Genomic DNA, 144,179 nt, shown 5'->3' with positions numbered 1-144,179 from the left:
CTGTACCGAGCTCTCATTCTGCTGAACCCAGTGCCATTGCCAGCTTAGAAGCACGGATAGATCAAAATTTAATTTACTTGTCAATACTGTTTCCCAGATTGGGAACTCTGTGAAGGTCCTAATGGACAAATTTAATAGTGTAGTGTCGAGTGAAGTGTCAGTGGAGGGGGCGGCTGTTCGTCCCACCGATGCTCCTAGACCAAGGTTCCTGCTAAACTTCCCTTGCAGACATGGGAGGAAGCAAACTGGCAGTCCAAGGGAGGTCGGTGGGGTTTGTCCACGAGTAGTCATCGCCTCATCCAAGCCTGTTGTCTGCCAATCACAGGCTGCGGAAGAATGCCGTTGGAAAGGTGTTCGAATGGATGCACGTGCCCTATCTTCAAGTGATTCAGATTCTCCTGCATCTAAAAAATGCAGTGACCATTTTGCCCATGTATCTGGGCCACTGAAAAGGCTGACCACTTCAGTGGATTCAGGTTTGCCCCCATCTCGTAAGCGGGCTGTAGAGAGAGAACGTAGCCCTCTCCCTTCTTGTAGTTTTTGGGAGTCACCAGCAAGAGAGTCTTGCTCCCTTTCAGGTGCGAAAGTGCGTCCCATCCCCAAACGAGTGTATGCCAATCCAGCTCATGGGCGCCAAGAGTACGAGAGCTCAGTGTACATTAGTGGTGTGCATAAGCACCAACTCGTAGATCATTAGGCATCCGAGCTTTCATCTCAAGAGCGCCCATCATTGTCCAAACACCCATCATCGTCCGAGCGGCCCTCGCATGAGCGCGCAGCTCTCACCTTGCCTGTTCATGAGCGCCCAGATTCCGAGTTAGAAGAGTCCATGTTTGACTGCTCGGACCGGGAACGTCAGATCGCCGAGCGCCCATCCTTGGGGTGCCAAGTGTCCGCGGACAATGCAGTTGCTACCAAGGAGTCAGTGTCTGCTTCAACAGTGGGTGGGCGCCCATCGTCCGTGCATCCAGTCGCTGGGGGCACCTCTCTCAAAGTCCACCCCTTTTCTAATTTCTTCGTGACCCCACAAGGAGAATTTTCAGTTTCCCACGCTGCAAGAGAATTTCCGTCTGTTTCTCAAGACCCCTCATTGGCGTCGCTTCAACTCCGGCTTGATAAAGTGTTGAGCCTTCTTGAGAAGCCAATTCCAGTAGTGCAAGACACCATGGAACCCCCAGGATCACCAGTTTTGTCAGTTGAACCTGCTGAAGAGGAGCAACCTACCTCATTACTTGGCACTACTCAGGTTTTTCCTGGTCTGCTACCCGTCATTCTTCTCTCCAGTCGTCCCATTATCACCAGGTTCAGCCTACTTGATGCGACAACCACCAGGTACCGCCAGACTGCCGTGTATGGTTTTGTCTTCATATTCAAAGAAAGCTTTCGGACGCATGGATGCCTGGCTAGCAGAGAAGAGGAAAGTCGGGAAGGCGGTTTTCTCTGCGCCTCCCTCTCTTTTGATAAGGCAGAAGTATCTGTCTTATGCAACTGGAGAAGCTCCATCCTTATGAGTTTCTGCCTCCTCTCAAGGGGACTTCTCCAATATCATAGATGCTTCTCGTCGCTCTGCTTTCTCTTCGGCCAGAATTCTCTTCACAACCTCGGAGTTAGACCATCTTCTTAAAGATATATTCAAAGTCTGCGAGATCTTTTCTAGATTGGACAGTGGGAGCCCTAGCCAAGAAGATAGAAGACTGTACGTCCCTTCAAGAGAACTTCGCTTTGGACTGGCTCGGAACACTGGGGTGCGCGGATAGAGCCGTAAGAGATGGAGTACTAGAACTAGCAACCATCTTCACAACAGGAGTCCTCAAGAAACGAGATTTGTGGTGCTCGTACACGGCAAAAGGAGTCACCCCATCAGAACGTTCTTCGCTTCTTTTTGCACCCCTGGACAAGGATAGTCTGTTCCCGCAGGACACTCTGGAACAGATTTCAATGGATCTACAGAAGAAGTCGACTCAAGACCTCCTCACTCAGTCCGCCAAAAGAACTAAGTTCCCTGCAAGAGCCACTTCAAGCACAACTCCCAGAATGTTGTCGCCCCTGCAGCAACAACCCTTTCGAGGTTCTAGAGCCTGTTTCCAGTCCCGACCTAGAGCCAACCTCCGAACCTCCAGGCCATCTAGGAAACCCATTAACAAATCAACACTTAGAAAATGAGACGTCCATCCTCCGTGTTCTAGTGGGAGCAAGATTCTCCCATACTGGATGCAAAAGATATCTGTTACTCTATGTTGGATACCATCTCACATAGGATTAGAAGGCAATGAAAAAGCTGACACCTATGCAAAAGAGGCTAGATACACTCCCAATATCAGCCGAATTATTACCATTAGAAGATTATACTAGATACAGTAAAGCGGTGATTAAGAAGAAATGGCAAAATAACTGGAGGGAAAGCAATCTTAACAATAAATTAAGAGAAATAAAAGAAACTGTAGACCCGTGGCCATCATCCTATCAGAATTGCCGCAGGTTTTCAGTAATGTTGACACGGCTAAAAATTGGTCACACTAAACTGACACATGGTTACCTGATGAGTAACTAATATACAAATAACAGTAAAGCATATTTTAAAGGTATGTCCAAAATATAGAATCCAAAGAGACATTTTATTTAGAAGATATTCCTATAAAGATATACTGTCAGAAAATGACAAATTTTCACTTTTTAATATTTTAAAATTCCTTAAATTTAATCATTTATACGATATATTTAGATTCATAGAATAATTTATAATATTTTCCTAATTAACTTAATTAGTTCTTAGGTTAACATATGTCGTTAGGTTTAATTAAATTATTAGAGTTTAAATAGCTTGTCTAATCCTTCGGGCCAGCCCTAGGAGAGTTAATATTAACTCAGTGGTCTGGTTAAACTAACGTTAAAAAAAAAAAAATGGGAGAAGAAGAATGTGGAGCCGTGGGTGCTGAAAGTATTAAGAGAAGGATATGCGATCCCCTTCAGGGAGAAACCTCCCTTAGTAACCTCTCCCATCAGCTTAGCAGCCTACTCGGTAGACTCAGAGAGGTTTTCGGCCCTATCTCAGGAGGTGTCAGCCCTACTAGAAAAGAGAGCAGTGGAAGTAGTCGAGGATGTAAACACAAGGGGATTTTACAACCGCCTCTTTGTGGTTCCCAAGTCACCGGGAGGATGGAGACCTGTCTTGGACGTCAGTGCCATGAACCACTCCGTTCAAACAACAAAATTCAAAATGGAGACGAATCAGTTGGTTTTGTTGGTCATCCATCAGGGAGACTGGATGGTTACAATTGACATGCAAGATGCTTACTTCCACATTCCAATTCACCCAGATTCCAGGAAGTATCTGAGATTCATGTTCCAGGACAGTGTCTTCCAGTTTCGGGCACTCTGCTTCGGACTCTCCATGGCCCCTCAAGTTTTTACCCGGGTACTTTCTCCCCTAGCGAAATGGCTACATCTTATGGGGATAAACATCTCTCTGTACCTGGACGATTGGCTCCTACTCTCCCCCTCGAGATCTCAGTGCATGGAGGACCTGCAGAAAACTCTTCATCTCGCCCAAGAATTAGGCCTTTTAATAAACTTCAGGTCACAGTTAGTCCCAACTCAGTCTATTCTATATTTGGGGATAGTGATAGACTCTCAGAGTTTTCAGGCTTTTCCATCCCAACAAGGATACTATCTTGCCGCAAAAAAGTCCAGGACTTTGTAACTTGCCACTCCTGCTCAGCCAACGCATGGATGAGTCTTCTTGGAACTCCCTTCCATGGAGAAGTTCGTTCCATTAGGCTGGCTACATACAAGAGCACTGCAATTTTACCTTAAGGCCAATTGGAAAAGGAAGTCATTCCCAGACTCATTCGTTTTCAGCATCACTCCCCAAATAAAAGAGGGCCTCAGGTGGTGGCTAGCAGAAGACAGATTCTCGACAGGAAGTCTCTGGCTCCAACGAACCCAGGCCTAAAGTCGTACTCAGATGCTTCGGATCTGGGTTGGAGAGCCCTTCTCAACAACATGGAGGTGTCAGGAACGTGGTCTCCTTCTGAAAGAAACCTCCACATCAACATAAAGGAACTAAAAGCAATTCATCTGGAGCTTCAACACTTTGCAATGCTAACCTTCCACAAGACAGTAGTGGTTCATTCGGACAGCATGACCGCCCCAGCTTATATCAAGAATCAAGGAGGGACCCATTCTTTTACGCTCTACGAAGCGACAAAGGATTTTTTTCTTTGGGCAAGGAGCAACAAGACCCAATTAGTGACTCACTTCATTCAGGGCAAGATGAACGTCCTTACGGACGAATTGAGTTGTGGCAAACAGGTCCTACCGACAGAATGGACACTCAATCCACAGGTGTGCACTGACCTGTGGAAGCTGTGGGGAAAGCTGTCGATAGACCTGTTTGCGACGTCAAGGAACAATCATCTTCCTTTGTATTGCTCCCCAGCTCCGGACCCACATGCATGGGCAACAGATGCCATGGTGAGGGAAGTGTTGAGGAAGTTCAATTCACATGTATCAGTGACCCTAGTCGCTCCCTTTTGGCCACACAAAGAGCGGTTCCCCAATCTTTTGACAGACTTGCCAAGACTACTTCCTCAGAGGAGAAGTCTTCTCAGACAGCCACACTTCCTCCAATACCATCAAGGGTTATCCAATCTCACTCTGACAGGCTTCAGACTGTCAGGGAGCTTGTCAGAGCGAAAGGATTTTTAAGGAAGGCTGCAGAGATTGCTAAGCGCAGGCGACAGTCTACTAATCTAAGAGGGCAGTTTTTAGGAAGTGGTGCCGAGAGCGAAATATTTCCTCTTCTCAAATGTCTGTAGCCCAAACCGCAGATTTTCTTCTATATCTTAGAACATCGAAAGGACTCGCAACATTTACCATCAAGGGCTACAGAGCGATGTTGAGTTCAGTATTCAAACATAGAGGACTAGACCTGTCTTCAAACCAAGACATCAGTGATTTAATCAAACATTTGAATACTAGTAAGCAAGTTAAACCCTCAGGAGTCCTCAACTGGCTTTCAGGACCACCGTCTGAACCTCTGGAGTTGTCGTCACTTCGGAATCTTATGAAGAAGACATTATTCTTGGTGGATTTTTTGGCCAAAAATGAGGACCCGGCTAACCCTTGGCCTCGCTCCTTTTCTATCAAGAGCCTCTCAGAAGTACTAGGCCCATCCAATCAAGAGAAAGTTCTCTGCCCTGTAAGAGCTCTAAGAGTATACCTTGAGAGAACCAAAAACCTTAGAGGATCGGCCCCTAATCTTTGGTGTTCTGTTAAAAACCCCAGCTGTCCTTTGTCCAAGAATGCACTATCATTCTTTGCAAGATCCGTGATTTCGGAAGCACATTCGTGAGTTCAAGATGATTTACTACCCTTGTGCAAAGTAAAGGCTCATGAAATAAGAGCCGTGGCAACGTCTCTGTCTTTCAAACGTAACCTGTCTCTCTCTTCAATTTTGCAAACTACATTTTGGAGGTGCAAGTCAGTGTTTGCCATGTTTTACTTACGGGACGTTGAAACGTATGAAAAATGCAGTACTTTAGGTCCATTCTTCGCAGCTGGCATGGTATTGGGGGATGAAGGATAGGAGGAACGCCTTCCTTTTCCTCTATCCACTCTCCTTGAATAAGGATAGTTTTACTTCTTGGGAAGTCTGGTGGACACCGAGTCGTGAGTGTCACCAATCTGTATTTTATGGTTTTGGCTAAAATTTTGAGTGGTGGAGGTTAATTTTACCTGGTCTTTGTTGTTCTATTGTCCTGCACCCAGGGCAAGGGCAGATCCACATATTATTTATGTGACCCTTTGGGATTGTTAGCTTTGGCAACCTGCGATTAACCTCCTACGTTGCAAAGCACCCACTCACGAGAGGCGACCCTTGGCTCTACCGCTGCGCCGCTACAGGTCAAGAGGAGCCACAACCAGAGGCAGTACCCGTCTGCTGTTGCTCCCTCACCAGGTAAGGTTACAACAAGCATTCCAAGATGCTAGCTAATTTGCTATCCCAAATTATCCTCCATATCGAGTAGTTTTTTGGGTAGTATATGTCCATCCATCCCACCTCCACTCAATGTGGAATTCAGCTATGTAATTATTTGGTAAGTTACTTATATAAAGATGACATTTTTATAATAAAATAAAGTTTTATATATACTTACCAAAAAATTACATGATCAGAGCCCGCCCTCCTCCCCTCTCATGGACATAGAGCATAAACAAATTGGGCTCTTTAGCTACGTTGTACCTATTCTTCCCCGATAGTGGGCGGGGCAGCATACCTACACCCAAAACAAAAGAGCGCTTCTGCGAATTTCGAATTTTGAGGTGCCGCGTAAAGTAGAAACTATAGCTATGTAATTATTTGATAAGTATATATAAAACTTTATTTTATTATAAAAATGTCATTTTTGAGTCAGTGGGAAGCCTGGGGGTACATTGTACCTGGAGTACCCACCAGTTTTGTTTTTTATTTTGTAATTGTTGGGTTATGGTTTTAATTCTCTGTTGTTATTTTGCATTCTGGTCTTCACCCAGAGCAAGGGCATCCTTTTAAAACTTTGTCAGCATACGGTGTACTTCCTCCGCTGCAAAGTTCCCACAAATATAGCCTTGTTTCTGAGAGAATCAAATGCTCATGAGATGACCACGAACCTAGCAATCTCTTTCTTTAGGTCATTATTCGAGAAGGGTCTGGCTTCTAGTACTGTTACTACAACTAAATCTGCTTTAAAAAGAATATTTTTACATGGCTTTAATATTAATCTTTCCGACTCATATTTTTCATCTATACCTAGAGCATGTGCGCGCCTTAGACCAGCAACCCGTCCACACACGGTCTCCTGGTACTTAAATGATGTTCTTAGGTTGGCATCAGACACTGATAATCTTTCATGTTCATATCTGCTAAGGAAAACTCTGTTCTTAGTAAGTCTAGCCTCAGGGGCTAGAATTTCTGAACTGTCTGCTCTTTCTAGAGAATCTAATCATGTTGATTTCCTCCCGTCAGGTGAAGTTCTGTTATCCCCAGATCCTAGTTTTTTAGCAAAGAACGAAGACCCGCAGAATAGGTGGTCTCCTTGGAAGATTGTCCCTCTTCCACAAGATTTATCTCTTTGCCCAGTCAATACTTTAAGGGCTTGCTTAGATAGGACCTCTAATAGAACTTCGGGTCCCCTTTTTGTTAGGGAAGGGGGCAGTATCTCACTCAAAGCCATCAGACAACAAATTCTTTATTTTATTAAGCAAGCAAATCCGAATCAGTACCTAGGGTCCATGATGTTCGTGCGGTGGCCACTTCTACTAACTTTTTTCATTATATGAATTTTTATGAACTTAAGAGATATACGGGTTGGGAATCACCAAAAGTATTTAAATGCCACTATCTTAAGTCTTTAGAGGCCCTTAAATTTTCCACAGTTGCAGTGGGTGGTGTGGTTCCCCTGGTCCAACTCAAGTTTAGTTTATATGAATTTAGTCCCTGACCCCTGTCTCACCTGCCCCTGTCTCACCTGTTCTTGCCCATTTATTTCCACAATGCCTCATTGTCATTTATTTTGTTAGCCTTAAATATACTAGTTGGATTAATATCTAGTATTCAAAATTTTTTTATCTGAGTACCTCAAAATTTTACTGTGTTTTTCTGAATTTTTACCTGTGTGCCTCTGAATCCTGTTTTTGTGATAATGTTTGAATTGTCAGTATTAAAACACAGTGAAGTTTTCTTTAAATGTTTTATTTTAGTTCCGTTTGTGTACTCTCTGAGGCGGGCCACCAAGCTCTCGTATAGTTAATTCTCTGTTACTATTTCACTGGCTGACCCAGGTCGACCCAGAAAAGGGATTTTGACAAAGGAAAAATCTATTTCTGGGGGAAGACCTGTGTCACCCAGTGACCCACCCCTCGTTTTTTCCCACCCGGGTGAAATACTCAGCTTGGTAGGTGCTAAATTTGGAATGACGCCTACTTGGCGGTCGGGTGAGTATTCCGAGTTACAAGTGTGTAACGGCTCATCCAATTTGGGTCTTTGAGAATTGAGAAGTCTATTGGACGAAGGCCTGTGGAAGCGTAATAGCTCACCCCTGGTATATATCGACATCTGTATGAGATGATCGAACTGGAGGTAGTAACTCCAGCATCCTACATAGCTTTTTTCTCTGGTATATATAGCAGTCTTAAACCTAGAAATGTGCTAATTGGAACCAATTTCACTGGGTGACACAGGTCTTCCCCCAGAAATAGATTTTTCCTTTGTCAAGACCTCGGGTTTCTATAGTTAGGAAAAATACAATTTAGTTTTTAAACTTTTAAAAACTGTTCCGACACGATATACAAAACCTCGGTCCTTTACATTAGGAAGTCTCACTGGTTGGAGGGAGGAATCTGAGTGAGTCCCTGAACTGACTGGAGTTCACCACACCTTGTCTTCCCTTCCTGGTCAACAGAGCAAGGAAGGGAAAACTGCCTCTGACAAAATGATCGGGTTGCAAGAAACACGGGATCAATTGTCAGACTTCTGGGTCCCTTTGCATGAAAAAGGAATCGTCAGTTCATGCAAAGTAGGCTAGGAAGAACTTGGAGTTGGATGACATTAAGGCAATCACAAGCATTGGGTTTGTCTTATAGTCATGGTCGCCTTCCCACCTTGCAAGGGGAAGGAGTGGGGTTGCTTCTATCAACCTGAACGGAAAGTAGAACAGGAGCTTCCGTTGGGTGCTTACCTGCATCGACCGCCAGATCCAGCATGTAACGGCACGTCTGCTCCCTGCCCGTGGGGAGAGAGCCAGGATGGGGAGAAAGAAGAGAGGCCAGTCACTCCACATTCATTCTCCCAATCACAACCGTGCATCTTAGGCGAGATGCAACCTGTCCTGTTCGAGGAGCCGGGTAAGCTACACAACTTGTTGAGCAGCCACCACAGGACCCAAGGGAAAAGTGTCCAAGGACTTGTGAGCAACATCCCAGAGGTAGGAGGAGGTGAAGGTGGTCTGTTGGGATCACACACCTGCCTTCAGCACCTGCAGAACCGACATATTCTTCCGGAATGCGAGGGATGGACCAATGCTGCGGACTTCTTGAGCTCTTGGACGAAGAGTACCAGTATCATCTCCTGCAGCAGAATACGCTCTCCTTACTGTCTCACGAAGCCAGAAAGAGATGGTGTTCTTGGTCGAGCCAGTACTAACGAAGAGTCATCAACACTCAGGCTGGAGACGTTGAGTCCTCTTCAGATAGCACCGCAGCACTCTAACAGGACACAGTAGCATCCCGTCTTGTTCATTACCTACAAAGTCCTCTAGGGAGGAGCTCATGAAAGATTCGAACTGTGCGTCAGGGACCGAAGGATTCTGAGTATTCGCTATGAAATCCAGGACGAAATCGAGCGTAACTGATCCACATCCCCTCGAATGTTTAACATTGAAGGAAAGTCCATGCAGTTCGCCAACTCTCTTCACCGATGCCAGGGCCAGCAGGAAGACGGTCTTGAGGGTCAGATCCCTGTCTGACGACTCTCGTAAAGGCTCGTACGGTGCATGAGTCAGGCTCCTTAGAACGAGTCACATCCCACGCAGGGGGCCTGAGATCCCTGGGTGGGCAAGACCTTTCAGAAGCTTCTCATCAGTAGGGAAATCTTGGAGGAAGAGATGTCTACTCCTTTCAGCCGCAAGACTAGGCTGAGTGCGGCACGGTAGCCTTTTACAGCTGAAACGGAGAGAAGCTTCTCTCGGCGAAGGAAGACGAGGAAGTCCGTGACCTGCTGAACAGTAGCTCCGACCGGAGAGATATCCTGTCAACGACACCAACCACAGAAAACGGACCACTTTCCCTGGTATACCGTTGCGGAGGGTCGTCTGAGGTACCCGGCCATCTCCGTTGCTGCACGACGCGAAAAGCCTCTCGCTCGCAAGAGATGGTGGATAACCTCCAGCCGTGAAGACACAGAGACTGCACTGCCTGGTGGTAGCGCTTTACGTGGGGTTGACACAGCAGGTTGGGCCAGGGGGGAGGATCTCTCTCGGCGCCTCAGAGAGGAGAGCTAGCAGGTCGGGATACCAAACGGCCTGCGGCCATTTGGGTGCCACCAGAATCATTCTGAGATTTGGAGTGATCATCACTTGGCTGATCACTCAGCGAATCAGACAGAACAGAGGAAAGGCATAAACGTCGAGGTTGTCCCATAGGTGCTGGCTGCTCCTGTCATGACAGGAACAGCTGTGCTGCCTGCCTGCACCTGCTGACACGAGAGTCCAAGGGAAAGACTTTCGCTGCTACCGTGTCTGTCAGCATGCCCAGGTACTTTATCCTCTACTTGGGGGTGAGATCGGACTTCTCGAGGTTCACCAAGATCCCAAGATTGCAGCAAAACTCGAGGAGTCGATCCCTGTCCTGTAGCAACTGCGAGCTCCCGACAAGCCAGTCAATAGACGTATCTGGTGCGAGTGGGCCCAAGCTGACACGAGAGAGAAGACTCTCGTGAACACCTGGGGAGCGGTCGAGAGCCCAAAGCAGAGTGCCCAGAATTGGAAGACCATCTCCCCGTGGATAAAGCGGAGGTACTTGCGAGAGGACGGATGAATTGGTATTTGAAAATATGCATCCTTCAAGTCCACCATAAGCATGAAGTCATTCTCTCTGATGGAGGCAAGCACAGATCGCGCTGTTTCCATCGTGAACCTAGTCTGGCGAACGAATCGGTTCAGGAGACGTATGTGCGGAGATGGACCGGAGGGTACGTGAGGGGAGGCCGAGACTCGAAGGGTAGTAGATATCCCTCCCGAAGGACATCTACTATCCAGGTCTCAGCTCCATGTCACTGCCATGTTGCCCAATGGCTCAACAGGCAACCCCCCACCTTCGGCAGCATTTGAGGGCGAACGCTGCCCCTAGCGTTGCCCCTTCTTCTTCTTCCCCTTGCCCCCTTTTCCAGATTGGACAGCGGGCTGAAAGGGGCGGGAATGCCTGCTCTTTCTAGAGGAAGAAGAAGGCTGGGTGTTTCCACGGGACCCCTTCGAAGACTGGGACTTCTTAGGGGCCGAGGAAGTGCTAGCCTGACCCGAGGGCCTGGCAGCAGTGGAACGCGAAAGACCGGAGCTCTTGGCCACTGCCTGGTGGACAAGCCGGTCGCTGTCATCGGCCCGGCGCTTATCCACCGCAGCGTCCACCAACTCTCTAGGGAAGAGAGAGGCGGAACCCAGCAACGGTCCATTCGCAAGGTCATTGCCGACTTGGGCCCCACAGACCTGGAGAAGCGCGAGAGAATGGTGTCCCTTCGCTTCATGACCAGGTTAGCCCACTGGTTTGCCGTTTGGTGGGCGAGGTAGGAGACGGCCCTACCTCCAGACTGGCATAATCTCCCAAAGGCGAAGTCCTACCCCGGGTACGATAGCACTCGAGGAAGCAGCCACCTTGGATACTGTGAAGGACCACAGATCCAGCCAGGAGACTCCCTGGAAGGCCGCCATGGCGGTGGCTTCCAGGGTTGCAGCTTCTTGCTGAGAGAGGGAGATGCTCTCTGCAGTAAGTTGCTGCAACCTAAGACCCGGATCTAGACGAACCAGGTCCGGGTCAACTGTTTAGGCGGCAATGCCCTCTCCGACGGAGCGTAGAAGCGCTTCTGGCAGGGCAGAGGAGGGGAAGAAGCTTGTCCAAGCGGTTCGATCTGAGCAAATTGTCTTGCCCAGACACAAGACTACTCACTTGATCGAGGACCCCCTTGGCAAGCATGGACAACGGCAGCCCCACCGAAGCCTTGGGTTCCTTCTTGGGTCCCCAGTAGGATTCGAGGCGCGACGGACGATCCACAGATGAGGCCGTGGTCCCTTTCCTGAGATTGTGCTGACGAATCAATGCAATAACCTCAGCAAACATCCTCTGTATCTCAGGGGTGTCCGCATCCTGGGGGAGAGGACCCTCGAGTCCTTCCAGGGTGCGGTCCTCCCGATCTACTCTCCCTGCAGAAGGAAGAACCTCGGCAGACCCCTGTGATCCTTCTTGCACCACGCGGACGTAAGACCTGGTCGAACTGAGGACTAAGCCAGGCATGTACACCCCCGAGGTAGAACTCTGGGGAGACAACTTGCCACTTGCCAGAGTGCCTCCTGTCTGACTCGCGCCCCCTGGAAGGAGCCCAGGAGGTAGAGGGGACAGGCGAGGAGGATTGGGCGCTCCCACTGACCTTGCTGGCAGAACCAAAAGGAGCAGCAGGCCGGGAGTGATCACCAACCCGCAGTGGTGACGGCAGCCCGGGTCGAGGAGAGTGCTTTCACCTGGGCGAAAAAGTCTCACGAGGAGAGCAGAGCAGCTCGCCTCCCCCGAGCCAGGCTCGCCACGCGGATGTGGCCAGGGACTGGGAGGAGTCGAGTGTGCAGCTGGCTGGCACGAACTTGCACTGTCCTCTAGACATGCCCCAGTCTTCTTCGAGGCCATAACCTCTCGGGAAGACTGAGCAGGGGACCTGGCTTGGCACTCGCGTAAGTACCAGCAGGAAGAGTTGGGGCACCTGCATGCACGGACTCTTTCTCTCGCCCCACGCCCGAGTCTGTACGGAGAGAGGTTTCTCCCGTACCAGACTGGGGTACTCGGGTCTCCTTGGAAACCTGGGTACTCATTGTGACTCGAGAGTGAGTGTCTGACATGGACCCGCTGGCCTTAGAAGCAGCTTTCTTCAGCACAGCAGGGGGAGTGCAGACCATGGTCTGCACGCCCTTGGCTCCTGATGCGACTGAGGCGGGGGCCAGAGCAGTGGTTCCCTGATCCGTGAATTGGGAAGAGCCAGCGAGAGATCCCACTGCCTCCCCTGTGGAAGAAGGCAGTCCCTTAGAGGTCTTGGTGCGAGACCTGTTGGGGGGGGGGCAGGCTGCTTCTTCTTTGGCTGGGTAACCTCAGATGGAGAAGAGGAAGAAGAGGCAGCAGGAGAAGAGGAAGAAGAGGCAGCAGACGAAGACAACGCCTTTGGCGATCTCTTCTTCGCCATCTTCCGCAGGATCGAAGTCAGGTCCCCAAACCATGCAGGAGCAGTTGAAGTCTCAGGAGCAACCAGGGGGGCCACAGCAGCAGGTGCAACCCGGGCAGCGTAGATGGTGCTCGGACCAGCAGTTGCCGGGGCAGGAACATTAGCGTGGCAGCCAGATGTCCAGTGGAGAAGCCAGGGTTGAAGGAGCGAGTGGCGCGTGAGCAGCCAGGCCGGGCCAAGCCAGGGTCGAAGGCACAGGAGGCGTGTTAGCAGCCAGGCCGGGCCGATGAAACGAATGAAGGGGAGGGGGAGCAAGCTGGGGAAGTTTGCTGGGAGGGAGGAACGATCCCAACGGATTACACTGGAGTCGTCGGGGGCATGTTACCCTCTGACAATACCTTGGCGGGCTTTTGACGGTAGCGTCTCCTCCCTTCGAACCTCTTCCATTGCTCGGGAGACCAGGCACAACACTCACTACAAGGAGTGTCGCATGAATACACACGTCCCTTGCAGGTTGGGCAGAGGGCGTGTGGGTCTGTGTTGACGCTAGATCGAAAAGTATTACATCTTTTGCCTCCTACCCCAGGACACACACGCTGGGGATAGGAGGGCTTAGAAGGCTTATCAACATTCATTACGATAGCAATAGCAAGGAAAAATCCCATCGGGAAATTTGAAGGGCAATCAGTCAGAGAGCGAAGAACAACGTCCACATTCTACGACGGCCGAAAGCAAATTGGACTGTTTACATCCGGGCAGTCGGTACTCCTGCCTCCTGGACAGTAGTTAACTGCCTAACCACCTTGTTCGAAAGTTCAACGGCTGTTTCCAACCTACGCTGAAAGTAATTCCTAATGTAAAGGACCGAGGGTTTGTATATCATGTCGGAACAATTGTCATTTTTGGAATTTCCCATTACCACCTGTGTGGCACTAACTGATATTAATATTAAAAGCAGGCATTGTAATGAATGAGGAATTTTTAAAAATTAAGTGCACCATTTTAGAGCTAATGTAGTCCATCATTGTCCCTGTCTTTACTTAATTTGTGTACCCTCCTCTTAATATACATGTAAGAAGCTTTTTCATACCCCTCCTCTTACTATACATGTACAAAGCTGAGAACACTTGAAGAATGTATGTGGTGGGAAAGGTTGAATGCTCACCAATATTTCCATAAATTACTTGCCAGCCTTTTTAGTACGCTCAAAGTCTTGTAACATTTTTTTTTTCTTTCCCTGCCTTTCCTATATATGTATATTTATAACAAAACATACCAGAACTAGCAAAGATAGTCTTTATGGTGTAAATAATTCCACATTAAAACACTATTGTTTCCTGTACACTTAGATGCACCAAATTCCTGCTTTAAGTCCTTTACCAAGAGATAAAATCACATAAATTTCTATTTTCACAGAAAAATTTGGTTATGGAGAAAAAATTTTAATTTTATTCTTTTGAATTGCAGAAAAAATGTCAAAAGTATTTTAAAGTATTAAGAAAATATCAAAAGTATTTATTGAAACAAGCTACGGCATTTAACAGAATATATTAAAATTACATCCTACTGAACCATATACATTATTTTGCTCCCAATACATACTGAACTTCCATTACAACATAAGAATACTCCGTTGTCCTTCAAATTTAATATTGCACTTTCAGGAATAGCTTCAGTACCTTTAAGAGGCTCTGCTAGTGATGGAAGGATGCGTGGTCCAAACTCTGTATCTGTATATCTGTAGTAAGATAACTTCATGGATGGTTTTATACAACGTTCTTGGCGCCTCAAACGGGCAAAAATGGAGGCTGGTGTATCATTATCAAATATAGGAAGCTCACAACTGAAAAAACCATTATATGGCTGAGGATTAACTAGAGTCACAACAATGTTAGGTGCAGTTGTAAAAGTTAGGAAAGGTTCACCAGGAACAACTTCTTCTTGAGTGCGCTCACTTTCACATTCCTCTGTCCAGCGAATTTCAATTCCTTCCAAGTCCAATGTACCACGGAGGAAGTCCAAGTTCTCCTCCAAAATTTTGCGTTCATCAAAATCTACAGTGTTCATCAGAGCTTTTTCTCCTTGGATGTTCATCCTTTCCCTTACTGCTTGAGCAAAAGGCATGACTTTCTTCATGTACTTCTTTAAATCTGTAATGCTTCCCAGAGTTTTAGAAATAACTTTGTTATCAGGTAAGCAATTATTATTTGACTTGTAGAGTCCATGCATAGTTTCTAAAATGGTACTCTGCCATTTTGGGAAAGTTTTTGCTACCCAAATGGTTCCATGTGAAGGAGCCTGAGGTACAGTGGCACTCTCCCGCTTCCCTTTACCTGGAGTCATGTGAGACTTCAAACGTAAACGGAACTTATGAGACGCATCTGCAAGATATTCTGAAGCATTAACAAGAGACAGGTTAGGTTCATCAGCTGTTGGCCAACTAGAATGTAAAATAGACTTTGTGTTTCCAAGGATATTTCTCCAAACATAATCACAAATATGAGGGCACACTGGAGAAAGAATAAGAACTTGAGTTGTTAGGTAACGATAAACAAGGTCCCAATGCATGCCTGTCTGAACCTGAGCTCGCTCACGGTATTGGTGGAAAAGGTTACTGTATTCAAAGAACCCAGTACGAAGTGCTTCCTTGAACATCATTGCTTTGAAATTTTCATCTGTTTCTCGAATCTTCAAATTCATCTCTGATATAAACATCTGATCATTTATAGTAGAGTCACTTCCTGTGCGCATGGATTCCTTCTCAGCAAGAAGCTCTTTTGCCAATTCAACAAAGGTCCATAACCTGAGTACTCCAGAGTCAGCAACTTGCGTTTCAAAATTGGCATCCTCTACAGAGTCACCGGAGTTAGCCAAGGCAAGACGCATACCATCAGCACCATAACAATCTAATGCATCAGTAAGAGTAAGGAAATTTCCTGTTGACTTGGACATCTTTTCTGAATTGAGTAACAAATGTCCATTTGCACGAACACCTTTCGGCCACTTATCTGCCTGTGTAGGCCACATGGCTGTATGATTATAAATGAAGTATGTCAAGTGATTGGGAACTAGATCCTTTCCTGATACCCTCAAATCAACAGGATACCAGTAAGAAAACTCTTGACGCATCTTTTCTACAGTTTGCTTAGGAACGGTAGTCTTGGGCATTGTGTTCGTCTGACAAAATACATAATCCCAAACATCTAGTGTCATCTGCTCTGGTTTAATATTGTAAGTTTTATTTGTTGTTCCATAAACATCAGAATGAAGTATGTGTGCAATAGTATAATAAGACATGTAAATGGTAGAATCTGACAGGGATTCAATCAACCATTGTTCATCCCAGGGAAGGCGAGTCCCTAGACCATATGTCCTAGAACAAGCATGGCCTTTCAACCAGTCCAAAGTAGCCTCAAAGTTTCTTCGCACTTCATCGTGGAATACTTCCATGGCATCTAGATTTTTCTGGGCTTCAGCCCTCCACATTGGTTCGCCATAATCAAGATACCACTGATCACAAAGAGCCACGACACACTCGTCACCAGAGCGCGAAATTATCTGTTTCTCAGGCTCCTGGTAAACCATTGCTTCATTTCTTTTGACCAACATATCCTGTATACCTTTCTTAACATCTTGCACTTTCTTTCCTTTAAATTCTCCAACAAGTAATGTTCCTTCGTAAAACCCTCGGAGATAAACTTTCTCTTTGGCTTCAATTAACTTGTCTCTATCATTCTGAGATTTGATACCCATTGCTTGGCAAATAGTGGGTGCACTCAGAGTCCCATATTCAGGAACATCAATAATAGGAATAGGTTCCACATTAACCATTTCCTCAGTAATTCCATACTTCTCACGAAGAGCTGGTTTGTTCTTTAAATCCATGAGAGCTGCAAAATCATCTGGAGCATCTGAAGGTACAGATGTTACAACACCTGTTCCTTTTTCTTCCTTCACAGTTAACATTGGAAGAGTGTAGATTGTCTTGTAACTGGTAAGTGGAGCTGCTAGTTTTGTTCCCATCAGCTCATGTCCTTTAAGTTCCAAAATGGGCTTGACTTCATTTTCAAACTTCAGCATACCTTGGTAAGCCATATTTTTAGCAGCCCTGCGAGTACATACAACTACCTCACCAGCCTTTGTCTCAACAGCAACATACATCAAATCTGGTCCAAGCCAGCAATTTGTTTGTCCATACATTGTCTCTGGTCTTAATGTAGCTGCTATTAGAAATACAGACTTGGGAGCTAATCCAGTCAGTTTACCTTTCAGTTCTTGAACTTTCATCTTGATAAGAGTGTATTCCTGGGGACCAACACCTTCACCTGTTGAACGATCATGGTCCATACAAGGTTGACCATCTTTGGGAGAATAAATAGTGTATCTGCAAACAGAAGGTGAGAGTTAGTCATAGATATACTCCTTTAAGAGGTTTCCAAAGTTAAAAATGTTTACTGTTTTCTATAGCAACACTTATTGCATTGCTCTAAATAAGGCTCACTGTAATTTATTAATATACTAATTTTGTTTCACAAACACACAAACCTCTCGTGTGTAGACATGCTTCAGTTCGAAATGAATTACCTTTACTGCAATCCTCCAACGAGGCTGTTGGCAAATAGATATCCAAAAATACTCTGTCATTCAAGTTTTCTTTCATAAATAGCACAAAGTTGCAATTTTCTTCAAATATATCTGACAAAAAAATACACAATGCAATAACAATACAGCATTTTATAACTGAACCACAACACAACATAATCCACTGTTCCTTTCAAGGCTTTACAAAGAAAAAATAGTAAGCATCTATTCATTAAGTTTCACACAAAGCCAAACCAAGCCCATAGCTTCCATACACCTCTCAAGCATAAATTCTTGATTAGGTAAATAACAGTATGCAGCCACTTGGTAACAGCACTTGGCTACTTGGTGTGTTCAAAATAAGCTATGGTGGGAATGATTATGACAACTATGGAAATGAGGAGTATGTTACTTTTTCCAGAATATGATCCTCAAAATCATGAAGTGTCTTATATGAACATACTGCCTTATATGCTGACAAATATGGTATCCAGAAGATAGAACATTTTAGTTCATAAATGTTTCTTTTAAATGAAAGTACCATCTTATATGCTGAAAAATAGTATCCAGAAGATAGAACATTTTAGTTCATGAATGTTTCTTTCATACTTTTTAAATATTCCCAACATCATTCACTCTGCAATAGTACTTTTTTTCAAGCATTACCTCTGTTTGGCCAAGCAATAACCTCACCTTTTTCCAAACTTTATCTTTCCCCTTTCTTTCAGGCGAATAAACTGCCACCTCACAAATGAATCGTAATATGGGTTACGATCTGTAGTGATGAAGGACCTCCTCCAGTCCACATGGAGCCCCACACGTTTGAGATCAGCAATACAGTGAGGGGGGAAATAATTTAGCCAGTGATCTTCATCAGTGAACTGCTTTATTTCATCATCCCCAAGACCAAGACTTCTCATAATCTGCCACTGGTATTTCATGCCTCCTGATTTGGCAACAGCTTTGCTCTGTAAACAATAAAAAAAAATCAAAAAATTTTTAAAGAAGCAAATCAATTTATGTTAACAAATGGTTAAGTAATTAAATTATAATGTAAAATTTTGTAAAATTAACTATTAAATTATTGAGCAATTTACTATAATATGTAAATTAACTATTAAATTATTTCACAGTTTACTGGAGTATTTCTCTACAAGCCTAAAGCAGTCACAAACTTTCTTTTTGTATACATTAAATCTATGTTAGCTCTTCTAACAATTCCTTCTTTTGTATCCAGAGTGAAACAAGCATCATTACAAAGCAATGTGTCCTTTTGTGTCCAGAGTGAAGCAAGCATCATTACAAAGCAATGTGTACTGTTCTAATATTTCATTTTCTGCTTTTCAATTCTACAATTACAGATGGTTAATCATTTTTAACTTGTGCTGCATGGTCCTTGAAGGCCAAAGGTGGAACAAAAATTTGTTACAATCTCTAAATCTGCATGCTTCACTGTCTCACTGGCAAAGATGAAAACTGAATGGATACCAAAGATTTTGTCGAGCGATACAATTCTCTAAATTTGTATGCTTCACTGTCTCAGTGACAAAGACTGAAACTGAGTGGATACTAAAGATTTTGTAGAGTGATAAGTCATTATTTGATATTTCATAACTTATGAGTTTATTTACTCGTCCTAAATTAAATTTGAGTTAATAAAATTGTGGAAAACATTTAATAAATAAAACAATGAAAACTGCATGGAAAAAATTCCACAATGTAAATTACACTGACTAGTTAAAAGCATATTATTCTTAATATTATGAGTATGTTAAAGGAGAGTGACAGCATGTTTGACAGTTTACTTTTAAACCAAATGCCAACCAGTAAAACAGAAATTCAATGTCAGTGAAATGTCTGGCAGCCCTCTGTCATGAAAACCAGATTTTTACTATTTAAAAAAAAAAAACATGAAATTGAAGTAGAGTACTAAGAAATATTAAATGTAAAACATAAAGGGGTAAGAGAAAACTAAAAACTACCGTAAATCTAAAATCACAATTCATTTCTCACTTTTTTCCCTTTGGCCTTGTCCTTGATGGCAACTTCCTGGGGTTGTGAAGTTTCTTGGACATCCTCCTCCTCTGGGAATTCTGGTGGGTACCCAAAATCTGCCAACTCTCTCTTCAGTTTATCAGCACTTGCTTTAATAGGCATGCCTGTTGAAATAATGTATTTTAACAATGAACTTTGGTTGTGACTGTATATATTTGCAAAATTCTTTTGCACTTCACCTGCCAAGAATATATAATTCATGAAATCAGCCAAGAACTGGATAGGTTATAAAAATGAAAAAAATATTTATCACGGACTCAAAACCACATGGTATCGGACCACATGAACTGAAAGTGAAAAGTACAAAATGTAAAACCAACAAAATATTTTTTTTATATCAAAACTGTTTAAAAGTAAATAAATAAAAACATGATTAACACAATCTTTACATTTTCACTTATTAACAATGAAAAAAGTGAAAAAACTTACATAAATGTGATAAATGACAATCTTCCAAGTTTCTGAATAAAAACTAGTTCTTTAATACATAGGTTAAGGATACAAGTATGTATTTTCCCTTAAACTTTAGATAATAAATTTTAGGAAAATCACACAATAAACAGCTGTAGTAATAGCATTACAGTAATATTGCAAAATAAAACAGCATTGTGTAAAATGAGGTTGAAGAATTTCAACAAAGTTGACCCATTTTTAAGCATAGTTTATTATAAAGGACTCTTGGTTCTCCAAAGATTTCTCAGTATTTCTCAATTTACTTTTCTATGAAGCACTGATGAAAAAACATTTTTCAGGGGAAAAAGTGAAAGCAGGAACTAGATGTTTGAATATATTCTCCGAGTATAATCAGATACTTCATCTTAGCCTGAGGCATTCTCAGAGCAACTAATGAGAGAATGCATATACAAAGGTATTTATAGGGGACTGGGTTTCTATCGTGAGGTCCTTTCCCAGGTTTCAGCCTGCAGGCCATGGCAACCTTGTTTGCAGTTAAAATTGCCATATTCAAGGACACCTTCATTTCTTTGTTGATATGATCACTATTTATGCCTATTAGGATGATCTCATGCCACATCTACACAACAGGGCTATTCATCTTCCATCAATTACACTAACATGATTCGAGACCCACCAGGCAACAGTTCACCACAGTATTCAAAATCCCAGAACAATGCCAAGGTGAGATGAGGCTGAAAATACTGGAGACCTTAACTCTTTGTGAGCGGCGATCAACTGACGTCTATTTATAGCTTTGGGGTTATTTCCAGGGTATGTCCCCTGATGATCAATATTTTGCACCATACAGTTTGAATGAATTTTGTGGGAAAAATTTTCAAATCACTTCAGTGGGCCATAAATGACTTATGGCAACTCTTACACAGAAATATACTCAGAATTTTTTCTGATTTTAGTTCTTATCTGTTATGATAGTGTGAGCTGTAATTATAATTTTAAAAAATAAAATTAACAATTTTAAAAAACATTTATAACTTAGTAAAATTAGCATATTTTTTATGACTGTCTTGGAAATATTCACTTGCAACTTCCCGTGGAAGGTACAGAAAATTTTTTAGACATTTTTTTCTTATACCATGTGCATATGCTTATCTTCCTCTTACCATTAATGTTTTGATTTTTAAATTGGCCAACCTTAAATTTAGCTCAGTCTAGGGGTATGCTTAATATATATATTACCCCATCCTGTAAGGGTTAAATATCTTGCAAGAGAAGCCCATCCCCAATTACTACTAGTGAAGCCCTTTTCCCTCATACCCACACAAAGATTTGCCACCAGTTCCAACACAAACCCCAGCACCCCCAATGAACCAGGGACTTCAAAGTGATGAGACATAAGTAATTTTATTGCTGGAATATCTTACAATCAACCTTAGGCCCTTGTAAAAGTCAATCAGTATATAAATAATAACAACAACAGCCATACTAGGTACAGTATGGCTACATCATCATATACACCCATCCCTTTAGAGTCCTAGACCAATCAGAACTCTGTTCAAAATTTACTAATCCACCTCTCACCTATATATATTACAGTATATGCATGCTTTCCTAGCTGCTTCTAAAATGCCTGAGATTCAAGTGAGAAGTCAGCTGTACACTCTTAGAGTACAGTATACTGTATTCAAACTAGTTCCTGTTTTTACTTTTTTGCCAAAATAAGACTTATTTCTTTCCATCCATGGCTCTCAGCAAAGTGATATATAAAATTTCTATAGTGGAGGAAGAAAACCACGAAATATTGACAAAGCGTTGGGGAAACTAAACTAACACTGGTTAAGCAACATTGAGGCTGGTCAGTCTCTGGATGGGTGACCCTCTCACCTCGGCGTTGATTCCCTGGGAAAGGATCTTTACCACAATTTCCTGTCTATTCGGCTGTAAATGAGTACCTATCCCTGATGGGGTAGTGTCCAGCTATGGGTTAAATAGACTCAGCAACGATGGAAAGGAATGAAAGATTAAATGACAACGTAAATGGAACCTCTGGCAACAGAGGAGCTTCATCTGGCAGCCAAGTATACAGCCCAATGAGCGGGGAGGACAGTCAGGTACTTGGGGGTCGTCATCCAGCAACTGACCACCACAAAGACAGTTACCAGCAACCAGAGACTGGAGCTACAGAGGCAAACCAGAAGAAGAAATGGACAGGAGAAAGAAATACGGAGATGCTATATCAGAAGCAACCTGACAGAGTGGATACAGAAGACTGGTCAACATCTGGAATGAGAGAAATAACACCCCTCAAACAGAGCAGAGGCTGGCAGACCAAGTAAGAAACATAAAAGAGAAAGAGCTGGCTTTCCACAACAGAAAGAGAGGAACTGAAGAGAGAAATAACACCCAGCAACGAAGGACAAGAAGACGAACTAAGAGACGATACTACAGAAGATGACAGGAATGATGAGCTACCAAACAACATCACATGAGGAAATACCGAAGATGTAACAGAAAGGTCGGAATGGGTGGAAAAGATCAGACAATGGATGAAGCCAGATGCAGAAAGAATAAAGATCCCCTCCATGAAAGCCTACAACACAAAAGAAACTAAGAGAGGAAACATGTGAAGTTAATGAAATAATGAGACTAATGCACACCACTAGTGTCACAAAAACAAATAACCTGGCATATGCAGGAGCAAGACTAGTAGTCAAACTCGTGGGGATACAAACATCAACACCACTATCATAACCAACCCAACAGAAACCAAATCAGCAACCGCTTTGGAAAAGGTGCCTGGAAAAACAAATCATGGCAATGAGATCTGACTCGAGTAAACTGAAAGAGATGGCAGAAAAGAGGCCAAGAAGCAAGAAAACGAGAGGAACTGAACGAAAAATACAAAGTACAGGAGAAGGGACTAAACAACACAATTGAAGATATAAAACAGAGGCTTAAAGCCAAAGCACATAAGATCCAATGGTAAATGAACAGGAATAAAGGATACCAACAGAACAAACTCTTCAGAAAGACTATACAGCTAACTAAGAGGGGAAGACAACCACCAGGAAAATCCTGAAGCTGACCTAAGTAAGAAACTGGGAAAACATATAGAGCGTTCCAGTATCACACAAACATGCAACATGGCTCCAGGAAGTCAAGGCAGAAGAAATGGTGAGAATAAAACAAAGATTCACCGAGATCATTACAGACACAGTCAGACACCAACTGAAGAAAATGCCCAACTGGAAAGCCCCAGGTCCCGATGGAGTCCATGGATACTTGCTCAAAAATTTCAAGGCCCTACACTCACGAACTGCAGAACAACTCCAGCATTGTATCACAAACCACCAAGTACCCAAATGGATGACCACAGGGGGAACATCCTTAATAGAAAGACAAGAACAAGGGAAATAAACCAAGTAACTACAGGCCTATCACCTGCCTACCAATAATGTGGGAATTACTAACAGCTATCATCAGTGAAAGGCTATACAACTACCTAGAGGATACAAACACCATCCCCCACCAACAGAAAGGCTGTAGAAGGAAGTGTAGGGGCACGAAAGACCAGCTCTTGATAGACAAAATGGTAATGAAGAATAGTAAAAGAAGGAGAACCAAGCTAAGCATGGCATGGATTGACTAAAAGAAAGCCTTCAACATGATACTGCACACGTGGCTAACAGAATGCCTGATAATATACGGGACACCATCAGCTTCCTAAAAAATACGATGCACGGCTGGAATACAAGCTCTGGGATAAGACTAGCAGAGGTTAACATCAGGAAAGGGTTCTTTCAAGGCGACTCACTGTCCCCACTACTTTTCGTAGTAGCCAAAATTTAACAAGAGTACTGCAGAAGATGGATGCTGGGTACCAGCTTAAGAAAGGAGGCAAGAATTAACCATCTGATGTTCATGGACGACATTAAGCTGTAAGGTAAGAGCATCAAGGAAATAGATACCCTAATCCAGACTGTAAGGATTGTATCTGGGGACATCAGGATGGAGTTTGGAATAGAAAAATGCACCTTGTGAACATGCAAAAAGGCAAAGTGACACGGCCTGAAGGGATAAAACCACCAGACAGGAACAGCATCAAACACATGGATGAGACAGGATACAAATACCTGGGAATAATAGAAGGAGAGGATATAAAACACCAAGAAATGAAGACACGATCAGGAAAGAATATATGCAGAGACTTAAGGCGATACTCAAGTCAAAACTCAATGCCGGAAACATGACGAAAGCCATAAACACATGGGCAGTACCAGTCATCAGATACAGAGCAGGAGTACAGTAAAACCCTCGTATTCATGGGGGAGTGTGGTAAGCATCCCCCACAAATAGCTAAAATCCACGAATACTTAGAACCCTTCTAAAAACACTTAGAACTGCCTATTTTGATAGTTCAAATACAAAAAAAAACTCTAAAAATGATTATACAGGTATTATCCTACTTACGATGGGGTTAGATTCCAAAAAATCCATCGGTTGTTGGAAAAAACGGATCTTGAATATAGCCTAGCCTACACCATGTATACAAATATGGTAGCCTAGCCTCCACTATAAAGTATACTCTACGCATCCACAGTATAGTAATTATAAAATATCAACTAATTCTGGAGGTTCATGCAGTGACTCATGATAATTCAATACAAAGAGAAATTGAATAACAAACAAGAAATTAGCTTAGCCTATATTATGGTATATCGTATACATATATGGTAGCCTAGCCTACATTATACTGTACTCTATATTCACATAATGAATATGGAACTTTTCCATGGATCTTTTAAAATGTTATGCTTTAATTCAATGTACCCAACAATATTGTATATATTATATTGCTTTTGTATTAAAATTGCGACCACAGTGATCAATGTTTTGGTTTGGAAATCGATCATGCGGTAAGTTTATTTCGATGTGTTTAACTCAGTTCAGAGCGCTTTTCTTGCTTCTAGTTAGCGTAAATGAATCTCTAGATATTTTATTTATATGAGGCAAGGTTATTTTTCATTACACAAAGTATTTTTAAGTCAAAACATAAGTTAAATAAGTCTCGTTGTGAAATTAATTTAGCTATTTTTTTTTTAATAGATGGCATTGGTCGTTTGGGGGCATGTTTGTTTTGTGTAAAAAAAAAAAAAAAAAAAATCAAAATTCCGTTCACTATTTTCACTTGATTTTATCATAATACAAGCTTTACCTATTTATCGTTTATCGGTGTAAAAATAGCAGTAATATGTGTTCTTTCATGCCCAGTAGTTTTGATTACAATACTTCCTCTCCAATTTTAATTACAGTCGAGTTTCATCCATGCTGCCGATGCACGATAATTTATAGTCATTAGCAGCTTGAGCATTGTTTTCTCAGCTTCAGCTACAACTTGCAGCTTAAATTTAGCAGTATATTTCCTTGCCGATCTTTTATCCATACCGAATAAGGGTATTACCTGTAATGTAAAAATATATCAGTCCTATTCTACTTAACTTCATTTGTACTATAACTGAGGTAATCGTTTATTACTGTACGATGGTTGAAATACCAGAAAAACGGCTGTTGTTATCCGATTCGGTTATAAGCATAACAAGTTTCTCGTTTGGTTGTTTATGGCTGCACTTATTTACGCAAGAGTATAACGTTGCTAACAATACTTTTATCATTCTCTTCTACCTTTTTAACCCTTAAACACCGAGCCTCTATTTACAAAAACGTCTCCCATATGCCGGCGGCGTTCGGGAGTTAGCGCCGAAGTGGAAACAAAGTTTTTTTCAAAAAATCACAGCACGCTAAGTTTTTAAGATTAAGAGTTCATTTTTGGCTCCTTTTTTGTCATTGCCTGAAGTTTAGTATGCAACCATCAGAAATGAAAAAAAATATCATTATCACATATAAATATTAAAATATATGACAGCGCAAAAAAATTTTCATATATAATTTTATACAAATCACGCTGTGAGCAAAACGGTTAAAGCTAACGGATTATTTTTTTTTCTTTGTATTGTACACTAAATTGCGATGATTTTGGTATATAACAAATTGTAAAACGATCAAAGCAACACAGAGAAAATATTATCACAATATGATGCATGAATCATAACGCCATGGACGTAAAAAGGTTTTTTAAAAATTCACCATAAATCGAAATATTGTGCCAGAGACTTCCCGTTTGTTGAAAAATGAAGCTAATTGATTGAATATTACTAGACTGTAAGTGTTTTAGCTTACAATTCCAGTTTTCGATCATTTTGGTCGAGTTAAAGTTGACCGAAGGTCGAATTTTTTCTATTTATCGTGATTTATATGAAAATATTTCATAACTGATAAAAGCTACAACCATGAGTTATTGTTTGTTGTATTCTACATGAAATTGCGCACATTTTCATATATAAAAGTTTATGTAATGACTAATATAAAATGGTGCAAACATTACGACAACGTGATTTAAAGAATTTCTGAGACGTTCGCCGAGTTACAGCGCGGGACGTAAGGAAAATGTTTTTTTTCAAAAATTCACCATAAATCGAAATATTGTGCTAGAGACTTCCAATTTATTGCAAAATAAAGGTAAATGATTGAATATTATTAGAGTGTAAGAGTTTTAGCTTACAATTGCGTTTTTCGACCATTTCGGTTGAGTTAAAGTTGACCAAAGGTTGAAATTTTGGCAGTTATCGTGATTTATGTGAAAATATTTCAAAAGTGATAAAAGCTACAACCATGAATTATTTTCTGTTGTATTCTATATGAAATTGCGCACATTTTCATATATAAAAGTTTATGTAACGACTAATGTAAAACGATGCAAACATTACGACAACGTGATTTAAAGAATTTCTGAGATGTTCGGCCGAGTTACCGCAGACGAGCGTAAGTTTTTTTTTTTTTTCAGAAATTCACCATAAATCGAAATATTGTGCTAGAGACTTCCAGTTTGTTGCAAAATGAAGGTACATGATTGAATATTACTAGAATGTAAGAGTTTTAGCTTATAATTGTGTTTCTTTACCATTTTGGTAGAGTTAAAGTTGACCGAAGGTTGAAATTTTGGCAGTTATCGTGATTTATATGAAAATATTTCAAAACTGATAAAAGCTACAACCATGAGTTATTTTCTGTTGTATTCTACATGAAATTGCGCACATTTCCATATATAAAACTTTATGTAACGACTAATATAAAACGGTGCAAACATTACGACAACGTGACGAAAGAATTTCTGGCGTGGACATAAGGAAAAAGTTTTTTTCAAAAATTCATCATAAATCGAAATATTGTGCTAGAGACTTCCAATTTGTTGCAAAATGAAGGTAAATGATTGAATATTACTAGAATGTAAGAGTTTTAGCTTACAATTGCGTTTTTTGACCATTTCGGTCAAGTCAAATTTGACTGAAGGTTGAAATTTTGGCAGTTATCGAGATTTATATGAAAATATTTCCAAACTGATAAAAGCTACAACCATGGGTTGTATTTTGTTGTATTTTACATGAAATTGCACACATTTTCATATATAAAACTTTACGTAACGGCTCATATAAAACAGTGCAAAAATTACGACAAAATGACGAAAGAATTTCTGAAATTTTCGGCCGAGTTACCATGCGGACGTAAGGAAAGTTTTTTTCAAAAATTAACCATAAATTGAAATATTGTGCTAGAGACTTCCAATTTGTTGCAAAATGAAGGTAAATGATTGAATATTAGTAGAATGTAAGAGTTTTAGCTTAAAATTACGTTTTTTGACCATTTTGGTCGAGTCAAAGTTGACCGAAGGTTGAAATTTTTTGTAGTCGACGTACGGTACGTCCACTTGGCACCCAACAGACAATTTTAGTCGACGTATGATACGTCCAGTAGGCGTTTAAGGGTTAACTAGATGGGATAAAGAGATGGAGGAAAAGAAGCTGGTCTATTGTAATTTGGTCTCTCTCGCTGCCCGATTGTACGCTGCTGCCTGCGCCCAAGGGAAATTTAAAAATATTTCCTAAATATTGTTGTATCAGTATTGTTACCCCATCGAATTATCGTAAGGTGAATTACCCTAACTTGAGCACTACCTGGGTACCTGAGTATTTTAATAGTTTTATCACAAAAAGTGCATTTAGTCATGAAAATGACATGAAAATACAGTACTGTAATTAGTGAATATTTCGGTGAAAAATACCGCAAATGGGAGAATTTTCAGGGAATAATGCATATATATGTTCCATAGAGAAATCCGTGAATAGATGAGTCCGCGAATCATGAGACCGCGAATACAGGGACTTTACCATAGTGGAGTGGACAAAAGCTGAACTCCGCAGCACAGACCAGAAAACCAGGTAACACATGACAATACACAAAGCACTACACCAAAGAGTAAATACAGACTATACATGACACGAAAGGAAGGAGGGAGAGGTCTACTAAGCATAGGTGACTGTGTCAACATCGAAAGCAGAGCACTGGGGCAATACCTGAAAACCAGTGAAGATGAATGGCTAAGGAGTGCATGGGAAAAAGGACTGATAAAAGTAGACGAAGACCCAAAAATATACAGGGACAGGAGAATGAAAAACAGAACAGAGAATGGCACAGCAAACCAATGCACAGACAGTACATGGGACAGACTAAAGAACTGGCCAGCAATGAAACATGGCAATGGCTACAGGGGGGAGAACTCAAGAAGGAAACAGAAGGAATGCTAGCGGCAGCACAAGATCAGGCCCTAAGAACAAGATACTTTATGTCCAAAGAAAAATAGATGGAAATAACATCTCACCCATATGCAGGAAGTGCAATATGAAAGACAAGACCATAAACCACATAGCAAGCGAATGTCCGGCACTTGCACAGAACCAGTACAAAAAGAGGCGTGATTCAGTAGCAAAGCCCCTCCACTAGAGCCTGTGCAAGAAACACCAGCTAGCTTGCAATAATAAGTAATATGAACATCAAACTGAGGGAGTGATAGAAAACAATCAGGCAAAGATCCTCTGGGACTATGGTATCGGAACAGATAGGGTGATACATGCCAACAGACCAGACTTGATGCTGATTGACAAAATCAAGAAGAAAGTATCACTCACTGACGTCGCAATACCATGGGACACCACATGAGAAGGAAGGAAATAAAATTTCTAAGTATCAAGACCTGAAAATAGAAATAAGGATATGGGATATGCCAGTGGAAATTGTACCCATAATCATAGGAACACTAGGCACAATCCCAAGATCCTTACAGAGGAACCTACAAAAACTAAAAGCCGAAGTAGCTCCAGGACTCATGCAGAAGAGTGTGCTATTAGAAAAGGCGCACATAGTGAGAAAAGTGATGACTCCTAAGGAGGCAGGATGCAACCTGGAACCCCACACTATAAACACCACCCAGTCGAATAGGATGACTATGATAGACCAAAAAAAAAAATTAATAAATAATAAATATAAAAATAATAATAATAATATTATGAGGGGAGCAGACCCTCTTTCAGGCAGGTCTTATTGAAAAGGATGGTCGTATTCTGCAGCTTCATCTTATACAGGATCTTTTCTATTTTCCTTATAATTCGCTTTTCAGGCTCAGCGATGTTGGACAGCAACTGGCCAATATTCATATCGAAAAAGGACAGTGTGAGGTGATGGAAGTGTTTTTATTGAATAATCTTTCAAAAATCTGTATATTTCTTAGTGGTCTCACTCCATGGTTTGGATTCTGGATTCTTTTCTTATTTCAGGTTGTGGTAACGTAAACATGTTTCGACCATCTCAGCAGTCATCCTCTGGACGTGGTTGAGAAGGATCTGGAGAAACAAGGCGTTCGGATCGGTATTTATAGGGGTGTCTTGATCGGGGCTGAATTATGATTGGTTTATAAGGGTGTCTTGATCGGAGCTGAATTACGATTGGCTGCCCGGGGCAGTTCGTCTCGGGTGGAGCCTGTACTCCTGTGTTGATCTTCAGGGCTCGTCTTGCAGGCAAGTGGCACTGTAGGGAGAATTTCGATCCTCAGCTGCGGAATTTTGATTCGCTTGCACGCTATGGGGGTCTTTCTGTGCAGGTCTCCTAGTGGCCTTGGGGAGGAGAAAGGTTTCCTGTGTAATGTTGAGGGTTGGTTTCTCCTTCCCAATGTGCAATGCTTCCAGGAGGTGCAGGCAGCGGTGGTCCATAGTTTGGTCAATTATTTCTATATATTCGGGATTATGTCTTTTCTTGTGATTCTCTGGTTATGGGCAGTTCCGGCATGGTTAAAGACGACTCCCTTTTAGGCATGGCAGGAAATCCTCTTGGAGAAACGTATGGCATGGCAGGAAACCCTCTTGCATGATGGTCATACCGATGTATGAGCCAAGGCATCCTCGGATGGGGCATGAGTATCGGTTGACTACGTTGGTTTTCTTCAAGGGGTCCTGCTGAGGGGCAGCTGGATTGTTATGCATCACCAGGCTGCTCGTCCTTTTGATTTTTTAGTAAATAACCAGATAAATATTCTTACTGGGGTCAGTGGGGCAAACATTACCCTTGATGATGTTCTTGAGGGCACGTTCATCTTCTTTATATTTTTGATGGAATTGCCCTTTATAGAAGAGCTCTATGCGTTCAGGGACACTGGGGCGAGGTTCCTGCCGGTACCATTTATCGATGTTTGTCTTGATAGACTCTTCTATGTTTCGGTTTGGATGTCCATTGCCAACGAGGGTCTGGGCTATACGTTCCATTTCTTTGTGTGTGTCATTCCAGAAGGAGCAGTGCAAGAGGGCTCTCCTGACAAAGGCGCTGATGGTGGAGCACTTATGCCTCTCAGAGCATTCACTCTCTCCGTTCATACACATGCCCAGGTTCATCGGCTTCCTGTAGACCTTCATAGAGAATAAGGCCTTCCTCTGCTCAACAAGGGCGTCAAGGAAGGGGAAGTGGTGGTCTTGGCTGCGTTCAATGGTGAAACTGAGGCAGCTACGGTTATGGAAAGCACGCCTGAGGTTCTCGATTTCTTCTTGAGAACTGGCGCTGATGAAGGTGTCGTCGATGTAGCGCATGTACATCCTCAGCTGGTCAATGTTTTTCAAAACCCTTTGCTCCACAGTGCCCATATAGAAATTGGCGAAGAGGACTCCAAGGGGAGAACACATCGCCACCCAGGAGGGTGTGGAGGGCATGTTCAGGGATGGGGTGGTGGAGTCCCTATAAACACGGTTCAAGATCATCTAGACAGAGTCATCGACAGGGACATTGGTGAAGAGGGACTCCACATCCATTGAAGCAATACATCCTCCAGGGGGCATTGCTCTAGGGCCTCAAGGAACTCTGCTGACGACTTCAGGCTGTGGCTGTCCGGGGCGTACGGGGTTAGGATGGCATTGAGCCTCTTGGCCAACTGGTACGTTGGGGCAGCAACCCTGAAGCAGCCCCTTTGAGTGCCTCGGAAGAAGATGGAGCAACAACACCCTCCTAGGACAAGGGCACTGCAATGACATCATCGAGTGCCTACGACGCTTGGCAGAGAAAGATACGGAAAAGAAGATTAGAACCACCACCAAGAAGCTGATCACCCTCAACAGGGGAAAACTACATCTGCAAGAAAAAGAGGGATACTGTATATAAATCTCACAAACTATACTAAAACTCCCGAAGAAGAGAAAATCCTGAAGATGGGCAGCCTTAATTGCCACTATATCACCCAGCCGAGGCCAATGGACAAGCACCTTGAGATCGAATATCTCATGGATACTATCCAGAAGCAAGAGGACCTTGGTAACCTCCAAACAACTGATGCCCTTCAACTCCTCCTGTTGGCTGAGGCCCTTACTGTTTGGGGCGACTACTAGAGTAACATCATCAACCAGCACCTGAGGGACACAGCAAAGCAGTTGAGGGAGAGGGAGGACATCACCATTCGTAGGGCCGACAAGACTGCTGCTTTTGTCCTCATAAACACCAAGGAATACCATCAGAAGTTGGACAAAATCCTGGCAGACAGGACCAAATTTCGAAGAATTACTAAGAACCCTGTTGACGACATCAGGCGGGAGGCGAACAGGATCATAGAGACGGTCAACGCTGCCTCTACCGCCCTTCACCTACCACCAATCATGGGACACTGACCTGGAGTACATCTACGGGAATGTTAAAACGCACAAGCGCGGTAACCCCCTGAGCCCCACCATCAGTCAGATTCCTGCCCTGACATACCAGTTGGCCAAGAGGCTCAATGCCATCCTAACCCCTTACGTCCCGGACAGCCACAGCCTGAAGTCATCAGCAGTTTCTGGAGACCCTAAGAGCAACGCCCCCTGGAGGATGTATTGCTTCGATGGATGTGGAGTCCCTCTTCACCAACGTCCCTGTCGATGAGACCATCCAGATGATTCTTGGACCGTGTGTATAGGGACCCCACCGCCCAATCCCTGAAAATCTCTGAGCCCCCTGGAAATATGCACCAAAAAGGCCCCCTTCTCCAACCACCGTAGCCATAGGTACACCCAGATCGACAGAGTGGCGATGGGTTCTCCCCTTGGAGTCCTCTTCTCCAATTTCTACATGGGCACTGTGGAGCACGTCTTCAAAAACAACAATCAGCCGAGGATGTACGTGCGCTACATCAACAACACCTTCGTCAGTGCCAATTCGCAAGAAGAAATCGAGAACCTCAGGCGTGCTTTCCACAACCATAGCTGCCTCAGTTTCACCATCGAACACAGCCAAGACTACTGCCTCCCCTTCCTTGACGTCCTTGCTGAGCAGAGGGAGGCCTTATTCTCTATGAAGTTCTGCATGAAGCCAACGAACCTGGGCATGTGTACGAACGGAGAGAGCGAGTGCCCTGAGAGGTATAAGTGCTCCACCATCAGCGCCTTCATCAGGAGAGCCCTCTCATACTGCACCCCTGGAATAACACACACAAAGAAATGGAATGGGTAGCCCAGACCCTCGTCAACAATGAACATCCAAACCGAAACATAGAGGAGTCTATCAAGACAAATACCAATAAATGGTACCAGCAGGAACCTCGCCCATGTCCCTGAATGCAGAGAGCTCTTCTATAAAGGGCAATTCCATCAAAAATATAAAGATGATGAATATGCCCTCAAGAACATCATCGAGGATAATGTCTGCCCCACTGATCCCAATAAGAATATTCATCTGGTCATTTACTAAAAAAAGCAAAAGGACAAGCAGCCTGGTGATGCATAACAATCCAGCCACCCCTCGGCAGGACCCCTTGAAGAAAACCGTGGTCTACCGATACTCATGCCCCGTCCCAGGATGCCTCAGCTCATACATCGGTATGACCACCATGCGTTTCTCCAAGAAGATTTCCTGCCATGCCCAAGAAGGAGCCATCTTTAACCATGCCATAACTGCTCATAACCAGAGAATCACAAGAAAAGACATAATCCCGAATATAGAAATAATTGACCGAACTATGGACCACCACCACCTGCACATTGGGAAGGAGAAACCAACCCTCAACATTACGCAAGAAACCTTTCTCCTCCTCACAGCCACCAGGAGACCTGCATGCGAGCAAATTAAAATTCTGCATCCGAGGATTGAAACCCTCCCCAGCACTACAATGCCATTCGCATGCAAGATGAGCCCCAAACATCAACACAGGAGTACAGGCTCCACGCAAGACGACCTGCCCCGGGCAGCCAATCATAATTCAGCCCTGATCAAGACAGCGCCTTGTTTCTCCAGATCCTTCTCAACCACGTCCAAAGGATGACCGCCGAGATGGTCGAAACATGTCGATGATACCACAACCTGATATAAGAAAAGAATCCAGAATCCAAACCACTGAACGAGACCACGAAGAAATATGACATTTTTATAATAAAATAGTTTTATATATACTTACCAAATAATTACATAGCTATAGTTTCTACTTTACGCAGCAGCTCAAAATTCTAAATTCGCGGTAGCGCTCTTTTGTTTTGAGTGTAGGTATGTTGCCCCGCCCACTTTCGGGGAAGAATAGGTACAACTTAGCTAAGGAGCTCAATTCGTTTATGCTCTATGTCCATGAGAGGGGAGGAGGGCGGGCTCCGATCATGTAATTATTTGATAAAAGTATATATAAAATTTTATTTTATTATAAAAATGTCATTTTTATATAAGTAACTTACCAAATAATTACATAGCTGAATCCCACACCAAATAATTACATAGCTGAATCCCACACTGAGTGGAGATGGGATGAATGGACATATACTACCCAAAAAACTACTTGATATGGGGGGTAATTTGGGATAGCAAATTAGCTGGCATCTTGGAATGCTTGTTGAAACCTTACCTGGTGAGGGAGCAACAGCAGACGGGTACTGTCTCTGGTCGTGGCTCCTCTCGACCTGTAGCGGTGTGGCGGTAGAGCTAAGAATCACCTCTACTGAGTGGGTGCTTTGCAACGTAGGAGGTCAACCGCAGGTTGCCAAAACTAATAAATCCAATGGGTCACATAATGATATGTGGATTGCCTTGCCCTGGGCGCAGTACAATAGAATAACAAAGACCAGATAAAATTAACCTACACCGTACGACATTTTAGCCAAAACCATAAAAACCAATTGATGACACTTAAGATTCAGTGTACACCAAACTTCCCAAGAAGTACGACTGCCCTTATTCAAGGAGAGTGGATAGAGGAAAAGGGAAGGCGTTCCTCCTATCCTTCATCCCCCAATACCATGCCAGCTGTGAAGAACGGACCTAAAGTACTGAATTTTTCGTACACTGTCTCAACGTCCCGTAAATAAAACATGGCAAACGCTGACTTGCACCTCCAAAAATTTGTTTGCAAAATCGAAGAGAGAGACAGGTTACGTTTAAAAGCCAAAGACGTTGCCACAGCTCTTACTTCATGAGCCTTTACTTTGCACAAGGGTAGTAATTCGTCTTGAACTCCCAAATCACGGATCTTAAAAAGAATGATAGTGCATTCTTGGACAAAGGACGGCTGGGATTTTTAACGGAACACCAAAGGTTAGGGGCTGATCCTCTAAGGTTTTTGGTTCTCTCGAGGTATACTCTTAGAGCTCTTACTGGGCAGAGGACATTCTCTTGATCGTCTGGGCCTAATACTTCTGAGAGGCTCTTGATAGAAAAGGAGCGAGGCCAAGGGTTAGCCGGATCCCCATTTTTGGCCAAAAACTCTAAAATTAACGAGTATACTGCATTGCCTTGTGAGAAGCCTATCCTTTTGTCAATGGCATGAAGTTTGCTTGCTCTTTTGGCTGTGGCAAGTGCCACCAAGAATAATGTCTTCTTCGTAAGACTGTGAGGAGATGATGACTCTATCGGTTCAAACAGTGGGCCTGAAAGCCAGTTGAAGACCACGTCCAAGTTCCAAGCGACTCCTGCGGGTTTAGCTTGCTTACTGGTGTTGAAATGTTTGATTAAATCACTGATGTCTTGGTTGGAAGACAGGTCTAATCCTCTATGTTTAAATACTGAACTCAACATCGCTCTGTAACCCTTGATGGTCGATGTTGAGAATCCTTTCGCTGTTCTGAGGTATAAAAGAAAATCTGCGATTTGAGTTACAGAAGTTTGAGAAGAGGAAATTCTTTGTTCTTGGCACCACTTCCTAAAAACTGCCCACTTGGATTGGCACTCTGCAGAGAAAGATTGTCGTCTGCAGTTAGCAATAGCCTCTGCAGCCTTTCTTGAAAATCCTTTCGCTCTGACAAGTTCCCTGACAGTCTGAAGCCTGTCAGAGCGAGAGTGGATAATCCTTGATGGTATCGGAGGAAGTGTGGCTGTCTAAGAAGATTTCTCCTCTGAGGAAGCAGCCTTGGGAAGTCTGTCAGAAGGTTCAAAAGATCGGAAAACCACTCTTTGTGTGGCCAAAAGGGAGAGACTAGTGTCACTGACACGTTGACGTGAGAACTGAACTTCCTCAGCACTTCCCTCACAATGCTGAAGGGAGGGAAGGCGTAAAGGTCGAGATTCGACCAGTCCTGCAACATGGCATCTGCTTGTGGGTCCGGGGCTGGGGAGCAATACAACGGAAGACAATTGTTCCTCGATGTCGCGAATAGGTCTATCAACGGCTTTCCCCACAGTTTCCACAGGTCGGTGCATACCTGTGGATTGAGTGACCATTCCGTCGGTAGGACCTGTTTTCCTAGATTCAATTTGTCCGCCAGGACGTTCAACTTGCCGTGAATGAAGCGAGTCACTAATTGAGTTTTGTTGTTCCTTGCCCAAAGAAGAAGCTCCTTCGTCGTTTCGTTGAGTGTAAAAGAATGGGTCCCTCCTTGGTTCTTGATATACGCTAAGGCGGTCATGCTGTCCGAATGAACCACTACTGTTTTGTGGTAGGTTAGCGGTGCAAAATGTAGAAGTGCAAGATGGATTGCTTTTAGTTCCTTCACGTTGATGTGGAGGTTTCTCTCAGAAGGAGACCAAGTTCCTGATACTTCCATGTTGTTGAGAAGGGCTCCCCAACCCAGATCCGAAGCGTTGGAGAATAACATTAAGTCGGGGTTCGTTGGAGCTAGAGACCTTCCTGCCGAAAATCTGTCTTTTGCCAACCACCATCTGAGGTCCTCTTTTATCTGGGGTCTGAGGTCCTCTTTTATCTGGGGAGTGATGTTGAAACTGAACGAATCCGGGAACGACTTCCTGTTCCAATTGGCTTTGAGGTAGAATTGAAGTGCTCTTGAATGCAGCCTGCCCAATGGAACGAACTTCTCAATGGATGAGAGAGTTCCGAGAAGACTCATCCATGCGTTGGCTGAGCAGGAGTTGCGAGTCACAAAGTCCTGGACTTTCCTTCGGCAAGAAAGTATTCTTTGTTGGGATGGAAAAGCCCGAAAACTCCGAGAGTCTATCACTATCCCCAAATAGAGAATCGACTGAGTGGGGACTAATTGCGACTTCTTGAAATTTATCAAAAGTCCTAATTCTTGGGCGAGACGAAGCGTTTTCCGTACGTCCTCCATGCATTGAAAATTCGAGGGGGAGTGTATGAGCGAGTCGTCCAGGTACAGGGAAATGTTTATCCCCAGAAGATAAAGCCACTTCGTAAGGGGAGCGAGTACCCGGGTGAAAACTTGAGGGGCCGTGGATAGTCCGAAGCAGAGTACCCGAAACTGGAAGACTCTGTCCTGGAACACGAATCTGGAGTCCGGATGAATTGGAATATGGAAGTACGCATCTTGCATGTTGATCGTGACCATCCAGTCTCCCTGATGGATGGCCGACAAAACTGACTGATTCGTCTCCATTCTGAATTTCGTCGCTTGAACGAAGCGGTTCAGGGCACTGACGTCCAGGACAGGTCTCCATCCTCCCGATGATTTGGGAACCACGAAGAGACGGTTGTAAAATCCCCTTGAGTTTACATTCCCTACTAATTTATTTCCACTGCTCTCTTTTCCAGAAGGGCTGAAACTTCCCGAGATAGGGCTGAAAACCTCTCTGAGTCTACAGAGTAGGCTGCTACGTTGATGGGAGAGGTTACTAATGGAGGTTTTTCTTCGAAGGGGATTGCATAACCTTCTCTTAAAACCTTCAGCACCCACGGTTCCACATTTCTCTTCTCCCATGCTGGCCAGAAATGTGACAGTCTTGCTCCCACTGGGACACGGAGGACAGAAGTCTCATTTTCTAATGTTGGACTTGAATGGTTTTCTAGATGGTTTGGAGGTTCGAAGGTTGGTTCTCGGTCGGGACTGGAGACGGCCTCTACCTCCTTGAAAGGGATGTTGCTGCAGGGGTGACGACGTCCTAGTAGTTGCAGTAGACGTTGTTTTTGCAGGAAAATTCGTTCTCTTGGTGGATTGGGTGATGAGGTCTTGGGTTGATTTCTTCTGAAGATCGACGGAAACCCGATCTATGATGTCTTGCGGAAATAGGTTATCTTTGACTAAAGGAGCAAACAGAAGCGAGGAACGTTCTGATGGAGTGACACCTTTAGCTGCAAACGAGCACTACAAATCTCGCTTCTTGAGTACTCCCATTGTGTAGATGGTAGCTAGCTCTACTGCTCCATCTCTTACAGCTCTATGTGCGCACCCCAAAACACCCAGCCAGTCCGATGCGAAGTTTTCTTGTAGTGACGCACAGTCTTCTATTTTCTTAGCCAAGGCTCCTATAGTCCAGTCTAGGAAACTAAAAATCTCAAAGACTTTAAAAATATCTTTGAGAAGGTGGTCCAATTCTGAGGATGTAAAAAGCATTCTGGCTAAAGCGAAGGCCGAACGACGAGAAGCATCAATTATACTGGAGAAGTCTCCTGGAGAGGGGGCAGCAACTCCCAAGGACGGAGTTTCTCCCGTTGCATAAGACAGATACTTCTGTCTTACTAAGCGCGAAGGAGGTGAACAAAAAACCCCCTTCCCGAATTTCCTCTTCTCTGCTAGCCAGGCATCCATACGGCCGAAAGCTTTCTTCGAAGACGAAGACAACACCAGACGCGGAAGTCTGGTGGTACCTGGAGGTTGACGCATGCCGAGGTAGGCTGAACCCGGCGATAAAGGAACGACTGGGGAGAATGACGACGGGTAGCAGACCAGGAAAAACCTGAGTAAAGCAGAGTAATGAGAGGTGGGCTGTTCCTCTTCTACAGGTTCTTCGGCAGACAAAACAGGAGATCCTGGAGGTTCTACGGAGTCCTGTGCAGTGTCCTGTACCGCTGGAGTTGGTTTCTCAAGAAGGCTCAACACTTTGTCAAGCCAGAGCTGAAGCGGCGCCAAAGAAGGGTCTATAGGTGCTGAAGGAAATTCTTGATGCGAGGTCACGACAACATCAGAAGAGGGGTTGATTGAAGATGTGCCACCCACGACTGGGCGCATGGATGATATGCGCCCACCCGCTGTAGAAGCAGACAGACTCCTTTGAAGCAAATGCCTTGTCTGTGGACGTTTGGTCCGCCAATAATGGGCGCTCAGAAGACTGCCGTTCCCGCTCCGAGTGGTCCAACACGGGCTCTTCTGTCTTGGAAGATGGGTGTTCCCGAACAGGTAAGGCGGGAGCAGTGCGCTCAGGTGATGGACGCTCAGACGAAGGTGGGCACTCATACGATGATGGGTGCTCGGATCTTGGGCGCTCGGACATTGGGCGCTCTGAAGGTGAAAGGTCGGATCCTGAACAATCTGTGAACTGACGTTTACGTACATTGCCTGGGCGTTTTCCTTCGCGAGAAAGAGAGCGAGAATCTCTTGTCGGTGAAGCCCAGAAACTACAAGATGGGAGAGGGCTATGATCTCTCTCAACTGCTCGCTTACGAGGTGGGGGAGAATCGGAGTCCATAGAAGCGTCTAGCCTTTTCAGGGGTCTAGACACATGAGAGAATTGGTCACTGCGTCTCTTAGATGTGGGCGAGTCTGATCCACTTGAAGAAATGGTCACTGCGTCTCTTAGACGTGGGCGGGTCTGATCCACTTGAAGAAAGAGTGTGAGTTTCTATTCTAATACCTTTCCAATGGTATTCATCCGCGGCCTGGGTTCGGTGGACAACAGGTTCGGATGAGGCAACGACTGCTCGTGGGCAAACCCCACCGACCTCCCTTGGACTGTCAGTTTGCTTCCTCCCATGTTTGCAAGGGGAGTTTAGCAGGGACGGACCTTGGTCTAGGAGCATCGGTGGGACGAACAGCCGCCCCCTCCACAGACACATCACTTGACACAACACTATTAAATTTGTCCATTAGGACCTTCACAGAATTCCCAATTTGGGACACTGTATTTACAAGTAAATTAAATTTCTGATCTACCCATGCCTCTAAGCTGGCAATGGCATTGGGTTCAGCAGAATAAGAATTAGGTACAGGAGTGACGGGAAAAGCTGGAGGGCTGGAAATGGGAGAAAAATATAACAGGCGTTGAAGGGATAGGTAAAACATCAATATCTTCCCTTGAAGAACGGCCCATACTAGCAGAAGCCTTTGCTTTGGCCCTAGCTGTGGCTTTCCTAATTCGGTCCCTTTTCAATTTGTCTAAATGAGACTGTAAAGTTTTCCATTTACCTTGATCCCAGCCTTTACATTCATCACAAGTCAATTCAGGAGAACAAATTTGTTCCCTACAAGTACAACAAATTGTATGTTGGTCATATTTTAGCGACATGAGTCTAGTTTTGCAGCCTTTGCTGCAGTACCTAAAGCTGGATAAACTAGAGTCAGACATAATGGTCAAGAATTCCAATGAATAAGTACCAATCAAATTATCCAAAAAACTAGCTAAGCTGATAGCTGCGCTACCAACAAAAGAGTACTTCACCAAAGACAATCTCCGACATTCGGTGAAAACGAAAACGAGAGCTGCTAATAACTGGTGTTCAGTCATTAAGTAAGTATATCTTAGTTTAACCAGACCACTGAGCTGATTAACAGCTCTCCTAGGGCTGGCCCGAAGGATTAGATTTATTTTTACGTGGCTAAGAACCAATTGGTTACCTAGCAACGGGACCTACAGCTTATTGTGGAATCCGAACCACATTATAGCGAGAAATGAATTTCTATCACCAGAAACAAATTTCTCTCGTTCTTCACTGGCCGGTCGGAGATTCGAACTCGCGACCATCAGAGTGGTAGCTGAGAACAGAACCCGCTCACCCAGCGAAGAACTAAAACAGCAGAAACGAATTAAGCTCCTTAGCTAAGTTGTACCTGTTCTTCCCCGAAAGTGGGCGGGGCAACATACCTACATTCAAAGCAAAAGAGCGCTATCGCGAATTTCGAATTTTGAGCTGCCGCGTCAAGTAGAAACTATAGCTATGTAATTATTTAGTAAGTTACTTATATAAAACTACAGTTTTTTAATGAATTATTCAATAAAAAGACTTCATCTCACACTGTCCTTTTCCGATATGAATATTGGCCAGTTGCTGACCAACACTGCTGAGCCTGAAAAGCAAATTATAAGGAGAAGAGAAAAGATCCTGTATAAGATAAATTCGCAGAATACAGCCATCCTTTTCAATAATAATAACAACAGTAATGTCTAAAAAGAATGTATTTTTTATAATGATAATACAGTAATGTGTATAAAAAAATATAAATACCTGTGCAGTGCAGTCCAAATGGAAAGAGGCATTTCCTTCCCTTCATCCTCTGGAAGCCAACAGCAAACTGTAATTGCCATAAGACGGCAAGTTTGCAAGGTTAAAAAAAATGGTGGAGGGGTGACAATATCCTGTAATTCTGTTGCTCAAGTATAACACATGTCAGGATTAAAAAACTCAAATAAACAATACTTTCTCAAATCAATAATATATACCAAAATAAAAAGGCAAAACATGACCTTAAGAATTACATAAAATCAAAACTAAATTTACAAAATTAAGTTTCAAGACTATCTCATGGTTGAAACAACTGTCAAGGACACAATGAAATGAGTGGTAGTCAGAGCATTATTTACCTCAATTTCCTGACAACTACATCAGTCCACAAGCAGCAGCATGAACATACCTCACTCTTAGTAAGCGTGAACGTGTGGCCTAAATGAAGACGTCCATTCATATAAGGGTAAGGAAAACAAGCAAGGAATGTCTCATCATCTCCAGCGGCCCCTCGTGGAGGGGCATCCTCTTCAAATATTTTCTCTTCATCCCAAAGTTTCTGAATAGATGATTCTATGACCAGAAGTTCTTCCAGTTTCTTCCTTGACATCTGGCAAAGACAGTTAAGTAGTGAGCAATAAAGTATTTCCAATAGGAAAATTAAACACAAATTCATATTAAAAACTTCTAACTTTCTTTAATTTACTAGCAACTAGGTAAAGCTTACAAGAAAATATAAATGACACATATCCAACATGATCAAGTTCCATTTAGCCAAAAACTAAGAGTACCAAAAACACAGTGCAGTAAGGGATACATAAATAATGTATTTTTGTTTAGGGAATTCTATGAACTGAAAGTATTTTTGGCACAATGCACCAACTTATATATACAAAGCCTTAGTATTTTAAACTCGAAACTGCCTTCAAGAACTCCATTAAGAAACAACAGGGCAAAAAAATCCAGTCTGCCAAGCCATCCAACATTTACCCAAAGTACCATACTCCATTTGAAATCACCTGACCTAAACTGTATGCCACATTTTTCATTCCTTTGTTTGCAGGCTACAATATATGCCATGCAGTGTCAGAAACAACTGCAATTCAAAGTACATATAATTGATTTTAAAGCTCTACCTTTATACAGTATGTGGTGGTCACAAGGAAGATTTCTCTGGGTAATTTTAACAATACTGAACATTACACTGTATAATGGAATTGGACTATGAGTGACTTTTAGCCCTGAGTTAATCAAGCCTCCATGGATAATCGACCTCTAAGCTTTAAAAAAAATGCACTGGTAGGTAAAATGAGATATTCAGCAACAAAACATTTCTGAGTGATTTTCCAAATACTGTACAGTACTGTATAATTAGCCCTTTTTTTACTGTAGATTATTTGTTTGCAAATTCCTTCCAAACAACATTAAACCAAAATATTCTTATTACATGCACAAAATCAGTCCAAGATGATATTGCTTACAAGGCAATGATAAATCTCCTTAGTATATCTATCAACTTCACGAAAGTTATTAAGCACCTTCAGAGTTGCCATGTGCTCTTTCAGAGCACATGGTAACTTAAAAATGTGCAACTTTACTGTGGAAATGGGACCTGCTCTCAGCTGTGCTTTCCTGACTGAAAAGATGCTGCCTTACAATACCCTACCAGAAGGATATATTTTTGAACAGCTGATCACAGGAATAGCCTCATACAGTCAATTCTATGTTTAGTAATCCAGAGCATGTACAGGTAGGGATACTTGGCTCTCCTTTCGACACTTTAGTGGGGACCTTGTGATACGGAAACCCAATCTCTCATTTAGCCTATGCTCTTTCTTTACCAATATTGGCAGCCTCTGTCTCTGAGAAAAAAAAAAAAAAAAAAAAAAACAATAAAAGGTTCCACCAAGAAATTCCCTTTGCTGGAGAATAAAGATATGCATCTTTGTTAGGCGTGAGAGCACTGAAATAGCAGGGGTACAGCTGGAGAAAAAAAAAAGCAAAACTAAAGCTAAGGTCAACATTCACAGACCTTTAGAACAAAATCAAGTCTACTTAGTCCCATTCCAGAGGCCAGAAGAGGTTGCTCTAAAACTACTCTCATCTGGTGCTGCATAGTTCTTTTCTTGAAGATATTCCACAGGAAGGAGAATACAATCCTATCTGCTGTCTGAAAGGAGGATCTTTACCAAATGTCCAAATCTTACAGTCTATCTGTAGTACTGTCTACCCCCAGAAGATGAGATGTCATTTCTCCTGCTCGCACCAATCTGACGACAATGAATGCGGTCAGAGCCAGAGTGGACAGTCCTTGATGGAACCTTCTGAAATGTGGTCGTCTGAGTAGACTGGGTTTTTGAGGTAATAGTCCTGGAAAATCTACTAGAAGCTCCAGCAAATCCAGGAACCATTCTCGGGCTAGCCAGAATGGGGCTACTTACGTCATCTTTACATTCCAATGACTTCGGAACTTGTTTAACACTTCTCTCACCATCTTGAATAGGGGAAAGGCATAAACGTCCATGTTTGACCAATCCAGAAGCATCGAGTCTGTCGCTCAAGCTTGTGGGTCTGGCGCTGGCGAACAGTACAGGGGGAGGCGATGATTTTTTGCGGTTGCAAATAGATCTAGAATTGGTCTTCCCCACCGTTTCCATAACTCTATGCAAACTAGAGGGTCTAGAGTCCACTCCGTGGGGAGAACTTGTCTTCGATGGCCGAGTTCGTCTGCTAACACACTGCATTTCCCTTGAATGAATCTGGTCCGGATCTGGGTTTGATTCTGATCCACCCAAATGAGAAGGGCTCTTGCTGCTTGGCAAAGGGAGAAAGAATGAGTTCCCCCTTGTTTTCTTATATAAGATAGAGCCGTTGTGTTGTCCGAATGGACGGACACCGTCTTCCCGGACACTTCCGATGCAAAAGCTTGCAATCCCCAGTGAATTGCTGTCAACTCCTTCACGTTGATGTGCCATTTCATGTTCTGAAGTCCACAAGCCTGAAACTTCCTTGTCTCCCAGGAGGGCTCCCCGATCCTGGTCTGGCACGTCTGAATAAAACACTAGGTCGAGGCTCAGTGGAAGAAGTGACTTCCCCTGAGAGAGCTTGTCTCTTGAATTCCACCAGGCCAGGTCTTCTTTTATTTCCTTCGTTATTGGAAAAACGAAGGAATCCAGGTGTTTCTTCCTGTTCCAGTTGACTTTCAAGAAGAACTGTAGGTTTCCCATGTGAAGCCTTCCTAAGGACACGAACTGCTCCATGGACGAGACAGTCCCCAACAGGCTCATCCAACTGTTCACAGAACAGGACTGAAAGGCAAGAAACTTGTTTATTTTCTGAAGGCAGGAGTTTACCCTTTGTGGGGAGGGAAAAACCCGAAAACTCCGAGAGTTTAACCTCATCTCCAAATTAGTCTTCTCCTGAGAAGGAGTCACTTGAGATTTTCGGAAATTCAACAAGAGGCCTAAATCCCGGGTGAGAAGAAAGGCCTTGTGAAGGTCCTCCGCACATTCTTCCTTTGACTGTGAGCGAATAAGCCGATCGCTGAGATACAACGAAACATTGGCTCCCATCAGATGTAACCATTTTGCCATTGGGGCACTAACACATGTGAAAACCTGTGGTGCTGTCGATAAACCGAAGCAAAGGGCTCCGAACTGGTACACTTTTCGCTGGAACACAAACCTTAAAAATTTCCTCGAATCCTGATGGACTGGGACATGGAAGTAGGCATCTTCCATGTCTATCGAGATCATCCAATCCTCCAGACGAATGGATGCAAGGACGGACTGGGACGTCTCCATCTTGAATATGGTTTTCTGTACGTACAAGTTCAGAGCGCTTACATCCAGAACTGGCCTCCAGCCCCCCGACGCTTTGGGGACTACAAACAGTCAATTGTAGAACCCCGGAGATGAGATGTCCTCGACTGGTTTGATTGCTTGTTTTACAAGGAGAGCTGTCACTTCTTGGGAGAGGGCTGAAAACTTCTCAAGAGTTTGCCAAGTAGGCCGTCAATGAAACAGGCTTGTTGCTCAAGGGGGGTTCAGAAACGGGATCGAGTAGCCCCCCTCTTAGAACTTGGACAACCCAATTCTCCGCTCCTCTTGCTTTCCAACGCTCCCAGAAAAGTAGGAGCCTTGACCCCCCAGGTGTGCAGAGAACTAGATCCTCACTTACGTGCGGGTGGTTTGTAGGAGGATTTTCTGATAGCTCTGGGGGTGAAACTAGAGTTTCCGCGAGGCCTGAGGAAGGCTCTTTGTCTGCCTCTACCCCGAAAGGGCTGGGGTTGGACAGGAGAAATTGTCCTGGAGGAAAAGCTGGAGACTCTCTAGGCCATCTTGTTGACTGAGTGAGGAGATCCTGCATAGACTTCTGTTGAAGATCAGTCGCAATTTGTAGCACAGTCAATCGAGGGAAAAGGTGCTTCTTGTCCAGAGGCGAGAAAAGGAGTGCGGACTTCTGGGAGGGAGAAACTCCCTTCGTGGTGTATGAACACCACAGCTCCCTTTTCTTGAGGATATCCATTGCAAAAAGGGAGGATAACTCAAAAGAGCCATCTCTAATAACCTTATCCAGGCAAGAGATGATTCCCAAAAAATCCGATAAGTCTTCATGGATATGAGGACACTCCTTCACTTTACGAACAAGAGCTCCTACTGCCCAGTCGAGAAAGCTGAGCACTTCCAAGACTTGGAAAAAATGCTTGGTCAGATGGTCCATTTCCGAGGACGAGAACAAAATCTTGGCTGCATTGAACGCCGACCGCCTGGAGGAGTCAACTAAACCGGAGAAGTCTCCCTGGGTGGAGGCAGGAGCTCCCATGGAAGGAGCCTCTCCAGTCGCATACGAAAGATATCTTCTCTGCGACAGCCTAGAAGGAGGGCAAGGAAAGGAGGCTCTTCCCTTCTCCCTCTTGCTCGAAAACCAGTTCTCTACTTCACGGAGAGCCTTCTTAGCTGAAGTGGACAGAACCATTTTAGGCAGTCTTGAGGAAGGCGTCAGGTTATCCATAATATAAGTCGAAGCAGGAGATGCCACAGCTGCAGGAGAGAAGTGATCAGGAAAGGTCACCAGCAGAAAATTGCGTAATGAGGCGTATGCCGACGGAGGAGAAACAGGGTCCGCTACTTCCTCTTCCTCTGAAGAGACTGGTGACAGATCCACAACGGGCTGGGGGACCGAAGGGGGTTTCTGAATTAAGCCCAGGATATTGTCCAATTTGCGTTGGATTGACTGAACAGAAGGATCCAATATAGAAGGCGCAACTGTCGTAGTCGGAGCAGGTAGAACCAAGGAAGACACAGGCTCTGTCGAAGAAACGGACGAAATCGGGCCCTTGGAAGCAGCATTAGCCTTGGGCACCAAAGAAGTGTCTTGCTGCAAGAGGGGAACGGGCGCCAACGGGCAGTCGGAAGTTGGTGAGCGCTCAGGAGTCGATGGGCGCTTGGAAGCCAATGGGCGCTTAGGACCCGATGAGCACTCAAAAGTTGACAGATGCTCGGGAGCCAAAGAAGCACTCAGGAGATGATGGGCGCACAACAGATGAATGGCGCTCGGAGGAAGCCGCAACAGAAGAAGTACCATGAACCAGTGGAGAAGGAAGATCTGGCGCCACCGACGACTTCTCCCCCAACGAAGATTCAGGAACAGCAGACTGTACAGGCGCTACAAGCACAGGAGTTGGGTTCATGGGTGCTGGAGAGTGTTCCGACATCACGACCTGCCTCGGCAAGTCCTCCGGAGCCAAAGATCCGTGCTTAGAAGAAGACGAAGTTCTCGATGCTGAAGAGCGCTTCCGAGTAGTGAGCTTAGAAGGTAAAACTTGTCCCATAAACGCCAGTTGAACCTGGGAGAAACGTTCTGGACTGTCCCAGAAGCTACAGGAAGGAAGACATTCTGGAAAGCCTCTTTAGCCTTCTTAATCAGAACAGCAGACGGCTTCGAAGCGCCTGCGGCGCGTCTTTTCAGAGGACGAGATTTGCCTAGCCACTGGCGCCTAGGACTGGAGTCACTGCTGGAAATACTAGAGGACAGGCGATCCACTTCCATAAAGACACCTTTCCAGTGGCGCTCTGTCGTAACCTGGGAATCGGCAACAGGTACGACTGAGGGGGCGACTGCCTGTGGGCAGACCCCACCGACCTCCTTTGGGCTGCCAGTTTGGTTCCTCCCAGGTTTAGAGGAGTTTGCCAGGGACCTTGGCCTGGGAGAATTGGCAGGACAGACAACCACCTCCTCCACTAACACTTCACTATCACCTTTCACATTCATTTTGTCCATCAGGACTTTAACAGAAGCACCAATTTTTTCCATCATGTCAACGAGTAATCCAAACTTAAGATTAATTCTCGATTCAAGGTTGGTAATGAGGTCAGGATCGGGAGTAAGGGAGCCAGGGTGTGGAGTAATCAGTACAGATTGAGACATGGGATCAGATGGAACAAAGGACACAGAATCAGAAATATCAGACAAAGATTTTGCCAACACCTGACTAGCTAAAGTCTTCTTACTACTAGCCCTAGCCGCTGCTTTTCTCTTTTTATCCCTGTCTAATTTCATCAAATGACTATTCAAGGTCTTCCACATTTTCCAATCCCAAGAGACACACTCATTACAGGTCAATTCAGGGGAACATATCTGACCCCTGCAAGAAGAACAGAGTGTGGGGGTCATAACATGCTTTAATCAGTCTCGTATTGCAGCCTTTACTGCAATACCTAACACTCTGGGAGCCTGAGTTGGACATGCTGACAAGTTGAGTTAAAGAAAGTCCAAAAAATTGTCAAATTCGGTAATACAAGTCTTCAGAGAAAACCTGACACTAATTGTGCCGAAAAGGCTACCATAAAGTGAATACTTCACCAATGATCCAAGATCAACAGAGAAGAGAAATTTCAAAAAACTGCTGCTGCAATCACTGTAACCACAGCCATCAGCTGGCAAAAACATACTGAGCTTGTTTGCTAAGCTGGTTCCTCCCTTACCCCGAAAGGGGGCAGGGTCACTCGCCTAGCCAAAACAAAGTAGCGCTACCGCGAATTTCAAAATTCTAGCTGGCGGTAAATAGAAACTAACAGCTATGTAATTACTTGGTAAGTAGTTTATATAAAAATCATTCTTCTGACCTACAGAGCCACAAGTCAGATTAGACAAGGGGTACAGGAGAGGCAATCAGCCCCATGTCAAGGTGCCCTAGGTTAAGTTAGGATGATACCCTGTATTTCACTCTATGATTTACAATGATCTACATCAGATTAGATGAGGAGGAGGGAGGGGGGGAGGGAGAAATTCCAGGTTAGGCAGGATGCAGCATCCCAAGTTAAGTTAGGTTAGCTCAGGTTAGGATGCATCCAAGCATGTTCTTTTTTTATATTTATCATCTAACATTTTTATCCCAACTTTTGTGAGTTTAGATGTGAATGAGTTCTCTCCACAATATTTTTTCTGCCTGGACTCCTTTCAGGTCTATGTCTTTTCCACAATTTCCTACGTGCTTTGTGTATAATGCAATATGAAGTATAAATATGATCAATGATTACTTGGGTGAATTCAAAGACCATTTCTTCCACAACAATACTGTCATAAATGCTTACTAACTACATCATTTCACCTGGTGCCATTTTTTTCCCCTTTATCAACATCACAATTTTTTCAATACCACATCAATGCAGAAATGACCAATAACTGTCTGATTATGTCAATTAATGAGCAATTACCCTCCTTTCCAGGTGTTGGCAATTGATGTACAGGCTAATCTTCAATGCGTCATGCCATTTCTAATATTTCTAATATTTTTATAAGACTTGAAGAATTAATGGTGAACCATTTTAATAATATTGTGTTAATATATACTGTATTAGACTTTAAATGTGAATTTAAATGTTGGGTGCAATTTTGACAAATTTAGTTAATCAGTTACAACCACTTCCTTCCATCTAAGAATACTGTAATGGGAACCACAGTAGGAAACCACAGTTTGCAGCATCAAGATAGACTGAGAATAGCAACAAAATATCTGAGGTACATAAAAGCAAACAGAGATGAGGATACCTTAGGTGGATTTGGGGGATTTGGCTGCATGAGAGGCTGGAAAATAATGAAATCAGAAGCACTGGGGTAGTAAAGATTACTGATATTATAAGAGAATTGAGACTGAGATGGTACAAGCATGTGATAATGATGCATGAGTGGGAGGGAAAGAAAAGGACTTGAGTGCAACCTGTTACGGGTAGCAGGTCAAGAGAAAGGCAAAGGATTAGATGGTGTGATAAGGTGAAGAGGATTTGGAGGGTTTAGCAGAGGAAGATGCTCTCAATGGAAATAGTTATATTTCTTTTACTAGTTATATTTCTATTACTTTAATACCAGTTCTTGACACGAGTTTTTTGCTAATATGCTTAATAAAAAATCATACCGAGTCCTTCATGTTTCGACATTCATGTGAGTGCACTGGGGGTACAGATGGCTAGCATATTTGGAACATCTTTTATTTCCATCTGGATATGGGAGTATGTAAACAATGCTGCAATCTGACAGGTTTTTGTTATACAAGTTTCACCAGTTAAGTGTGATTTTGTTATTCAGGCATTCCTTGGCACACATGTGTAACTCTTGTTCCTTGGATCATTTTGGATTTCATTTTTGTGTATTTTGTATGTTTGTGATACTCATTTGTGTCCTACAATTCTGGGGTACCACAGCGGGAAGCAGTGTTTTCAGATATGGGAAAATACTATATAAAACAGTGATACAAATTTGTATTATAACATCCCCATGACACTTCTGTAAGGTTTTTAAAATGACCTGGTGATCAAGGTTATGTAGAGATCCAGGAGAGGTTAAGCCCCTTCTCCCCAGCCAGATAAGAACCATGCACCCTAGGTTAGGTAGGGGGTTCCATTTACGAAGACCCCGATCAGGTAAATCCTGGTACCCTGGTTAGGGTATGGAGGTTAGGTCTGGATACAACCTTGTAAAATAATTTGCTAATTTACCATTTCCTTTATCCAAAAACCCAGTTCCTGCTGCAACAGCCTCCAGTACTGGTAACCACAGTCAATGATGTAATGTGTTGACAAAGCTTTTCAAACAGAAATGAATGCCAGATTTACTAAAATCAAGAGCATACTACCAAAATCTGAGTAAACAATTTCCAAAAATTTAAATACCATATTTGTACTTAGTTACAGATATAAAAGTATGACTAATATTTAACTCCCATAAACATCACAGTTTTTGAATGCAAATTGTATTTTTCCTAACTATACAAACCTGAGGCCTTTACATTAGGAATTACTTACGGTGAAGCTGGACAAGGCCGTTAAACTCTTGAACAAGGTGGTTAAGCAGTAACTACCCCCGGGTTGGCAGGAATACCCACCTGCCCAGATGTAAACATTCCAGTTTGCCTTTCGGTCCAGGTTCAGATTGAGGGGTGGCATGTGGCGGGCATAATATGTAATGTAAAGGACCTCAGGTTTGTATAGTTAGGAAAAATACCATTTACTTTCAAAAATTGTGATTTGTTCCGACACGATACACAGACCATCGGTCCTTTACATTAGGAAGACTCACTGGTTGGAGGGAGGAATCTGAGGGTCTCTTGAACTGACTGGAGTTCTGCACACCTGGGCTACTCCTCCTGGTCGAAAGAGCGAGGAGTACCGTGCCTCTGACATATTGATTGGAGTGGAGGAACTGCAAGATCAAATGTCAGATATTGGACCTTTTTGCATGAGTGAGGAAACGTAACTCATACGAAACAAGCTAGGAAGAATCTAGAGTCGGAGGCAGTAAGGAATACCCGAGATAGGGTTTCCCTTATTGCCAGTCTCTCCTTCCTTCCCCTTGCTAGAGGAAGGAGCAGAATTGTTTCTACGATTCTATTAGCAAAATAGAACAGGTGCTCGATGTGTAGTCTTACTGCATCAGACGCCAGATCCAGCAAGTATTGATTCGAGTCCTATTCTCACCCCGAAAGAAGAGAAGTAGGAGGACGGGGAAGGAAGAGGAAGAGAGGCCAGTCACTCTCGGTATCCTTCTCACTTCCAGAACCAACACCTTAGGCGAGATGTTACTAGTCCTCTTGAAGGAGCCGGGTAAGAAAACACAACTTGTTGAGCAGCCACCGCAGGGCCAAGGAAAAAAGATTCCAAGGGCCTCTGGGCAAGACCACAGGAAGACAAGTGTGTGGTCTATGGGACCACATCTTGCTTCCAGACCGACAGAAACTTCCGGAAAGCAAAGGATGGACCAAGCCATTGACTTTGTGAGCTCTCGGATGGAAAGTACCGGTATCGTCTTTGCCAGCTGCCGAGTACCTCCTTCGATCGCTTCTTGAAGCCATGAGACACTTCTTCCCTGGAAGAGATACTACTAGCGAAAACGTCGACAACATCCAGGTTAAGGATGTCGAGCCTTTTCGGAAAGTACCACAGCTCCCTAATAGGACAAAGTAACGACTGATCTGGATCATCGATACAAAGTCCAAGGAGGAGGGGAACAAGAAGGACTCGAACCCGACAATAGATGCTGATGGATTCAGTCCACTTACAACATCCGAGGAGGAGTCCACATGTTGATCCCCTTCACCTGTTTGTCCATCTTCTACGCCAAGGCCGGAGCGAGATGAGAGATCGTCCCAAGAGGGCACATCTCTATCTGACGACTCTCGTAAGGGCGTGTGCAGAGCACGGGACAGGAGCCCTAAATGAGAGTCACATGCCACCCAGGGAACAGCTCCCTGGGACAGCAAGACCAAACAAGCTTCTCATCCATAGCTAAATCTCGACAAAGGAAGACTAGGTCGCAACGGCCTACGTTCTTCACAAATGAAAGGGGGAGAAGAACCCTTGGTGGAGAAGATGAGAAAGTCCAGACTTGAAGAGCGACTCTGACCCAAGAAGAGGTTCCGTCAACGACACCAACCAGCGAAGACAGGTCCAGTCCCTGGGACAGTGTTGCCGAGGACTTCAAGAGATTTCCAGCTATATCCGTTGCTGTTTGGCAAGAAAGCCTATGCTTGTAAGGAAAGCTGGAAGGTCTCCCAGTCCTGAGCACACAGGGATGTACTGCCTGAAGAACTGCTTCTTGTGTAGCTGCTACAGGAGGTTGGGTCAAGCAGAACTCTTCTCGATGCCTTGGAAGCAGAACTATCAGGTCGGGTGAGAGGCAGTCTGCCAGCATTTGTCTGTAACTCGGGATAAGCAATGCTTGGGAACCCCCAGCGAAACAGACAAATATGGAGGGAAAAATGTAGATGTTGATTTTTTCCCAAAAAGACAGCATGCCTCACCGTAGCAGCCCCTGGGTCTGGTACAAAGGAACAAGAAAAACTACCAACTTTGTTGTGCAGGGAGGCAACAGAAAGACAGTAGGGATCTCTCACTCGAGCAGTCTCTTCATGAATCTTCATGAAGAAAAGAGTGAACAGCATGTTCCGTCCCGATCACTCAAACCCGAGGCCAAGCTTGCCTACCAATACATCCCCACTGGGAATGCATCTGGCTAATTGAGCTGTCGAGTGCCCTATAGAACACTTGAGTACCTGCAAATGTCGACAGCTGAAACAGGAGGAAAACACAATTCCCTCTTGTTTATCGACAAATGCCACTACGTGGTTTTGTTGTTCAACAAAAGCACTGAGTGTCACAAAACTCATCCTGAATTCTTGGAAGGCCAAAATTCTGCCTTGAGTCCAGGATGTTCATGAGAAGGAACTAATCGTCTTGGTCACACACTTTCAAGAGAAAGTCTTACAAGCATTAGCCTAACTCTTTCCTCATCCTTCGAAGAGGAAAGAAGAATGGAGGAATGGAAGCAGACTTCCATTCTCCACCATGGGGATGCTTCTGCAAGATGACAGGATACCAAGACAATTAGCTCTAGCTGGGCTGGCATTTTCCGAATCAGGAGCACGGGAGAGGAAGCGGGATGGAAGTTTGCTGAAAAGAGTTGCCGAGACCCAAGGGAAATACATACTTCTCCTGAAGGAATCCATTCCCAGTTCTCAGCAATGTCGCTTCCAGCTCCAGAGACTCAATAGGTACCATTTCATCCAGGCATCTGCAGTAAGAGAACTTCTTCCTGGTCGATACTGTACTTCTTTCTCTCTTCCCTTCCTCCCTCCTCCCTTATGGAAAAGAGGGTGGAAAGAGACAGTTGTGCACACTTTCCTAAAAGGGAAGAAGAGGGCTATGTACTCTGATCTTCTTCCAAAGCCTGGGACTTCTTAAGAGTTGAGGGGGGGCTGGCTTGAACTCAAGGTTGGGCCGAGATGACTAAAGCCCGAAGGTCTTGGCCATTGTCCAAAGGACAAGGCAGTGCCCTGGTACGAACCTTGATTACCGCAGTCTCTGGCAAATCTCTGAAAGAGAAAGGGAAAGGCAGATCCAAGTAAAGGTTCGTTCCTAAGGGTCGAGCCAACTTGGGACTTCCACAACCGGAGATCCGAATTGGGACAGTCCTTCTTCTTTGCACCAGAATTGCCCACAGAACTGTAGTCAGCAAGACCCTCCTAGGCAAGAAGAATTCGTACTCTGTCGAGGCAGGGAAGAAGCTTGGTGTCTCAACCTGACTGAACTCCTTGTCTGAAGAAAAGAATTCATCTGGTCAAGAATGTTCTCGCAAGGAAGGACTGCGGCAGCCCCTGAAACTCTCGGCCCCTCGGGAACTGTAAGGGTTGCGAGTGATGAAGATTATTCACTGGGGGAGCTGCGGTCCTGTCCCGGGGGTCCTCGCACTGACGAAGCGGCGCGAAGTTCTCCGAAAAACGAGGGCGATCACAACTTGAAGAGGAAAACCCTCGCTGCTTCCGAAGCATGAAGCTCCTGTACCTCTCCTTGGAGGGAGACCTTGACAGATCCCAAGAAACCCTCCTTGGCTACCTGGTTGTACTACGAGACAATCAGGGGACCGACACCCAAAGCACGCCAGGCAGCCGAACTCTGAAGACAAATTTGTCAGAGTTCTCTCTGTAGGTAGGTGAGGGGAAGCCGAGACTTGAAGGGTAGTAGATATCCCTCCTGAAGGACATCCACTATCCAGGTCTCAGCTCCGTGTCGCTGCCATGTTGCCCAATGGCTCGACAGGCAACCCGCACCTTTGGCAGCATTTGGGGGGGGGGGGAACCCCGCCCCTAGCGTTTCCCCTTCTTCTTCCCCTTGCCCCCTTTTCCGGATTGGAAAGCAGGCTGAAAGGTGCGGGATGACCCACCCTTTCTAGAGGAAGAAGAAGGCTGGGTGTTTCCACGGGACCCTTTTGAAGACTGGAACTTCTTAGGGGCTGAGGAACCGCTAGCCTGCCCCGAGGGCCTGGCCGCAGTGGAACGCGAAGACCCGGAGCTCTTGGCCACTACCTGGTGGACAAGCCGGTCGCTGTCATTGGCCCGGCGCTTATCCACCACAGCGTCCACCATCTCTCTAGGGAAGAGAGAGAGGCGGAACCCAGCAACGGTCCATTCCGCAAGGTCATTGCCGACTCGGGCCCTACAGACCTGGAGAAGCAAGAGTGAACGGAGTCCCTTCGCTTTAAGACCAGGTTAGCCCACAGGTTTGTCATCTGGTGGGCGAGGTAGGAGATGGCCCAACCTCCAGACTGGCATAGTCTCCCGAAGGTGGAGTCCTCCCCGGATACGATAGCACCCAAGGAAGCAGCCACCTTGGATACTGTGAAGGACCACAGATCCAGCCAGGAGACTGCCTGGAAGGCCGCCATGGCTGTGGCTTCCAGGGTTGCGGCTTCTTGCTGAGAGAAGGAGATGCTCTCTGCAGTAAGCTGCTGCAACATAAGACCCGGATCTAGACGAACCAGGTCTGGGTCAACCTGTTTAGGTGGCAATGCCCTCTCCGACGGAGTGTAGAAGCGCTTCTGGTGAGGCAGAGGAGGGGGAAGAAGCTTGTCTGTGCAAATTGTCTTGCCCAGACACAAGACCATTCACTTGATCGAGGACCCCCTCAGCAAGCGTGGGCCATGGCAGCCCCACCAAAGCCTTGGGTTTCTTCTTGGGTCCCCAGTAGGATTCAAGGCGCAATGGACAATCCACAGACGAGGCCGTGGTCCCTTCTCCGAGGTCGTTGTGCTGACGAATTAGCACAATAACCTTAGCAAACATCCCCTGTATCTCGGGGTTGTCCGCATCCTGGGGGAGAGGACCCTCGAGTCCTTCCAGGGTGCAGTCCTCCTGATCTACTCTCCCTGAAGGAGGGAGAACCTCGGCAGACCCCCATGATCCTTCCCGCACCACGCGGGCGTAAGACCTGGTCGAACCAAGGACCGAGCCAGGGACGTACACCCCCGAGGTAGAACTCTGGGGAGACAACTCGCAAGAGTGCCTCCTGTCCAACTCGCGCCCCCTAGAAGGAGCCCAGGATGTAGAGTGGACAGGCGAGGGGGATCGGGCGCTCCCACTGGCCCTGCTGGCAGAACCAACAGGGGCAGTGGGCCAGGAGCGATCACCAACCCGCGGTGGTGACGGCAGCCCAGGTCAAGGAGAGCACTTTCGCCTGGGCAAAGCAGTCTCCCAAGGAGAGCGGAGTGGCTCGCCTCCCCCGAGCCAGGCTGGCTGCGTGGGCATGGCTAGGGACTGGGAGGAGTCGAGCACGCGGCTGGCCGGCGCGAACTTGCGCTGTCCTCTAGACGTGTCCCAGTCTTCGAGACCGTAACCTCTCAGGAAGACTAAGCAGGGGACCTCTTCTCTGCTTCTCCAGGTGTCCGGACTCGAGGGACCGGCACACCTTCCCGGGAACCTGGCTTGGCACTCGCAGAAGTACCAGCAGGAAGAGTCGGGGCACCTGCATGCCCGGACTCTTTCTCTTGCCCCACGCCCGAGTCTGTACAGAGAGAGGTTTCTCCCGTACCAGACTGGGATACCCGGGTCTCCTTGGAAACCTGGGTACTCGGAGCGACTCACGAGCGAGTATCCAACATGGACCCGCTGACCTTAGAAGCAGTTTTCTTCAGCGCAGTAGGGGGAGTGCGGACCGTGGTCTGCACGCCCTTGGCTCCCGATGCGACTGACCCGGGGGCCAGAGCAGCGGTTCCCTGATCCGTGGATCCGGAAGATCCAGCGAGAGATCCCACTGCCTTCCCTGTGGAAGGAGGCAGTCCCTTAGAGGTCTCAGTGCGAGACCTGTTGGGGGGGGGGAGAGGCAGGCTTCTTCTTTGGCTGGGTAGCCTCAGATGGAGAAGAGGAAGAAGAGGCAGCAGACGAAGACGACGACACCTTCTGCGATTTCTTCTTTGACTTCTTCTTCGCCATCTTCCTAAGGATTGTGGTCAGGTCCCCAAACTATGCAGCAGCAGCCGAAGACTCAGGAGCAACCAGGGGGGGCCACAGCAGCAGGCGGAACCCAGGCAACGTAGACGGTGCTCGGGCCAGCAGTTGGCGGGGCAGAAACATTAGCGCGGCAGCCAGGAATGTCCAGTGGAGGAGCCAGGGTTGAAGGCACAGGTGGCACGTGAGCAGCCTGGCCGGGCCGAGCCAGGGTCGAAGGCATGGGTGGCGCATTAGCAGCCAGGCCGGGCCGAGGGACTGGGAAGCGAGGAGCCGGGACCGTTGCCATGAATGAGCCAGGGTCAGCAACTAGAGCAGGCATAGATACGTATGGTACAAACGACGTCACCATATACGAAGGACCAGGTCGAGATAGCGGGGCCAGGAACCCAGAGGGCAGCGGTAGAGGATGGTGAGTGGCAGAGGCAGATGAGACCTGGGTGTCAAGATGTGAAGCCACCGTCACAGGTAGCTTTCCCAAACGCTGACATGGTGACAGTCATGGTGGTGGAAGCAGTAGCCGTGTGAGTTGTCACTGGAGTGCCAGACAAGTGGGACACCAGGCCCTCCAGTGACGGAACGCCAGGCAGACCCAGGTGTAGCCAGGCAGAAGATAAGTCCGATACCTGGTCCATGGAAGGCACTTCCACCCCAAACCTGAAGATACAGTCGGGTCAAAATGGGAAGCCTCCACTTGCTCCGGGGGAAAAAATTCGCCCCCCCGAGCAAGGGGAAGCACCTAAGAGGATGTCCTGAGCAACCGCTCCTCCACGCCCTTCCACACCCGATGAAACGAATGAAGAAGGGGAGGGGGAGTCCTCACCCGAGGGAGAGGGAGCATGCAGGGGAAGTTCGCTGGGAGGGAGGAACGACCCGAAGGATTAGCCACCACTGGAGTCGTTGAGGGCGTGTTACTCTCGGACGATTCCTTGGCAGGCTTCCGATAGTAGCTCTCCTCCCTTCGAACCTCTTCCACTGCTCAGGAGACCAGGCACAACACTCACTACAAGGGAGCATTGCGCGAACACACACATCCCCTGCAAGTTGGGCAGAGGGCATGTGGGTCCGTGTCAACGCTAGATCGAAAGTATTACACCTTTTGCCTCCCACCCCAGAACCCACACGATGTGGATAGAAAGGCTTAGAAGGCTTATCAACATTCATTATCAAGCAAAAGCAAGGAAAAATCCCACCGGGATATTTGAAGGACAGTCAAGCAGAGAGCGAAGAACAACCTCTGCATTCTACAACAGCCGAAAGCAAATTGGAATGTTTACATTCGGGCAGGTGGTACTCCTGCCTCCCGGACGGTAGTTAACTGCCTAACCACCTTGCTTGAAAGTTCAACGGCCATTTCCAGCCTACGCTGAAAATAATTCCTAATGTAAAGGACTCGGGTTTGTATATCGTGTCGGAACAAGTCAAGTGTTACTTGGAGGGGTTTCCAGGGGGGTGAATCCCCCCTCGCCCTGTCAGGTAAGGACTACAAAGGTAAGGTTTGGTTAGGTCAGGGCCCAATCCTCTAAGAAAGGTTAGGTTACAATCCGTCTCCTACATTCAATGTTTCTTGGGGGGCATGGGGCCCTACGCCAGGTTAGAAAGATTTGGTCTGCCCCGTTTCCAAGGTGGGATTTTTCACTCCTGCCCGTCTCCCTGCTCTGCATCCACTCTCAAAATTCCCTATAATAGCCTTCCAATGCCCCCAATGTTGCTCTGCCTAGGACTGCTAGAATTAATTAACTTTAAAATTTTTGTCAGCCTCTGTCCAAAGTACTCAAAAGATTAGGCAGTTTGTCTTTCCAAGGGACGCGCCTATAGCCTAGTTCATTAACAATGACTCTAAATGGAAAATTGTTTAGAATAGTTGTTCAGCGTGCCGAAATCTACACAAAAAGTAACTTACCTGGCCAGTCTGCTTGATTTTGCCGAAGGACAATTTTCTTCAGCGCGGCGTAAACTCGTGAATTCCCACATGCCTCGTAACATATGTATAGGTCAAAATTTGCGGCTCCAACACACCTTACTAAGGTATGTTGGTAATGGGATGATCTAAACTATCGTAACTTAAACCTAACACATTAAACTTATGTCAGTAATATCAGTACCTTCAAATACGTCGTCCTCTTCAACGATTAATAAGACTCTTCTTATCGTGGCTATCGGCAACTTTCACTTCCTACAAAATGATGTAACCAGCCCGGAAACTTGCACTAAACCCCAGACGGTAGGTTTCCCACGAGGTTCAACCGTAAGGGGTGAGCAACCGACCAACACAAATCTATTTTGCCACCTCAGAGAATGTGAAGAACTTCGCAGAGATCTCACATTACTAGATGATAGCTTCTCGGTAAAATTCTTACTTCAACCGCTGCCATGAATGTGCTGTTGCTGATGAGACAAAAAAATTAATTGAATGGAATGTAATGTAAAATTAGGCCAAAGGCCAAGCGCTCGGACCTATAAGGTCATTCAGCGTTGAAAGGGAAACAAATTATTGAAGGTTTTACAGGAGTAAGGAAAAGAACTCATAAGTGCACTAAGAACGATTGTTAGGAGAGAGTGGAATGTAAGGCGGAAAAAAGAGATTATGAACGCAGGTACGACGGAGGACAGTGCGATGCCAATTTAGCCATTTTTTGCTAGATCTAGCGGTTTTCTATTCAATAGACGTTTAGCGACTAGCGGGAATCTAGCTTTTTTTCATTACATATTTGGTTGTAAATCATGTTTTACAACCAAAACATTAAAAATCACAAAAACTTTAGCAATTTCCTTATTGCTGGACACCTCTTATTCCAAGAAACGTATTGTACGCATTCAGTACTTGACTCTGTCAGAAACTGAACATTCTCTAGTCGGGTGATCCGTTGACAAGTTTGTCCGAAATCTTACAACATATGTTTAGATCTCTGAGTGTATTCATTAGTGCGTGTGGCTATAGACGTCAATCATGCCAAAAGTGAAACAATACAAACAAAAATTTAGAAGTGAATGACTTAAGGCTAATGAATTCAAAGACTGGATACGGGAAGTTCAAGGAGACTCATCCAAAGCCTATTGCTGTTTATGCAAAGCAATTTAACAGCTAAATACTCTGACTTAATAACTCACAGTAAAACGAAGAAGCATGTTAACACCAGTGGAACTCCAGTGACCAACATCTCAAGGGTCATCGTTCAGAAATATAATGGAACCTCACACTTGGAAAGTAATATTGCCTTATATCTTACATGGCATGCTGCCATTGTGAATTGTGATCATTTGACAGATATGCTGAAATATACGTTTGATGACAGTCAAGTTACTTCCAAACTTAAGATGCACAGGACAAAATGTTCTGAGATCATCACAAATGCACTTGTTCCCCATTTTGAAAATGATTTTGTGAAGGACATTGGTGATGGCAAATACAGCTTGCTCTTGGATGGGTCAAATGACGATTACAGTCCGTTAGTCAGAAGGCCCGATAGTCCGAAGGTCCGATAGTCGTAGGTTGGTATTTTTATGGGTGTTTACTGGTTACAATTTTGCCGTATTAGCTATGGAGGGGTGGTGGGCTGATTACAGTCCGTCGGACTATCGGGCCTTCTGACTTTCGGACTATCGGACCTTCGGACTATCGGGCCTTCGGACTATAGGGCGGTCACCCAAATGACGTGTGGTCACTAAATGTTAGGCATTGATGCCATATGTTTCTGCATTAATGACAAAAACGTTGTGTCGACCTTTTTAAATCTTGTTGAATTAGAAGTATGTGATGCAGAATCAATTGTTGATGCTTTGAAAGGAGAACTGAAAAATAAAAAGCTGGAATTACGTAATCTTTTAGTGATAGGCACTGACAATGCTAACGTAATGATTGACGTAAACAATGGTGTCTATCGGAAACTGAAACAGAAATACTTTCAGATCCTGTTTCAGTGTGTTTGTAAGGGACCGCATGGCGGTTCTAGGGGCACACGCATGTGTGAGTCATCCATCGGACAAAATAAGATGACAAAGCATCCCGCTCTCTCTCTCCCTCCCTTTGGGTACTTTAGATCCCTTTTCCAAATAACTATAAACTGAAGGCAAATAATGCTTTGTTCCAAATAAACAAGCTTCAAAAATGGATTAGCATTACTATTTAAAAATTTCAATACATTTTTCATATTACCCATCAAAATGCTATATTCAACAATACTCTCCATTATAGGCTAGATGTCTGGGGTTGTATCATGGCTGCTTCTGCCTGTAGTTCACGGAGGACAGCAACAACTTGCTTATTAGCCTGGCTTAGCGAGGCTTCATCTAGTAGCTGTGGGGGATCGGCAGGACCTTCAACATGAAGAAACTGGGGTCCTCGGTTCCACAACTGGCTGTCTGTTAGCTCTCTCATACTGGTCCCTCGGGACATTAGATCTGCTGGATTACTTTTGGCAGCTATATTTCGTGGGAACCCAGTCACTAGGCAATTCTCTCATCCCTTTGAAGGGTTTCAAGCACATCTGATCACTACTCCTATCCCATAACATTCCTAACACACAAATCTCAGTGGGATCTTCAACTCCTACCTCTTGATCAAAGGCTAGGCTATTGCTCGCCCACCCTCTCAGTGGCATGTTAGCTTCATCTAAAACTGCTAACAGTTAAATAATTATCCCAAATTTCTCCCTCAGTAGCATAGGTGGCAATATAATTGTCAACTTAAAACGATTTTATTAACTCTGCCCTCCTGGCTAAAATGAGTCTGAAGGACTTGTTGAAGTAGAAAAGGACTGGTTGTAATTCCAAATACCACGACCCTGAAGGCAAAGGTAGCCACTTGTGACGGCACCTTGTACCACAGGAATCGAGCATACTTGGTGTCCTGTGGTCAAGGACGACTCGATAGTGTGTAGGGATTCACTCTAAACTTTAACAAAAGGTCGTATAACAACCCAACTAAACTGGGACCTGGATACAAGCAATAATTCAAGGAGATTCCTCCCTTCGACTTGGAGGAGGCATTAAACACAATCCTAAGGGGGGGTAGTAGGGCTTCTTTTCTTAACACCAAAATGAGGCATGTAGTAGCCCTCTGTTCTCGAGTTGGGGACTTCCTCTATGAACCCAGCTTTGAGATAAGTCTGAAGGACTTGCTCGTAAGCAGTTCGGTAACTAGGATCTTGATGAAATCTCATTTCTAAAGCATTTAGTTGTGCAATGGCATTATAGTAATTGACACTCGCACGTTGTTCATCGCGAAAGGGGAGACTTACTTGATAACCCTGATCAGTTCGTAATACACTGTCCTTTACTTTCTGAATGGCTACGTTCTCTGAGATGGAAAATTGCTCTTTGGGACTGATACCAATTGTATCAAGTCGCCACCATTCATCGACATCATGGGTCGGTTCTACAGTTCGGCAGACACGCAAGGCTTTCATGGCAGTAGTATGACTTGTGTCAACTCTCTCAAGTGCCCACTGAGGGACCTTCCCATAAGGGGATGCCCCTTGATGAGTTACGAAAAGACTGACCCTATCACACTTGTCCATACTAAGGACGAAGTGATTAAAATAGTTGGCACCGATCAGCACGTTCACATTTTTCAAAACGTCATTATGAACTTCCTCGTCTGCCATCTTGTACCTTTTGTTTTGCAAATGATGTTTTACGTTAACTAAGCTCAAGTTGTAGATGGGTGTGTTCGCACTGTCATGCACTATCAATTTTGTCCTTATTACCCTATTTCCCATCTGAACTTTGCATAAATTAATAACATTAGAACCAAATGGGGCAATACTATGGGAGACTTCTTTATTATTGGCAACTTTAATTTCTGGGGTAGCCGACTAGAAACAAAACTACGTTGGCTCCCGGTGTCTAAAAACACTCTGGTCAGAGCCTGTTGGCCCTAGGCACACAAGATGGCCGACGCGGTCGGTAATAGTGTCGACAGTAGGCCTGAGTCAGACACATTTACTGACTTCACGTTCACACAGGGTTTTTCATCACTCTTTTTCTTCCCACTTACTCTATTTACATTAGAACCCTCGGGATTCCTATCTCTACATTGGCCCTTTACTGGCTTAGATGTGGCATGACTTGATGATTGACTCTGAACATTTACTTTGTTGGCGGTAGGTGTATTTGACTTGATGAAAAATTGACATATTCTGATTACTATAATAGATTTTTACTATTTCTATATTTCTCATCTTGTTATTAAACTCAGCATTATTATTTTATCATTATTTTTTGACTGAGTGCCCTTGAAACCATTATTACTACAAATTAAGTTTTGATGTCTACCATTACACAATTTACAATTCTGTCTGTGACATTGAATGCTACTATGGCCCTTGCCTAAACATTTAAAGCACCTAAGGAAATACATTACAGTAATTGTCACCTTTGGTCCTCAACGGTGGTGTGATTGTTACAATCGCTGGCTGAATGCTCACCTTGGCAAAATGGACACATTCTAGTATGAGGGGTTTGAAATGCAACTGTCTTAGGTCTCACAGACTCGTCCTGTCCCTTTTGCAACGCATCGTCCTCCAAACTCTTGATGAGGAAATCAAGTGCCTCAAAAAACTCATCTAAAGTGTAATCACACTTTCTCAAGTAATCCATAACTTTACGATATGCATCGCCTTCAGAGAGCTTCTGATTAATCAAACTCATTAATTAATCAAATTCATTACCATTCCCTGCCCCACATCTACTGTACTCAAGCATTTAATTTGCTCTAACAACACTGTCAACTCGATGGGGAAATTTTTCAAATCCACACTGTTGAATTTAGGAACAAAGATATTGGCGAGTCGCTGATGCAAAACAACTAAGTGTAATGATAACTAAGAATTCTAAATATTCTAAGTGTTAATCAAAATAACGAAAGAGAGAGAGAAACCTTCCATTGTTAGACATTGATAATTAGAGAGAAAGGGAGAGAGAGAGATTTAGAAGTACGAACAGAGAGAGAGAAAGAGAGAATTTCAAAACATCTCTGTGTTTTGGCTATACCGTGATAACAAGGCCAGAACTCGGGAACGCTTAGTCGACCTGGAAAGCACAAAGAGATGTGTAAACTCGCGCTAGAAAAGCAAAACCTGTGTTATGATTATAAAAGCCAAACTCAGGTACGTGTTATGATTATGTCAGGTACGTGTTATGATTATGTCTTGGTTATGAAGCTATTATGACTGTACTTAATCGAGTTGAAATCACGAGGAATTCGTAATAAAACGCATGGTGGCCTCAATTGGAGAAACAGCCACGGGAACCAACAGTTTCTGGTGACATCAAAGCACCTCCTTTGGAAGGCGGTACATTTTCTAAAATCCACCCAAAAATGGGATGTCTGTAGATAACTTCAACCAATTAAACATCTACCAAGGTGGGACAAAAGCAAAGTTTCCGCCTTCGATGGGTGGAACAATCGACTTCCAGAAATCCTTAAGAAGTCCAATTCTGAAAGAAAGTATACCTTAGTTTTACCAGACCACTGAGCTGATTAACAGCTCTACTAGGGCTGGCCCAAAGGACTAGACTTGTTTAACGTGGCTAAGAACCAATTGGTTACTTAGCAACGGGACCTACAGCTTATTGTGGAATCCGAACCACATTATAGCGAGAAATGAATTTCTATCACCAGAAATAAATTCCACTAACTCTTCATTAGCTGGCCGGAGAGTCATCCAATTCTGAGGGGGAGCAGCAGATAAGAGAAGGTAGCAGAGAAGGAAAGACCTCAGAACAGAGAAGAGAAGACAGAAGGGCATGAGGTTGTAAGCCTCACCAATTATGGGTTGATATAAGAAGAAAGGCTCACATTGACTCACCCTATATTTTGTACTGCAAATTACCTTGTACTTCTATTGTAAATTTATTTCTTTGGTGCTAATGAATGAAGAAACTAATAAGCGTCTTCTTAACCCTCCTGGGAAAACTAAGCTACTACAGTACATAACAAAAGTTAGAAAGATCAACATCTATAAAGAAGTAATCAGAAGGAGAGAATAATAAAAAGAACATTACATAAATGGTGGCAGCGGTGAGATCTGAAGAGAAGACAAAAAAAAAGTGCAAGTGTGAAGGACGCATACCAGAATTTCATAACGAAGCATAACAAGTGACGAAGTGAATCATAATGACAGCGAACGACAAAACCAGCATCCAATAAAACACACAAAGTTTAAAACAACGAATGAATTACTGAACGTCTACAGGCGAATGTATCCTGAATGTCTACAGCAAAAGCAGTGAATGTCTGAATGTCTACAGGTGGATGTAGTGTCTACAGATATCGGTACCCTGAGCATATACAGCGAAAGCAGTGAACGCCAGCAGCAGTGAAAGTCGGCAGCAAAAGCAGTGAACGTCGGCAGCGAATGCTACAACGAAATTGTGTTGGTCGCGAAAGCGATAAAAAGGCAGCAGTTAACAGAACAACAGATTTAAGATTGGAAGACAGCAACAGAAAATACATAAGTTGGAAAATTAATTCTCTCAAAAGTTCTCTCTCTCAGTGAGTGTATTTTTTTTTAATAATCTTTCTCAAAAGGTATAAGACTTTTATGATTATCTCTCTCAAAAGGTATATCATTTATAATTCTCTCTCAACAATTTTTTTATCTTGTTGATTTTTTTGAGGTTTGATGGATAGAAATTTTTTTACATACCATGATTTTTATTTGAGTATAGATTTTCTTGTGATATAGAATACCAGTGTAATGCAAAGTCCGTTTGATGCATTGAGGAATGCAATTAGAAATAGCCCTTATCATTTACAACAAAAAGCAGATAGACAAAGTCGAATCCCAGCACCAAGTTCACAAATATCACTTACTCAGGGAAGTACTAACACAAGTAGCAATAACAATAACACTACCCATACTCACACATTTCAATTTAGAACAATGGCGCAAGCAGCAGTCATTACGCAAGCCACACAATTCTGTGGACGAGTGGAAAGTTCAAATCCTGACAAAAATAAGTTAGAATCATACTTTGTGAACCAGTGGTTAGCAGATGCAGACAGTTGTATTTCTACAAACAGAATAACAGATGAAAGAACAAAGATTAATGAAGCCTTGCTTTTGGTTAGTTCAGAAAGGGGTGATGCACACAGAACTTTGAATTCAGTTAGATTCAGCAACATAACCACATAGGCTGAATTTAAAAGAATCTGTTTATCAATCTGGGAACCAGTGAGTCAAAGTGATGCCTTATATAATATTAATAGATTCCTCAATCAACACAACGATGGGGAATCAATAGCAAATCTTCACACAGATATCGAAGAAGCAACACACAAAGTGATAAAAGACTTAAGAGAAACAAACATCACCATATGTGATAAGGATGCTTTTGGTGATGGAGAAAAATTGATTTAGTCAGTTTGAGATATGTGTTAAATTACTTGTCATTTGGAACCATGTATAACTCACTTGGAGAAAAAGAAAGGAGTGTGTTCAAGAATGTCAAAATTGATCCTAAAAGTGATAGCCTTACCGCTTTAACAGCAATGAGACAAGAAATTCAGAAGAAAGAAATTTTTCTAAGGAATTTGTAGGGGTAACAGAAACACAAAGTGAAAGGAAAGGCAGAAATACCAGTGAGTCATATAACAGAAATAATATGTACCATGATAATTCCAGACTAGTAGGGAATAGACAAACTTCCTTTCAAAGGAACTATGCACAAAATACTAGAAGAAAGTGGAATCCAAACCAGAAGGGAAGACAAAATCAATCGAGGAATGGACTATTCCATGGTCCACCCATGAGATATCATAATGGTCATCAGTATCCAAACACAAATAATTCAAAGCCAGAGATCATACAGCTCAAGGAGCTAGACCAAAAATAACATGTGAAAACTGCAGGTATACAAATCATTCCACTAATGAATGCAGAAAGCCTAAAATCTGTGCAGTTTGCAAAAAAGATCGGGCATTTAACTAAGTACTGTTGGTTCAATAATAAGGAAGCCAATAAAGAGACTGTAGAGATAAGTAACAGTTGCCCGAAAATAAATAAATCAGCTAACCAGTGACAGTTAACCCCTGTACAAAGAAAAGAAAGGGAATCACTTCAAGGAGATGAAAGAGAAAAAGAAGAAATAGTTACAATGGAAAATGAAAGTTCATCCACATATTCCTATATACCTAGCAAAGAAGTAATATTTTCCGAGGAAAGAATAAATAGAAAGGAGCTGCCTATAGTAAAAATTCCAATACATGGAAAGATCTGTACAGTACTCATTGATTCAGGTAGTACTGTAAATATAACTGATAAAATAGCTTTAACCAAATATTTAGGCATTACAGAAACTCAGATTCAGTGTCAAAGTAGAGTAAGTATCAGGGAAACAGATTAAAAGCCTAGGGAACGTAAACTTAGAAATTGAGATTCTGTCACATAAATTTACTGAAGTTTTCTAGTTTTAGATGACATATTTTTTCCCGCACAAGTATTGTTCTCATTCAAGTCAATGAGATGTGGAATGATATTAGACTGTAGTAAAGAAAAGATTAGCCTGAAAAAGGATAATCAGAAGAGTGTGTTTTACGCTTGACAAAGAAAAGTTTCACCCAAATCTGATCAATTTGTCTGAGACAGTTTCGACAAGCGAAATAAACATACAGGAAAGACAGATAAGTAACCAGAACAAGCAAGATAAAATGAAAACAGATAGACAAAAGGAATTCCCACGATCCCAGAATACAGAATTGTTGAGAAGTGCACATCACAACAATACACATATAGATGATATATACTTCAATATCAATAATTACTCAGATTGTAAAGTCCCCGCTCAACGCGTTCTCTGTAGAGAACATACCGTTTTCTGCGGTGCCTTCACATTGACCTAAGGTCGATCGGAATATATATTTATCACCATAATTGTAAATTGTATATATATGTTGCCTTTCTAAACAATCATGCTTTATGTACAAGTAACGAGTTATTTATGTTATGTGTCAGACATTATTGATCACTATGTTTTCTGTATGAACCTGTCCTGTTTTTGTAAGAAATTAGTTTGACCTCAGGTCACCTGTAAATCTTTGTACCAGCGGTCTCTGCAAACTACGCAGATGTCTGCATCCTGCTTTATAAGCAGCTCGCTTCATCAATAAACCAGCAGTACTTGTCTTCCTGCTCATTATTTCGCACCTCTCTCACAATGGTGAGCCCCGGAGTGGTTCCCGGAAGCCATTAACAGACCCAAATGGCGACTAAGTCTTGGCCCAATGAACCTAATCCACACCCCTAACGGACTAACTACGGCGCTCTAACAAAGCATTCGGGCGTTAACCAACCCTCGTCGGAAGGTCACCAGTGTCTTTAGCGGACCCACACGGCACGCTCCCCCAGCGTGTATTGGCACGAGTATTCCCTCACACTCCAAGTGAGAGCGCAAAATGAGCATGAAGGCAGACATTCCCAACCACATACAAATTACCGCAAACCTCTCGGAGGCAGACACCACCCTCTTGCAACCCCGTCCCGCGCACACCTCCACACTGGTACCGCTGCCCCACATGATGACCCCCCTGATGGGCCAACCAAAGACAGCCCTTAACATAAGGCTGCCGCCATTCACCAGGGAGAATGCAGCGTCCTGGTTCTACAGGGTCAAGGAGCAATTCAGAATAGCAGGCTTAACGGAAGAGGTGTTGAAGGCAAACATCACCGTTAACGCCCTCCCGGAGGAGATATGTAAGAAGATCGCCCCTTGGTTGATGACAACGTCGGGCCCCGCCACCTTCCAAGAACTGAAATCCACTCGATGAAGAAATCCACTCTCATCAAGACCTGCTCCCTGCCATTCTCCAAGAGAGCTGCCCACGCCCTCAACCCCCAGCAGGAGGGAAACCTCTTGGAAGTGTGGCACGCCCTCCAGGACCTCCTCCTCCTCCCCAAAACTGACAGCAGCAACAGGCACAAAGAAATCAGTCTGTTGAGGGAGATCTTCCTGCAACTACTGCCGGAGGTCCGTGGGCAGATCACGGACACGTACACCCTGCCGGTCGAGGGCCTAATCAGGTTGGCGCAGCAGCTGACGGACTCCACAAAGGCGGCCAAGCGGGCGACCATGCTCGCACACTCCGCTAACTGCCTCCTGCCGGAGGACCCCACCACAGAGCCCGTCAACTCCATCGAGCAGAAAAGGCCGTCCCACCAGCAGAAGAGGGAGGGGCTGGGGCTTTGCTACTTCCACTGGAGGTTCGGGAGAGCTGCCCGGAGGTGCGAAGCCCCCTGCCCTTTCTTCCCTTAAAAAAACGGAGGAGGCAGCGGCCAAGCCCACAGGCTGCCGTGGCAGCAGCAGCAAAAACACCCGGGGGTCCCCTACCATTAGGGTTCTACATCCGCGACGCAATCTCCGGCAGGATGATGTTGGTCGACACTGGAGCCATGCATTCGGTGGTTCCGCCTTCGGGAGAGGACTGCAGATGCCCGCAGGACCTGACTGCCTGCCTGACGGCCGCAAATGGGTCCCCCATCCTCTCCTACGGCACCAAGCTCCTGTTGATCTTCATCCTTGGCTGGAGGTACAACTGGGAGTTCATCATCATGGACGTCAGGACTCTACTCCTGGGGGAGGACTTCCTCGCCCACTTCAGTCTAGCAATCGACGTCGGCTGCAAACACCTGCTGGACACCCAGTCCTGCCAGTCCCTTCCCTTGTCACCAGGCCCCAGGGAGCCCGCCATCTGTCACATCACACCCCACCAGTACGGTTCCCTCCTGAAGGGGTTCCTGGAGGTCTTCAAACCCGAGCTCCACCAGATGCCCGGGACTCCTGCCAAACACGGGATATACCACTACATCAAGACGAAGGGCCCCCTGACACACGCGAAGTTCCGACGGCTTCCCCTGCAGCGCCTTCAGGAGGCCAAAAAGGCCTTCGCTGAGATGGAAAGGATGGGCATATGCAAAAAGGCTCCCAGCCCGTGGGCCTCCCCTCTCCACATGGTGCAGCAAGCGGATGGCACCTGGGGGCCCTGCGGTGACTACAGGCGGCTGAACCTGGCAACAGAGCCCGACCACTAACCCCTGCCGAACATGCAGGACCTGACAGCCTCTTTCCACGGGGCCAGAATATTCTCCAAAATGGACCTACTAAAGTCTTATTTTCAGGTACCAGTAGTGCTGGAGGACATCCCCAAAACCGCCATCGTCACGCCCTTCAGGTCCTAAGTCTTCACCTTCTCCACCTTCGGCCTGAGGAATGCGGGTGCAACCTTCAAGAGATTGATGGACAGCATCCTGGGGGACCTGGACTTCTGCGTCTGCTACGTCGACGATATCCTAATCTTTTCCAGATCCCAGGAGGAACACCTGCGACACACCCGGAAGGTCCTGCAGCGCCTGCAGGAAAGTGGCCTCGTCGTCAGGTTTGACAAATGCACCTTCGGCGTCGAGAAGGTGGAGTTCCTGGGCCACGAGATATCCCCAGAAGGCATCCGCCCAATGTCATCAAAGGTCGAAGCCATCGAGAAGTTCCCCATCCCTACCTCCATCAGGGCTGTACAAGAATTCCTCGGAATGGTCAACTACTACAGAAGATTCATCCCGGAGATTGCTCACACCATAGTCCCCCTGACGGAGGTCCTCAAGGGACGTCCAAAGACCTTAGTGTGGGGTCCCGACCAGCAGAAGGCTTTCCTCCTGATGAAGGCCGCCCTCGCCAAAGCAACATCTTTGGCCCACCAGGACCCCAGCGCTCCCCTCCAGCTGACAACGGACGCCAGCAACGTCGCCTGCAGAGCAGCCCTGGAGCAGGTCATCAGAGGGACCCCTAAGCCCATCGCCTTCTTCAGTAGGGGGCTAAACCCCGCCGAGTCCCACTACAGCACCTTCGACCGAGAACTCTTCGCAGCATACCAGGCGGTATGGCACTTCAACTCCTCCTGGAGGGGACGCCCTTCACAATTTGGACCGACCACCAGCCGCTGGTCCACACCTTCATGAAGCTGGGGGACGCATGGTCCTCTAGGCAGCAGCGGCACCTCGCAGCCATCGCGGAGTTCACCTGCACCATCAAATACCTCCCCGGCAGGAAGAACCCAGTACCTGACGCCCTCTCGAGGATCGAGATCGATTCCATACAGCTCAGGATCGACTACGAGGATCTTGCCTGCGAACAAGCTGCTGACTCTGAGACCCCAGCCTACCGTACAGCTGTAACGTCGCTGAAGTGGAAGGACATGCCCTTCGGCTCAGGAGGATCAGCATTACTGAGCGATGTCAGTACTGGACGCCCCCGCCCCCTGGTACCTGCCTCCAGACGTCGGCTGGTCTTCAACATCATTCACAGCCTATCTCACCCCTCCGGAAGGACAACACCCAGGCTACTGATGGAGAAGTTTGTCTGGCACGGCATACAGAAAGACGCGATGGCCTGGGCAATTATTATTATTATTAAAATAGTTTAACCAGACCACTGAGCTGACCATCAGCTCTCATAGGGCTGGCCCGAAGGATTAGGATGGAATGACAAGTCTAGGCTAGAAGCCTAGCACTGGGACCTAATAGGTCACTTGTCAATGATGATAAACGAAAATGAAAATGAAATTAAAAGCTGTAAAAAGGCATACGCTTTCACACTGGAACACACTCACACAATAAATACATTTAAACTCATGCTTCCATACATACTCACCAAAAAGGTATATTAAAATTTAAAATAAATTAAGTAAAATCATAAAATTTACTTGTTTTAAAATTCATTATACTGATTGATTATTTTTTTCTTATATTTTTCCAATTAATTTGCAGCTTCTCATGAACATTAAAATGGGTGCTATTGAGAACGTTGAAGATTCTGACAAAATTTCTTCTATCGGTCTATTTCCAAAATTTGATAATCGCTGCAGGTTATATTTTGGACATTCACACAGTATATGCTTAACTGTTATCAGCACATTGCAATCTGGGCATTTGGGAAGAGGGCCACATGGACTGTTCATTAAGTGTCCATGAAGAGACATGCTGGAGAGTACTTTGATCGTCAGTCAGGTTAGTACTGTCTCAGTCCGTCAACCTCCCATGTGGCTCTTCATAACCTCTCATGTATGGAGGAATACAATGAACCTCCCATGTGGCTAGTCAGAGCCTCTCATGTATGGAGGGGAATGAAGCTGTGTGCCGAGCCACTGATCCTCCAGATAAGGCCTGACAATCGACGAGCGAAGAAGTATCTCAGCGCCGACGAAAGAGCCTAGCCTACTAGAGAACCCCCTTGGACTCACGTAGGGAAATTATCAAAATGTACTAAACCCAAGTTCATGTGATTATACCATTACTGCTGCCTAAGATTCTAAAGACTAAAAGGAATTCCTCTATCCGGTTAACCTAAGAACCTCCGCACTAAGAGAATACCACCTCAGATAAATGAACGCACCCTAGATAATAGAGTTAGCCGCTATACATGGACTAAGAGAATAACCCTCCAACGAGGCAAATTGAATGTCTCTTAAGTAAAAGGAAGTAAACATTGAGTCAGACTTCCAAGTAGCCACCTCCAGAATAGAAGACACTGAACAATTCCTTAGAAAGGAAGATGAAGTGGCCACACTCCGAATACTGTGCACTCAGAGTAATACAGAGCTTGAAGACGGCGAACAAGAGCCCTGAGAAGCCTGGGAAATCATCTCCCTCAGAAAGTAACTAATCGCATTCTCTGACAGCGGACGGGAAGGATTCTGCGGAGAGAACAGAAGTGCACGCGGACGCGGACGGAGTTTCTCGACGTTTGATAAAGAGACTTTTAATGCTCGCACCAGACATAAAGATATCTTTGCTGGATCACAGGTAATGAGCTCTTGCAGATAAAGAACCCTAAATGAACGAGGCAGAGGGTTAACCTCCGACTCCGTCTTCGCCACAAATTCCGGAAGGAGAGACAAATACATATCATTTTCTGCCTAGGAAACCAGCCTAGAAACTGCCTGAAGCTCGCCCACCTTTCTAGTTGTAGTTAATGCCGTAAGAAAAAGCACCTTCTTAATCAGTTGCCTTAACATTAGAACCTGCGACAAATCCCACGGAGGAGTCCGAGTCGGCAAGACAGGACATTTAATCTTGAAGGAACGTAATAAATCATGGATGATCTTACTACTAGAAATTTTCGGGAAGATGGAAACTACACGTACTGCTAAGCGTTGAGCGGTAGCCAGCAATCGCCAAATACAAAAGAACCTTGACTTTCCAAAGGAATAAAAGAAAATCAGCTATTTTGGCTATGGACGGTCTAGAGATGGAATGACCTTCCTTACGACACCAACTTCTATACATTGTCCATCTGACCTGGTAAAGCTTGCAGGCTGACTTTCTCGAGCTAACAGAAAGCTGTCTAGACACAGCTTTAGAGAGTCCAGTCTGTCTAGCTGCTCGCTCGGCAGTAGCCTGCAACTAAGTTCAGCACGCGAGAGTTTGGATGATAATGGTGAAAATGCGGTTGTCTGAGATCTTTCGCATGGGAAGGAACATCGGAACTTCCGTAAGGAGCTTAGGAGTTCCAGAAACCAAGGCGTAGGGCCGGCAAGGAGCTGTTAGAGTCATAGACGTCTTGACACTCTCCCACAATTTCCTGATTACCTGATGAATGAGACCGAATGGTGGAAAGCATACACCTGCATGTGATTCCAATTTTGTAATGTTGCAACAGAGCCTATCGACATGGGGTCCACCACTGGTGAGAAATAAACCGGGAGATGATGGTTTATTCTCGTTGCAAAAAAGTCCACAGATGCTGGCCACTTTTGGAGAACCCGACATGCTACTCCTGAGCCAAAGTCCACTCTCCCCCCAATACCTGACGAGAGTTGAGACTCCCCAATACAAGTTGGGGAAGAAGAGACACTTTCCGTTCTTCGCACCTTCTCAGGACTATGTGTGTTATAGAATTGAGTTCTGTTGATCTTGTTCCCCCCTCGAGTTCTTCAGATACGACATGACAGTTACGTTGTCACAAAACAGAGCCACTACTCTGTTGCGCACTAGGACTGAAAACACCTGAGGGCTTCCTTTACAGCCCTGAGTTCCCAAAGATTTATTGACTCCTCTTGTTCCCAATCTCTCCAGAGGCCCAAAGCCTGGGTTTCCCCCAAGGTTGCTCCCAAACCTTGATCTGAGTCATCTGAGTACAGATGAACGTCGGGAAGAGGGGAGTTGATAAACCTTCCAGGTGTCAGATGCACTTCTTCTGACCACCACAGAAGATCTGACAGGCGAGAATCACTCCAGACTATAACTGCGTTCTCTTTGCAGAAGTCCCAGCGATTCCTGAGACATACCTGAAGAGAAACGCATCCAGAGACGAGACCCTGAAATTAAAAGAGAGAGAGAGAAGACAATCTCCCTAAGAGGCTTCTCCAAGCTGGTACCGGCTGTTCCCTGTTGGACAGGAACACCTCTACTTGCTGAAGGACCGACTGGATCCTCTCCAGAGTTGGGAAAAAACCTCAAAGGAAGAGAGAGAATCCTCATCCCTGAAAGGTTATAGATTGCGTTGGAACTAGGCAACTCTTGATAAAGATTAGATGAATTCCTAGTATCTCGCATAGATTCAATAAGAAGTCCTTCGCCCTTACTAGCTTCTCTAAAGAGGAGGCAAGGATCAGCCAAGGGCTAGATACTTCAACATTCTGTATCCTTGATGATGCATAATTGCTGACACCGGAGACATGAGTTAGAAGCAACAAAGTTCGTCATACTGGCCACGTCACCTGAACCCTGAGCAGCCACACGAATCATAACCTCCTGTGACGCTACTGCTGACGACAATGACATGAAATTGACCATGGAGGAGACGTCCTCCTCTCTTAAAAAGACTATTGCAGGGCGCAAAAAGGCACCCTCAACAGAACCCTCTTATGTATGTCTGGATAGTGAGGCGGATGATGATTTAAAAAGAAGCCCCTCCTCTTCTTGCCAAATAACGTTGTGCAGCCAGCCGAAATGTTTGCCTGGTATGCCAACCCCATTGAAACCAAACAGTACAAGATCGGAGGGAGTATATCCAACTTGTTTGAGAAAACCCCACCAACTCACACAACATCCACAAAGAGTGGGACACGGCCTCAGACTGGCTGCGAAAAGCCGAATCCACATTGAACACCTTAGAAGGAGGAACAGAAATAGCTGCAGGAAAAGTTGAGAAAGGAGAGAAAAAGAAAGAAGCCACACTTGGAGTAACCACCGGAGCACCTACTGCCGACATTGGAAAGGTGGAGAACATACCAACTGGTCCCATACTCAATGGTGTTTCTCAGGACAAGCTACGAGCTGCGGAACCAATGGGGACCGAAGAAGGAAAATTAACAGCTACTCTAGTGAAAAGGAGAGGCTGAGGACACTATCGGTACTGATACACTCAACGATGGCGCAGACGAAACACCAAGTGCCGTAGCATCCGCAAGAATTGTGGTGGACACATTACGTTTTAAACCCAGTAAAGGATGAAAATACGGAGTTGTGGAAGACTCCGCAACTGCCTGTGAAGCATCTAGACCAGAAGCCTGTGAAAACTACATGACCCGTGTAAGGTGCTAAAGAAGACAGCCCCGCCAAAGGTACACCTTACCTTAACCCTGAAGAGAGAGAGGGAGCCACCGAAACTCCAACATTACAGGATTGAACCAATGAAAATTCTTTGCTCTGTTGAGTTAATGACAAAGAAAACAGGATGAGTGAGAGAAGACTCCGAAGAGCCCTCCGAAGATTGACCCTATAAAGAAGATTGTGTAAAGACATTGGAAGAAGGCTCAGAAAAAACCGGGGAAAAAAAGAAAACTCAGAAGCAGCAGACGAGGCCATAGTTTTTAGAGAAAGAAACTAGACTGACTCTGTTCCCCCCTGATAATCTTGACAGACATCATTAGCAAACTCACGAAAATTCTTCAAGACATGATCGTGAATATTGGAAAACCCAAAATTGAAAACATTGCCTAACTAGTAATCTTTAAGCCTGTGACAAACCCAACAATTCTACATTATATTGAGCCAAACTGAAAACCTGATCACCAGAATTACCACCACCTCAAAACGAGCCAAACTCATCCACTGAAGGAAAAGGAACCTTTGAAGGCGAAAGAGAATTCTCCAACACTTCAGAACCCGACAAACCTGAAACCACATCCGAACGATGAACCACGGACTTAGAAATCTTCTGTTGTAAAGAACTCAAAGCAGGAAATAAAACCGAAGATGGATCCAAGACGAAGTCATTATACTAGAAACCCCAACCGAACCCGAACCTGAAGAAGACTGCATCTTCCACCTTCCACTTCTCTTCCTGAACACTTCTTAACCTATTTTCCCTACTCATCCATGTCTTACCTAACTCTACATCAACCTCAGAACTTACACCTTGAGTGGGGAGGGGGGAATCTGCTGCCAACACTGCCTGCTCCATGCTGGGGGGCCGGCAGAGCCTACCTTCGAGGCTTGCAGTTCTCCATGACCCCCGCCACCTGTTAGGGCTGGTTCTGGAACAGGCAGGGGGGGCCTGAAAAAGAATGATTAGAATCAACTATGCTACACTATCACTATCTCTATTCGCTGTTAACTTACTCATCAGGCTAGAAATAGACTAGAGATACTGGATGATAAACTGTCCTCTAACGTCTTGAATAACACTGAATCTAACGCTTCCTTATGTACTGATTTAACCCTACAGCTGGTCCTGACCTTTGTGTACTCTTCAAGGCAAAGGACTTTGTGTTTCAAATAATCCTCCATTTGATCTACTGACCAAGACCTATACTCGTCACATCTCTGATACTACACTGAACCTTCCTACATAAAATACAAACAGAATGTCGATAGTGTTTGAGGGTACTCACCCTACGCTTGCAGGACATGCAGGACCGATGAGCGGCAGCATCTGCAGCTGTAGAAGGCTCAGGTGTCGAAGCTGTAGATGGAGCAGAAGCAGTGGCGCTAGCAGATGGCGACATCTTCTTGTCTGACTTATCCAATTGAGTCCAAAGTACCGATCCAAAGACAAAACCGGGAGACAAGTTCCAAATCCAGTTAATAAAGTGAAAAACCAGGAGAAAAGGCGTTGAAAACAGTCCCAAGTCATAATTTGATATCCAAATTCTTAAATGGGGGTCAGGATAAATAACCAAAAGTTCACCTGATGTGGGACACCCACACAGCACGGCGAACTAACAACAATTGGGGATGTTGGCCTCCGTCGGCCGGTATTTGCAGCAGCATTGTCAACAGTACCTCAGGTAACTCATTTGTCAAGATTTTACCTGTAGCGTTGGTAACGCTGACAGTTAATTACCCACTGTGAGGGTAAAATTATGGGGGATATAGTTTGGGCTGGTCAGTGACCAGGCCTAATTCAGGTGTTCAGGGAGTGTATTACAATATGTAAACTTAGTTATGTTATCTAAATCAGTACGTCTGTTTACGTGAACACCAAACAATTCTCTAAAGGTAGAGTATTCGCTAATCTCACCACTAAACACAGGTAAAGGAAGTTCTTTCAACTTCGGCAAACTAGTCCATTGCTGCAATACGCTAGCAAGGAATTGAATTCTGGTAAGGAGAAGGGCAATTACATTATTCGCTCCATCAAGCTCTTGACAAATTGGCAATTCAAAGCTTGATTCCAACTTTACTGTTCTAGTCAAACAGAAGTTTCTCAACATTTGCTGCGCTCAATCAGATTTTGGTACACTGCCGTAGCGCATCTCCAACAGTTCACGATGCTACCATATCAGTCAGCAAAGCAACCAGTGAACTGGCCTGTAAGTTACTTGCGACAGCCATGTTGCTTCAAGTCACAAAACTCCGCGTTACGAAAAACAATGATCGCTGTACTCTGAACTTCTATTATGCCCTTGTCACTCTTGCCACTTCCTCAGCCAATTCGAAAAAACCATCACTTGCTGGATGTTCTGGATGCTCGCTGATACTGACCATCCGGTTCGAAGGACCAAATATCTCAAATTTTTCCCCACGACTGGGAGGGTTCTAAGTCCCAAATGGTATGGGACTAGGATGGTCAGGCTTGGTGGACCTTCTCTTCGATGTTTGCTGATAGTACCCTTCAGGCCTGATCATCCTAGTCCCATACGATCCGGTGCTTAGAACCCTCCCAGTCATGGGGAAAAATTGACAATAATGTGTTTAATCTATAACTAGTTCTAGTGGGAAATTCAGCTTTAAAGAGAAAATATATAGCAGGGTCTAGCTTTTTTTCAAAAATTTTATAGCGGATTTGAGTGCAGTCGAGTGGGCAACCCACAGTAAAAGGAGTTGCAGCTAGGGACCGAAGGGAGGGTGCAACTCCTTCCCCACTGTGGGAACCCATTACTGTTTGAATTTTGGTACAACTGGGTAACAAAGTTTTTTCAATTAAATGTCAGATTCATCAAAATTGTAAGCAGTACCTGTATTTGCTTACATAACTTGCAACTTCATCAGTGTCCCCCAAGGAATTTAGTTATGAAAGCAAATACTGTTTCAATAACTTACAGCCAGCCACCTGTGCCATGTTAAGATGGGACATGGGGTGGGTGTCCAGATGAGGCAAAGCCACCAGGATAGGTAGGACCCAGCATCACATCCAACTGTAGATTATGTTAGGCTAAGTTAGGGTACACAAGGTCAGAATGTATATCGTTTTCATTTTTCAGGCCTACATTAGCCAACACCATGGTCAAAATGTGGCCTCCCCTCTTGATAAGACTGGCTAGTCAGGCACAATGGGTTAATCATGTATTTCCAGAAATGAAAGTTAATCTTGTAAAACTCATTACAATATGTCCATATTACCACTGTTGTTGGTGCTAGGATATTCACATATTCTTTTCCTCATGCATAGTAGGGAGACGGGTAGGCACTGGTAATTTGAACCTCCTACCACACAGGGGTAGCTCACACCAGCCCATGTGCTTGATGTTAGGTGACTTGGAGGGGTTTCCAGGGGGGTGAATCCCCCTTCCCCCTGCCAGGTAAGGACCCAGCACCCCAAGTCAGGTTTCTAAGGTAAGGTCTGGTTAGGCTGGGGCCCAATTTTCTAAGAAAGGTTAGGTTACAGTCTGTTTCCTACATTCAGTGTTTCTTGGGGGGTCCTTAGGGACATGGGGCCCTACGTCAGGTTAGGAAGTTAAGGTCTGGTTAGGTCAGGACATGGTATTCTACGAAAGATATGGTCTGGGCCGTTTCCAAGGTCAGATTTCTCACTCCTACCCGTCTCCCTACTCTGCATCCACTCTTTTGATGTTAAGGAGCGAGTGGAAGGTAAGGCAGAAGAGATTATGAATGCAGGTACGAATGGAGGTACAGTAAAAGGAATAAAAGGAGTTGCAGCTAGGGACTGAAGGGACACTGCAACAACAACAAACAAAAAAAACTTAATACCTGCAGTGTACCGCGTGAGGTGTACTGACAGCACTGGCCCTCTATGGGGAAAAAATATCTCGTCATCAGTAAAACTGGCAATAGATTTTAGTATGATTTTCGTATTAAGCTTAATTGGTAGATGAACACAGCATAAAAACTCCAAAGAAGTGTGTGGTCGACCGTAATGCTTCATCTCCATAGCTATCAGGTAATTTTTTTATTTTTTCCTGTTAACTCGAAGCATTACAAAATTTATTGTTTATATTTACATTCCTTTATCTGCAGGCTGGTGTTAGAGGTTGAATGTTTGATTTTCATTAACACTTCTTGATGTTCTATTAGGTTTCTTCCCCTATATCTTCATTCGTTCATATGATCGGAAACGAGGTAGTCTCACCTTTTCTTTTCTTACAATAAATCACACTGATCTCTTTGCCCTATCATTGTTTTGACTTTTGGTTTTGGTAGCGAAGCATTGTTGAATGATTCCCTCTTTAATGCTAAGCTGTTTACTCTATTTTTTGTCATTCCGACTTAGTTATATCAAGAGCTTCATACAGATTCTGAACTGAAATACATTCTCGTCTTTTGTGATTGTGGTTTGTCGAGCTTTCACTTGTTCTGTTATTAGTTAACAATTTTTCCAGCTTCTTTTAGTTAACATTACCGATATATTTTATGATGAATCACATATCTTTGACTTTGTCTAATTTCAACTCGTCCTCATTGGCAAATAAAATAACCACACACTGCACAATTCATTGTGCTGTTCAATTACTAAATAATGTAGCCTACAGTTTTAATCACCAAAAAGTGTTCGGAATTTGTCAGTTCTCAACCACTTTTTTCATTTAGTTTATAAAAAGTTTTTAATGATACATCTGATTCTATTCCCGGCCTGTCCCCCCGCCTCGGCCTACCTTGGGGGGTCACTGACAAGATCATAAACACCATGCTCCTAGTGTCTGGAAGGCTGTAAGCGGTTTGATATAAGCCTACAACTTTAATCTCAGTCATCTTTGTTAACTGCTTGAATACAAAATAAGTCATCTTTGTTAACTGCTTGAATACAAAATAGCCTGGCTATTTATCTTAGGCAGTTATATGAATCTGAATAATTACATGAATGAAATACCTTATTAATTTCCTGATGAACTCAAAGCCAAACAAGTGGGCAACAGTCTGACCTTGGGGGTGTCCCAAACCAAGTATCATAAGTCATTCTTTCATTTTGCGTCATCTAGAATGATCTTGGCAGTAAAATGTGTTATCATTATTATTGTTGTTGTTATTATTAAAAACCTACACACATTCACATGAAACAGAATCCATTTATGTTATATTTGTGAAAAACAACTGAAAATATTAAACAGGGGTCAGTTAACACAAATATTTACATAAAAAATGGTAATGTTGTAATACTTTGGTTTGTTGCATGAGTGTATGCATGTGTGTGTTACCAACAAGTAATAACATTAATATTGAAAACCTGCAACAATCTATGTGGTGGTGAAAAAATATTCCATACACTTGCTACCCCAGAAATTCAGTAAGACTAAATGTTCAATATAAAAGACCAACATTTCCAATAGTTTTTATTCATTATGGTTCAGATCACAGAAGCTTAGTGAACATGGAGCAACTTACTCTGCATTTATGGGGAGCACATAATACTTAGCAAAATTTTAATAAGGAGAAACCAATTACAAAGGTATGGTATTAAAAATGGTAAGCACTTACATATACTGTATAAGGAAATTTAAACTCTACCTGGAAGGAGTCCTATCTTAATGTCTTAAAAAATGTTTTGTGCTTATATACATGATTTTCTTCTGTCTGCCAATTTAATAAAGTATGAATACAAGTTGGAATGCACCTTACAGTACTTTCATAAAGTCTAATTGAAAAATGAATCACAAGTGACCTGAATGTGTTGCATTCCACTCATTTTTCAGTTTTCTTACCCAATCTGTTTCAGTATATCTTAAAAAACCAATTACCAAACATTTCTCTGCTGAAACTCTCTCCACATCTATTCAACCACAATTTCTCAATGACTTTCTCATTATTATATGTATGGCAAAAATAAAAATAAAAGATTTCAGTGGAAAAATTAGCTGTAGATTTTCCTCAGCATGAGACACAAAGTGAGAAAATTATCCATCAAAGATTGGCAAAGACTTTTTACTGCCAGTCACATCTTGCGCTGAGACCAAATTATCCATCAAAGATTGGCAAAGACTTTCTATTGCCAGTCACATCTTGCGCTTAGACCAAGAAATTATCCTTACTTCCTGAGAAATTTCTGTACAGGACCTGAGATCATAATTTTAAAACCTACCCCAAGTTCTACTTAAAACAAAAACACTGGTCACAGATTCTTCAATTTCTTGAAGCATTTAAAGTTCAAATACAAAATATCTTATTTATAAAATGATATCATCCCAAATATAATTTCCAAAAGGATTAACCAGACTCGTGTTTTTTAAGCAGTTTAAGATGGGGATCAATATGCAACAATATATCTATCATGAACCCTTTATATAAATTTTGAGCTCTTTCTAAATGTGACACAGTGACCCCTTCACAAACTGTTAAATGCTATTGGTGCTGTACAAAACTTGTAACAGAAACAAGCATTAGCTGTCATTGATAATTTTCCACAAGTATGTTACAAAAGCCCAAAATTTCTATCCTGTATTTATATCACAATGTAACCGAGCTGGCATGTTGGCATACCCTTCAACCACAGCAGGCCTGCACAGGCTTCAACTTTCTAATATGACTTACATGGACTCCACTGAAAACTGACACTACTCCCAAAGAGCTAACAAAATTACCCTAAACTAGTGCAGACTATACAAGGTAAGTTTACATAATTAGAGAATGTCATACACAATAAAATAAACCCACATTTAATAATCTTCATATACAGTATTACACTTTTATCCAAATGGGTATTACCACTCAACTGGATAGTATGTGTAAGCATGTAGTTTCTCGCAATGCAGTTCAAGCAGTTAGCTGTACAGGTCAGATCTAAAACACTAATGACGAAAACTATTTTTCCACCTGCTAAAAAATGATATTCTCGTGATAGTATTGTAAAGTATTTTCCTTCCAGCTACACAGAGTTCTGGGATAATTAACAAATACAAAAACAAGGAAAGACATGAATGGTTATAATTCAAGAAAAGGAATAACACCATTCTTCAGCAAGTTCCCACTTACAAAGAAAGCCAACTTAATGATCCAACATGATTTATTTTACAAAAAGAATTGAATATTATAACATGCTCAACATGTACAGCAATTTGCATGAAATAAAAAGCATGGCCTGAAAACCATTAAGTATATTTCTGATCTACTCATCGTAAAGAGGTGTTTGGTCACCACCGATACTCATGTTAGTTGGAGAATGGATAGTTTTAGGGGTTGAGCGAGCAGAATTTGCCCTAGGATTATCATAATCATGGTATGATCTTGGTGTACGATCCCCATATCTTGGTGTGTGACGACCAGCACTTTCAGAATATCCAGAGCTTGACTGATACCTACTATCACGAGGCTCCATATAACGTGGCGTAGTTCTACCAGCATCATGATGTCTGGGAGTCGTTCTTCCAACATTACTACTGCTGCCTCCTTTAGCCTGCACCCAAGCAGCTGCTGCCATTTTCCAATCCATTTGGTCTGAACGGGAGCTGGCAGAGGGCACTGACCGTGAATGTTGAGGAGTCATTCCACCAGATGGACGATGAGATGGAGTACGACTTCCAGGGTTATAGGATGGGGTCTGTGATCCTCCATACCGTGGAGTGTTAGATGGACCAGGCGTGGTATATGGTGTCATGAAAGGTGTTTGACCAGATGGCGTATAAGGTGTGTTGGCATAGTTAGAATATCCTTGCGAGAAGGCACCTGGAGTCTGGCCACCATATGGAGTATTTGTGGCTGCCTGGGAGAGATTATGCAACATGTGAGGATTGAGGTTCTGAGCCACTTTCTGAATTGTTGAAGGATCAACTGCCATGATGTTTGGAGTTGTTCCTGTCATGTAAGGTGTACGTGTTGATACCATACCTGGGGTTGTGGGAATGGCTCTACGGAAATTTATTTTAAACCACTTCAGAAGCCCAGCTAAGCTTGAGTATTGCAATTTTCCTCTAAACCTAAAACCTTCAGGATTGACAGTAACAAACTCATGTTTAACTACATCTCTAGGTAGATATGACAGCATAAACTTTCCTGGGAGATCTTTCCTGGCAGAGAAAACATAAGGTATGTTCTTTGGAGTTTTTTTCTTTTCCATAAACAACCACTCCTTTGCTTTATCCTTGTTGCCCATTATAGATTCCTTGTAGTATTTATATTCTAAAATCTGACGTACATTGCTTGCCATTGGTAAAATGTGTCTGGTAATGATTTCATCCAAGTCTTCAAACTCTTCACTGCCAATCCACAGCTTCTGACCCAAGGAGAAATCATTTTGTTTGTCCTGTTCTAAAATATCAATATGCTGACAAATACCATCGGTAACTTTCCACGTAGCTGTAAGGTGATCATTTCCCTTACTAGATGGCCTAATGATGACATCTCCCTGTTCAAGTTGTTGCATCACTTTTTCTGCTTCATTGTAATCGATATTACGGAAGGCAGGATGAGCAATGACACGTTTCTGATATTGGGTTTTCCTTTTCTCTTTCTTTTGTCTATCAACATTTGTATCTTCCTCTTCTAAATGAAGGTCATAGTATGGGTCTTTTGGTGCTTTCCACTTGTTGTCACGATCCTGCAAATCTGACGTACGTGAAGTAAGTTCAACTGAAAACTTTTCAGGATCAATTTTCATGATACGACATAAAACAAGACCCCTTCTTTTTACTCTTTCAGCAGGATTAGTGACAGTCTTATCAGACAAATTTTTTATGTTGATAAAACCAGAAATCCCATTATCTAGACGCACTCTTATACCTATTGCTTGACCTGGACAGTCTCCCGCATCAAAATGATTCCATACTTCACTGAGTTCTGGAAAGTCATTCTTTAAACAGAAGGGGCATTGCCAGAGGCCGGTATCTTCGTTTCTGACTGGATTGGCATTGTCAAGTTGATCTCCACGTGGTTTTCTATGAAGAAAGTTAGTAACTGTCACTTGCACTAACTTCCCAACATAGAAGGTCTCAGGTGACTCTTTAGTCAGCATATTAAAAACTTCATCTGCAGTTGGTGATTGATAAGGAGTTCGGAAGTCTTTGTATCTATAATTCAACTCATGCCTGATATCATATAAGGTGGTGTTTTTCTTGCCAAAGCCCTGATTCTGAAGTTCTGTAGCAAAGGCTTCCAGGTCAAGTTCACTAAGGCGGTCGGGAGTTTCCAAAATTTCTTCTAGAGCTTCAGCTGGTTTGCCTTCTTCATCTTCATACTCTAAGGCATCTACAGCCATCTTTCTAGCCCAGTCGTAGGCTTCTGGGTGAATTCTCGTAGAATCTAGAACTTCAATATAATTTTCACTGTCACCCAAGGCATTTGTGTCAATCTTTATAAAACCTGCACAGTTAATAAATACTTTTGGACCCATATGGAAGTTCACAACCAATTGATTTCTGTTTTCAAGACGCTGGTTATTCTGCTTCATTGTCTTCAAGAGAAGATTTGCCTTTCGTGGACCTAACCCACAAATGAATTGCACCAGATTTTGTGTGTAAGGATACGCCACAGCACGATTCAAATCTACACCAACTTCATTTGTGCGATTAACAAATTCTATGTACAGTGCATCCAGAAGTTCAGCTTCTGTTATCTGTGACTGCAGAGGATGGAACTTTAAATTGAGCAACTCATCATCTGGATTACAAAGCTGTGAGAATTCAATCAATGGGTCTTGAACCCTGCGACCAATAGATATTGCCTGGCGAAGTAGAGGAGGATAATCAAGGAAGTCTGCTTCACCCTTCTTGGATATGGAATAAATATCAGCTAAGTCATTATCAATAATCTCAACATTTATTTTAGGGAATTGTTCCTGCTCTTCTAAATCTTTCAGAATTTGTACCAAATCCTCCTGCACCATCAGAGCTTCTCGAGACTCGCCACTTACTGCAACAACATGTGGCTTCCGGCGCATTATAAAATCTTGTATTCTACGGATGTCATTTTCCTTGGCCATGGCATCTCGTTCATTGTAAGCATCACGTCGTTTGAGCAAGTGAGGGAGACGAATGTACTCACAACAATCGCCATCTATGTCAATACAGCTACCAAAGGCAGCCTGGGACAAATCTGGAACATAGGCAATTGAAAACACACGGAACCCTTTTGAAGTATCCCAGTCATCTTCATCTTCATCTGTAAAATCACCAGGGTTGTAAGGACCTACTTTGATCCAGTTGTAAAGTTTACTGCAACATTGTTCAATAACATGAAGTTTTGCTTCCTCTAACAATCGCTGGGAAAGCTCTCTTTTCAAGTCCTCAATAACACGCTTACAGGCAAAAGTTACAGCTCTACCTCTCAATTCATTCCAATCCTGTACTATTTTAGAAAATTCATCTCGATAATAAAGCTGCTTAAGTTCATCTAAATAATTCCTCGAAGTGTTGCCTTCCACAGTATCAGCAAAGGAAACTGTTACTAGCTTGTCTTCAACACCACACTTAAGGCGTAGGAACTGGTCTCCTTGTAAATCTGTCACAGGTTTGCTAGTAACATATTTAAGTGAATACAAAGGATGATGTTCATCTATCAACTTCTTGCCATGAGGAGTTGGTCTGATATTGATTTTGGCCCTTTCAAAATAGGTCTCGCGTATACTTCTTCGCACTAAAGGTTCACAAGCCAACTGCCAACCAACCATCCTGACAGCAGCTTCAAGCACTCTTTCTGGAGTACTACACATCCTGAAACAAATATAAATACAAGTGTTGACAGCAAAAATGAGAAACACCAAGTAGTAATTGATTCAGAACTAAATTTTTTGAGAATGATTAGACCCAAATCAAAATGGCTTAAAGAGGACATCTAAACCATGACAAGTAAATGCTTTACCAAAATGAGAGTTCCAATTTTAAAACAATGTGAAATTACGTCAAATTACAAAAGACAGCTGGCTGTCTGATACTTACTTATTAATATATTTTTCTGCTTCCTTCAAAGGCTCCTCCTGACACTGTTCAACATCATAACGTTGATAACTGTCTCGAACATTATGACTGTACTGTTCAGGAGTGAGACCAAACTTTTTGGCCAAACTGTCTGCAAAATATAGATGAACAAGGTTCATATCAATAAAACAGGGCAAATGTATAGGCTTGAGATATGTGATGATGATCACAGATCACTGATTACTAGGAAAATTGTAATTAAAGTTAATTCTGTAACGGAGGTGTCTAACCTATTAATAACATAAAGAATCCTCATTTCCAGATGTTAAAGTCTCCAGTAATAAAATTTACTCAATTACACTAAAGCAGAGATTTTAATCTTGAAATACAGTAGTGAGATTACAGCTTTTTCCTCCAATATACCAGCTAGTATTGTCAGGCATTATCGTCACAATTCTTCATATTTAATAATGGTATGGAAGGACAAAAATGTACATACATCTATCAGCCTTTTGTCCTACAATTTGGCCCTCAGTCCAGGTCACCTGTACATACTTCAATACATCATTTTTTGGACAATTTTTTCTATAAAACCCCATCACCTAAAATTAGCCAGCATTCATGTCTTCAAAATGTTCACATGCATGAATTACCCTTGGGAAAACAGTTGTACTGCATAAGCATGAGAGGATCCAACAGTCTCCTGTAAGAAACACCTTCTCTCATGTCATCTCAACTATGAACTGAAAGAAATAGAGGGACTGGGAAGAGAGTTATTCCATCATTTGTTTTTCATTTAAGGAACAAATTAAATTTTAAAAAATTGACCTTTTTTCACAAAAACCCATAACTACAAAAGCTCCCCAGAATGTTTCTCTACATGAAACATGTAGGGATCTGAGTGAGAATTCTTGGGAGTGATACCGGCATCCCAACTAATGTCTTTCAAAGCTTCAAAAAGGAGAATGCAACTCTGATTTGCTAAGTTCACTTTAGCTGAAGCCTCTATAGAGAATGTCACACCCTGAGAACCCTTCATGTAAACACAGTATCTTTTAACCCTCTTGAGTGGGAGTATAAACAAAATACTGCAGGACCAAGTAAGTGGTCTTCTGCATAATGGTATGGTACTAGGAAGTTGGAAAAACAAAAGAACAGATATCATGTATCCAAGACCAATCTGTAACCTTTCTTGAAAAAAAGGCTGCAAACACTATACAGTGATGCCTATTCAAGACAAAGATATCCCACACATTAATGGGTCGAGAAGATGGGAGAGTTCAATGTTCTTCCTCCTGTCTCCAAAAACCTTCAAACTTTAGAGAGATACTATCATGATAAAGCTTTGATCTGAGGAAAACCAGAGACCAATTACACAACTTCTGCTTCTAGAGCCAAGAAACAAACCCTTCTGCATGTAGGGGGCATGTCTTGGCATCCTCTGGGGTGCAAATATTTTCCCTGCTGTGTAAGAGGCTGGGGAACTAGCTTGGAAGAGCAACTGGAGGGATTCTCCACTCTGAATATCAGAGAATCTACCATCTCCATCACAGGTCATGCAAGCTGAGACCAAGGTAACTGAGAAGACAAAGAGGACACCACGACAAACTCCCAGGCGCACTCAACAGCGGACATGTGTGCTGAGGAGTAGCCCTGGTCACTTCTTCAGGGCCATTCTGCTTATGAATGCATCCAATGACTTCATTATAGTGCCTCCAGGCAACCAGGGACTTACCATGAGCGGACACACAAATGGAGATTGATCACAAGCAGGCTAATGTACAGACCCACTTGCCTCCATGAAAGGGGTGCTGAAATCATCATCACTCTTAGCAGAAGAATGATGGCCATGAGAAGGCTTCCAAGCCTCCTTCCTAAGCTTCTGCAGGTCAATGAATGGAGAAGACGGGAAGGAAAGTAAGAAGGTGGCAGAAGAGGGAGCATAAAGATGACAGGGAACAGGAGGAGGAAGAGGAGGAGGGGGGTGAAGCATGAGTGGTTCTTTGTCCTCCTAAGGGCACATTCAGCAAGGCTGGAATCAAAGCAGGCATCCCTGAATGAGAACAGGAGCTGCTAGGGAGTCTACAACAAGTCATAGAAACTGCAGCAATGCTGGTGTGCACAGTCTTAGTTAGAGAACCAATTGCCAAGGCAGTGAGATCCACTAAGACTGATGCAGGTGAAGATCTTTTGGCCAAAGCCAAAGTTTCAGGGAGGAGTACATGAAGGGGTCTCTCAGAATACCCAAAGCCTTATGCAGTTCCTTTGTCACCTGGGGATGCCTCAAACCGATCAACACAGATGGAGGAACCAAAGTGGGGGTGGATACTGGCACTGCACTGACCCAGTTTCCAGCCAGGAGGAAATGGAGTGGATTCCCATCCAGTCTACACATACCCTCCTAGGACTGAACAAAGAGAGAAGACCATCCCAACTGCAGGAACATGGGTTACAGCCAGTGAAGTGCAGGAAGGAGCAAGAGAGAAAGGCAGTGTATTCCCTCTGAAGACACCAATGGTGTTTTCCTCGTCTTCCTTTGTCTTGACCTATACTTCTTCCACTCGAGAGGTGACCAAGAGAGGCGCAGTTAAGAGACAGTGTACGCTCCTGACCTCTACAAAAAACCAGCAAGTCAACGGATATATAGGAAATGAACCTCGCAAACACATACACATACATGCCCTGGCTCCTACACTCATCATTCTTTGAAGGAAAAGTGTCAGAAATAATTTTTATCATAGACATCGACAGTCAACAAACAAGCCAGAGTCAGTAACCTTTCAAACCAAAAAAGTACAAAAAATTCAACAAATCTTCAACAAATGTCAACAAGAGTAAAGCAGAAAAGTGTATAAAGCAAGGTGGCTGAAAAAAGAAAGGACTCGGTTTTTAAAGCGAGCAAGTGGCTTCTCACTCACATACCACTAGTTAACTAACATATTACCAAGCCTCAACAACCAGACCAAATCTCACCAAAGGTTTACCCACATAAAAGTTGAAGGTTTGTATTCTTGTATGAACACTGTAGATGGAACACTGCAAAAGAAAAAACTGTCCTGTTTACAGCTTGATGGCTGTGGGTAATACAAAGTTAGTTTCATGTCATTACTGAATAAATCCAGCATTGACTGGAAACATGTTATATTACACTCAAAAACACTGAAATAGGATGGTCGACACGCATTCAGGAATAATCATTTACGTCACATATAATACTACAGCTTGCACCCATCAACTCTTTATCCAATGTAACTTCCCAAAATTCCTATTATCCATAATTAACAAGTAAAAATTGCATACTTACCAATACCTGCTCTTCTTAATAATTCATACTCATGACGACGAACTGCCTTCTTCAAATCCTCTGCATCTTCTTCTGGCTCCTGGACTTCATCTTCAACTTCCTCCTCAACCTCTGTCTCCACTTCTTCCTCTGATTCTGTATCATCATCATCATCATCATCTTTTGATTTGCCTTTCTTGGTGCTGTCCACATCATTTTCTTCTCCTTCCTTATCTTCTTTATCCTTCTCCACATCTTCTTCACTCTTTTCTTTGTCAGCACCATCTTCAGATTTCTCTTTATCTTCATCCTTTTCTTTATCTCCTGATTCTCCGTCTGCCTCGGAACTTTCTTTTTCCTTGTCTTTTTCCACTTCATCTTCATCATCATCCTCTATGATTAAGTTCTTCTTTTTCTTCTTTTTTCTTTTGACTTTTTTCATTACCTGGGGAGGTTTAGAGTGCATGAGATTTTCAATAAAAGTATTATAAACTTCTATAACTGGCTTGACAATTTCCATAAACATTAAGGGTAAACAAAACTTAAAAAATTTGATGACAAACCTTAATTGTTCTTGTTACTCGAGTTGTACTACTCTTTTCTTTCTGTTTTGCCTTGATGTGTGCCCGCATTTCAGTTTGGTCCTTCCCATAATACAAGAGAAACTGTTTGTAGCAATCATTGAATTGCTCTGATGTCTCAATTTCCTCTATCCTGAAAACACAGGAGGAAATAAAGGATAAAATAAGCACAAGATGAAGTTGATGTACAGTAATTACAAGAAACATACTTTAACATGGGTTATCATTAAATTGAAAAAGACAAAAATACAGTAAACTCTCAATGGCCTTGCAACAGTTAAGTCATGACAGTGGGCAGTCAAACATGCTGACTTATAAATCTTTTGATTAAACCTAGTGCATGTTGAAGTGCTTTCCAAAGATGTCATTTTCAACCAACTTTTGCCTATAAGATACCACTCAGGCTATCTACCAGCACCACACCAATAAATATACTTCTAATCATTAAAAAATCATCATATTAGAAATTACTAAAATTAAATCCCATGAAAAGGGGCATATTTTCTTGTCACATACAGAAAACACCAATTGGAATACTTCAGAGAAATCAGTTATAAGATAAAAAAAAAAAAAAAAAAAAAACTCAAGGTGCAAAAGTCTGTTTCAGTAGAACATCCTATTCCCCTTAGAATACTTTGTGCATTTCCTTTGATCAAGCAATTTATGGGTCATCAACCATCCCAACAACGAGGGAAGACTGAAGATCTGGGAAAGCACTAAAGTTGACAAAGAGGTGCAATTCCTTAAACCTGATCTCCCATCTCCAGTGCAAGAATAACTATGTTCTCCATTTTCTGAACCAATGAGGTCCCATAATAATTAAGATGAAAATCCTAGCATCAGCAAAACAGAAAAGCTACTACAAACGTACATCAGCAAGAACAAGCCATGTTCACGTGCTCAAAATAGCTTTTAATTTACACATAGTACAAAGCCAAAAAATTTACATCAACTTGTGTCAAAAGAGTGTTGTAATATTATATAATCCAGTTAGTTTATGTGAAAACCAAATTATTTCCAGAATCTAAAGTTTGTTTTATATTCATATGAAACCAAAATATGTCTGCTTGCCAAAATATGTCTGCTTGTTATGAATTATTTTTAACCATAATTGTTTTTTAGTGGCTTCACTATTAATTCTGTGATCATTTCAGGTGCACTGATTCAAGGTGAGTCTAAAATTTTTTATTTCTGTGGCACTTTTTAAAATCTGCAAATGTTTGAATTCTTCCCAAAAATGTTTGGAAAGATTGGGACATGAGTGTGGGCCATTCACCTGAGTTTTTTTATGCCAGTCCAAAGTCACCCCTAGGGTGTCCAGGTTCACCCAGAGGTAGGGACATTTTCAGACACCATGTACAGTATACATTATCATAAAACAGAAAATGACTACAAGATACAAAATACAGACAAGGGGTAAAAGAATAGAAAAAATAAAATGCATCTAAATCTGCCCAAGGTTACAGTACAATATAGCCCCAGCTTACATAAGCTCATATTTACATACATTTTCAACTGACATTATTTTTGGCAAAATAGTGATTATTTAAATGATAACAGGCCCAGCTTACTTCTCAATATCTTCTTCACTCAGCATACGGAAAGAATCTGGTAACGGAGCATCAAGGTCTTTCATAATAATGTCTCCTTGGTACTCTGACATCTTCTGGAAAGTAGTTCGAAGATTTTCCTTCCGACGTTGCAACTGGCACCACTGGAAGATAAACAATAGCAGGACATCATTCTCTGCACCTTCTAAATGACAGCTAAAACTTCCATACTCTAATTTTTTTTAACCACTAATGAAAAATGGATAAAAATGGGAAAAAAACAAAATGTATATTGAAACAACATAAAATAAAATCCATCTCAGATAAGTCAATATTGAAACTACTTTCTTGCCAAGGCCAATATCTATCTATAACACTTACTAAATGAATATTTAAAATAATCTGACTTGAAGACTTGATGTTACCCAAGAAAAAACATAAGTCCTTGGGCTTTTATTGAATATCACAGAATCATAAGTATACAAAAGTTTTAAAAAAAGATTAAATAATTAACTAAATTCTGAGAGCAATGACTACTTATTGCAGGACAGCTACATATAGAAAGTTACTGCCTAGTGACTAATCACGCTTCAATAAAGTTCATAATCAAACTCTTTCATTTAATATGTCATCTGAGAACTGCCCCTACTCTTCCTTTATTTCAATCATATTAATAATATATAATAATAATAAAAACTATTACTATTATTATTATATTATTATTATTGTTGTTGTTGTTTATCAATTGACTGAATAATTAAATTTTATTTGGTTATATCTTTCCTATTTATCTATTGAGGTTCCTTCCCTTTAGAGTCACATCAAGTTTTCCTTTGATCTTCTGTCACTAATAGCATTACTAATACCAAACGTGATTTCAATTGCAAATACATACCACAACAGCTTTTGGGATATAAAAACATTTTGTATGCTATGATGAATAATGTGGAAACTACAAAAAATAAAATAACTCTTGAAAAGAATAATCCTACATTACCCACACGTTTCTAAGTGTATCATTGGTTCGTGACAAGTTGACAACTAAATGTTTAATTTAGTTTTGTCAAAGAATTTCCTATCTGAAGCTAAGTTAACCTAAGGAAGAGTCCCAATGATACCATGGATGTAATTAGAAATACTACAGAAAAATAAATATTTGGACACAAAAAGTAACATTATTAGTATAGAATAGAACACTTTTAAAAAGGAAAAGATGCATACACAATTCTGTAGTATAAATTTAAAATACGTTAATTAGACAAAATATCCACTAACTCTTGGTTAACTGTAAAAATGAATCACCTGGCTACTTTACTTCAATGCCCAATAAAAAAATATATTGGTCTTGTCTGATGTCACAGCAAGATTATGGATTTTTATTACTTTGAAATTTGGAATGCCTTCTATCTATGAAGAACTTCTACTACTTTCTGCTGACCTATAATATGCATATTGTACAAACAAGCACTCTCCACTCTCTGCCCAACTAATCTATCCAAGTTGAATAATACATTAGCCTGAAGTGCTTAAATATCTAATCATTTATAAAAATATGTTCATACATAACCATTAGCCCAAATTTGTTATCTTCATATACCCCAGACACTCAAGTTTTTCAAACAACATGAGTTCATGTAGTGCAATGTTATGAAACCAGTGAGGCAGAGGAGCTCAATATTCAAAGATAATTAGTTTGTATATGAAAGAAGTAAAAAATGCGCCGAAGTTTCTTCGGCGCAATCAATTCTGTACAGCATATAATCAAGGCCACCAAAAATAGATCCATCTTTCAGTGGTCTCGGTATAATGCTGTATGAGCTGATTCCCATGAAACTTTCAACCATAGCCCAGTGGTGGCCTGTCCTATAGCATTGCCAGATGCACGATCATGGCTAACTTTAACCTTAAATAAAATAAAAACTACTGAGGTTAAAGGACTGCAATTTGTTATGTTTGATGACTGGAAAGTGGATGATCAACATACCAATTTGTAGCCCTCTAGCCTCAGTAGTTTTTAAGATCTGAGGACAGACAGCAAAAGTGCAGATGGACAAGGCCACCTCAATAGTTTTCTTTTACAGAAAACTAAAATTGTTACGATGAAACAAGTTTTTATGCATAAACAATTATTGAAAAATCACACATGTATTTCTCCTAAGTATAAAAACCAGGGCCATTTACGTACCGATGTTCCTGAGCACAAGCTGGAATAGGTCACTGAAACTCTGTAACAAGATAGTTAACTTGTGGTAAATCTAGCTGTCATTAAGCACTTTTCCCTTTGGCATTAGAAACTGCACAGGGTGGTTGAGGCTGATTATGATAAAAGGCTCTGGTTTGTATACCTAGTAATAGCAAAAATCACTTGAAAAATTTTTGATTTGCTCCTGAAGGAACACAAACCAATGCTTTACTGTACATAAGAAACCACTCCTTAGTCTCTCAAATGGTCAGCAAGTTTAATTTCCATCTAGAAATGCCATGCTCCTGGTCACAATTGTGAAGAGGAAAAATGACTTCTGTAACCTTCTATACAGTCTGGCATAAGGATGCAAGACTGATAGGACACTGAGCTATTGTGAGATGTTCCCGAACTCTCACTCTAGATAGGGTAACCAAAGTTGGAAGGCACTTAATAACTTGGTCAATCTTGAACTGAAGGATTCCGATAACAGTTTAACCCTTCTTAAAAAGGAGAGCAGAGGGAGTCAGACCTTATGAGCCAAAGCTCTAAGACAGAGATAGGATATCTGACAGTGTAGTCTATACCTGAATCCTAGCCTGTCCATCACTTGACCTGACTGCTGTCTTGTAGAGGAAGGAAGAATGGAAGAGAGGGACAGTCACTAGCCCATTCAATCTCAAGTGGGAAACTTTTTTGTTAGGGAGGAGCTTGGCAAGTGTTACAATATGAGTTCAAGAAGTTCCTAAATACAGAAGGGTATCAGCAAAATGAGATCATGTTAAGCCTGAATCAATGGTTCAAAGAGAGGTTAAGCAAAACTTGCCATGACTAACAAAGGACCCCATCTTGGGTCTAATCTTCATCTACAGGACCACAGCCATGCAGCGATCAGTGACTAATGAAAGAGCAAACCTAGGTTCTATGTGGAAGGGCAACAGCTCTTTTCATGATTTGGGGAAAAAAAGAGGAAATGAACCAAACTGGCAGCTGGGAACTGATGAATCTGTGCATGAAGTGCAAAGCCTTCTTAATACTGTTATTTTAAATCAGAGAACTCATGTCAAGGACCATTTTATAACAAATGAAATGGGAAATACTAGTAATGTATGTTATAAATCAAACTTTTCAAGAAAATGTATACGGTACATTTTTATTAATGCTCTAAAATACCACATTGTCCAAATTAACTTACAATAATATCTCTGATGAAGTAACAATGAACAAGGATATAACAAATTGGTACACTGATATATATCAAATTTATATAGAAGAAAGCAATCAAATACTTCTGTACATTTACTGCAATTACCTTTTCATCCCAACGATAGACTTTCCAGAGATCATGGATATTCAATTCTGGCTGGACTTCCTCTTTCCTATAGAATGCAATAAAAGGGACTTCACACGTAGAATTTCTCATCAAATCCAGGGCATTGTAGATCTTTTTTATCATGTTGAAATCACGACGATGCCGGCGTTCTTCCCGTCCCTCCTAAGACACAAAATTAAAAATAACAAAGTTATTTTACAGGTTTCCAGCAGTATCTCAAATTGGGGGGCCTGGCTTTCTGGTTAGTAACAAGAAACTATATTATAGCCTGCACTTGAATTTATACATATCTTGTGGCTGACCGCAATTCCACACAATTCTAAACTTAAACAAACCTGTACTTTACACTTTATATTCAAGTTAGATTTGTCTAAAAATTTATCACACCTCAATTGGCAACATAGCAAAAAGTAATCTTAACAATGTAGCTGATATATAATTAAGTCCATTAAATGGAGGTATTACTGCTTATTTTGTATGTTTAGCCTACATGAATTATAGAGGCAAGAATTTTCATGTTTGCAGTAGCCTAACAAACACCTTATGATGTTGAAGCCTTCATTAAGCAATGATACTAATCAATAAAATTCAGATCTTGAATAGACTTCACATTCATATAGCCTATTAATTACCCTTCAAAGCAGGTATACATGCAATGAAAAATCAGAATATAAATGTGGTAACATTCAGGCTTTTAAACACAAAAATTAGCAATAAGGACTAAAACAGCAGAATAACTCGAGACACTGAAGAAAGTAAATGATTCTAATGATTTTAAAATTACCATCTTACAAAAGTATTCATTGTTAATACAAAATGAGCAGAACCTTGCCTGCAGAATGAAACAAGAAAGACACATAATGGTACATATAGGTATAAATAACGCTAGATAATGAAAAATTCTGACAGAGTATATATTATAAACTAAAACTAAAAACCAAATTGTTCCTTTAATTTCCAGTTATTAAAACTTGCCTACTCCTGTCTGCCCCAGAACTGTAATAAGCAATATATTACTTTGTCTGCCAACTGGGAAGTTGCTATTCTATGATCCTCACTAAAACAAAATACTTGTACTTCGCGAATGTTAAAAAACCAAACAAACAGGTCAAACTGAAAAATTAAAAATAGCCACAAATGACAAATTACTGCGTCATAAGTGACTCTAAAGTCGAATTTGAGATAATGCGTTAGAAGGTCATTTATGATCCAAAGATTAAAACAGTAATACAGTACTGCATAATAAATCAAGAACATAATATTACTTCACCAAGATTTTTATAAAACAGAGAAATTAAGAGGATTTGCATTCGGAATTGCATTCTAAATAGCATGACAAATTTTATGTGCAGTTAGCAATACTCTCATGATTTATGGCTAAGTACACCATATTGATTTTCATAATCCATTTTGCATGGAACAGCATATTTCTTACTGTTAATTACACAACTGAACGAAACTTAAAACTTCTAAATTTTATTTTTAATAATTCTCTAATTTAAAAACAAGTGCTAGATTTTATGAAATTTATGTTGTTAACCCAAGCAAAGAGGCACTTTCAGCCATTCAGTATTTAAGATAGTGAAAAGAGGGAGCTGGGAATGGGGAAGTAAAAAGATCTAAAGGTGTAAATCAGAGAAAACTCAGATGCACCAAGTACTGTAGTAGTTAGTGGTTGGACAGCAAGATTTAAAGACAAGAAGCAGGAATGGAAGTGGGTGCAGCTAAGGATGTAAAGAATGCAGCATACACCATTTAGTAATGCCTGCACTGCACGTCTCATGGTGTACTAGCAGCGCTAACCCCTGCGGGGTAAATACAAGTGTGTTACAGCACTCCCAAGCAAAGGGCAAGGTTACCCGAATGGCAATGCTAACAGTTACTAGGAATGGAAACATTTTACACTCATTACAAGCTAAAGACTATAACAATATATTTTCCAGGGTGGAAAGAATTGAAAAAGGTACAACAGCCAACACTGGTGAGAGAGAGAGATAAATAGAGAGAGAGAGAGAAAATTATTTCATATTATACATAAAGTCTATAATTCTAAAAATGGGCTGACAAACCTTCCAAATATACTCTCTTACCTGATTAGAAATAAAAGGCTTATAGAAAGCATGATGATAAATCCATTTGGCCTCTTGATCAAGCTCCTTATCAGAAGCCCTATCATCTCCTTCATTCCTAGTTCGTGTTACTGGAATCTGTCTTAGCTGGAATCTTTCTGGTATGTCCAACTTCCTAATCTGCTGATCTTGATCAGTCAGATGGCCACGCTCCAATTCAATTGGCTCAAATACCTTTACGTGGATTGACAAATATGAGCATTATTAATATTCCTTCTTTATAGTGCTCATATAGCAGCAATGTTCAAAATAACATCACAGGTATTAACAATCAAATAAACTTCAAGACACTAACCTCATAGATCGACTTCTTCACTGTCTTTCTTTCCTTACGAGAGCGACGACGTTCCCTACCATCCTCATCATCATCTTCATAGTCTTCATCTTCATCCTCTTCGTCCTCTTCACCTTCCTCCCAGTCTACCAAAAAAATTTACTTACATTAAAATGTTAAACATAAAATCCTAAACAATTTTACACATAATAACCAAACATGTCTCTCCATTTCAAGGGCAAAATTACATTACCCTGTGAAAACTATAAGAGCAAGTCATGAGGCTACTAAATATTTATTCAAACCTCTACTTACGATAACTTGACTACTTAAATACACAGTTTAAACAACTATTGTAAAATAAAAAATAATAAAAATTCTAAATTTTAACAACTGGTTAAATGACAACTACTTCAGCTGGCATGATACCAGGTACAGAAAATGTACTTGCTACCTCATCACACAATAACGCACTGATGAGTACTGTATGAGGAAGATACCCATTGGAATAATATAAAAGAAATACTTAACCCTCTAAAGTTCAAGCAAAAGCATACAATAAAACCATACCTAAAAGTGAGTGTGTGAGCAGTAATCTATCAACAGTGAATTTGCGACTATTTATATTTTACACTCATGTTTGAATCTGAGACTGTATTTTACACTCATGTTAATCTATTTGAACAAATTTATTATTTCAAAATACACCATGAAACTCCTCTTCCTTTCTACCGGTCAATGCATCTTTGGCAGAATTCACTGATGTGAAAGGTACAGGAAACATTTACTGTCATATTCTAAGATAAATCAATACTGTATAGCACATTCATTTTCATTGTTTCAAGTTTACTAGTACAATATGTGATACCGTATGTAGATTCACTACTACAATCAGTTTCAAAATTACCACTCACTCCTAAATTCATCATTTCATGAGTACCACTCACCATCATTAACAACAGTTTTTATACTACTCTACTGCACATTCATATCTATGCAGCTTGGATATTTTGCTTTAATTTTAAATGGTTTTAATTATTTTTATTTAGCAGAGAAACAGTTGCTTACTATAAAATTGTTGAACAAAATTTATATACATGAATTCATAAACAGGAGGTGGAAATGGAGACTACTTTTGGGTTGCTCAAATCAAGTTTTTTTTTATTCAATGTCCATACTAAGAATTTTATTCTTCTATACAAGCATTTGACTGAAAAGGAATATGAAAAAAAAATAAATGTGAGTGTAAAACACTTAAACTGTTTGTACAGTAATCATGTACAGATGGATTAGAAAAAAAAAAATGAGGCATGGAGATTGCTTTTGGGTCATTTGTTCTATTTTGCTGTCTTTACTGAAAGTTTGTTTAACTTGAAACAGTAAAACCAAACACTGCAGTTTTTAATGCAGAGGGTGGAACTTCTTAGTTTACATACAATGCTGTCACAGTATATTCAATATATATATTATGCTGTCACAGTTTATTCAATTTATATATATTAGACTTAATAAAAACTACCCATCATAAATAGAAGGCAATCTGATTGTGAGAGAGAGGGATAGAGAGAGAATCAGTAGTGTTTACCACTTGTCTGTGTCAGATTGGTGTGTTCTATGGTTGAATTTAAATGAATGAAACCTTATAATCTAAAACAAAATGAGAGAGAGATACCTTCATACTGATCGAATTCTCCATAATCGAAGTCACAACCAAAAATGTCACGGGCAGCTTCCAGACCTTCGTCACCCAATCCTTTCCTTTTAGGCTTAGAGATGGGCTGTCCATCATCATCCACAATGAAGTTGCCCTCACCATCAGAATCTTCATCTTCTTCCTCCGAGGCGTATGTTTCGTGCTGCTGCGGTGCATGGGACCCTGTTCCACCTTCGTCCTCTTCCTCCTTGGCAAAAGGGACTCACTCACATATATATTCCCAAGACATAACTCACACATTTGATTTAGTTAGAAGAATCCGTAACATTTCACAAATACTGCAGACATAATGATGACTACAAAAGTGATCAATACAGGTTTACGATCTCTTATCCATAATTCTAAAAACTGAAAAGCTTTAAACACCAAAACATTTTTGGGAGAAAAGTAATCATTTGCAAATGTCCAACAGTACAACTATATAATAATAATGATTTAAATAAAAGTTGCTTTGCTTGCTGTACCCAATTAGAGTAATATTGCATTATTATAATACTGTTATTGTATTACAGAATATAAACACTGTGACCCTACACCATTTGCATTAAATATTGTTTACATTCTCAAAATCTCGGCTGACTGAGTACTACTGACATCTTCATTGCCATTACCTGTTAGAAACACAATTAGAAGATACTTTTTCTCGTAAATTAACAAAGATGGATTTAAAACATGCAGATTACTTGATTGTAAAAGCAGTAAGTGTAATTTTGCTAGTTCCAGACAATGTTTTCCTCTATTTCAGAATGTTTTGCAGCCTGCCCATTATTAGTTTTATTCAGCCGCAGCTGTAACCCGTGGCCAGGACCCACTTAGCAGCTTTAATTGAGTGGTATTTTTTCTTAAGACCTCCACTGCATGAAGGATGAATAAAATGTATTTTATTTTTACTTACGGGAGCAACCACTGAGATGGCAAGGTTTAACAATTTGACAACTTTACAAACACTTGAAAGTTACGGTAAATGACGTCAGCAATCAGCTATCTCTCGATTCAGTTTATGTCAATGTCAGCATAGGTTTTCAACCCTTCATCTGGAATTCTAAAACTGGAATTTTTCTTAGTGGAGAGAGAGAGAGAGAGAGAGAGAGAGAGAGAGAGAGAGAGAGAGAGAGATTCAGTTTATGTCAATGTCAGCATAGGTTTTCAACCCTTCATCTGGAATTCTAAAACTGGAATTTTTTCTTAGTGGAGAGAAGAGAGAGAGAGAGAGAGAGAGAGAGAGAGAGAGAGAGAGAGAGAGAGAGAGAGAGAGAGAATTCAGTTTATGTCAATGTCAGCATAGGTTTTCAACCCTTCATCTGGAATTCTAAAACTGGAATTTTTTCTTAGTGGAGGAAGAAACAGCATCAGAGAGAGAGAGAGAGAGAGAGAGAGAGAGAGAGAGAGAGAGAGAGAGAGAGAGAGAGAGAGAGAGAGAGAGAGAGAGAGAGAGAGAGAGAGAGAGAGAGACTAGGGGGGGAGCTAGCTAGCTAGCTTATTACTCAGGTTAATTTGTTACACCGACAGATATACTCGAACTGAGAATAATAATCATTTCAATAACAATACACTGTACTGTTATTTTACTGTATCCAATTATATTGCATGTATATTATTGTCATATCATCACATTACAAAATATGAACAAAGCGACCAAGAGCCATTTGTATTCTGCTTCCGTTTACATTCTCAGCATCACCTGACTGCATTTTACCGACACCACCACTACCATTAGTTGCTGAATGAAACTTAATTGAGAGATAAGTTTCTTTCGCAGTAAATTAAATGGAGTACATATGATTTTGCCAGTTTCAGACATTGCTTTTGCCTCCAAAACATTCTGCAGTCTGCTCATTATTCGTTTCTTCAGCCACAGTTACAACCTGCTGCTTAAATTAGTGGCATACTTTCTAAAGACTTTCTTCTCCACTGTGTGAAGGATGAATAAAAATATATTCTATTTTTATTTATAGAATTACATTGAAAATAAGCAAGATTTTAACAGGTCAACAACTGTAATGCAATTCTTTATAAACACGTGTTAGTTATGGTAACTTACATCGGCATACAGCCGCTTCTCGATTTGGTTGTTTATGTCAATTTTAAGAAATAGTCATGAATTCTTACAGACCCACTGAACTTTTGCTCCTAGGCCTATTAATTAGTTCAAAGCTAACTTAAATATTCCTTATCGGTGAAATCTACCTAAAATGAGCCAGGCATAGGAAGCACAGCCTAGTTTAATCTACCAAAAAAGAAACCTGCACATTAAGCATATCCTCAAGTAAACTACCGAATATGCATTTCTCACTGTGGTACACAATGCTATTTGTGATGAAATCATGTTTTTGGACAAAATTTCAAGGATACATGATACATGAGATCAGATGATACATTAGTATATACACAAATTATGGTTTTTTTATGCTGTATGTTTTTTATTAGTTTTATGGAGTGTTATTGTTGGAAATTAAACGTGCTTGTGTATTGAGGAGCAACCTTCAGTTCTGAAATCCAAAAAATCCAAAACCAAAACATAGCATGCCCCAAGGATTTTGGATAAGGGATTGTGAACCTGTAATAATAGCTAATCACTTATAAAATATACTTATGAACAACACAGGTGTATGTTATGAGATCAGTACTACACTACAAATTGTTAGAATGCTCCAGCATCCACACAAAACCATGCAACATGAACAACCTTTTGTTAAAAATATACAGTATATCTTAAAACACTGATCTTAATATTTAAAGTCCCATTTCCTATGTTACTAAACACAAGTTGACTCACTCTCAATATACCATTATCAACAATTAACTTGAAGAATGTCCTCCATTTCTTCCCAGCCATTTACATTACTTCTTCTCCCACCATGAAAACCAAAAGTTTTACTGTTGGCTTGCACTGATCTTATGTCAGAGGATTTCCCTTAAAAACATTCACCTCATTTTCTTGTCTGGCATAAGCTAATTTGCAGGAGGAACAAAATGTACTGTTCCTTCAGTTCCAGCTATTAGCCTATGGGTATATTATATACTAACCACATCTATATTTAAAGGTTATCAGTAATATAGTTTATTTTAAAGATCTTGGAAGCTAAATGGTATACCAAATTCCTATAAATATGGGATACTATTTAACCCCTTTTTATTCTAAACCCCTACAATATCTGAGATACTGTATATACAGGACTTCCCTAATTTCAAAGATGAAATGACCAAAATAAAACTAAGGTATTTATTTTTAGATCCAGAGAATGAATCAAACTTACATTCTAACTAATGTATGAAGAGCATCAAGTACTATTTTCTGTTTCAGATACAGAATCATTGCACAGTCTAAAACATATCAGAAACTTTGGCCATGAAATATAACCCGACATAAAAACACCCAAATCCCCTCAATAATCTCCAATTTTACCCTACTAATGAAAAAAATTATCTGCTGAAATGAACAGCAAGCCACAACAGGATCTCAAAAAGTTGTCATCATATATATAAAAGAATATAATTATGGGCCCATCATTAAGGCATACAGCACCCTACTTCTCATTTCAGAGTTTGACCCCATTTTAATTTTCAATAAATATTGCACTGTGAAATTCCTTCTGTCAAGTAGGATGAGTTTTTGTGTGAAGAACAACAAGGGCTTACATAAACAGAGAAACTAATCAAGATATGGTAATATTCTAAATGGAATGGTACATGCCTCCACATTCACAATCCCAATACTCAGCCAGCCTGGACAAGAGCATTAAGAAGAACCAACTTATGAACGAGCTCAGCTTTTTCTAAATTCCTGATCTGAGTGAAAATAAAACCTGGAGGTAATGATGAAACTTTAATCTCTACAGGTGCCATGAATGTAAGTCTTTTTGAATGTTTTCCCTAGACACTGTGCATACACCTATACAAATGACTGACACTAGGACAATATTATTTCTCTCAGGGCTGACCTAAAAGGCCTGTTGTCTATTCATATGCATGCACACTTTGGGTTGGCTTGCAATAAAAATACTAGGAATCGAATGAAATATAGAGTTTAGGCCAAAGGCCAAGCACTGGGAAACACAAACTACGATTGGTTTAAGCTCTTTTAACTTCTTGTCACCTAGTTCATCAACCCACAAAACTTGTCAATTCTTCATGGTTATGTAAAACTGAATAAGCATTTACACAAATAATTGGGCTTAACCCTTAAGGGACAGCATAATTTACCAATGTGCAGCACCCCAGACCAGGGAAAATTTGAGGTTGGCAAAATAAAAAAAAAAATCACATCAATGGAAAGAGAATGACACGTACATTCACACTATATAAATAAAAAAATTCTAAATTTTCCCTACCTTCCACGAGAAGTTGAAAATGACTATTTACAACCCTTTGTGGGGCCTCATTTACAAGACAATCGTAAATTTTACCAACTTTTATATGTTTTTTTCTAATAAATAAATTTATTGTATTTTGTAAAATTATTATTACTGCTCACACAATATCAAAACAGATAAGAAATAAAAGCAGTAACCAATTTTTTGCATATTTGTTGAAAAGTATTCACATAAATTTACGAGAAGGAAGATTCAGTAACTTTTTTTACTTTTACATGCTTTTTCTAATATTTCTTTGCAATTTTCTTTGTAAAATTACATTTACAACCAACATACTATCGTAAAAGACAAAAACAAAAAACAACAGCAATCCCTTCGTATATTTACAAGCAAATTTACAAAAAGACTCGTGAGAGAGAGATGCAGTACTTTCCCCCTTCAAGTCACAAGCATTACTGATAGCTGGAAAGACATCTGTGGCAACACTGGTACGACTCTCAGGTTAGTATAAAAGTTGCCATTAGTGAATTTCTAGCATATAGAAGTATTGGCACCTCTCTCTTGCCCCATTCTTACCAGATCAGTGTTGCATAATATTGTTTCACACTCAGGCTCAATCCGTCCATCTCCTCAATCCTGCTTTACTTCACACTCAGACTCAATCTGTCCCTTAAGGGTTAAGCTGAAGAATTCTCAATTAACTTAAAGCAACTCATTTCCTTACGTCCTGAAGCAGCCTGAATCCATTACAGGTACTCCAGTATTTATACCTACCCAATGTAGTTACAGAAAGTGACATTTATGAATAGCATGGCCATCTGCAAAGGCCTCGCACAACTAAGGGAAAAATAAAATACACTGACTGGTTCTGACATTTTTAAATTCAATCTAATAACCCCCCGGAACAGAATAAGTTGTCTATTAAAAAAGCATACCTTTGGAAGATCATATAAAGAAAACTATCCTTCTGTTTGTGACAATGCAGCATACAGGAAAGCATATAGCCTTCCATTCTAAGGGCCTCCAAACCAATTACTTAAAGGTACGAGATAAGTTAACTAGAACCCAAGCCAAAATCCTCAGATCTGAAGAAATGACATTTTTATAATAAAATAAAGTTTTATATATACTTACCCAGTAATTACTTAGCTAAGGCTTTCTAACTCAAAGGCAGCTTCAATTTTGGAATTCGCGGTAGCGATAGTCTTTTGTTTATATAGGTGATTAACCCCGCCCACTTTCGGGGTAAGAGAGAGAAACAACTAAACCAAGAGCTTCACTTTTGTTTATGCTCTAAAGTCTATGCGAGGGGAGGAGGGCGGGCTCTATTCGTAATTACTGGGTAAGCATATATAAAACTTTATTTTATTATACAAATGTCATTTTTATATAAGTAACTTACCCAGTAATTACTTAGCTGAATCCACATTGAAGGAGAGGGGGGGATTCATGGACATCTTGTACTCTAAATATTAATAATGATAATGAAATGAGAACACAATAAATAGGCTTAGCACTGAAACAATGCTTGTTGTTTCTTACCTGGTGAGAGAGTGGCACAGGTAGATACTGCTTTTGGTTGGCCCTCATCTCAACCGTGTACCTGTGTGGCGGTATGGCCAGGGTCACTTCTACTAAAGAGAGTGACTTCATAGTGGAGAAATACTCCAATTGCTAGCAAAGACAGACGTAAACTTTGCAACAAAGGAATCTCTGATCATTAACAAAGCCAACAATAATATGCCCCTGCCCAGGGCGTAGTAAAAGAAAAGACAAAACCAGAGAAATAGTCACCTACACCATTCAAGAGACAAAGTGGAAGTGTTGCTTCCTACGTTCCCTTCCCGAACACTACGCCAGCCATGGACAATGGTCCAAGTGTACTGAAGCCTTCACAAGTCATCTCCACGTCTCGCAAATCATGCATAGCAAAAACATAATGTAGTCTGTATGATCGAAGCGAGAGAGATTGTGCTTAAAAACAACTAATGTAGCCACTGCTCTCACATCGTGAGCTCTAACTTTTAACACAGGCAGAACATTCTCTCCAATTTGAGCGTGTGCTTCGAGAATCAGGTCTCTTACGAAAAAGATAGAGCGTTTTTAGACATAAGATTGGAAGGGTTCTTAACCAAACACCAAAGATTTCTTGCTGGGCCTCTAACCTTCTCTGTCCTCTTGATGTAATAATTAAGCACTCTTACTGGGCACAGACTTTTCTCCTCTTCCTCTGGACCCAGGATGTTCAATAAACCTTCAATAGCAAAAGAACAAGGCCATGGTTGTGAAGGAATCTGGTTTTTTGCTAAGAGGCCAAGGGTAAAGGAACAGACAGCGTCAACTTGAGAAAAACCTATCCTGTCTATTGCATGAAGTTTACTCACTCTTTTCGCAGTGGCTAGAGCAACCAGAAAAATCGTCTTCTTAGTAAGATTCCTCAATGCTGATGAACTCATGGGTTCAAATCGTGAGTCAGACAGCCACTAAGGACTACGTCTAAGGACCATAGGCATACCTCCTCCTTGTTAACCTTGGTCATGTTGAAAGACCTCATAAGATCTGAGAGATCTTGGTTGGAAGAATTGTCTAAACCTCTGTGTCTAAAGACTGAGCTAAGCATACCTCTATATCCTTTTTTCGTAGACGAAGAAAGGGCCCTGGTGGATCTCAAGTAAAGAAGAAAGTCCACCACTTGAGCTATAGTGGTTTCAAAAGTAGAGATGTTATTCTTCTTACACCCGAGTCTACACACTGCCCATTTGGCCTGCCTAGACTTTGTTATAAGAATGTCATCAACATTTAGAAATAGCTTCTGCCACAGCTCTTGAAAAGCCTTTCATTTGCGAGAGTCTATGGACAGTCGGAACCCTATCAGGCCCAGAGTGGATGTGTCCTGATAAAACTTCCCATCATGGGGTTGTCTGAGTAGATTTGGGATTGCTGGAAGAAGGCATGGGAAGTCTACTAGACGCTCGAGAAGCTCTGGGTTCTTTCCTCGGCCAGATTGGAGCTCCTTCAGTACCTCCCTCACCATCCCGAATGGAAGGAAGGCATACTTGTCCAGGACTGACCAATTCTGCATCATCACATCAGTCACCCAGACTTGTGGGTCTGGAAAGGGTGAGCAAAACAGGGGGAGACGGTGGTTTCTGGGTCACAAACAAATCCACCATCAGTTCTCCCCACAACTTCCACAGGTCAGAACATACCCAACGGTCCAGGGTCCACTCTGTCGGGAGAATTTGCTTGCAACGGAAAAGTTCATCCACCAAGACGTTGCACTCCCCCTGAATGAACCGTGTTAACAGCTGGGTCCAGTTCTAATCTACCCACAGTAGGAAACTACTGGCTGTCTCCCAAAGCTTCTTTTCCCTCCAGGAGAGCTTGCCAACCTAGATCTGACACGTCGAAAAAGAAGTCTGCCTGCGGAGTTCCACCAATGCAGGTCCTCCTTTATCTCTTGCGTTATTGGGAAAATTAACAAGTCTTGACTTATCTAGCAATCCCAACTGACTCTTAACCCTTTAACGCCGAAGCCCTATTTACAAAAACATCTCCCGTATGCCAGCGGCGTTCGGTGAGTTAGCGCCGAAGCGGAAAAAAAGTTTTTTTTTAAAAATCACCGCACACTTACTTTTTAAGATTAAGAGTTCATTTTTGGCTCATTTTTTTCTCATTGCCTGAAGTTTAGTATGCAACCATCAGAAATGAAAAAATATCATTATCATATATAAATATTGGAATATATGACAGCGAAAAAAAAATATCGTATATAATTGTATACAAATCGCTGTAAGCAAAACGGTTAAAGCTAATGAGTTAATTTTTTTAGTTGTATTGTACACTAACTTGCCATGATTTTGGTATATAACAAATTTTAAAACGATCAAAGCAACACAGAGAAAATATTATCACAAAATGATGCATGAATTTAACGAAGCGTGGACGTAAGAAAATGTTTTTTCAAAAATTCACCATAAATCGAAATACTGTGCTAGAGACTTCCCGTTTGTTGAGAAATGAAGCTAATTGATTGAATATTACTAGACTGTAAGTGTTTTAGCTTACAATTGCAGTTTTTGACCATTTCGGTTGAGTTAAAGTTGACCGAAAGTCGAATTTTTTCTATTTATCGTGATTTATATGAAAATATTTCAAAATTGATAAAAGCTACAACCATGAGTTATTTTTTGTTGTATTGTACATAACATTGCGCACATTTTCATATATAAAACTTTATGTAACAACTAATATAAAACGGTGCAAATATTACAACAACGAGACGAAAGAATTTCTGAGATGTTCGGCCGAGTTACCGCTCAGACGTAAGGAAAATGTTTTTTTTTAAAAATTCACCATAAATCGAAATATTGTGCTAGAGACTTCCAATTTATTGCAAAATGAAGGTAAACAATTGAATATTACTAGAATGTAAGAGTTTTAGCTTACAATTGCGTTTTTACCATTTTGGTCGAAAGTTAAAGTTGACCAAAGGTTGAAATTTTGGCACTTATCGTGATTTATGTGAAAATATTTCAAAACTGATAAAAGCTACAACCATGAGCTATTTTCTGTTGTATTCTACATGAAATTGCGCACATTTTCATATATAAAAGTTTATGTAACGACTAATGTAAAACGATGCAAACATTACGACAACATGACGAAAGAATTTCTGAGATGTTCGCCGAGTTACACACAAGAGAGCGTAAGGAAAAAATTTTTTTCAGAAATTCACCATAAATCAAAAATATTGTGCTAGAGACTTCCAGTTTGTTGCAAAATGAAGGTACATGATTGAATATTACTAGAATGTAAGAGTTTTAGCTTATAATTGCGTTTTTTACCATTTCGGTCGAGTTAAAGTTGACCGAAGCTTGAAATTTTGGCAGTTATCGTGATTTATATGAAAATATTTTAAAACTGATAAAAGCTACAACCATGAGTTATTTTCTCTTGTATTCTACATGAAATTGCGCACATTTCCATATATAAAACTTTATGTAACGACTAATATAAAACAGTGCAAACATTACGACAACGTGATTTAAAGAATTTCTGGCGCGGACGTAAGGAAAAAGTTTTTTTAAAAAATTCACCATAAATCGAAATATTGTGCTAGAGACTTCCAATTGGTTGCAAAATGAAGGTAAATGATTGAATATTACTAGAATGTAAGAGTTTTAGCTTATAATTGCGTTTTTTTACCATTTCGGTCGAGTCAAATTTAACCGAAGGTTGAAATTTTGGCAGTTATCGTGGGTTTATATGAATATATTTCCAAACTTATAAAAGCTACAACCATGGGTTGTATTTTGTTGTATTGTACATGAAATTGCGCACATTTTCATATATAAAACTTTATGTAACGGCTAATATAGAACAGTGCAAAAATTACGACAAAATTACGAAAAAGAATTTATGAAATTTTCGGCTGAGTTACCGCCGTGCGTAAGAAAAGTTTTTTCAAAAATTCACCATAAATCGAAATATTGTGCTAGAGACTTCCAATTTGTTGCAAAATGAAGGTACATGATTGAATATTACTAGAATGTAAGAGTTTTAGCTACAATTGCGTTTTTCGACCATTTCGGTCGAGTCAAAGTTGACCGAAGGTTGAAATTTTTTGTAGTCGACGTACGGTACGTCCACTCGGCACCCAACAGACAATTTTAGTCGACGTATGATACGTCCAGTAGGCGTTTAAGGGTTAAAATCACCTGCTATGTAGGTTCCTTGGCGTTAAGTAATTCTTCAAGTTTATCAAAGTCATAATTTTTATTGGGTTGGTTGTATAAATTATACATTACATAATTATAGTTTTTTATTCGTATTCTGATACTCAATATTTGCAGATCAGTAAATTTTACAGGTACTTTGTCATAACATACTTTGTTATGTACAGTATATATATAACAGTACCTAAATTTCCTTCTTTCTCTCATGATGTTGATGCTAAGGTACATTTACCTAATGTTGACAGTTTTGTTGACATGTTGTAAACATAATATCATTGGTTTATATTCTTTTAATAACCGTTGTATTTCTCCTAGGTGTAATCTGGTCTGTAGACCATTTATGTTCCATTGTATAACTACTGAAAATATTTTGTTATAGCGGTCGAGTTTTACTGTCTTTTTTTTTTGCATTATCAATTTCGATTTTTTCCAATAATTTACTCACGACATTCATTTGTTTTTCTTTATAATATACTAAGTGCTCAACGTACATGCATCCTTTTTCAAGGTTACTCAAATCTGTGGTTTCTTTTTCTCTAAATTTCATAAAATTTCTTATAATGTTTGTTAAACCATCTTTTGTTATGTTCGTGGTTTCTTTTTTTCTAAATGTCATAAAATTTCTTATAAAGTTTGTTAAACCATCTTTTGTTATGTTCATGGTTTCTTTTTCTCTAAATTTCATAAAATTTCTTATAATGTTTGTTAAACCATCTTTTCTTATGTTTTTGTTGCTATTGCACAACTCAATGAAACAATCATTACATTCACAAGTATTATCGTGTACTGTATACTTCTTTTTTATTTGCTTTTGTACCAATTGCTGGAGATGGAGTAATCTCTTCTTTGGCATAATCATTGTTATCTACTGTATGGTATGGTTCTCTTTCACTTCTTCACTGTTTTCGACATCTGCCTTCATAGGTTTTACTATTATTTTAGGAGATAAAGATATATTCTTAGCTAGTTTTTGTTTTTGTTCCTTTTTCGGAGATAAAGATATATTCTTAGCTAGTTTTTGTTTTTGTTCCTTTTTCATCTCCTTTATCTTTGGTTTAACTGATGTTTCTCTAATAATGGTTGGGTTCTTTGTTTTGGGTGGTGTTCTCTCCAATGGCCTTTTTTTAATCTTTAATTTCCAGTCCATCGTGACCCTCCTCTGTGATCTCCGTAGTAGCATCCTCCTGCATTTCTATTTGCATTAATATTTCAAATGAATTGGATAAAATATTATCCACCTCATTTGTACCTGTTTCTTTATTCTTTACAATTTTATTTTTAATTTCTAAATTATTAATTTTTTCTTGGGATTTACTTTTCTGTGCTCTGTTACTTCTATCTGTTTGCATTTTTGCTTCGTTATTTGCTCTTGTTATTGAAGAATATATATGCTTCTTAGATGGATCTTGGATTCCTCTCACTTTTAATTCCAACTTAGCCTCTTTTGTAGACATTCCTGCTCGTTCTTGTAGTATTTTCAATTCCATACACATAATACATGCATTCTTTGGATCTTGCATGATGATTCTGCCCACAGTTTACACACTTAGGCTCACTGCACTTCCACTGTGTGGTATGTTCAGTAGATCCACAATAAGCGCATACCAGTTCATTATGACAATTTTTCTTTGTGTGCCCATACTTACTTCAATTTTGACACAGCAATGGCTTTGGGACATGGGGTCTTAATTCTCTATTTTGGCATAACATTTTTTATTTTTTTAGGTAGACCTTCACCCTCAAATTTTATTTTTGCTATTTTTAATATTTGTCTATTGCTGTTTTTACTTGGTACAGCATATACTTCACAATCTTGGACCTTTGGGTATCTTTTTTTGAGAGAGTCCAATAGCATTTTCTTATCGACGGGTTCGTTGCTGTTTTCAGGAAGTACAATGGTACCCTGAATGCTGTTCATAGTATCGTGTTTTTTCACTTTTATGTTAATACTGCGTATATTTCTCAAAGACAAATAGTCTTCGGACTGACTTTTTGTTGTGGCTTCTATAAGCCAAGTTTTTTCCTTTATTTGTCGGAACGACATATCTGTCGGTGGATGTCTATTTAATAAATAATTTTCTAGTTTTAAAGCTGAAATATTTTGGTCAGCTTCCATGGTCAGAAACCTTGACCAACTGCCACTCCCAAAGAGGGAGTCAAAGTGAGTCAAGGTTGGGTCATGTCAGTATTTAGTCTTTCTGGAAGTTTTATAAGGTATTAAGGTTTTAATACCACTCTGATTTGGATTATCCAGAGAATTGTCCATTTCCATACAAGATTTCCTCTGTGCTGGAGCAGCAGTCGTCATCTGTGCCAGAACAATGCATCAGAAGGCCCAGGGGTACTGGAATCTCTAAAATTACTCAGCATAAAGATTTCAGTTTGAAAAAGAAAAAAAAAAAATTAAATACACCTAAAAACCTTAAAAAGATATCATCAGCCTTTCATGGAGTTTATTCTTCCGCCAACGGCACAAGTGAGAACTGACTCCCAAATGTCCGCTCCCTACCCTACTCTGCAGGGGATGGTACAACATGATTAGAGTGGACAAAGTGTAAGCCAAACCCGCTTGCTAGGGCGGAGAGTATTACAAGAATACAATCATCCCCACCCTAATCATATTATGGGCAAACCTGACAGAATGCCGAGAGTCCTATCCTAAGAACCAGAATCCCCCTGGAATCCGTGGTCCAGCCCTAAAGAATAGTTCCGCCTGATGTCTCTCAGATCCGAACATTATCGGGCAGTTGATGGTCCTACCACAGTTCCCACTATTTAGCTTCAGATATAAACCCAATCCCAGTTATATCTTTTCCTATTTATCAGGTCCAATGAATTTTAGCAAAAGCAGAAAATTTCTCAAAAATTAATTCAAAGAAATACAGAATGGTATATGGGACTCAAACCCGGGAACAGATTCCTGGGGTTCAAGAGCCCCCTCACCACGTCAAGGTGGTTCCAAATAGAGGGGGACTGCTTCTTTAAAAGTAATAAATGATTAAGAGTTCAAAGTTTACAAAATTTCATTTAGAAACTTGTGGAACCAGTTTTCTATCCAAGACCTACATCCCAAGTCACTGAACTGAAATCACACTTCAAGTTACAAAAACTGTAAGCCTAAATGGTAATTCGGGAAAGGTTACTATTAAGAAAAATATATGCTCCCCCAAAAGTAGTTTTTCATAATTATATGGTTCTAATCTAATAACTATCGTGAGGTGGTCTTACAGTGCACAAGACATAATACAGTGATTATATTCCATTAGCCAATGTCTGTTATCTCTAAAAAAAACAAAAAAACTGATTTTCAGGTTAACTAAATTAACACAAAATCTGATGAAAATATCATGTAAATGTGGAAAGTATAAATATACAATACTGTATCAATTCCCAAGCCAAGATGAATTTCACAGTTCAATTAAAAAAAATTTTCTTTAAATATTACTTTTTCATACAAGTTCATTACTCACATACAGACCACATATGTACATGGTTTTTTAATGTCCCTGACACTGCCGACTTGTTTCACAAAAAGAAAAGCACGTGGTGGTGTTGCACGTTCCTTGGGAATCCAAGGATTCACGCCGATCAACTACCTCACTTTTTGCACCAACTGGATTGGTAGCAGCAAGCAATCAGCAGGGGTGGCATTAGATTTGTTTCAACTTGAACCCATCACTCACATACAGCCCAAACAGTAATTTAGATGGGAGCTACCAAGCTGCAGATGCCCCATACTGCTGAATGTGACATACAGATTTCCTGGATAAAGCTAGTAATCAAGGAGTAGCAAAGAACCAAGGTTCCAACCAGAACGGGGAATGAACTCTGTCAGATGGAAACCTTGTTGAGATGTACAACAAAAATTGGGAAGTTCTGCAAACTGTGATCAACACAGCAGGTACATGAAATGTGAAAAAGCTGACTTCCGTTAACCCTTATATTCCTATGGTGCTTGTGCATGATGACCACCAGTCTTCCGCCTTTGGTAAGAAAGCCTGCAGTGTCTGGGATATTCAAAGACCAAGAATGTGGGCTGCAATATGCTGAGTGATGGGTTTGTGGTAAGATGAATTCAATTTAAAAAAAAACTATTTTTGCATCAACCCTAAAGTTTAGCCCACTGAAGTGCAACACGCTATAAACTACATGCACATACTGCAATTCACTAAATCTAAGGTTTTGTATAACAGTATGTTAGCTGGACTAAATACTTTTCTAATAGTCTCTAATTCTGATAGGTTTTAAATGATCATACATTCATTCAGCACAACTAGTACCAAGCTGCCTCTAGCAACTACAAGTCCCAATTGCAATAAATAAAGTTGGGATCTGCATCTACCAGGAAGCAAACAAAGCCTTATACTTAAGAACCGTGACTTGTGGATTTTTATGATTTTTTATAAACAAAGAACAAGCTTTTTGTTTAAAAACATTACAATACACTGTCTAATGATAAGGGTTATATCTTCCAAAAACTTTGAGGTCCATTGCCTTGGTTAACTTTGCTACCTGTATAGACTTTGGCTGAAAGTTCTGAGTGCCTAAAGGAGTTAATTTTTGTGAAGCAATAGAAGCAAACCCATTACTAATACAAAATATAAAACCAATAGTGCAATACAGTAGCCCTCAACCTGCCAGATGCTCTGGGGGTCTAACCGTCTGATAAGTAACAAAAACCTAGTAGAGCGATGTTTGAACATTTTCAAATTCCCCACAGTAATTCTAAATAATTTCTAGCCCACACTCCACTATACGTTCCACTTAACACTCAGTTTAAAAGATTTATCCATAAGTGCATCATGCCAGAAAAGGTAGCTTACTAAAAATTCATCGTCATACTGTAATATAACTTATAGGTAACAAAGTCTGACAAGCTGAGGTGTTAATGTGTTCATGCATTACTGTTGAAGATGGAAACTAAATAATGACAGCCTACAGAGGAGAATTAGTTTTTAGACAAATGGAAACAAATAAAAGACAGATGAGGATGGGTCTTTAAAATTAGTCAAAAAGGTTCTGGAATAAAGAATAAAGAAAGCAAGGTTGGAAAAAAGCTTTACATAAATGTAATGTAAAAATTTTTCTTTGGGTAAAGTTTAATAATGTATCACTGAACAAAAAGGATTTTAGTAAAATTAAAATGAAGTTACAACAGCATACATTACAAGAAAGTAATCTACATTTTTCTTCACAAAAACTTAAAAAACTTTTTACAAATTATCCATGGAAAATAAGCGTGAGCATATGAAAGCTAAAAAAAAAAAAAGTGAGGAATTTGAAAAATGAAAGCTGGAAAAAGTACAGAATCAGTAGAATAAAAGCTTAAAAAGTATATTGGTAAAACAAAGGCTAACAAAGTAAAGAATTGCACCAATTAAATAATTAAATAGATCTCTAGAATGGAGGATGCAGATATCTGTTGCCAATAGTAAATGCAGTTTTATGTCAACTGAAACCACATTGTTAACGATTTCCCACTGTAAACAAAAGGTATGGGTGGCTGAAAGTTTTGATGGAATTAATACTAACTGATAGAATTATGCTAACTTAAGTGTGGTTGAATAAAAGACTGATAAAGATTTAAGAAAAACGGTAAATAGCTAAAAATGGAAAACCATCAGGCCCTTGTGCATTATGGTTCAGATGCTGTATCATGATTAGAGTAATTGAGAAATAGTAGGTCTTGAAAGAAGGGGCATGACGTTATTACATCCATGAAAGATTCATCTTCAAAGAAGGTGAACATGAAGGGATGCAATAAAAGTACTGCAGTCAATTATACAGTCTCAATAACAAGGAGTTACAACTTAGGGGACATATGCATTCCTAGTCCGACAATGACTAGGGATCCTTCCTAAACATGCAAACAATTCCTAGAACCTTACGGGACACCAGATCAAATCTAAGGAGGGGGGAAGGTTTAATTATATGTATACACTTTAAATCACTGTAACATAAAAGCTCCACCAATTAGAAATTCTGCTGTCCTATCTAATCTGCCTATTACTACTAAATTCAAACAAAAAGAAGAGAAGAATCTGACAGCAAGGTGAGCATAATGAAAGGTAAACCAGATAACAGGCAAAAGTAAAAAGGGGGTCCATTTGGTTACTAAATAGCCTCTACAGAATCAAATTACAAAAGAGGTATATGTACACAAGAAATTACCTCAATATGGGAACAAAACATAAGACTTGTAATATATACAGAAAATAATAAAAAAAAGTATAGCATGAGATTGCAACTTGTAAAATGCAACAGTTGTGAACTCTAACACATTTATATAATGATACCATCTCTTAAAGGCCACAAAACTTATATCATACGCACTGAAATTCTGTGAAAAGTTGGGTAAGAAAATGCAAAATAAGAGAATTCACTTTGGCCTTTGGACATAATGATAGACACATGCCCTGAAAAGAATTACCCTATAGTAAAAACATCTAAAAACATGTTAAAAACTGATGTAAAATTCACAAAAAATATTTTTGTACTTCTGCATGCATTAGGGGAAGATAGCTACACTTTTGATAAAAATAAACCTTATCTACAACTCAAGGAAGACAAGCAGACTGGTACACAAACACACACCAATAATAATACTGTGAACATAAAAGTCCACAAAAATAAAATACCAACAACAATGACATCAAATCACATGAGAGAGAGAGAGAGAGTATTTAGCTGTCAATGATAATCTAAACAGACCAGAGACACAATAAGTAAAAATTGCTATCTAACCAGTTCCAGAGGCAACATGGGCTATTGCTTAATTCAAATCTATTAAGAGCCAGATTAACAACTCTAAGTCTATGCAAACTAGAAACATTAGCACAAAACTTCACACACAACTCCCTAACAAAGGGAAGACACTTAATAAAGCACGAAAATAAAACTGAAGCTGAAACTACAAATATAGCTCGGACAACAAAATATACTGTACGAAAACAATGGATCTCAAATACAATATAAATAAATAAATTAAAGAAATAAATATATCAAATAATTCTAAAATAAATAAATAAATAAATAAATAAATGAATAAATACTGTACAACCACAAGTCATGGCTAAGTAAACTTTAAACTAGGGCATTACTGTTCACAAAATATAAAAAGGACTACACAACTTACTGCTTCTTCCTACAGGCATCAGGTAGCGAAGGGTAGGAGTGGGAAAAAAAGCGAGGGATGTAATAACAGCTGACAAAAACTTAAAACAATACAGTGGCACAGAAATTGGATAACATAAAAAAATTCACCAAGGTTCAGCTCTAATCCCTTCCATACAATAAACTCAACATGGCACAACATAAAGAAGCAAAAATATTCCTGGTATATGGCACGGGCCAGTTCTATTGCAAAATTTTATCATCTCTACCATTGAAGCCTTTATTAACTAAAATTTATCATCTCTAAAATAAATCTTACTTCTCGGTAAAAAACCCTATACAGTAGATTCCAGGTTCTCTAGCACCACAGGCCAAACTCAACTGTAATATATCGGTGAAATGTAAAACTTAATTTTCTTAACTAATGCATTACACAGAAGTCTTTAATAATTTCCATTTCAGAGAAATTTAGGTGAACATTTGAAAAATGCTGCTGAATGAACAAACAAAATTTATATAGGGTTGAGAATCTTTTGTCAAAAAATTAATTAAAAAGACTACAAGAGCGAGACAGAATGTGCAATGTTAAGCTTATAGCATTGAGTGTGCCACTTTCAAGTATTCCCATGTAAAAATCTCCACCTACTTGCTAAAATAATTACAAAGTGCATTTTCATAACAACTACTTCATGAAGGGAAACTGTTCAAAAAGCCAATTACCATATTTTCCATAAAAATAATCTTAGGATATAAAAAACATACTTTAAACCAAACAGAGTACTGCATTTAACTGTATTTTGCAAATACAGTACAGTATACAGTATAGAAATGTATTTCTTGCTTCAGAGAGTGATAAACTACTATCATCACTAAATAACAAAAGACACACTGCAAATGAAGCCCTCAAAGTAACCTAATTTCTAAATCTAATTACAGAAGCTACTATAAGTCAATTTCAGGAGTTATCTACATAGAAAAGTGCCAATGTATATACTACAATGCTGTCTGCATTCATGCAGTATTCAAGATTTTGATACCTCGTGTTTCTGAAGTATCGATTATCATTTATTTTTTCCAAATGAGCTTGTATTCTAAAGCAAAGACTAGAAAGCCACAACCTTGCATCAAACTCCTTAGAAAAAACAAAACAAAAAAAATGATAAACTAAAAATGTTCAACTTCCATATGCATAGCAGCTGACGTAAACAAAATACGAAAGCATGAAAGGAAATTGTAATCATGTGCACCATCAAGTAAGAGACTTCAGACCTATGATCATGAGAAGCCACAATGATAGAAAAACTCTGATACAAACATCTGAGAACACTGGGTATATATGGTCACCAATTAATGTTGCACCTAAAATGACCAGCTGCCATAAAAAGTGGCATCCATGCTGAATTAAGCAAGGCATATCTGAAAGGAGGTGCTGAGTGACTAAATACCTAGGATGACTAGATAACTAGGGAACAAAACATAACAAAGACATCACTGCCTAATAACCACAACAGTTTAAATATTCACTGACGGTAACTACAACACTGACAGGATGTTTCACTGGTTAATCCTTTGCCAAATAACTCTCCTACAACCCTTAGATAAAAGGATGCTGTGTTGTAGCTTTAAACTTGCAGGATTACATTATGATGGACAATTACCTAATACTGTAAATTAGTATACCATATTGCTATATTTATACTCAATTTATTTAATGAAATTATACTGTTATATATTTTATTTAGCACTGTAAATTCTAAGCAACAGGTCTTTCCAATATAAAGGGTATTCAAAATACCGGTATAACATAAGGGTTAATGCAGAACCAGAGAAATACCAATTAAAAAAATGTATAGTTTGTCATTTCCATATTTCCCATATTTATTCAAAAATTTTCTGTAATGTTAATGTAAGTAAAATTATTAAAATAAAATAAATCAATCATAACATTAGTTCTACATCCAGTAAACTGATTACCACGATACTGTATTTAATAACATCAATCCATTATAATATATTCCTATTCTTATGCAAGACCTGTAATTCAAGAGCACAACTAACAAAATAATATAAATACGCAATGACCACAAAAAAAAACAATGCAGCTAAGTAATAACAGAATTCTCAATCGATGGCTGAAAACTGGAGTAAGACAAAAGTAAAAGTAGCTGAAGAGACCAAATTAAAATTATGAAAAATGAAAGGCATAACGTAATGGAATTAAGAGACATTGCAAAGATGAAATGTTGCTCCCTACTCCACTAGTGTCCTACAACTTGTCTCGGTGTTTGAGTAGTTCCTCAAGACCAGAAATCCAGCTATCAAACAAACTACCTGTAAATGCTGAAAGTTATGCTCTGAAAACCAAATTGAATCTGTAAATTTCTTCTCTCTCCACCTTCCATCCATGCAGTCAGGTATAGACCAAAAACTTTAAAAAACTTACATTGTGAAGATTACAAAAAGGGGTGGTTCTGGTGAAGGATGAGGAGAGACAAGCACCTCAAACTCTCTTTTGCCAGTAAACAGATACAAAATTTTCCAAAGATTCCTATTTCTACTATAGAGTCAAAAGTTGAGGACAATAGAGACCTTTCAAGGACAAACCTACATTTCCATGAAATCTTAAACATGCCCTACTAGCAATTATAATAAGAAACCAAGACTGAAAGTTACTAATATTAAAAATAAGTTAAGGATACAAAATCAAAGTCCATATGTTTAATCACTCCTTGAAGTCCAGTACTCATTTTGTAGAACTATGTATGTTATACAATTATTTACTACCAATATTCATTTGTAAAATAAAATTTTGAATGCAATTATATAAGGATGATTTATTAAAACACAAAAAGCATATAAACACTAATAAGAAATGCAGAGAAGCTATGAATGCTAAATGCTGAATGCAAAAGCAGAATGAAAGTTTTCTTGAGGTTCCTGCCACTCAATGCCACCAAAGTTCCTTAATAGAAAAAATCCTAGTACTTTTCATTAAATGTAAAACAAAAAAAATACCAATAGAGTAAGCAGAGTAAAATCCCAACTTAAACAGGACATTTTTATAATAAAATAAAGTTTTATATACTTACCAAGTAATTACATTGCTATTAGTTCCTACTTTTTGTGGCAACTTAAATTTTAAAAATTTTGGGGTAGCGATCATGTTGTTTTGGTGTAGGTAACAGACCCCACCCACTTCCGGGGAAGAAGAGGTACAACCAGCTCAGGTATTCAATCCATTCATGCATAATGTCCATTAGAGGGGAGGTGGGAGGGCTCTGATCATGTAAATACTTGTTAAGTATATATAAAACTTTATTTCATTATAAAAATGTCATTTTTATTTAAGTAACTTACTAAGTAATTACATTGCTGAATCCCACAGAAAAAGGAGGTGGGACACATAGACACCAACTACTCAAAAACACTCAGTAATGGAGATGAATTTGAAATAGATGGGTAGCCAGCATTGGACAATGCTTGTTGTAACTTTACTTGAGAGAGCTACAGCAGACGGGTAGTGCCTCTGGTCGTTGCTCATCATCAACCTGTAGCAGCGCAGCAGTTAAGCTGAGAATCGCCTCTACTTAGTGGGTTCTTTGCCACCAAAGAGTGCTCTGATGGTTGCCAAAGCCTTATACAAAAGGGTATGCCCTTGCCCTGGGCACAGTACAAGAAAAATTTGACCAAATACATTATTACCTACACCTTATGTAAAACAACAAACCCATCCATTAGATGACTGGTGGGTACTCCGGATATGTAGTGCCCCCAAGCTCCCATAACTCGATCACCTAAATTCAAAGCGTGGAGACAGAGAAATAGGAGACATGCTCCTACCCTTCCTCCCCCAGTGCCAAGTCAGCCACAGACAACGATCTTAATGTACTGCAGTTTGCATAAGTGGTTTCTACATCACACAAACAATAAGAGGCAAACTCAAATCTGCATGTCTAGTACGTAGATTGAAGAATAGTCTGACAGTGACAGATTGTGTTTAAAAGCCAGTGACGTGGCGACTGCCCGAACTTCGCGGGCTTTAACAATAAAGGTAGGGTCTCTTTCTGAATTTCCCTGTGGGGTTCAGAGATCACTTCTCTAAGAAAGAGGGATAACGTGTTCTTGGTCGTAGAATGAGATATGTTCTTTACAGAACACCAGAGGTTATGAGAGGGGCTTCTGATGCTCTCAGTCCTCTCCATAACATTTCAAGGCTCTGACCTGACAGAGAATTCTCTCCTGGTATAGGATATCTGTAAGGTTCTTGATGGAGAACGAACGGGGGCCAAGGATTGGCTGGGGTTTCATTCTTTGCAAGAAACCCAAGGGTAAACATGTAGACCTCATCACCTTGTGAAAAGCCAACCTGCTTGTCCAAGGCCTGTACTCCACTAACTCTGTTCGCTGTCGCTAGAGCAACCAGAGTCCTCCTCGTTAAGTCTCTCAAGGAAGATGTATGAAGAAGCTCGAAGGGAGTCCCTGAGAGCCAACGAAGCACGATGTCTAGGTTCCAAGGAATAGAAGGCGGTCTGTGTTCCCTTGAAGTACCGAAAGATTTAACCTGTAAGAGGTCAACCACGTCATATGACATGTTGCAGAAGTCGTCCTACACAGGTTATCCACGTCATATGACATTCTTAAGTTTTTAAATTTGCTCGCCTTCATAGCTCATTGTATGGATATTTTTTATGTTGGACAGGTACTCGGCAAACCTCCAGAAATGCAACAGCACCTGAGGCTATAAGTCGCAAATGGGGCTGTTACTTGCGACTTTTGGGGCTACTTTTGATTTGACTTGGGCTCTTTTATTGGATTTGTGATACTTTCATTTATTTTTTATCTTAATAATAATAATACAGTAAACCGCCCATATTCACGGGGGTTGCGTACCACATCCCCCACGAATAGCTAAAATCCGCAAATACTTAAAACCCTTCTAAAAACACTTAGGACTGCCTAGTTTGATATTCCAAACACAAAAATACTCTAAAAATGCTTATACAGGTATTATTCTACTTTCGATGGGGTTAGGTTCCAAAAAACCCATCATTTGTTAGAAAAAACGCACCTTGAATATAGCCTAGCCTACACTAGGGTATTCAGCACCTTGTATATGGTAGCCTAGCCTACACTATAAAGCTTACTCTATGCATGTATGGTATAGTGATTATTATCAGCTAACTCTGTAAGTTTATGTAGATTGACTTATAATTCAATACAGAGAGAAACTGAATAACAAACAAGAATTACCTTAGCCTACACTATGGTATATTGTATACATACACGGTTGCCTAGACTACATTATACTGTACTCTATATTCACATATTAATATCATATTATACAAACATCAACATAAAGAATATGCGTCTTTTCCATGGAACTTTTAAAATGTTATGCTTCACTTCACTGTATCCAACAATATTGTATGTGTTCTTATATTACTTTTGTATTATATTTGTATTATATACTGCAATCATAGCAATTAATGTTTTGGTTTGGAAATCGATTCTGTGGTAAGTTTTTTTGAGTTGCTTCTAGTTAGCATAAATGAATCTCTAGATACTTTATTTATAAGGGGCAAGGTTATTTTTCATTAAACGAAGTGTTTTTGAGTCGAAATATAGCTTAAATAAGTCTCATTGTGAAAATAATTTAGCTTTTTTTTTTTTTTTTAATAGAGGACGTTAACTGTTTGGGGGCATGTTTGTTTGTAAAAAAAATCAAGATTCCGTTCGCTATTTCCACTTGATTTCATCATAATATGAGCTTTACGTATTTATCTTTTATCGGCATGAAAACAGCAGTAATGTGTTCTTTCATGCCCAGTAGTTGTGATTCAAATACTTTCTCTCCAATTTTATTTACGGTTGAGTTTCATCCCTGTTGTCGATGCATGATAATTTATCGTCATTAGCAGCTTGAACATTGTTTTCTCACCTTCAGCTACAACTTGCAGCTTAAATTTAGCAGTATATTTCCTTGCTTAATGTAAAAATATATCAGTCCTATTCTACTTAACGTCATTTGTAACATAACTACGGTAATTGTTTACTATTGTATGACAGTTGAAATACAAGCAAAGCAGCTGTTGTTACCTGATTCGATTATAAGCAAAACAACAGTTTCTTGTTCGGTTGTTTATGGCTGTATGCATTTACGCAAGAGTACAGTATAACGGTACTAACAATGCTTTTATCATTCTCTTTTACTTTTTTAACTAGAAGATGGGATAAAGAGATGGAGGAAAAGAAAAAGAGATGGAGGAAAAGAAGTTGGTCTACTGTAATTTGGTCTCTCTCGCTGCCTGATTGCACGCTGCGGCCTGTGCCCGCACAAAATTTAAAAATATTTTATTATAAATGTTGTATAGGTATTAATTGTTTACCCCATTGCAAAACTGAATTATCGTACTGAGCACTACCCAAGTACCTGAGTATTTCAATAGTTTTATCACAAAAAGTGCATTTAGTCATGAAAATGAGATGAAAATACAGTAATTAGTGAATATTTCTCAGTGAAAAATACAGCGAATGGGCAAATTTTCCGCAAATAATGTGTATATATGTTCCACCGAGAAATCTGCAAATCGGTGAGTCCATCCACGGATCATGACAATGCGAATACGGGGGTTTACTGTAATAATAATAATAATAATAATAATAATAATAATAATAATAATAATAATAATAATCACACCAATGGCAATACAATGCTCTTAGTGATCCCCCATCCCATCTAATACCACCACCCCATCCTCAACACACCACCAATATGAGGAAGACGAGCGCGTCGTCCATTTCTATGAGCTGCACGGGGGAGGGGAGATATGGGTGGCTTGGGAGGTAGGACTGGCCATGTCAGAAATGGTGTAGTGCTAACCGTCATGGAGCCTTATCTTGACAAAAATCATGTTTTATTTGTCGATAATTGGTTAGTTAGTTAGTTATAAATGATTTGTTTACTAGACCTCTGAACCCTTTTTAGGTTCTTCTCGGGTTGGAAAAAAAGGGGGGGAAGAATACATAAAAATTAAATAAGTAATTAAATAAATAAATAATAAAAAGGGGGAAAATTAAAATAAAATAAAAAATCAAAGGAAAAAAAAGAGGGAAAAAAAGGGAGAAAAAAAAAAAGGGGGGAAAATTATATTTTATTTATTAATTTAATTTTGTTTACAAAGAGAATTATATTATTAACTGAAAAGTTATTACTTTCAGCTAGAATATCCTTTATTGATTTATTTTGTAAATAAGTACTTCTTTCATGTTGCCATCTGGGACAGTCAATCAAGATATGTTTGATTGTTATTGGGATGTTACATCTTTCACGAGTTATTGGACTTGTGTGCAGAGTTGACATCAGATGACCATGTGTGAGTCTGGAATGTCCTATTCTGAGTCTTGTTAAAATCACTTCATTAATTCTTTGTTTTTGGGTAGAAAAATGCCACTTTTTAACTTCATTCTGAATTTGTCTTGAGGGGGGTATATTTGTCCAATCATTTTGCCAATCCCTATAAATTAAAGGTTCAACTGATGCTAGCCAGTCTGATATGGGAGCTTTCGTAGTAGTTGGGGGGATGGTACAAGCCAATCTAGCAGCTTTATCTGCTTTCTCATTACCCTCAATGCCTACATGGGCTGGGATCCAACAAATATGAACTTGACAGCCATTTGTAACTAATTGATGAATTTCCCGTTGGATATTTTGGACAAGGTGATTATTTGATTTAAATGATCCTACTGCTTCAATTGCACTTCTTGAGTTGCTCAATATCAGTGCTGAAGGAAGTCCTTTTTTGGATATAATCTGGAGAGCCAATTGTATGGCTGTTAATTCAGCTGTAAATACTGATGATATTAGAGGACGGCCCATTTGGATAGTTTCATCAATTGAATAGGCTGATGAGCCCAATCCAGCTACATTTTTGGATCCATCTGTATAGATTATGAAGGGATTACCCTTCCGTCTTTTGTGTTCAATGGCATGTTGATGGTACATTTCTGTGTTGAACATATATTTCTTTGACAGATATGATAAATATGTGCATATTTTTGCCCTTTTTAGTGTCCATGGTGTGATCTGATTTATTTCTTGGGTAAATTTGGGTATCATGCTAATGTAAATTCAATAGATGATTAGTTTTTTTAGTAAATGAGTTTTGATTTGGGTTATTATTTGTATTTTGATTATTGAGAAATTTATTTGATACAAGAGATGTGCCTGCTTGAAGGGATAAGCCTCTTAAAGTAATTAGATCTCTGCAATATTTTAGAGGCAGTTGGCCTGCTTCTGCTAGGATAGAGACAGTTGGAGATGAGAGGAAGGCTCCTGTACATATACGCACTCCCTTGTGATGTAAAGCATCTAGAGACTTTAGAGTTGCTTCTGAGGCATTTGAATAAATTGGACAGCTACAATATACTGTATAACTGATAGCACTGTTGCATTGTACAACATTAACACTGTATTTCGTCCTGCACCCCATTTGGTGTGAGAGATTTTCTTTAATAATGTAACGGCTTTAGATCCTTTGGCTTTGATATATTTGATATGATCTTTCCAATTTAAATGTTGGTCAAAAATTATACCCAAATATTTAACACTATTGCACATGTTTATCTCTTCATTATAAACATATAACTTAATGGTTTGTTGTTTCAACCATCTTTTGTCTTTGTAGAAGATAATGCCATATGTTTTATTTATTGACAACTTGAAACCTACTGAGTTAGTCCAAGTGGTTATATTATTTGTTGCTATATTAAGTATTCTTTGAGCATGTCTCAGAGAATAACTTGAATAATGTATTACAAAATCACCCACATGCAAACTATTTTGTACACCCTCAGGCAGGTTCACAGTAATATCATCTATTGCCAGCACAAATAAGATGCAACTCAAAACACTGCCCTGGGGGGTACCCTCCTCTTGTATGTAGGAATTTGAATATGTATTTTCTATGCGCACTTGAAATGTATGATTTGTTAAAAAACTGTTGATAAATATTGGAAGGTGACGAATATCGGACCTGTGGAGTTTGTGCATAATATTGTATCTCCAGTGTTATCATATGCTTTTTCTATATCAAAGAAAATAGCCACTGTCAGCTTTTTCTTTTCAAATCCTTTTTTAATAGGATCTTCTGAACTGAGTTAATGGGCCTAGTGTAGATCTAACAGCTATTGATCCAGACTAGGTAGGTGATAAAATTGAGTATTTTGTTATGACACTTGTTAATCTCAAACTAACCATTTTCTCCAACAGTTTGCATAAGCAACTTGTTAGTGATATTGGCCTATAATTAGTGGGGTTGCTAGGGTCTTTTCCTGGTTTACTGATGGGTATGATTATTGCCTGTCTCCACTTAGTTGGGAGGACATGTGTTAGCCATATGTTATTATATAATTTTAATAAGAATTCTTTAGCTAGTGTAGCTAAATTTTGGATCATTTCAAAACATGATTTTAGGGCAAAGTTAAGTTCACTCATATTGAATTCTTGATTATAATAAAGGTCCTCATCAGTTTCAAAATTAAGTGTATGATTCATTTTTTGTGTTCTAATTCTTTTGAAGTGTTCATCTAAATTAGAATAAGCGCTAATATCTTCTATATGTTTGGCTAATATATTTGAAATATCTTTTAGGTTATGACTTAGTTTGCCATTATATTGTATTGGGCTTCTAGGTAGTCTTATATGTTTACCATTGATTTTACGAATTTTGTGCCATATTTCCTTAATTGAAGTATTTGGTCACAACTCCTAAATATAATTTTTCCACGACTGAGCTTTTTCGAATATTATTGTTTTTCAAAATTTTGCATTATACTTACTGTAAATAGGTTTAATGTGATCAATAGTTATATTTATAACTATTATCTTGTTTAGTTTGTTTATATTACAAGGGCCTTTATTAAGGATGTTTAATCTAGACTTTAGTCTATCAAATTACGTGCTAGAGCGTGTTTGGTCTGATTTAAGATAGATAAATTGTTAGACCACCATGGAACGGGGGATATATTAGGGGTTGAAGAAGTTTTGGGGATGCATTCATCTGCAGCACTGATTACAAAACTGGAAAAGAAATCATTTGTGACATCGTTGTTTTGATTTAGTGGAAAGGGAGGGATATTTCTAGTTTGTAAATTAAATTTATCCCAATCAGCTTTCATTAAGTTATATTTTATGAGAAATGATTGTTTTTTGTTGTTCAAATAATTCAAAACAATTGGAAAGTGATCACTTGTGTATGAATCGTCTAGGACATTCCAATCCAATTTTTCAATTAATTCCAGTGAGCATAATGAAATATCTATTGAAGAGAAGCTTAAATGAGTTTTTGAGAAGTATGTTGGTGAATCACTTTCATTCAGGCAATGTAAATTCTGAACATTTATGCAATTCTCAATGTTTGTGCTGGCCAAGTTACAAGCATGTGTGCTGTCCCATAATGGGTTATGGGCATTAAAGTCGCCTACTATTAGTAGGGGCCCATTTACATTACAGGCAGTCCCCGGTTCACAATGGGTCTGGCTTACAACGTTCCGAGGTTACAGCGCTTTTCAAATATATTCATCAGAAATTATTATTTCCTGGTTTACGACGCATGTTCTGGGGTTATGATGCGTCGTACGCCAATCCGACGGAAGAAATATGGCTCCAAAACGGCAGAATAATCAAAATTTGGAGGGTTTTTTTTTTTTAAAAACTCAATAAAAATGCAGTTTACATAGTTTTCAATACACCCAAAGCATTAAAAGTAAGGTTTTCTTAGGATTTTTGACGATTTTTCGGTTTACAACGATTTTCGGTTTACGACGCAGCGGAAAAGCGGAACCCCCGTCGTAAACCGGGGACTGCCTGTACTTAGTATTTGTGGTAAATCACTAAAGTTTGAGTTAAAAGAGTTCGTAAGTTGAATCGTTACGAACATATATAGCTGTTCCTAACTTGCCATCTGCTATTGGTGAGTGGCAAGCTAATTTATAGTTTCTACAGTTCTTAGGAGTTGTACCAATATGCTGCAGACATACGCAAATAGGTTTATGTTCCTTTAGTATTCTCTGGATTTCACCTAGCCGAAGCCGAGCAGAAAATCCATTCATGTTCCACTGAATTATTTTATTGGTCATTGTTTGGTGGGACTGGCGTTAGATTTTGCAAGTTAATTGTTGATTTAGCTATATCCCATAACATTTTAAGGGAGTTTGTGTTACTTTGTGGTTTCTTTGTAGCCAGGTTTCTTCTTCTTCTTTTAATGTGCTTTTTCCCATTTTTTGTATGGCGTAAGCATGATGCCTTCTTTTGAAGGACTTTGATTTGGCTTTTGGGGTAGACTGTAGTCTCGATCGGCTGCCCTGCCTGACATCGCTTAGACCCCGGTGGCTCACGTACCATGTATCGTACCAAATCACCAGCTCCCTTTCTCCCAGCAGCAAGGAGAGTTGAGCGGTTAGGTCGACAGTTCGAGATATGTGAGGTGTCTATTATGTTTTTAGAAGATGTTCGAGTGGCTTTGTTTGTGTGTGCATTAGTCTGTAACACCCATTTGCTTATAGCAAACCTATCCGTTGATTACATACATAATCCCGGGGTGTCTACACAGACAGCAAAGTGTCCGCCTCTCTGATCGGTCGGCTGCGGATTTGAACCCGCGCCACAGACCTCTATGAAATCCGAAGCTGCTGCTCTACTGACCTGGCCATCGAGGATCTTTCTTTGTAGCTAGGTTTGACTGCTGAATATCTGATGCATTGACTGGTTCTTCTTCATATTTCCTTATTAGCAAATCTATTTGAGTTTTGATCATGTTTTTTTTTTTAGTTTTAAGGATTCCGAGCATAGTTCGCCATCTTGATGGAATGTTAAAGGGCATTTTCGGAACCTAGTAAAGTTATTTATGAAATTTCGGGTTACAAAAGCTACCCAGCGACCGATGTTAAGTCGATGAGCAGCAGGAACAAACTGAATACCTGAGCGGGCCATACCTATTCTTCCCCGAAAGTGGGCGGGGTCTGTTACCTACACCAAAACAATATGAGCACTACTGCGAAATTTTTAAACCTTACGCTATCACGAAAAGTAGGAACTAACAGCTATGTAATTACTTGGTAAGTTACTTAAATAAAACTGTATTTTTATCAGTCTGACGGGGCCTAAACAATTATGTCTACTTATATGAATTCTTTTTTGGCTGGCGTCAATCTTTGATCAGAAAGCAGAGGTTTGCTCATGCATCCTCAATTAACACCTTTAGGAGTAAGAAATGCCAATTAAAATTACACTGTAGTCTTAGAATCAATGTTCTGATACTGTACTTGCCAAACATATTTTCCTGCAGAACTTTAAAAATAAAAACCAAAACATAAAGAAACCTCATGCTTCTGTCTCTTCTGCAAAGTGAAAAAGGTCAAACACAATGTACACATGAAACTCAGCACTTTAAAGCTTGGTGTAACTTTCCAAAATATATTTATCTGAAAACATTTTCTTAGGTTAAGTTTGTATTTTTACTTTTACATATAACTGCTTTCTACTAGTCCACGTTACATCACAAGAGAATAAAAAAATATATATTTTTATATTTATATATATATATATATATATATTATATATATATATATATATATATATATATATATTATATATATATATATATATATATATATATATATATATATATATATATATATATATATATACATATAAATATATATATATTATATATATATATATATATATATATATATATAATATAAATATATATATATATATTATATATATATATATATATATATATATATATATATAATATATATATATATATATATATATATATATATATATATATATATATATATATATATATATATATATATATATATATATATATATATATATATATATATATATATATATATATATATATATATATATATATATATATATATATATATATATATATATATATATATATATATATATATATATATATATATATATATATATAAAAATCAAAAAATCAAGCACACAAGACAAAGGTTCATCTTGTATGTTGGAACTTGAGTCTGAATCCATTCCACTTATTGTTATGGTTTGGCTCCAAAGACCAGGCCATTAGACTAAGCAAAAATCAGCACTATTCAGAATTTAAGGTACTGTAATCCAAAACTGTGTTTAAAGATTACTTCACATCCCTTTCATCCTTTGTGAAGGGAACTTTTTTATTTTTTGAGTTACATTTTGGATGATCTACAATATTGCAAAGATCTTTTCAACTCTATCATACCTTCAATGGTTATTCCCACTATTCAAGCCTAGGCTAACCTAGCTAAGTTCTCACAATCTTATGGATGTTTAGCTGTCCACTGAAGGACTTGCTTAACCATATGGGTTTCTTTCCTGTATTCACAAGCCCTACACAGTAAACTTCATTTGAATTTAAAAGACCTACTGCTCTAAACCTTTATATATCATACATAATGATCTGAATTCAATGTTTAGTACTATTTTTAAATTGATGTTTCTCTCTGTTATAGAAATTTTGCCACTCTTATCAAGATTGCCTAAAGATTATAGCCTGGATGTACATGGAATATATCATTCTTTATCTTTTAATCTGCACAGTACTTTTTTTCAGTTATGTATACAGATGGTAATAAACATGGGAGAGGCCTCCCCATACCAATCTTCATAAAATAACAATCTCAGGCCTATTTTGCACATTTATTTACATGCTATTCAAATGTCTTTTCCAATGGGTTTTGTTCCTTCTAACACTACATACTGTAGGCTACTTCTAGAAAATATAGATGAAGTGCTTACCATTCAGGTCTATCCACAAACAGTAATCAAATGGTTTCTGTTATGAGGAATAAACTGAAATTTGAGAGCCAGATGTCACATTATGTCCATTAAATTGCTAGTCTTGGTACTGTGTCAAATGCCTTTCAAAATTAATTAATAAATGCAATAACCTCTCTTCTTTTCCCTTGATACTTCTGTAGTTGCTTCACAAAAATAAAAATCATGTTCAATTTTAGTGCAAAAGCCAACCAACAATTATCAATTCCAGGTATTTTTCTCCATGATTGCTTGAATACTACTACATTAACACTATAATTTTACAGCATGCTCAAGCAATCTACTTCACTATTCATTTCCCACAATCAAACCCAATTTCTTCTGTACACTATTGTTTCAATGCCCTATCCGTCTTTCTGGTACCATCTCTTCTTTACCATGGTTTCATATATTCTAGTCAACTATCAATGACTGGGTTCCCAGTAGCTTTTACCAAATTGCATGCTATTCCTCATGGTCCTGAACCCCTATATTTTTCATATTATCTTCCCCTTCCCAAGGGCTCTCCTAGCCCCTCCCTAAACATCATTCTATATCATTCCTTTCAGCGAGTCATCCTTCTGTTCCTAGTCACTTTCCTCACTAAACTTCCCTTCAAAGTACCACCTCCATTATTCCATTATCATTTCTTTCCAAGTCTGAATATCCCATTTTCATCAAGTACTGTATGTACCTTGCATATATACATATTCTACAGCTTACCTCACCCACTTCATTGTTGTTAACATTTACTTGTGTTTCCAGGTGCACTCCATTACCTTACTGGAGCCCTGAATCTGCCTTATGTATTACTAGCCTATTCATGCCTAACAAAGAAAATGCTGTTTTCATAAGAACCACTGACCACACAGAATAATTTCCAAAGAAGACTACCTGTAGACAATATCAGATTAAAATTGAGTAGAACTACGAATATTTTTCAGTTTTCAAGAAGAACTACACTTAAGAGCACCCCATATTTCATGACAATGTTTGGCAAGGCAGCACTGCAACATGCCCTACCCAGGAAAAAAAGGATATAAATATTCAGTTAATTTCACCACATAGTTAAAAAATAATACATCTACAGCAATTAAAACTTTATAATTTAAACACAAACTTTGAGCCCAATCACAAACAACAGAAGCTTTCTTCAAGATTGCAATTTCAACATAAGTGGCTTGATATATGAATAAAATTGTTGTGTGGTGAACCTTAAAACTTTCTCTTCTCCAAGAAGGAATTCACAACACACATGAACTTCTACATCAACCGTCATGCCTTCATATTTGGGGAGGGGGGAATACAAACCTTATTCTTTCCATTGCATCTTCCTTGAACAAAAAGCACTCAACTACGACTAAATATAATTACTGTAAATAACAAAAGTTAGGTATCAAAGTGAAAAAGTGCAACAAAACTAAAAATGAAGACATAGACAAATAAATACATACATCTCCAGATCCCTCAAACAGGTCTCTCCTAATCTGGCCTTGGACATCTGCTTCTGCATCTGAATCTTCATCATCAATCTTCAGACGTTTGAATTTTTTCTGTCAGATAAAGATGATCGCACTCAGACAAAGATTTTGAGAGCAAACTATAAATAAAGAGACATCAACTCCAGTTGGCAGCAAAATATATATCTCATTGACAAACTCAGTTCCTTTACTAGATAACAGCACCACAAGAATATTTACAACCTGTAAAAGTGGCAAATACTAATAATGGTTTTGGCTCTTGTTCTACCCTACAGTCTCACAATCTAAGTAGAAACTAACCAATGACAATAAAAAATATTTTTTATGCTAAGCCTGTCAACAAGATTTATAAAATATTCAAATACTGTAATATACATACTTTCCGGTCAAGTTTTACACCAATGTTTTCTTCAATGAGATCTAAGTCGTCATCATCCAGATTATCCCCATTCAGATCATCATCATCGTCATCATCTCTCTTCCGTCGTTTACCTTTAGTATCACCATCACTATCCGAATCAGAGCCAGCATCATCATCATCTTCCTCGTCGTCATCATTGATAAAGCCTTTATTTTCTTCTCTGATCATATCCTCATCTGTTCCAAATTCACAAAATGGAAAATTGCATTAAATTTTTACAAGAATCAGAAGATTCTGAACCTGAAATCCTGTTTCGCAGTATAGGAACCAACAGTTTTATCTGTGACTGCATTGCCAACAAAGCTGTAACTCTGCAGTAGCACTGAACAACAGGCTGGAGAGGTATTCTAACTACTAATGCCATAAACTTATGTGTGTCTTTTAAAAGGGATTAAGAATGAAAAATCTAGAACATTCTGTAAGCTGCACAATACAAATCTCATTTCAATAGAAAGCTGGGCAGTTGTCTAAATATGTGTATATCAAAATTTAAAAGCCAGACTATGTATGAGATAATAAACATTATAAAATACTACTTAATTCACACAACAAAAATGTAAGATGAATGGAAATACACATCCACACTGAAAAACTTTACAACAAAATGAAGTGACAGTCTTGTTCATGATTAAAACAAGTACAACAATGATACCCTCAGACACACACTACCATCTACCAGAATTTGTGTAAAATAGAATCATCTGTTGTGGCTGAGTTAGAGTATTTCAACACTGTGGTCCAGCAAAAAAAAAAAAAAAAAAAAAAAAGTTACATGCCTCAAAATCACTGTTAACAGCTAAGTGCCAAAGAGTAAATATTTTGCTTAGTTGAATAAGATCTCGTAGCTAAAGCTATCTTACCGTCTTCTTCTTCTTCGGAAGAGTCCACAACCTTTGACGTTTTCAATTTCTTCAACATTTTTTTTTCATTTTCATTGTACTCTGCATCATCATCCTCACTCTCCTCAGCTTCCAAATCCATGAAATGTGACATCTTTACTGATTTAAGTTTCCTGAAACAAATACATATGAAAGTTTGATGCATTAAAGACAAATTATATAACAACAAACCTTAAAATTAGTGTTTTTCACAGGTATATAAACCATAGACTTTTTTGTAAGCGCAATTGTCAGTGCGAGCAGAAATTGGCCACTGAACTTAGTAACAAAGTAGTTAACTTGCAGTTTAAGGGGATGAGTGAGGGGGATACCACTCACTCACATGCCGTCACTATGTAATATCTGTACTGTACTATATTTCCTTCAGCCTCAGTGACAAAGTGGAGGGGGAGTTGAGGTGAGAAATATGACAAAAGGCTCTGGTTTTATACATACTGGGAAAATGTTCAAAATACTTTCAAAATATAACAATTTTTAAAGTAAGTTGTATTTTTCCTAACTATACAAACCTGAGGTCCTTTACATTAGGATTTTTTTCAGGCGTAGGCTGGAAATGGACGTTGAACTTCAAACAAGGTGGTTAGGCAGTTGACTACTGTCCGGGAGGCGGGAGTACTGCCTGCCCAGATGTAAACATTCCAATTTGCCTTTCGGCCCAGGTATCAGATTGAGGGGTGGCATGAGGTGGGCATACAGTGTAAAGGACTTCAGGTTTGTACAGTTAGGAAAAATACAATTTACAGTAGAACCTTGGTTCTCGACGCTAATTCGTTCCAGAAGAAGTGTCGAGATTCGATTTTGTCGAATTCTGAGTTAATTTCTCCCATAAGAAATAACTGAAAATGGATTAATCCATTCCTGACCACCAGTCATTACCCCAACCTTGCCTTTTTATACAAAACTTTACACAAATTACAATTAAATAGGTTCAGAGTTGAATAACTTACCGTATCAGAAGCACTTTTTACATTTTTAAATGCATACTGTATCAAAAAAGTTGGCCTATGACCAATGCGGCCGTATTACCATAGGCTAGGCTAAGTAGCCTTATAGGCACTACCAGAATGTACTGTAACAGGTACACATGAAAACTGTTGTTAATAATGATAACATTGAAAAACAAGCCATATTATCACATGAAATTAATAATACAGTATTTATAAACCGAATTACTGTATGTCTGTTATCATAAAATTAAGAAAAATTTCCGAAATTACGTTGGAACTCGGCAGCCTGTGGCAGATATAAACAAACCAGAATGCCGCCCTGGTGGTGTATCGTGGTACTAATTACATGAACATTCTGAATGTTTTGTAATTAGTACTGCGATACACCACCAGGGCGGCGCCTGGTTTGTTTATATCTGCCACAGGCTGCCGAGTTCAGCGTAATTTCGGAAATTTTTCTTAATTTTATGATAACAGACATACAGTAATTCGGTTTATAAATACTGTATTATTAATTTCATGTGATAATATGGCTTGTTTTTCAACAGCAGCAGCAGCAGCATGTGTGGGCTTTAAATGCTTTTAAATAAGCATGGGAAGAACGCCAACAACAACGCCAACTAGCGGCAGCCGGCCGAAACTTTTTTCTACAAGCATCATATGATTCATCGGGTCAGATTCCGGTTTGTTGTTTGAACTCCGACACATTTCGAGTTCTAGTACAGTCGAGGACCGGGGTTCCACTGTACTTTAAAAATTGTTATTTGTTCCGACACAATATACAAACCCTCAGTCCTTTACATTAGGAGACTTACTGATTGGAGGGAGGAATCTGATTAAGTCTCAATGAACTGACTGGAGTTCACCACCTTGTCTTCCTTTCCTGGTCGTGAGAGTGAGGAAGGGAAAAACTGCCTCTGACAAAAGATCGGGTTGTAAGAAACGCAAGATCAGTTGTCAGACTTCTGGGTCCCTTTGCATGAAAGAGGAAAACGTCACTTCATGCAAAGTAGGCTAGGAAGAACTTGACGTCGGATGACATAAAGCCAAATACAAGCATTGGGTCTGTCTTCTAGTCATGGTCTCCTTCCTCCCCTTGCAAGAGGAAGGAGTGGGGTTGCTTCTATCAACCTGAACGGAAAAATAGAATGGGAGCTCCCATTGGGTGCTTACCTGCATGGACTGCCAGATCCAGCTTGTAACGGCATGTCCACTCCCTGCCCGTGGGAAGAGAGCCAGGATGGGGAGAAAGAAGAGAGGCCAGTCACTCCACATTCATTCTCCCAATCACAACCGTACAACTTAGGCGAGATGCAACCTGTCCTGTTAGAGGAGCTGGGTAAGCTACACAACTTGTTGAGCAGCCACCACAGGACCCAAGGAAAGTGTCCAAGGACTTGTGTGCAACATCCCAGAAGTAGAAGGAGGTGAAAGTAGTCTGCTGGGACCACACCCCACCTTCAGCACCTGTGACACCGACATATTCTTCCGGAATGCAAGGGATGGATCAATGCTGCGGACCTCGTGAGGTCTCAGACAAAGCATACCGGTGTCGTCTTCTCCTGCAGCAGACTACCCTCTCCTTATCATCTCACGAAGCCAGAAAGAGATGGTGTTCTTGGACACTTCTTTCTTGGTCGAGCCAGTACTAACGAAGAGTCGTCAACACTCAGGCCGGAGGTGTCGAGTCCTCTTCAGATAGCGCTGCAGCACTCTAACAGGACACAGTAGTATCTCGTCTGGTTCATTACCTACAAAGTCCTCTAGGGAGGGGATTGTGAAGGACTCGAACCATGCGTCAGGGACCGAAGGATTCTGAGTCTTCGCTACGAAATCCAGGATGAAATCGAGTGTAAGTGATCCCCATCCCTTGAGTGTTTAACATCAAAGGAAAGCCCATGAAGCTCGGTTTTGAGGGTCAGATCCCTGTCTGACGACTCTTGTAAAGGCTCGTATGGTGCACGAGTCAGGCTCCTTAGTACGAGAGTCACATCCCACGCAGGGGGCCTGAGATCCCTGGGTGGGCAAGACCTTTCGAAGCTTCTCATTAGTAGAGATATCTCGAAAGAGGAGGAGATGTCTACTCCCTTCAGCCATAAGACTAGGCCGAGTGCGGCGCGGTAGCCTTTCACAGCTGAAACGGAGAGAAGCTTCTCTCGGCGAAGAAAGACGAGGGAGTCCGCGACCTGCTGAACAGTAGTTCCGGCCAGAGAGATACCCCTTCGACGACGCCAACCACAGAAGATGGACCACTTTCCCTGGTACAGTATACCACTGCTGAGGATCGTCTGAGGTATCCTGCCATCTCTGTTGCTGTCCGGAGGGGGAGTATGTAGGGATACTCCTATCAAGAGGTTCCTGTCGCCTGACCACAGCGAAGGTCCTCCTCACCTCTCGGACCCTCGGAAAGAGGGATGAGGAAGGACTGGGGTCTCGGACTGGGACCAATACTCCTTTAGCCTCCACTGAAGAGACCGCAGGTGAAGACGCCCATGAGGTACTAGCTTCCTCCAAAGACGACAGGTGACCGATGATGACTTGCCATTGCCGGGCTGGCTGCTCCTGTCGTGACAGGAACAGTTGTGCTGCCTGCCTGAACTTGCTGATACGAGTCCGAGGGAAAGACTTTCGCTGCCACCGTGTCTATCGGGCATGCCCAGGTACTTTATCCTCTGCTTGGGGTGAGATCTGACTTCTCAAGATTTACCACGATCCCTAGATCCCAGCAAAACTCGAGGAGCCGATACCTGTCCTGTAGCAACTGCGAGCGAGAGCCCGCCAGGACTAGCCAGTCGTCGAGATACATCAGTAGACATATCCCGTGCGAGTGGGCCCAAGGTTACACGAGAGAGAAGACTCTCGTGAACACCTGGGGAGAGGTCGAGAGCCCGAAACAAAGTGCCCTGAACTGGAAGACCGTCTCCCCAAGGACAAAGCAGAGGTACTTGCTAGAGGAAGGATGAATGGGTATTTGGAAATACACATCTTTCAGGTCCACCGTAAGCATGAAGTCGTTCTCCCTGATGGAGGCCAGCAAAGACTGCGCTGTTTCCATCGTGAACCGAGTCTGGCGAACAAAACGGTTCAGGGGAGAGAGGTCTATGACCGGTCTCCATCCCCCTGAGGCTTTCTCTACGAGAAAGACACGGCTGTAAAAGCCTGGAGACTGGTCCGACATGACTTCTCTACAGCACCCTTGCTGAGCATGGCTTGCACTTCTTGCTGTAGTGCGGTGTCCTTCGAAGATCCTGGTACATAAGTTTGGAGATGGACCGGAGAGTGGGTGAGGGGAGGCCGAGACTCGAAGGGTAGTAGATATCCCTCCCGAAGGACATCCACTATCCAGGTCTCGGCTCCGTGTCGCTGCCATGTTGTCCAATGGCTCGACAGGCAACCCCCCCACCTTCGGCAGCTGCTGGGGGGGAACGCCGCCCCTAGCGTTTCCCCTTCTTCTTCCCTTTGCCCCCTTTACTGGCATGAAGCCTTGGGTTCCTTCTGGGGTCCCCAAAAGGATTCAAGGTGCGACGGATGATCCACAGAAGAGGCCGTGGTCCCTTCCCCGAGGTCATTGTGCTGACGAATCAGCGCAATAACCTCTGCAAAAGTCCTCTGTATCTCGGGGGTGTCCAGATCCTGGGGCAGAGGACCCTCGAGTCCCTCTAGAGTGCGGTCCTCCCGATCTACCCTCCCTGCAGGAGGGAGAACCTCGGCAGACCCCCGTGATCCTTCCTGGACCACACGGGCGTAAGACCTGGTCGAGCCAAGGAACGAGCCAGGTTCGTACACCCACGAGGTAGAACTCTGAGGAAAAAATTCGCCAGAATTCTTCCTGTCGGACTTGCGCCCCCTGGAAGGAGCAGAAGGGGTGGAGGGGACGGGCAAGGAAGATCGGGCGCTCCCACTGGCTTTGCTGGCAGAACCAACAGAGGCAGTGGGCCGGGAGCGGTCACCAACCCGCAGTGGTGACGGCAGCCCGGGTCGAGGAGAGTGCTTTATCCTAGGTGAAGCAGTCTCCTGAGGAAAGCGGAGCGGCTCGTGTGAGCTGAGCCGCGTGCTCGCTTCCCCCGAGCCAGGCTGGCCGCGTGGACGTGGCCGGGGACTGGGAGGAGTCGAGCGCGCGTCTGGCTGGTGTGAACTTGCGCTGTCCTCTAGACGCACCCCAGTCTTCTTCGAGGCCATAGCCTCTCGGGAAGACTGAGCAGGGGACCTCTTCTCCACCCTCTCTGGCGTTCAGCCCGAGGGGAAAAGCGCTATCCCAAGAACCTGACTTGGCACTCACAGGAGTGCCAGCAGGAGGAGCCGGGGCACCTGCATGCCCAGGTTCTTTCTCTCTCCCCACGCCCTGGTCTTTACGGCGAGAAGTTTCTCCTGTATCAGCCTGGGGTACCCGGGTCGCCTTGGGGACCCAGGTACTCGGAGCAACTCGCGCACAAGTGTCTGATGCGGACTCGCTGGCCTTAGAAGCAGGAATTTTCTTAGGCACAGCGGGGGTGGAGGGGGTGAGGACCTTGGTCTGCATGCCCTTGGCTCCCGACGCAACTGACCCGGAGGACAGGGCAGCGGTTCCCTGATCCGAGGATCGGGAAGAGCCGATAAGAGATCCCACTGCCTTCCCTGTCGAAGGAGGCAGACCCTTAGAAGTCTCGGTGCGAGACTTCTTAGGGGGGGGAGAGGCACACTTCTTCTTCTTCGGCCGCGAAGCCTCGGAAGGAGAAGAAGCAGCAGCAGCAGACGAAGACGATGATGATGATGAAGACGAAGACGAAGATGACGACACCTTTCTAGACCTCTTCTTCTTCTTCTTCACCATCTGCTTCAGTATTGCCGTCAGATCCCCAAACCAAGCGGGCGCAGCCGAAGACTCAGGAACAGGAGGAGGGGCTGCAGCAAAGGGCGCATCCCGGGTAGAGACCGTGGTGCTTGGACCAGCACTTACCTGGGCGGGAGCAATCGCGTGTCGGCCAGGAATGAAAGTAGGCGGGGCCGGGAATGTAGGCAAGGGTGGTGCGTGGGTAGCCGGGCCGGGCCGCGCCAGAGTCGAAGGAATGGGGAGAGGAACAGGTGAAGTGCCGGGCTGGATCAAGAAGCGAGGAACCATAGTCGAAGTTGAGCCAGGGTCAGCAACGGGAGCAGCAACAGTCACATAAGGGAGGGTTGACGTCACCATGTAGAAGGGGCCCGGTCGCGTGAACGGGGCCAGGAACTCAGGAGGCAGCGGTATTGCATGATGCATCAGGGGTAGCCGATACCTGGGTATCAAGGTGCGAGGCTACCGACACCAGGAGCTGAGCGAACCTTGACATGGTGACCGATGTTGTGGTGACTGTCATTGCAGAGTGAGTGGTCACTGGAGTGCTGGAAAGATGTGAGACCAGTCCCTCCAGTGACGGTACGCCAGGTAGGCCCAGGTGTAGCCAGGTTGATGACGGGTCAGTTGCCTGGCTATCCAGCCCGAGACCTGAAGCAAAAGTCGGGTTAGTTTGGGAAGCCTCTACCCGCTCTGGAGGAAAAAACTCCCCTCCAGAATGGGAAGAGACCCCCGAGAGGATGTCCAGGTCCAACTCTCCCCCGCGCCCTTCCACAACCGATGAGACGAATGAGGAAGGGGAGGGGGAGTCCTCACCCGAAGGAGAGGGAGCAAGTAGGGGAAGCTCACACGGGAGGGAGAAACGAACGCGACACATTCGCCACCACTGGAGTCGTCGGGGGCGTATTGCCCTCGGACGACTCCATGGTAGGCTTACGACGGCAACATCTCCTCCCCTTGAACTTCCTCCATTGCTCGGGGGACCAAGAGCAACACTCACTACAAGGAGCGTCGCGCAAACACACGCCCCCTGCAAGATGGGCAGAGAGCTTGTGGGTCCGTGTCAACGCTAGACCTAAATGAATTACATTTCTTCCCTCCTACCCCGGGACACACATGCTGGGGATAGGAAGGCTTAGAAGGCTTGTCCATAATGAAATCAATAAGAAAAACAAAGATTTCCCTCCAAAAAGTGACGAAAAAAGCAGTCAGGCAGAGAGTGTGAAGGCAACGTCCGCACGCTATGACGGCTGAAAGCAAATTGGAATATTTACATCCGGGCAGGCGGTACTCCCACCTCCCAGACAGTAGTCAACTGCCTAACCAACTTGTTTGAAGTTCAACAGCCATTTCCATCCTACTCCTGAAAGTAATCCTAATGTAAAGGATCGAGGGTTTGTATATTGTGTCGGAACAAAGCAAATTTGCTGTCAAACTGGAACCAATTCCACAGATGACTATGACTTAGCCATCCAACCGTCCTCTGCTGCCACAGCCAACGGGTAAAACGATACCTGCTGCAAAAATAAGGACTCCTTGCTGCTATGCTGCTGAGACCTGACTCACTGCCATACCAAACCCGACTGCCGCAGGCAATACGAAGGCGACAGACGTCAACTTCACACACAAAAACAAATACCAACAGGTAAGGAGACAACACCCACAACAAGGGAACAATCTGTTAATGATTGTTAAATAAAAAAAAATCCTCTAAACATCACAATATATATATATATATATATATATATATATATATATATATACATATATATATATATATATATACATATATACATATATATATATATATATATATATATATATATATATATATATATATATATATATATATATATATATATATATATATATATATATATATATATATATATATATATATATATATATATATATACTGTATATATACAAACACAAATAAACACACACACATATATATATATATATATATATATATATATATATATATATATATATATATATATATATATATATTATTTATTTTACAAATGGAAAAAATTAACTTAAGAGGTTGAATTTCTAAATTTGGTAGATCTTAGTAGCTCTGTAGAGGGGCAATTCCTTCTAACTTGACTTTTGTATAGTTTTTTGGTTGCTAATTATGGATTTATCTTCAAATTTTGTTGCATGAATGTAATTAACCTGTAATTAACCCCTGAAGTCCATCCAACAAGGGTTTCCATACGCGACCTTCACAAGACAGAGCACGAGTGTGTCTCTTTGGAAGGGTTCATATCCTGTCCAGCAAGTGCAATAACTTGTTAACGTATGGGTACCGGCACGCCCGGGCCAGTACTAAACACAGCGAGGGGACATTTCATTTGGCTGACAACAAACAATTGCACTGCCAGTATCAGAAGCCCTAAAAGGGTAGATTTAAGTAGTAGCTCCACGGTGGCTATTTCCTTCTAACTTGGCTTTTCCTACAGTTTTTTGGTTGCTAATTATTGATTTATCTTCGATTTTTGTCGCACGAATGTAATTACCCTGTAATTAACCCCTGAAGTCCATCCAACAAGGGGTTTCCATACGTGATCTTCACAAGACAGAGCATGAGTATGTCTGTTTGGAACAGTTCATACCCCATCCGGCAAGTGCAATAACTTGTTCACGTATGGGTACCGCCCGCCACGGGCCAGTACTAAACACGGCAAAGGGACATTCCATTTGGCTGACAACAAACAAATGCACCACCAGTATCAGGTCAGAAGCCCTAAAAGTGTATAAAAAGCCAGTTTCCAAGATAAAAACAGGTGCGGAGCTAATACTTAGAATTACCCGAAATTTCCCACAAAGAAAATTTTCATTATTAGTTGAAAAAGTGGTAAAAATTTGAAGCAAATTCCCTTCATTCATAAGGTAGCATAAGCACTTACTTTATAATAGGGCCTTATAGAGTCAGCACTCCCTTTCATCTACCCTCGGATGCCATAACCTAACCTAGCAGAGTTGGCTTCCCCCCACCCCATTATACCCCCAAATAAGTCATGATCCTTACTGTGCATTCTACACAGACTTTGGTTAAGAACAAAGCAAAATATATTCCAATGCAGAAAACTGGTACTGATGTAAAAAAAAATTGTATGTTGCTAGCCCATATTTAGGCTAGGCTAATGGGTACAGTAAGTTGGGAGAATAAAACAGAATACAGATTTGGCTACAGCCAGAGATGTCGGAGTGTCCTATAAGTACTAGGATACCAGTACTAGCGAATCTTTGCAGACAGCAAATACTTTTATTATTACTGGTCTGGGATAACTTCGGCAGCTATTCAGTCCACGACAGGCCAGTATTATTACAGTTTCCGTCAAATTCGGATATGTACTATTTTTTACCTTATCATTCATTTTTGAGATGATTCATACGAAAAACTTACTCGAATCTTGCGCAAATTAATGGTTACGGAGATATTTGCTGATGAATATTGTTCCTTATTGTTACCCCATCAAAGTACAAGTTATAAGGTAAGACAATAACCGGCCCCCCTATAGCTAACACGGCAAAATTGTAACCAGTCAACACCCCTAGGTTACGTGGTGTTATTTTTTTGGTAAAATTACAGTTTCGGTGTTGACTGGTTACAATTTTGCCGTGTTAGGTATAGGGGGGGCGGTTATTGTCTTGCCTTATAACTCGTACTTTGATGGGATAACAATAAGGAACAATATTCATCGGCAAATATCTCCGTAACCATTAATTTGCGCAAGATTCAAAAATGAATGATAACAAGTAAAAAAAATACGTATCCGAATTTGACCGAAACTGTAATACCGACAGGCCTACTGTAAGCGTACTTCATCTCACAGCTACCTAGAAAATTGGAAAGTTGGGTGATATAGGCAAGGCTGGGCGCTTCGGCTACACTAACTGAAATCCCTAAATTGCCGATTGATAGATCTCTTACGTTGCGTTTTCAGGCTCTCCTGAAATCTTGCAGGAGGCATAATTTCCAGATTCAGCTGACAACAGCCTACAAGACTTGCCAGCTGAAAGGCAGCTAATCAACAAAGCTTACATAACAAGACAATGTACTGTTTTTCTGTCAATAACTTAGTATGGATACTACTCTCTAATTTATAAAGACGATTTGTATATACCGTAACTACACAAGTAAACAGTCATCGCTTACTTTGTTTTTCTATTGATGACAATATGGCGTCGCAGCTGTGCAACTACTTCGATGTTTCCACTGTTTGGATTGAGATTTAGATAGTAATGGTTCTCTGATAAATATTCTAAGTGGTGTAACGTAACCCATCTATAAGTATCAATAGCACTGAAAATTAGTTGGAGACCTAGAGAGAAAGTATGAATAACACTGAAATTATTATTTGAAATCTAGAGCAAAAGCATGAATAACACTTGAAATGATTAGTTTGAAATCCAGAGCAAAAGTATGAATAACACTGAAATGATTAGTTTGAAATTCAGAGCAAAACTATGAATTACACAGAAATTATTAGTTTGAAATCTAGACCAAAAGCATGAGTAACACTTGAAATGAATAGTTTGAAATCCAGAGCAAAAGTATGAATAACACTCAAATGATTAGTTTGAAATTCAGAGCAAAAATATGAATAATACTGAAATGATTAATCTGAAATCTAGAGCAAAAGTATGAATTTAGCTGAAAATCACTTTTAATTTTTATTTGAAATCATTAACATTTTTATTTTACATTATTAATAAGGTAAGACACTTGCTGTATTATTGTAAGGAAATAAGCAGAGAGTACTGAATTAAATCAGAGCCCTTATAAAAGAACCTGTGCCCTTCACCCGCTGCCAATGTGAATTATGGATGGTGGCGCCTCAAAGTGGACGCAAGTTACCTCACATACTGTAGAATATCAATATAGGTGGTGCATACAGTAATGATCACTTAACATTTGCAGATAATAATTAGCATGCAATTCTAATGCACCTAAAACTTAGGGTAGCATTCATTACAGCAGAACATGGGCTACGACACAAGACTAGATCCTAGTCATAGGAGTTACGAAATCTTTGGGAGATCCGTTGAGGAGATGTCAGGAAATTAGTTGCTGTTTAGGAGGAAGCGTGACCATCAGAACCTTATAGCACTTTGTAAGGTACTCGTAGTTGACTCGTAGTAGTATCCCTTATATTTCTGAAGCTACACGAATGAATGATAGAAGTGCCTCCACTCAGATGATATATCGCCCTGATGCTTCTTGAACACGTGTTAGGTTCAAGAAATGTCAGAAGCGAAAGACTGATCCTTTATTAGTTGTTGTTGTTGATTAAGCTGGCCTTATGCCAGCACGGGCTCTTGCTCATAGAGCAGCCCGTAAGCCTTTATTATTCTCGACAGGTGTTTATAATAAGGAAAGCGGACGGAAAGGTAGCGGGCGACCTGAGGCCCCCGGCTGCGTCCATATGCAGGTTGTGTTTGTTAACAGGCATAAAAAACATATATAATGCGTTACAGAACATGTAAAAGGCAGATATATATATCGGCGGAAAGGCCGTACAATGATGCATACAATGAGATACATAAAGAATCTGAAATATCAACAAGTAACATATGTGACGTGATTAATGTACGTATGAAGAGAGCAACACAAGAAAGGCGAGGCGATTTTGACGCCCTTACAAATACATCCCCCCCCACCTAGACAGTGATTAGAGGAGCAATTATTGGGTGAAAATAACATTACTCACGCAGATGCTGAGGCAGTCGGAGCGGGCCCCTGCTCCTGGAGAACTGTGGGCATGGGATGGAACGGACATCTGGGGTTGGCTCGATGTGTTTCCTGGGCCGCCCCGGACCCCGCTTTGGAGGGGGA

General features: G+C 41.2%; 2 protein-coding genes and 1 long non-coding RNA gene across 9 annotated transcripts; 1 reads left to right on the top strand and 2 right to left on the bottom strand.

The window, feature by feature from the left end:
* Positions 1-14,481: 14,481 nt before the first annotated feature.
* LeuRS (Leucyl-tRNA synthetase) lies at positions 14,482-58,826 on the bottom strand. 2 transcript variants are annotated; one of them, XM_067134320.1, is made up of 6 exons: positions 58,371-58,826; positions 41,401-41,601; positions 40,995-41,061; positions 19,544-19,689; positions 18,224-18,498; positions 14,482-17,333 (listed from the first exon to the last, which is right to left on the bottom strand). In XM_067134320.1, exons 2-6 carry the CDS (start codon positions 41,599-41,601, stop codon positions 14,513-14,515), a joined length of 3,510 nt encoding a protein of 1,169 aa, XP_066990421.1. In that variant the 5' UTR covers positions 58,371-58,826; the 3' UTR covers positions 14,482-14,512. The 2 variants fall into 2 exon arrangements, with proteins under 2 accessions (XP_066990421.1, XP_066990429.1); XM_067134328.1 differs by having other exon boundaries at positions 58,169-58,554.
* Positions 17,213-18,665, top strand: LOC136856452 (uncharacterized). Its single transcript, XR_010858341.1, has 2 exons — positions 17,213-17,346; positions 18,259-18,665. It is a non-coding gene; the product is annotated as an uncharacterized lncRNA (long non-coding RNA).
* Positions 58,827-80,195: 21,369 nt separating the features above from the next.
* On the bottom strand, positions 80,196-142,638 carry Spt6 (transcription elongation factor Spt6). Of its 6 annotated transcripts, none has more exons than XM_067134309.1 (13): positions 142,500-142,638; positions 132,539-132,690; positions 131,637-131,854; positions 131,231-131,329; positions 98,725-98,953; positions 97,074-97,198; positions 96,740-96,952; positions 94,629-94,811; positions 91,156-91,298; positions 89,567-89,717; positions 89,025-89,448; positions 85,742-85,871; positions 80,196-85,516 (listed from the first exon to the last, which is right to left on the bottom strand). In XM_067134309.1, the coding sequence occupies exons 2-13, from the start codon at positions 132,669-132,671 to the stop codon at positions 81,979-81,981; spliced, it is 5,586 nt and encodes a 1,861-aa protein (XP_066990410.1). In that variant the 5' UTR covers positions 132,672-132,690; positions 142,500-142,638; the 3' UTR covers positions 80,196-81,978. The 6 variants fall into 6 exon arrangements, with proteins under 6 accessions (XP_066990410.1, XP_066990402.1, XP_066990376.1 ...); XM_067134301.1 differs by having other exon boundaries at positions 131,227-131,329; positions 142,500-142,616; XM_067134275.1 differs by having other exon boundaries at positions 98,725-98,950; positions 142,500-142,615.
* Between the last annotated feature and the right edge of the window lie 1,541 nt (positions 142,639-144,179).

The sequence above is a fragment of the Macrobrachium rosenbergii genome, chromosome 3 (assembly GCF_040412425.1).
Source record: "Macrobrachium rosenbergii isolate ZJJX-2024 chromosome 3, ASM4041242v1, whole genome shotgun sequence".
NCBI lineage: Eukaryota > Metazoa > Arthropoda > Malacostraca > Decapoda > Palaemonidae > Macrobrachium > Macrobrachium rosenbergii.
The sequence above is the reverse complement of the archived record's forward strand: the minus strand, read 5'-3'. Positions and strand labels throughout refer to the sequence as shown.

Bases quoted from the DNA above. Each gene is read 5' to 3' on its own strand.
- LeuRS (XM_067134320.1), bottom strand. From the start codon at position 41,601: ATGTCAAGGAAGAAACTGGAAGAACTTCTGGTCATAGAATCATCTATT. The intron at 18,499-19,543 runs GTGAGAAATGAA...TATTGTTTACAG, and splicing joins ACAAGGCCAAAGGGAAAAAA to AGCAAAGCTGTTGCCAAATC. The intron at 17,334-18,223 runs GTGAGGTTATTG...TTCTGTTTGCAG, and splicing joins AAGATAAAGTTTGGAAAAAG to ATACACTATTTATTCTCCCA.
- Spt6 (XM_067134309.1), bottom strand. From the start codon at position 132,671: ATGTCACATTTCATGGATTTGGAAGCTGAGGAGAGTGAGGATGATGAT. The intron at 131,330-131,636 runs GTATGTATATTA...TTTATCTGACAG, and splicing joins GTGTAAAACTTGACCGGAAA to AAAAAATTCAAACGTCTGAA. The intron at 89,449-89,566 runs GTTTGTCATCAA...AAACCTCCCCAG, and splicing joins GAGTAACAAGAACAATTAAG to GTAATGAAAAAAGTCAAAAG.